Here is a 144,179-nt window from a genome sequence, read left to right as displayed (position 1 = left end):
ATCCGAAGAATTTTTAAGATGAGGATGTCAAGTACAGAGGGGACAAAAACCTGGACAGTTCTCCAGCTTTCTCACTTCCCCAAACATGGGGCTCTGATAAAATAGGACGGGTGTCAGAATCAATACCGCTTTTGGTTTTGCTAAACTGAAACAAGCCCCACATTTTTTTTACCAGATCTGGTATTAACTGGACCCTGATTGTCCAAAGTCAGGTACTGATTACCCACTGAAGCCTTGAACCTTAGTGTCACAGCTATCCCCCAACTGTAGCAGTGCAGGGCTGGGACCTCATCATCACACAGAGAAAAATCTCTCACTCTGTTAATTATGTTAACAAGATTTTACTCTTGGGTATTTTTTAAACAAGTGAGAAGGGAAGGGCATGGGCAGGCAGACCTTGTCGCCCCAGAATACAACTGCCAAATTCTATGTCAGTTTTCAGGTGACAACTTTCACAAATGACAGAACTTTCTCCCGTTCAGCTTGCTGCCCCATTTAATAATAAATAATAATAAAACATTTATTATAATAATAATGTCTGTGTACTAACTGAGATAGGAATCAAGGTCTGAGGTGACATCCTGACACTGCTCAAATCACTGGGAGCTTGTCCATTGGCTTCAAGGGGGGGAGATTCAGGATTTCACCCAGGTTTCTTTATGCTCAGCCCAGTGTATTATCTGCATCACTATCCTAGGCTGAACTCACATGGGGGTGATTGTTCCAAAAGGTATAGAAAGGATTTCTTGGAATTAAAATTGTCTTACCCCCAAGGACTCTGTGTCCCTGTGAAAACACATTGAAGGGGTGAATTTATAGTATGCTTAAAATGCCATGGCTGTGGGGACCATGTGTTGACACCTCTCCTATGTGGCAGTAGCATGCTGGCACTGATTTGTTAGTCTAATGATCTGTGTGAGCGCCTGAGAAAGCTCCTCCCCACAGCTCATAATTTTCCACACAGCTGTCTCCAGGCGTACTGCAAGGAATGCAGACATCTGTGCGTGGTGGGGGAAGACTAAAAGGGTGGGGAGGGGATGAAGGAACCAAATTTGAGTGGCATTGTGCAAGGTCACACCATGCACTCAGATTTGGCCCGGCCACCCTCCTCCTCCATGACTAAGCGCTATCTGGGCCAAATCTGAGTGAGTGGTGATGTCATCTGGCACATATGGTCACAATGCCAACCAAATCTGGCCTGGCCACCCCTCTGTCATGCCAGCAGGGAAGGGGTTCTCCCCTTCCACCACCCAGCTCCTGTCAGGGGCCAAGTGTGGGGGAGGGGCCGGGTTGATTTTCCCTCCCCCATTACACTCTCTGCCAGGGGCAGGATCTCAAAAGTGGAGGGCAAGTCCTCTGTTTAGGGGGCCATGCTCTTTGCCCTCTCCCATCTCCGTGCCTGTGGCTTTCTCTCCAACCCGTGATCATCTCCCCTTCAAACCAGGGCTAGCTGTTCAGTTGGTTCCCCATTCTGTCAGACCTGCTTATTTAATTTGGAAGAGAAAAAAGCCTTGAGACACATTTTTCCTATAGATGGCAAGCCTCACTGCTTTGTGTCTCTGCATCATTGCTAACCGGATATTTAGTTTGTTTAACTCTAAGATATGCTTATTATATACATTCGGTTGTGGAATTTAATATATTTGCCTCCAGATTACATAAGGACTTGCTCCAATCCTCTTTGAAATCAAGGGAAGGAGTCCCGTTGACACCAATGAGCACTGAGCCAAAGCAGGGGAGATAGAGTGAGTTATGTTGTTTAAAATGTGTTCAGCTGAAAGCTGATTGACCTGTTACGATAAACAGTGCAACAAACAGTGCTGAAGTTGACATTTAGAGCATTTCCGTACATATCTCCTTGGATCCTGGGGAAATATAGACTCAAAGGGTAAAGCTGATTAAAAAACACAGAATTTTTTCATGTTTTTTATTTTTTCAAGAAAGCTTGTCCCTTTTGGGGGCAGGTGTGTCAAATTTTTTCTTTTTGGTCATATTTTGTAAAAAAATATCAAAATTTGGAATGTTTTAATGAGCCAATGAGGGTATTTCATAGGCTTGTGGCAGATATGGCTGGAGATGGTGCACTTTCCTCATGTTCAAAGAGATGACAATGGATATGGAATTCAGGAGAATCTAGCTGCAGGTTCAGGCCCCAGTCTTGCAACTGGCTGATATGTCTCTACACAGACCCACTTGCACAGTCGGGACCTCTGCTTGCCTCACTTCTATATTTATATGATAGTTAAGAAACTCTCTCTTCATTCAATCAGCTGTAGCAGTCAAATGCTCTGAACTGATCTTGAAAAATTGGATTTTCAGAGTTGCAAACTCGCATGAAATTCCCCCAAAATTACTTGGTATTTTTCTTAAATCCCCAGCTCGTGGAATCCTGTGTCTCAACGTCCATCTAAAAAGACAGGATGCTTGTAACCTTCGTGTTTGCACAGAACAGCAGGACGATGTGAAGCCCAGAGGCTCAAAATAAAGCAGGCAAATAAAAAGACCCCAAAATTAATCTTTTAAAATCTCATCATTTTTAGCCAACCTCCTGATTTTTGAGGCTTGACTCAGGATTTCATGCTTGGGGCTGTCAGTCCCAGATTTAATGTCTATAGTGGCTTAAAGGGGAGAGTTAGTAAACTAGTTAAATTTATATCACAGAAAATGTGTAAACCTCCGTGATTTTATTAAATATGTTAATTTCTGTTTGTTTTAAATGGATTGGTGGCTCCATGATTTTCTTTGGTACACATCTACTGCACTTAAGTGGAGCTAGTTATAATTTGCCTATAAACTGCTTACATTATGTACAGTGCAAAGCTGATATGTTTTTACATTTTATTTTGGCTTTTACTCTTAATGGGTGAGAAGGACTGTGCTAGATTTTAAACTCTTTGTCGGCTCATCACACTCATCTCGGAAGAATGATCTCCAAATAACAAGATCACTGGACAACTAATTCTTCAGTTGCTGCAAGCATACATTGCATGTGCATTGAGTCTGACATGAAGAAGATGGAATTACTCTAGGCCTGATATAGCTTACCAGCTCAATGAATGAGGTAAGCTAGAATTTAAATCCTGAAGAGCATCACTCTGAAATCTGTGCCTAAATGTTTGTAGAATGTGCAGTAAGTTTCATCCGTGCTGTTTGGCTGTCAGATGGGGATGTCAGAAGCTGGTTAAGTAGACATGGTTATAGCTACAGAGAAGATGAGCCTGTGGTGTATGTAAGTTTCAGGAGTATAACTGCATAAATACTAAGAATTGTCTATAGTTACAAGGCAGCAGTAAGGCAGGTAAACAGCAACCTCTACTGGGGATAAAATCCACATACATAAACCCTCTTCTGAAAATAATAAGGCTACAATGCCATTAATATTTCTTGGACTGTATAAAAATTAAATTGTTAAATAAGACCTTGATTCTACAAAGATTTATGCATGTGTAAAACTTCTCAGGATCGGGGCCTAAAAAGGCAGTTCTCACATAATCAACTTAAAGCACTGTGACACACATCGAGTAAAGCTAGAAAATGTTTAGCTCAAGAGGGAAGAGGGGAATTGCCCCTCTATGCGTATTTGTACAATGCTAAAAAAGTGCCTATGGGTAGGAGGTGCTCTATGTACCCCTAACATAACTGAAAAATACATAAAAACTAACACCCTAAAAGATCACCAGTAAAGTTTAATACAGTGCACCACTAGCAAGTCATGCAACTTAAAAGCTCTAGTCCCCCACAACCATTCCTCTCCTTTACAGTTCCCGACCCTCTTTTCAGATGCCAGCCTATAGCCTTCACTAACTAAGCACAATGGGACACATTGAGACTATCCAGCAGTAGATATCACAGAGCATGAAACACAGCAAGTTTATTGCTATGAAATATCACTGTGAGAACTCTTGTCAGCCCTATTAAGCTATTCCTGCCCTGCAGCAATCTGCTTGAGGAGGTTCTATTCCTATCCAACTCCACATTTACCCTAGTATCCAATGTATTTTCAGAAGCACCGAAGAGCCATTGAAAGCAGTGTTCCTCCCTAAAGCAGAATTTTGTTTGCAAGTGGGACAACGTGCAAACAAATAGCAAATGTAAACTCTTATTTGTAACAGTGGAAATTGTTTTGTCAGACAATTTTTTTAGTGAAAATTTCTATTTCTTTTGAAACTTTCCAGCTTTTTGACCAAAAAATCTCAATTTTCAAAAATACTTAAAAAAAAACAAAATAAAAACAAACCCCAAACTTGCAGAAAATATTTCCTGTTTGCCTCCTGACTCTAATGGCTTGCTCTCATTACTATCTTAACCAACTAATGGCCAAATCTTGTTCTGGTTGATGTGGTGAACTGGAGCAGAGATGCTGTCTGGTGTGTCCTCTCCTACAGAAATCCTATAGTTATGGGAGAGCTCTTTCAGAGTGGGCTGCGAGTTCACACTCTGGAGGGGATGCTGCCAGTGTAGCTGAATAAGCTGGGTATTCCCCTCTAAACCATGCCTCCTTAGGGGTACAGTGTGTGACCGAGTGTGTTAGCTGTCCTTTTCCTCAGCTCTCCTTTGAGCCCCAAACAGATCCTGTCCTGCTGCTTGTGAATTGAGAAGAGGCTCCCCAGACCTCTTCTGTCTCTCTCAGACACTACTACAATTATGGACATGCCTCCAGCACCCGAAAAAAAAGCTGAAACATTGACTTCTTTTGTCTGATGCATTTGAAAATGGTCGGAGTAAACTAAAGATTGAGTAACATGAACTTGTTTGCTATTTGACAAGGAGTCCTCCACCACCACCATCCTTTGAAGATTTGATGGATATGCTTGAGTTGCTGAAGCAGGACAGCACAATCAATAATATTGAAAAACTGCATGGTAATCTAGCAGTATCAGAAGAGCGAACGAGCTCTGTGACTAGAGGCAAGATGTAGGGAATTAACCACCCTGAGAAAAGCAGATTCAGCACATGAAAGGCTCAAAAAAATACACTGAAAGCAAAGCAGGCAGTGGTGTGGGTGGAGGTATGTCAGCCATTTTCTCCGCAGCCTTGCTGAGGAAACAGGCTAGTGATGTAGTAAGCAAGGATGAAAAATAAATCCAGCCTTCTTTGGAGGGACAGCACAAGGCATCTGCACCACTAAACACCCGTCAAAACCCTATTTTGAATTTCACTGGAAGGGAATCCCCACAGAGGGAATGTTTAATGTTGGTAGTAAATAAGTAGCGAGGGTAGAGAGGTGGGAAGCTAGCCATGAAGTTGGGAAGGGGGCCAGATAGAAGCTACTTATTTTCAGCAGAGATGAGGTCGATGATGGGCTAGTGGCTTTGATGGAAGAGAGAAAGGAGGGAAGGAAAGTGAGGTAGCAATATTAGGTTGCAGTGGGAAATCAAGGGAGGAAGAAGCACCTGAACTTCTTTTATTTTAATCTTCAAGAAGAAGAACATGGAGGGGGGGGTGTGTGCAATAGGGAGTCAATACGTAGCAGTATTGCCAGCATTGAGCATTCAAAAATCAGGGCCCAAGAAATCACAAATTCAAAATAATAAATGTGGGGGTCTTGTTTTGATATAAATCTGACACCTTTTTAGCTCAAACTAAAAAAATAAAAAAAACACAAGAGGTGTAGACAGGAAATAGTGAGACGTCAACAAGTATTTAATGTTTATTTTTGTAGGTACAACTTCAGGTCTAAGTCATGGAGATAAACCAGCTATATGAATATGTATTGGGCAGCAAATAAGGCCCGTGAAAATGACACACACAATCAGTCAGTGCTAAAATTCCTTTTGCCATGACCACATAAATTATGCAGGCAATTTCTTATTTGCACGGCATTCCTTATAAACTGTGAAGCAAGCATCTTGGGATTGGGCACTAAATAGCTTCTAAGTGGACCCAAAATGAACACTAGACAGTGTAAAATCTTGAATGAAAAATATATATATTCATGGAGTTAACGAATGCACCAGATTGCTGAACTCTCCTTTCACCTCTCTACTGTATGAGCTCAAATCGTAAGTGAAAATAATACCCACAAAGTTGATCTAATTTTAGGACTACCAGCTGTTCTAGTTCGAGCAAGTGTGTGCATCATGACATTCTTTTGCTCTGCCACTCTGATCTTTTCCCCTGAAAAGACAGGATGTTAAAACACCCAAGTATCTCCAAGCACTTGAGACCACAGAATTCTTGTATATTTCAAAACTATGCTGCTCATATGTGAACTGATGAACCGCCCATTCAAGTCACTGGAAGTCTTTCCTTTCACTTGAGTGGGATTTAGATCAATCTGAAGAAGAGGCCAGACAAGGGACAGTGCTTGTAATCCTAAACCTGGCTCACCACATTTATTGTCAGATCACCAAGTGTGATTGCTGTCATCACTTTCTTTTGGGGATGTGTTATTTTTCAAGAATGAGACACTTCACTCTTTTATATATATATATATATATATATATATATATGATGGTAGGTTAAATTATATCAATTTTGACTGTAGCCCTTTAACCTTCTCCGCTCTTAGACATTTGTCTACATCACAAAGCTGTACAATACCAATCATGCTGACACCAGTGCTTAGGAGAGGCACACATAAACAGCAAAGCTGGCTTCAGCTGGCACTGTGAAAACTCAGTACCTTTGAAAAGTAGGCCCTGTATTTCCACAGAGGAAGCAGGAGAGTGTGAAACCTGCATCTTAAGGGGAACAAAAATACCGAGGCAGGTGTATGCACTTCATGCCACGTTGTGACATGCAGTCCTCTGCTGTGAGATTCTAGTGGACAGCTGTCATTGTGTGTCTGAATCAATTTACTTAATGTTGGCAGAAGACGAGCCAACGAATTGTACCCAGATAGGCTGATGAAACTAAAATCTGTACAGGAAAAACTGCTTGTGCTGAGGAGATGGTGAGATAGGCCTTTGAAAAGTAGCATCAGTATTGCAATGTGTGTGTGAATGGAACAAGTCGTTTAAAAAAGGTGCTGCAGTAAAGCATTTATTTGTGACTATGCAAGTGGCAATGTTACAATGATTAAAGGAAAGCTGAGAGAAGTATTATCCAGTGGTTAGAACAGTAGCCTGGGACTCTGGAGACCCAGGCTCAATTCCACCACAGACATTCAGTGTGAGCTTGGCTGAGTGACTTAGTCTCTCGCTCCCTCCCTTCCCCATCTGTGGCTAATGATGTTAACCCTCCCTCAGAGTGTTGCAAGGGAAAATAGGCTAATAAAGCGGAGGCTCGGCTAGTTCTGCAAGGGGGCCAGATGGAGATCTGAATTTAGATTCTTTAGTACTACCTCATGTACCAGGAACAGCTGGACAAATAAGGTATTCAAATATCACTTCTTTCTGTTGGCAAATTGTTCACAAGCAGATTGTGAATTAGGATTATTGGCTATTGGAAAACTTTTGCCAAATAGTTTCTGTGGATAATTCTGTTTGCCCAGCAGTTCATTGCAAATGTTCAAAACTGGTGCTATTGTGTTTAGTTTTTGACTGAAAACCTAGGTCACGAAATATGTTTCTGTTGCATTAGAATGGGTGGACCTCTTGGGATATGATTTCTGATGCAAATGCTAACCTTTACGAATACAAAAATTGCTTTCCTGGAATATTTTCCAATATTTGCTAAAATTAATTGTTTTATGAACATTCCAGCCAGTAAAACTCGCTCACTAGAATGTTTATAGAAAGCAAACACCAAAGGGCACTCACAGAAACAAACTTGTTTAAAAACTGATATAAATATGAATGGAAGATTTTTGGTTGTGCACAATATTTGCCTATCTTCAAAAAAAACAACGAGGAGTCCAGTGGCACCTTAAAGACTAACAGATTTATTTGGGCATAAGCTTTCATGGGTAAAAACCCCACTTCTTCAGCTGCATGGAGTGAAAATTACAGATACAGGCATAAATATATATTGGCACATGAAGAGAAGGGAGTTACCTTACAAGTGGAGAACCAATGCTGAAGGCCAATTCAGTCCGGGTGGATGTGGTCCACTCCCAATAATTGATGAGGAGGTGTCAATACCAAGGGAGGGAAAATTGCTTTTGTGGTGAGCCAGCCACTCCCAGTCCCTATTCAAGCCCAGATTGATGGTGTTAAGTTTGCAAATGAATTGTAGTTCTGCATCAGAGGGGTAGCCGGGTTAGTCTGGTTCTGTAAAAGCAGCAAAGAATCCTGTGGCACCTTATAGCTTTCGTGGGTGAATGAGCTTTCGTGGGTGAATACCCACTTCTTCTTGCATCCGAAGAAGTGGGTATTCACCCACGAAAGCTCATGCTGCAAAACGTCTGTTAGTCTATAAGGTGCCACAGGATTCTTTGTAGTTCTGCAGTTTCTCTTTGAAGCCTGTTTTTGAAGTTTTTTTGTTGAAGAATGGCTACTTTTAAATCTGTTATTCAGTGTCCAGGGCGATTGAAGTACTCTCCTACTGGCCTTTGTATGTTACCATTGCTGATGTCTGATTTGTGTCTGTTTATCCTTTTATGTACAGACAGTCCAGTTTGGCCAATGTACATGGCAGAAGGGCATTGCTGGCACATGATGGCATATATCACATTAGTAGATGTGCAGGTGAATGAGTCCCTGATGGTGTGACTGGAGTGGTTGGGTCCTATAATGGTGTCACTAGAGTAGATATGGGGACAGAGAAGGCAATGCGGTTTGTTACAGGGATTGGTTCCTGGGTTAGTGTTTCTGTGGTGTGGTGTGTAGTTGCTAGTGAGTATTTGCTTCAGGTTGCGGGGCTGTCTGTAAGTGAGGATTGGCCTGTCTCCCAAGGCCTGTGAGAGTAGGGGATCGTTTTCCAGGATAGGTTATAGATCGTTGATGATACGCTGGAGAGGTTTTAGCTGGGGGCTGTATGTGATGGCCAGTATTGTTATTTTCCTTATTGGGCCTGTCCTGTAGTAGGTGACTTCTGGTTACCCGTCTCGCTCTGTCAATCTGTTTCCTCACTTCCCAAGTGGGTATTGTAGTTTTAAGAATGCTTGATAGAGAGCTTGTAGGTGTTTGTCTCTGTCTGAGGGATTGAGCAAATGTGGTTGTATCTTAGGGCTTGGCTGTAGACAATGAATCATGTGATGTGTCCTGGATGGAAGCTGGAGACGTATAGGTAAGTATAGCACTCAGTAGGTTTCCGGTATAGGGGGTGTTTATGTGACCATAACAGTTTGCAGGGAATTTCAACACTGAAATTTGGATTCATTCTGACACCTGGTGTTTCTGAAATAAAATGTGCTCCCCAGGACCAGAAACCGAGATGATTCTTGACAGTTTCACTGCTGCTATTAAGTGGTGGACAGCAGTGAAACTGATGAGAATCAGCTCAGTTTCAGTCGCAGCTGACAGGATCTTCAGCACCATGCAGACTACTCCAGGATTGGGAACCCCAGGCCTTCCAGACTCCTAGGCCCATGGGTCCCTGGACTGCCTGACTCCCACAGCCAGGGGAGCCAGCTGCCCCAGGAGTCTAGAAGCCCTGGGGTCTTTGGACCCAGGGCAGTTTGCCTGGCAAGACTGTGCCAGAGCTGCAGGCTCTGGAAGCCCATCCCAGGACTTCTTGGCTCTGTGGCGGGAATCCTGGAAACCCCGATAGCTCCAGCTCAAATTGGGTCTCTCAGGGTTTCCAGACTCCCAGCTCAGGTTCCTGGGATTTCCTGGCTCTGTGGCAACAGGAAGTCTGGATTCCTTAGGCTGGGGCAATCTGCGTGATGGGGCTGCCCTGGGACATGGAAGTGCCAGCTCCCTGGCAGGAAAGCAGGTACAGTTCTGTTGGTAGAACCCTGCCTGTAGTTTTTGAAAGTTCACTGCTCCCAATCTAGTTCCACAAAACATTTTGGGTTTGCCGAATTGGTATTTTTCCAATGAAATGCCATTTCATCAGAAAACTCCCAACCAGCTCTACCTAGGAGTGCTGAGTCCCAAGCCTCTGCACTGGCTGTGACGTTACATTAGCACCCACACTAGATGTGGGGTTGTTGTCAGACAGTTTGGTTTACGCAGGTTTTCTTTTTTCTTTTTTTCTTTTTCAAAGGTGAAGTTTGCTTCCTGATTAGAGCCATCACAATGAATTGGTAAAATCACAGTAATTTCGATGGCAACACAACAATATCCTAAATGCAGGACTGTGACTTGACCGCAGGCAAAGCTGTGGGAAAGGGTGGAGGGCAGTACGGCTGGAAAAGTGCAGGAACCGTATGTGAACGGAGAAAATTAATGACAGGCCAATTTCTTTTAAAATAAACAATAATTTCCCCCAAGTTTGTGCCACTTTTAGATGCCCCTCTTTGGATCTTACTCCCCAAGGGCACAGTCCTTCACCCACTGGCCTGGGGGATACCAGAACTGTGCCCAAATAAAGACCACAGCAGGCATGAGTGTTGGGAATAAGCAATCCATATTTTGAGTGGTGGCTGAGTGAAAGTCATAGGTGGAGACAAGGGCAAGACTCAGATTCCCCCTCTCACTGGTGTAAGCCTGGGAAACTTTGGAGCTACCTAGGTTTACAGCAATGTGAGTGAGAGCAGCATCTGCCCACAAACTTTAATTTGGCCTCTTTGCACCATTAAGGTATCTACTGAAAGAAATCCTGTTTACAATCTTCCTCAGTCAACCCCCCCTGCCAAGCCCTCTCTTCCTCTACCCTGCCACTCAGCTTTCTATTTTAATCTCTTTGGGTGGTAATAGTTGAGGAAATGGTCCAGTTCATTTATTATTTTGTTTTAATGAATGTAGTGAGGGTCTGTGTGACTCATGGGGATGAGGAAGTTGCTCCGGTAATTGCTCATGACTGTTGAACTGCAGAGTAATAACACAGAAATATCCGACTTTACTTAAGGGCTCATACTTCAAGGCTTGCACTAGTTAGTGCCTCCCCCTCCCTCTTCCATTCTGAAGATGGGTGGGAGTGGGGAAATGAAGCATTTTGTGATGACCACACACTTCCACATAATAGCATTACTGACTGAGACAGCCCTTGTCTGGATGACTCTTTTCCTTATTCTCGGGATATGAATAAAAAGGGGGAGGATCTGTGTGTGTATGTGTGTGTGTGTGGGGGGGTGAAATGTAGAACTCCTCCACTGAGACTGATAGCCCAGATGCAGTCTCAGAAACAGACAGGAAAGTTCTTTATTTAAGTAGCTCTTCTAAACACCTCGTCATCCCCTTCGCCAGTGGCAAGCCTCCTTTTGATGCATGAAAGTCCAGTTATGCTAAAAAGGGGTCAAATGAGAAAGATTGCTTATAAACTACTATATAGGGGTAGGGTCACTCTTATGACATAATGGTCTCATTAGGGAATAGGTGGTGGTCGGGGCAACTAAGTGCCCTAGCCTTCTACACTTGGAGACAACAGTAATAACATAGGCCAACACTCTGTCCTTTGTAGAGCACATTTCATCAGTAGATTTTTAAAGTGCTTTATAAACAAGAATTAAGCCTTAGCACTTCTATGGGAGGTAAATATCATCGTTCCCATTTCACACATGGGGAAACTGAAAACCAGAGAGTTTGAATAACTTGAGCTCCCAGATGGAGTCAGTGGCAGGGCAGGGAATCCCCAATGTTGTACTCTAATCACAAGATTATGCCTATGTCCACACAGCAAGAGCTGTGCCTGGGCTAGCCTACCTGAGCTGGCTTGAATCCAGCTAGCAGAGGTAACAATAGGAGTGAAGGCTGCACTGTGCAGGCTAGCAAGCCGAGTACATATCCAGGGTCTATGCTGGGCATATGCTGCCTGCACTGAGCTCTTTTCATTGCTATGTTACCTGCACTAGCTGGATTCTAGCTAGCTCAGAGCTTGTGCACAGCTCTTGCTGTGTAGATACTCGCTTTACTTCCTCTTTGTCAGGAAGTCAGCTCGTGCATTCACAGAACTTTGGGCTCAGCGTTAAAATCAAAATCTCCCATAAGCTGGATTTAAAGGCGCGTCCCCCATTGTTGTGGTTGGAATTCAGGTTTATATCCACTTCATAGGCCTGCCATGAAGAACACTTGATCCAGTTGTGCTCTTCTGAGCACTGGTGTGCATTGTACACTTACACGCTAGTCAATATGCTATGTCATCAAAGCTTACAGTAGGGGTCTCAAAGATGCAGCCCGCGGACTTATTAGTTGCAGCCCGCCAAGCTCCCCTCACCCCCCACAAGTTATTTCCTGTGGCTGCCAACCTCCCCTCCCCTGCAGCGTGCCGCATCCTGCTCCTCTGCCTACCTCCAGGCGCTTCCCGCCATCAAGCAGCTGTTTGGCAGCGCTTAGCGCTTTCCAGGAGGGAGGGGAGAGGAGCAGGGAGGAGCGTGCTCAGGGGAGGAGGCGGAGCAGAGGCAGGGCAGGGGTGGGGATTTGGGAAAGGGTTTGGAATAGGGGCAGGGAGAGGGTGGAGTTGGGGTGCGGACTTTGGGGAAGGGGTTGGAATGGGTGGGAAGAGGCGGGGCAGGGGCAGAGGGGGTGTCAGTGATGTGACCCTTGGGCCAATGTACTAGTCCTCATGTGGCCCTCGTGGTCATTTGAGTTTGAGATCCCTGGCTTACAGGGGCAAATGAGTTTTGTGATCCCTAATCTTTGTGTCGGGCACCTGACAAAGTACCACACAATGTAGCACGATTGGCAGTCTCTGACCAATAAAGGTCCAGGACTTGAGTAGCAGGCCAGGTTTAAGGAGCAATGCTAGAACCAGAGACTGAACAGTGCCTGGCAAAGCTCTGCTTGGATCACATCAGTGCTAATTTCCCCATCTCATTTGCTGTCACTATATTAATCTTCAGATTTTTAAGAGGCAGAAAGATCAAAAGAGGTAAAAAGCAAACAGGGAAGAGATGGAGAGAGTGAATCTGGACCAATGCTGGAGAAGCTAGACTTTGAATATATTTATTTGGGGACTGATTCACCTGAGCTGTCTAGTATCCTACAAAAGTTTATAGAGGGTCTGTATAAACCACAAGAAATAAATTCAGCCTCTCTTTCCCTCCTCTTCCCCACTTTCAGATATTTGGCGTTCATATTACCATTGCATGATTGGCTTGTTTGCTCAATTCAGTTAAATATTAAGGATTATCCACTATATTCTGGATAGGTCACTCAGGGGACCAACACCAATGCTGGAAATAAGAATTGTATAACTCTGATGACAAAGGGCTTTGTCAGTAATGACTTTAAGCAGGGAGAGGAGGGCCCTTTTGTAAATGCCTGGTAGATAAAGCCAAAGATAGCTCAGACACCTATGCTTTAAGGTTTGTGCATAAATCCTATTACTTCACCAGAGAACATCCACACTAAGCGTCCTTGTGTTCTGGCCTTGCTTGCTTTTTTTGCATGCCCATATATGAGTGGCATCATGTCTCTTTCTTTCAAAGTAAACTAAATAAGAATTCTGCTGAGTGGAGAACTTAAAAGTGAGCAAACCAAAAGGGATGCCCCTCCACAGGGCTGAAAATGCCCATACTCTTCTCCCCGCAAATGAGCGTTTATCATAATAATCCTCATGGTATCTAAATGAGAGCTAGCTACACCATAGATAAACTCAAATACAAATCATTTGAAAGATCATATTAATCATAGAAATGTAGGGCTGGAAGGGACTTTGAGAGATCAGCAAGTCCAGCCCCCTATGCGGTGGCAGGACCAACTATATCTCCCTGACAGCTGTTTGTCCAAGCTGCTCTTAAAAACTTCCAATGATGGGGATGCCACTACCTGCCTTGGAAGGTTAACAGAGTTAGAAAGGTTTTCCCTAATATCTAACCTAAATCTCCCTTGTGGCAGATTAAGCCCATTACTTCTTGTCCTACCTTCAGTGGACATGGAAACAAACTGATCATCATTGTCTTTATAATAGCCCTTAACATATTTGAAGGCTGTAACCAGATTCGCCCTGAGTCGTCATTTCTCAAGATTTAAAATGCCCAGGTTGTTGATTTTTTCAGAAAGTGCTGAGTGTGTCCCCACTCTGATCAGTGGCCCCTTTTATGATGTTTCAAGCAGGCACCCTGTGGTGGGGCAGCTGTGTGAGAGGAAGCTAGAGTAGGCCAGAGAGGCTGTGCAGGCCAGCAGCCAATCAGGAAAGGGCTTACTGAGAGCCAATCTGGGCAGCCAATCAGGAAAGGGCTTACTGAGAGCCAATCAGGGCTCAGCTTGGCCAAATATAAATGCTGCCCAGAAGAGCAGCAGGCAGTCTGTCCCAGGCCTTTGATAGGGGGAAGGTCTCGCTCCTGAGTGAGGAGACCAGCACCTGGAACAGTGCAGTGCTGGGCAGGCTTGTGGGAGTAGAAGGGAACTTCAGCCCACTATCTGCCAGGCTGCAGGCCCTGAGGGAAGGGCCTAGCCAGTGCAAAGGGGCTGAAGGGGAGGCAGCCCAGGGACAGAGGCACACAAGGGGAGAGAAGGAGGGCAGGAAGGCTGCCACCAAAGGGTCCCTGGATCGGGACCCAGTGTAGAGGGTGGACCTGGGTCCCCCGCCTTCTCCCTTGCACGAACACCCAGCCAGTGTATGTGGTGATAGTGGACTGCACCAGACCCCTGACACTTTGGGGTGTGGTTGACCACAGTGGCTGGGGCGCAGAGAAGGACTGCTGATAACTCCAGACCCCCGGAAGGGGATGAGACCAGAGCAGTGGGCACTGTCGGAGGGCAGTGTCCTGAAGAGGACGCCGCAAGTTGGGAGCAACGTGAGTCCACACGCCAATCGAGGTTGAGATGACAGATGGGACACCACCATGAGGGGGCACTCCACTGGACTGAGCTAATTCCCAGAGTCACCAGTGGGAGGCCAACCTCATCACACACCCAAATTAGAGACACCCCAAATCACCCATGATTCTTGAAGTCTTGATCTTTGACCTTCTAGCCTTGGCAGTGTGACTTGAGAAATATATCAGCAGTTCAGAACTTTTAAGGCCAAAGGAATCCTGATAATCTAGTTTGACTTCCTGCATAACACAGGCAATAGAATTTCCCTCAATAATTTCTACATCAAGCTCATAACTTCTGGTTCATCTACAGCAGAATCTCTTAGACATTTATCTTGATTTAAAGTTTCCAAGTGATAGAGAATCCACCATGTCCCTAGGTAAGTTGTCCCAATGACTAACAACACTCATTAAAAATGTGTACCTTATTTCTAGCCTGAATTTGTCTAGCTGCAGCTTCCAACCATTGGATCATGTTGTGATGGGTTGCTACCCCTGGTGTAAAGTCTGGGAGCTGTGAGAAACTGCTGCACCCCTCTAACCAGTCAGTTGGACTGACCCTGCTCACACTGCTTCCTTGGTTGGAGACATAGCCAGCCTTACCCAGGCCCTGTTATCATCCAACATGACAGCAGGTGGTGCCACACACCCAAACTGCGCTCCCTAAGAGTACTTTACCTAAGCAATCCAAGTAGGAACAGCAGATCCCTGCCAGGTTCCCAGCTCCCCAGGCATGCACCTCCCCCTCTAGAGTATAAACTCAAAATTATATCATCTTGCACTGCATGGGGATCTGTACAGTGTTAACCCATTAATATGTCCACCCCCTCCCTCAATGTGGAGAGGAATATGCACATTTGTGGTAACCAAGCTGAGATAGTTCCCCCCCCCAGACATTTCACTTAAAGGCACACTGGTTTAGGTTAAAATATAAACAAGTTTATTAACTACAAAAAGATAGATTTTAAGTGATTATAAGGGATAGCAAACAGATCAAAGCAGATTACCTAGCAAATAAACAAAAAATTAAACTTAACATACTAGATAGATTGGATATGAATTAGCTGTTGCTCACCCTGACTGATGAAACAAGAAGGCTTGGAGATTCTCAAAGCACAAGCTGCACTTGCTTTGCAGCTTGGGCTCCCCAGGTTTCCACACACAGGCTAGAAATCCCTTTAGACTGGGTCTAGCGCTTGTCCCAGGTCAGTCTTTGTTCCTCAGGTGTTTCCAGGAGTCCTTTGTGTGGAAAGTGAAGAACAACCCAGAATGGGCCCTTCCCAATCAGCTATTTACACTGGAAGCATCTTGCCTATGGATGTCTCCCAGGTGTGACTACATGTGAAATACACATACATAGTCACTATTCATAACTTCAGATACAAAAATAATATATGCATATAAATAAGATGATCATATTCAGCAAATCATAACCTTCCAACAATCCATGACCGATCTTGTAAAAAATGCATTATCATTATGCCATAATCATATCACTGTGAAAAATATGGGCTGTAGTGTCACACATATACCACCTTTTTCTGCTAGATTAGAGAACTGTCTATTGTCAGAAATCTTTTGCAGGTATAGATACTTGTATAGCATTATCACATCACCCTCTAACCTTCTCTTGGATAAGCTGAATAGATTGAGGTTCTTGAGTTTCTCACTGTAAAGCAGGTTTTCCAGCCCTAAAATAATTCTTGTAGCTCTTTTCTGAACTCTTTCCAGTTTGGCAACTTCCTTTTTTGAAGTGTGGGCACCGGAACTGGACACAGTACTCCAGTGTTAATGTTCATTATTTGAGTTCATAGGTCCACCACCAGAGGGCCCTGTAAAGTAGCATGCTGGGAAAGTGTGGAAGCTACAAGAGCAACACTCTTGTGCTGCGTGGTTTGGAAAAGAGAACCTGGGCATAGACTGTGGGAGTGGCTGACTGGGGACGATGGAACTGGGTGCCATGGCAAGGGAGACAGGGACAAGGATATGGTAAGTGAAAGGGGTTGTGGGTGGGGGATGACTGAAAGCCAGTTGTCTGGGGGCACATCATTGCACTCAGATTGGACAAGGAGCTGCGGGAGTGGGAGGTAGACGGGGACTAGGAAGGTGGGGCAGGGGGCTGTGACACAAAGCACAGAGACTGGACAAGCAGCTGGGTTGCTGGGGGAGAAATGGGACTGGCTGGGCACAGAGACTGGAACGAGATAGCCAGGGAGATGTGCAGGGGAGACAGGTTGGATGAGGGGCCTGAGGAAAGGGGGAACTGGAACTGGCTGGGCAAGGAGACTGGGATTGGGATGAGAAGCCTGATGGATTGGGACAAGGAGCCAGAGGTGGGGAAGAGACGAGAGTCAGACTGGGACAGGTGGGCAGGGACAGGACAGAAGGGATCAAGCTTCAGGGGAACAGGGATAAGAGTCTGTGCCCACTAAAGCACACTCCCCTATAAAGCCTGGAACTTCAAGTCCTGAGCAGTAGTAAGAACTGCCTGGAGAGCCCCAGACCTTCCACCTGCCCTGGGCAGTGTATCCCGGGGGTTAGGGACATGGACTGGGGGCTGCTTTTGGGCAGTCCAGCCCCCTGCCCAGGGCAGCAGGAGGGTCCAGGGCTACCCACAGTAGTCTGGGCTCCCTGCACTGCTCTTACCACAGTCTGGCACAGAGGGAGAGGGGCGCCTACATGTGTCCTGCTTTTGCCTTTTAAAAAGGTGGTCACCCTACCTGGAACAAAACCCAAGATTCCAAAACCTCACCATTTCTCTGCTGTCATCAGATACTGTGAAACCTACTGACAAAATTGTATCTCACCCGCCTCTAGTGCTGCTCCACATAAAGGGGGAAAGCATTCTATGCTATCAGTTTATTCTGGGATCTCAAGTGGCAGAGATCTGTGCAGTGGATCTACAGATGCCAATCCTGCTGCTGAACCAGGTGGGTGTCAATGTGATGCCACATAATGGAATTTCTGTTTTGTAAAATGCCCAGAGAAAAAGTCTAGGAAATCTCGCTCTCTCACTCTCTCTCATGCATGCGCATACAACTAATGTTAAAAGAACATTATTTAAGGTTGTAAACTCAAGCACTCAGAAGTTAGGAAATGCAAGAAATTATGTTGCCTGTGCAACCTCAGTTAGGTCCCCTTGTGTGTACACATTATGCTAATCTTCAATTACATGATCACATACTACATTTTCCACAGTACCCCTGCCTTGTTCAGTGCACAGGACCAACTGGTGCTCTGGACATGAATCAGGGTTATGTAGCATAAAAGGCTGTTGTCTGTAGATCCCTCGCTTCATTTGTTGTGTAAATTCGAAAGTGTATAGTGAATGCAGCAGGGGATTTCAGGAAGAGAAAGGAGGGTCTCATGGTTAAGACAGATGAATGCTGGCCTGGAGAATTGGATTCTATCCCTTCCTCTGCCACAGAATTCCTATGTGATGCTGGGCAAGTCACTTAAACCACACTTTTCACAGGTGGTCACTAATTGTGTGTTCCTCCTCTTCTGAGTGCCCGGCTTGAGACTGTGGGGGTCTGATTTGCAGAAGTGTTGAGAACTCTTATCTGCAACTGAAGTAAGTGGAGCTGTACTTGAATATAGAACGTGCTATATAGTGCTAAGCATTCTAAGGGGCAAGGAGTGCAGGCCACACCTATGGAATGGGGGACTATATCCTGGAAAGCAGTGATTCTCAAAAGACTTTGGGGCTCAGAGTGGACAAACAACGCCACATGAGCGCCAAGTATGATGCTGTTGCAGAAAGGTCTAAGCAGGGGAAGGCAACCTATGGCACGCGTGCCGAAGGCGGCACTCAAGCTGATTTTCAGTGGCACTCACGCTGCCTGGGTCCTGTCCACCGGTCCGGGGGGCTCTGCATTTTAATTTAATTTTAAATGAAGCTTCTTAAATATTTTAAAAACCTTATTTACTTTACATACAACAATAGTTTAGTTATATATCATAGACTTATAGAAAGAGACCTTCTAAAAACATTAAACTGTATTACTGGCACGTGAAACCTTAAATTACAGAGAATAAATGAAGACTCGGCACAGCACTTCTGAAAGGTTGCCGACCCCTGGTCTAAAGGACCTTTGATATATAAACAGGGGAGTAGTGAGTAGGAGTTGATTTCACCTCTGTATACAGCATTGATGTGACTGATACTGGAATACTGCATGCAGACAGTTCTGGTGGCCACATTTTAAAATGGATGTTGAAGTACTAGAGTGTGACGAAAGGAGCCACAAAAATGATTGTCGGGCTGGAGAAAATTCCTTACAGTGAGAGACCTGAAGAGCTCAATCTGTTTTTTTTTTATCAAAAAGTAGATTGAGCGGTGACTTGATTATAGTGTGTGTGTGTGTGTACTTCCCAGGGAGAAAATACCAGGTACTACAGTGCTCTTTAATCTAGTCGACAAAGGCTTAGCAATAACTGATATGTGGATGCTGAAGCCAGACTGATTCAAATTAGAAATAAGGCACACATTTATACAGTGAAGGTGATTTGACCATTGGACAGGGCCGCCCAGAGGGGGGGGCAAGAGGGGCAATTTGCCCCAGGCCCCGAGCCCCACAGGGGCCCCCACCAGAGTTTTTCAGGGCCCCTGGAGCGGGGTCCCTCACTCGCTCCAGGGGGGCCCGGAAAACTCTTGCGGGGCCGGGTGCAGGAGCTTCTTACGCTCCCAGTCTTCGCCAGCGGGGGGGTCCTTCCTCTCCGGGGCGGAAGGACCCCCCGCTGGCGAATTACAGCCGAAGATGGAGCGGGACCCGCCGCCGAAGTTCAGCTCGGTCTTCGGCGGTAATTCGGCGGCGGGGGGCCCTTCCGTTCCGGGACCCGCCGCCGAAGTGCCCCGAAGACCCGCGGCAGGGCCCCCCTCCACCGAATTACCGCCAAAGACCGGGCTGCGCTTCGGCGGCGGGTCCCACTTTGGCGGTAATTCGGCGGAGGGGGGCCCCCGCCGCGGGTCTTCGGGGCACTTCGGCGGCGGGTCCAGGAATGGAAGGGCCCCCGCCGCCGAAGACCCCGGGCCCCCGGAATCCTCTGGGCGGCCCTGCCATTGGAATAAACTACCAAAGGCAGTGGTGGATTCTTTAGCTCTTGATGTCTTCAGATCAACTCTGGATGCCTTTCTGGCAGTTATGCTTTAGTCAAACACGTTATTGGGATCAACTGAGGGTGCTCAGACAAGATGGCCCCTTCTGGCCTTTAAGTCTATGAACATATTCTAAAAATACATATGAGGGGGTCTCAAACTGGGCATGTAAAATTAGTAGAGATTTTGTAGCTTAATCTCTTTGTTTCAGTTCTCACCTGTAAAATAGGGAAAATTCCCTTCCTCCCCGCAGGATTTTGTGAAGGTAAATGAATGTTTATGAAGAACTCAGATACTATAGTGAGAAGCAACCTAGAAAAGCCCAGGAGGAAATTGATAATTCTGTCTTCAAAGCAGGGTTTCACTAGTGTGAGGAAATGAAAAACTATTGACTAGCAGCTCATTAAATGAGCACCCTCCAGCCTGTGCACTGACTGAGGTGGGGGTCTTATAGAAACAATAGTATGAGCTCATGTAGTTAAAGACTGTATCATAACACCTATATGCAGAGTGGGGGGTTGGGCTGAATAGCATCCCACTCTCACCTCAGTAGGGAGCCTGGTCATTCTGAGCATGCAGTCAAGAGCTGCGTCTCAGAATTCTGCCTTTAGGGTTTGGTTGCATGTTGAGATTTTAAAAATTCAGAAGTGTCCTGCCAGGCAGGGCCGGCTCCAGGCCCCAGCATGCCAAGCACGTGCTTGGGGCGGCATGCCGCGGGGGGCACTCTGCCGCAGGACCGGCGACTGCCAGAGTGCCCCCCCATGGCGTGCCGTTGTGCTTGGGGCGGCGAAATTGCTAGAGCCGCCCCTGCTGCCAGGGGCGGCTCTAGACATTTCGCCACTCCAAGCAGGGCGGCATGCCGCGGGGGGCACTCTGCCAGTCGCCAGTCCCGTGGCAGGCGGCTCTGGTGGACCTCCCGCAGGCGTGCCTGTGGAGGGTCCGCTGGTCCCGCGGCTTTGGTGGAACTCCTGCAGGCACCGGACCAGCGGACCCACCGCAGGCACGCCTGCGGGAGGTCCACCGGAGCCGCCTGCCGCCCCCCCGGCGCCCGGCAGAGCACCCCCCGCGCGGGACTTGCTGCCACAAGCACGTGCTTGGCATGCTGGGGCCTGGAGCCGGCCCTGTGTCCTGCTGAAATAAAAAGGACATAGCTTGTAATTGTCCCAGGGGTGTTTATCCCTGCCTATTATCCTTATGGTCTTCTCCCTTGATCTGCGATCATATATATATAAATAAAAACCTCTGAATGACATAAAATTGGCATAATAAATCCTTGCCACTCTCCCTTCAGTTTGCTACTTAAGTGTTTATAGGATGAATGAAAGGCAAAGAAGCTGAAGAGCATTAGGGAATGGGTCCTAATATGTGTGAAATGAGTTGCCTTTTTGGTGTCTTTTTATTATTACATTGGGTGGAGGTTACAAAACCTTAACCATAAGGATTGGTGGTAAAATTATTTACAGCATTGATGACTTTCACATTATTTGTGTTTTCCTTAAAGCTCCAGTTCCTGGAGTCATGTGACTCTATGAGACATTAAACTTTTATTTTTAAAATGAAAAAGTTTCTAACCCTCAAAGTTACAGCAAAAAGCTTGAAAATGTGAAGCTTAAAGACACAAAAACCCAAAGGCAAATGAAAAGAATGCAAAACTTATTATGAATTTAAAATCCCCTGAGGCTTTTTTAAGGCAATCTTCAATATCTGAGTGTAGTGACTCTTGATATGGGGGCTTGTCCAAGCAAGGACAGTGGGTCTCTTATCTAGCATCAGCTCAAGTCATCAAGTCACTGCTAAAGCTCTGCTACTGCTAATTGCCTTCAGTTTTTCTAGCTGCCGAAGAATGCTCCTGAAATGTAGTTTTGCTTTCACCTCATCTGCTTTTGCAGGCATCACTTCTGTGACTCACCTTAGGTTGATCAGTGATAAATAAAATATTAGCTCATATTGCTATCTATTGACTAATCAAGCTGGTTGAATACCAGGCGTTTTGATATTCTTATTGGTCCTGAATCAATAGCATCAATCTTCATTTTCATTGAGTTGTAGGAAACCCCAAGAATGCATCCATTCTGAAAAAGTTGCTTTAGTTTCATGGGCTTCCATTCCAATAATCATTAAGTGCTGCTATAGTGATTGGAATACAGATCTATTGCTACTCTTGTGGATGTTACCAATATTATAGATGATACTACATGATGTTATATTAACATAGTATTAAAAACAAAATGTGATTATTTTGATAGAGACCCTCTTGATTATTACTAGCTACAGTAGAGACACCACATATTCCTAAACTTTAACAAATGCTATCTTTGTAAACATATGATAAGTATTACAGTTAAGAGGTCAAGGGGACTTGTCATGTTTGCCTTTAGATCTCAGATAAAATTTCCTGCAAGAAACTAGATCAAAATTACTCTTGATAGTTGAAAATGAACAGAATTTGTCAATGTAAAGCTATTTGAGAACAGTAATCCCTGATGGATGCTACTACAGGGGTTGGGTGGGAACTCTTACTGTTGTGGAAACATCCAAATGCATAAAACCATTCCGCTTTCTAAATGCTGTACTGTAAATTAAACCAATTGTAAAAGTGTCTAAATATAAGGGGACACATTTGGCATTTAATATATAATAAGATTTAAAAAATGCAAACTCCAGTATACGTGCATGTATATAGGGGGAAACTCAATTCAATGTGAAGTTTTCAGTTAGTGCTGGATGATTTTTAAGTGATACTATTTAATTTTAAAAAATTATGCATTTCAAATCCCTATGAAACCAACGGGAGCAGAGATTCAGAAGTTATTGAATAGGTAATGAAGATGGCATAGGAATTAAATACCAAAACAGATTTTTTCGTCCCTAAGTAGAAGAATAACTTGGCTACTGCCCAGTCTCTATCTAGCCCCCGTTCACTGGGGCAGACTGCAGTATCCAGTACTCATCATCGGCAAAGGGGGTTTGGACCTGCTACCTTGGCCTACCCCTAGGTTGCCCCCTGCAACCCCCAGTACCTTTTGCCCTATGCTAGGCTACAGCCTGGGGCTTTCTAGGCTGGAGCTTCCCCAGCTCCTCAGTCTTTCCCCAGCCCTGCTTCACCCTAGGTACCTTGTCTCAGCTCCTAAGCAGCCAGGCCCATCTCTCTCTATAGCCAGAGAGAGACTGTCTGGCTTCCTGGCTCACAGCCTTTTATAGGGGCCAGCTGTGGCCTGATTGGGGTGTGGCCCAGCTGCGGCTACTTCCCCAATCAGCCCAGCTTTGACAGCAGCAGCTCTCAAGCCCTGCCAAGCCGCTTTTAAACCCCTTAAAACCCGGAGCAGGGATCCACCCTGCTACACAGCGGGACACAGCTTTTGGGGTAATTTATGCAGCCTTGCTGATATGGCACAGAAGTACAATTATCCATTTATGGGACTTAGTTCTGAATAAGCAAAAATTTACATAACTAAAATGACCTTTTCTGATGATGATATGCTGAAAAGAACGAACAGTGCTTAAGTATGAATAGTTGGTGTAGGGGCAGCATCCTTTATCCTTCAACCATTCGACTCAAAGAAAATCCACAAAGAAACTCCAAAGTCCACTGTAAATGTCAACGTTATATGTTTTATTTTTTAATCAAGGAATTTATTTAAACCTCACAATATCCATGATTGACAGAAATAAAAAGACATTAGGCAATGAAATGAGAATATAAAATACATGATATGTAGAAAGGCAATCAGTGCTTTAGTCCAGTAAGAAGACAGTAAACAGGTGAAATGACCTTCAAAACTTCAACTCACTGTCTTTAAAAAAAATACAATTCAAGTGATTTTTATTTCACCTTGTAAACAACATACAAGTCAAAATGGACAATGAGGTAACCTATACTACAGAGGATAATTTAAAACCACTAGATAAGACACAGTATTAAAAACATATAGAAATCAGTGTTCACTTTGGTCTCTAGTATGGTTATTGTTGTTATTACCATGAGCAACGCATACTAGTTAAACCCAGTCTGGTGATGTTTGTCAACCAGTTGTTGCTTAAATAGTAATCCAAGAGGTAGTCAAGACCATCATCCTTTTAAAAGCTAGTTACTCTGACACTTGGTTTACTGACAGTGGTAGTAAATATCTGGGGACTTTCCAATATTCTCATAAAAATTCTACCAGAGTCATTAAATTGCAGCCCTGTTTAAGTATAAAACAGAAATGTGTGTTCATAGATCAACCTCACCAGTCAACAATTATGACAGAGGTAACACAACCAACATATCTTAAAGAGGCTGTTGATAGTAACCAAAATAAGGTCTGATGCATTTAACAAGGCTTTGCTTGTCTCTAAAACAAATAATCAAATCTCATTAAGATACCTAGAAAATTAAAATTAGTGCATCTGCACATGTACATATCTTTCCCAATTACTTTTAAATCCAGCACAGGGGAATACACATATATATTTTTATGATAAACATTTTCTTACAGATAAATTAATTTAAATTAATTTTAAGACTTAATGAGATTTCTCATGCCCTTTTATAATTCTTCTTACAAAGAATGTTACAAGATCTATAAACACTTTTATGGGGCTCTATTCACAAAACTAAGTATATAACTAAGCAGTAACTCTGGGATAGCACTGGTGCACAATAAAATTGAGCCAAAAAAGGGGAAGGCTTTAGGATTAAAACATACTACATTTGGCAGTCCCCAAAAGCTGATTAAAAGCAGAACACTTTGGAAGCTAGAGATGCCAAATTCGACAACTACAACAAAAATGCCCACTTGAGTCTCCCCTCCTAAAATAGGCTCTTTAAAAAAAAAATTTAAAAGATGGGTTAATCTTTTCAGTCTGCAAGTGTGCACCTTAGCTTAGCTTTTATTAGGGAAGGGATAGCTCAGTGGTTTGAGCATTGGCCTGCAAAATCCAAGGTTGTGAGTTCAATCCTTGAGGGGGCCACTTAGGGATCTGAGGCAAAATCAGTACTTGGTCCTGCCAGTGAAGGCAGGGGGTTGGACTCAATGACCTTTCACGGTCCCTTCCAGCTCTATGAGATAGGTATATATCCCACAATGTCTTCTGAAAGGAGATCAAATCCAGTAGCTTATTTTAGATGGGGGAGGAGATGCAGGAGAGAAATTCCCCTTATTTTAAATTTAATCTCCAGTAGTGTGGGGTAACTAGGAGTACAACTCTTTCAGAAACTATTTTAATACAACTATGTGGACTGGTTCCATTGTGAGGTGTTCTGGCACATTTAGTCAGCGATATAGGAATCAAGGCTCCTCCTATAATGGGCTCTTAAATGGAGCATACTCTTCACTTCATCATCAAAAGTGAAGGAACAGTGGGAGGACCCCAAAACATGGATCTGCCCCATAAATGTATAGGATTCCCAAGGACCCATAAAGCTCCTTCTCTTATTCATCTGAAGCAGTTTATTTAATCTGAATAATTGGGGATGAAAATCAGACATTCTGTTGCAATCCAGTGCTAATAGGTTACTTATCACAGCTCTGCAGTTAGCTTTAGTGCAGGGATCGGCAACCATTGGCACGCGGCCTGCCAGGGTAAGCACCCTGGCAGGCCGGGCCAGTTTGTTTACCTGCCACGTCTGCAGGTTCGGCTGATTGTGGCTCCCACTGGCCACGGTTTGCTATCCCAGGCCAATGGGGGCGGCGGGAAGCGGCACAGGCTGAGGGATGTGCTGGCCACCGCTTTCTGCCACCCCCATTGGCCTGGAGCGGTGAACTGCGGCCAGTGGGAGCCACGATCAGCCAAACCTGCGGATGCGGCAGGTAAACAAACCGGCCTGGCCTGCCAGGGTGCTTACCCTGGCAGGCCACATGCCAAAGGTTGTCAATCCCTGGGTTAGTGTCTGTGTTTTGTTGTTTGTGAACAGTGCCCACAATCCTTTTGATGAAAAAAAAATATAAACTGTAAAGAAATGTTTGGAGACTTTTCACAATTTCAAATGGATGCTTCATTTTAAACAAGTATTTGCTCTAAAGTATGCAGTGGTGAATTACCAATTTACATATATAGTACAGGTAAAGAGGTATGTACCATAGGATCAACAGCCACCTTTAAGGCCCGAGCAGCACAAAGGTGTGTTTATGCAGTAAGTATGAGGTAGCCTTTTGCTGTAAACAGAATAATAATTTTATTGTTACCTATGTAAACGAAGTGGGCTTGATACTTTTTTTTTCAGAAGATCTGAGCACGAATAACTGCTATTGGAAATCAATGAGAGCTGCAGCTGCTCAGCATATCTGAAAATCAGACCCTGTGAATGTAAAGTCACAAATATTCACATAAGCAACCAGTACAAGAATACTGCTTTATCACTTATTTTCACAGGAAATCATAATACAAAAAGTTGATATCTGATTATAAGAAACGTAGGTGTATGTCAACTCAGAGGTAGTTATTATTATCAGTATACAATACTTATATAGAGATATAAAGGTCTAAGTCTATTTGGTTTTGTTCTGAGTAAGCAGGCCTGTAGACTATTCTGTAAAGAAAAAATAACATTACATGGTATATTCCCTGAGCAAAGTTCTTTGTCCTGAGTATGCTATGTAATAGTGATAACATTCTAATATACAAAAATAAAACCTAAGCTTTCAATAATAAGATAGGTTTGGTATGTGCTCTTAGCAGTTCAGTCTGGTTTTGGTGCACAAAACTATGTCAAACTGCACCAGGAAGGTCTGTATGTCAGGATTACTTATTTCCTAATGATCTCAGCTCTGAACTTGTTATATGTAAACAGGGAATGACCAATTTTCAAATCCACAATGGCCTATTTCTATAAGGAACTTTGGTTTAAATTTTCAAAGTGACCTAAGTTTTGCATCTTTGCTCTTTAACCTGGTTATTACACCTGCTAGACGGTTAAGCAATGCCACTTTGATTTGTCTACATAATTTAAATAAGTTTACAATCCTCACGTAAGGCAAGGAAGTACTTCTCTATAGATACATCACATTCAATATCGTCAAAGGTAAGCTTTGCATTACAGCATACTGAGAACATCAGTACAAACCATTGAGATTCACACAAACACTGTCATGGAATTCAAGCAAAGTTCATCTGCGGGTCTCCCGCCCTTCGCAGAGGCAGCTCATCTGTATCTATTTACTGCAGCAGCAGCAGCTACAGTAAAAGTTTCATGTGGCAAGACAATTTGGGGCCTGATGCACTGCTGGTGTAAGGCCACTGCAGCCAATGGCATTACAACAGATATGAATTTGGCCCACGATAGCCTTTTCATACATGATATATTTCTTTTTTGATTATCTGAGCTTAAACCTACCTTCCTGTCTCAATTTTTGTAACAGCCTATGTTTATTGCCAATGTTAAGCATTATACAGATTTCTCCAAAGAAATTACATCTGCAATGGGATGGTTAGAAGGACATTTTCTTAGGTATAATTTGTTAATCTGCCAATTGCAAATGGACCAAGTTATGGATGGCCAAAGTGCAGCCAGGGGTTGGTTAAAGTGCAGCCCAGTGAGTTTTAGAATGGGGCTTGCAGACATGTTCATCTTCAGTGCAGAGGAGCAGTCCTAGCATGCACTGAGCTGAGGCTGGTCTGCAGTCTTCTCCATTTCATGGAAAGCAGATGGAGTCCTAGGGCTTCTGGCAAGTGTCGCAATGTTTGCATGTCCCTGCTCTAAGGCCTCTCTGCGTCAGCTGTGTCTGTTCTTCACTCAATACTGTACTTTTACTATATGAATAGCAGGGGATGCTGATCAACTGTAAGTGCCCATACAGATTTATTCTCCACCAAGGCTGTACCCCAATATGTCATTAACTTTGTGTTTCTTGTTCCTTTATCTTAAAAAACCCTAGGGAGTTCTCTCCATGACTTTCAGTAGTAAACAAGGGGGAAATCCCGTTGATCAATACACTGACTCAGGGGGACAAGTTGGGACCAAGGGAAGCAGCTTCTGCCACCACCCCCCCAAGATTTTCACAAAACTCAAAGGGGGCAAACAGGGTGGTAGCTTGATACCACTCAAACCAATCAGTTCAGAACAACTGACACATTTTCCCCCACACAACGGTCACCTAACTTAAAATTAAGCCATATTCATTTAACACAACATTTGAGATCTCAGCACAGAAACTACACATTCATTGTCTTTTCTGGAGTCTTAACTCCTGAAGAAAGATTGTGGCAACAGAGTCGTACTTAATCAAGGCATGCCCTTGACAGGTGTGGAGAAAAAACCAACATTGCTATACTTTGGGCATCAAGAACAAAATATCTACCCAGAATAGAGGGTTAGGGGAATGTCTTAGTATTCTTAGTACCGTATCATTGGCAGCTTTGAGAGGTGAAGTATCCTTTGGTTCACACAAAAGTAACAGTCATGATCTTAACTGGTTTTTAAAGCATGTTTCAAGATTGCTGCCAGGAATGAGTATCCAAAAACATTCTGAACCATGACTATTGCTTCACAATGGATGATGTATCCTGGGAAATGGAGAATGTTCTGCTGGTGTGTGTATGTATACATATACAGGGACAGAGATAGCGATGATAGATATGTATACATACAGACAAAGACATGATAGAGACACATGCACTCGTGCACATCCACACACACAGGCAGTAAAACACAAGACACCCTGCTCAAATGTAATTTGCTTGGAGTGATTTGTCTATTAAAAAAAATAAATTCACAGTTCCTCAACAGTAGTTAAAATTTCAGGTCAGCTACTGATAGTGAAATTACTTCCCCTGTTCTTGCATGAGGTAGACATTCCAAGAGGATAAAGAAAATTAAAGATTACGACAAAGCTCTAAGTTTTTTTCCTTTTTTGAACAGAAGGCCCCCTTCTGCTTTGTTCTTCAGGAGATGCAGATAACTTACTGGCGGAAGCTTCTTGTGGTGACCTGCCTGAACGTTCTAAGATCTCTGACCTTCCCTCCTGAGAATATGATGGAGATGAATGGACATAAGCCCCTCCCCCTTCTCTCAGGAAAGAAGAAGTGGAAGGCTGTGGTTCTGCTTCATATCTTCCCTGAGAACTAGTGGACTGTTGTGAAACAGTTTTATGAGGGCAGTTAGCCACCATGTGCATGATGCTCTGACAGTAATGGCACTTCTTTGGCTGTGGAGGTAAACTACATTCCTTAGCATGATGATCAAGGCCACCACAGTTGTAGCATCTGCAAATGAAAAGGAGAGTTTGTTATACAATACATCAATAAAAATATTCTTCAAAACATTAAGAAAGAAAGAGGAAGAACCAAATCTTATGTGTAAACAATTTTTAATTTCATGTGAAGACATACAGCACATTTGTAAAGCAGTGGGAGTTTCCACTCAATATTTTATAGTATTTATTTTCTGGTTGTAAGGATTTAAGGTGAGATATTTTTCAGAAGTTTCTGAGTGACTTAGCAGCACAAAGTGAAAGTGAATGGACTTGTGCCCCTCAGTCACTTACGTACTATGAAAATCTCATCCTCATTTAGGTCAGATTCTGCCACCTTCATTCATACTGATGAGTATCTTCCTCCACAAGCATTTTGGTATCACTCACACAGAATCTGGCCCTTAATTAGAGCCTGATTCAAAGCCCATTGAAGTCAGTGGGAGTCTATCTGCTGACTGAGTCCTAAGGCCAGATTTTCAAAGGTATTTAGGTGCCTAAAGATCCATTTAATAGCTTTAAAAATATGGCCTGGGTACACAAAAGGTGAAGTTCTAAGGGCTCTTTTGTATGAGACCCAACAGTCACCGACACTGTGTGCAAATACATTAGAAAAATATATGAAGGGAATAATGATTTTATGTACCCCTCAGGGGCAACAAAATTTAAAGTCCAGAATCAAAAATAAGCTTTATAGTTTATTAAACTGTAAAATGAGTGTTTGGACTCTGCCAAAATGTACCAGTTGTATTTGCCTTTAATAAATAATCTCGGAAAATGTGCTTGGGTTGATAACATTAGAATGGTCCACTAGAGGGCACCAAATATTCAAACATGTGCCCACAATAAAGTCTGTAGCTCAGGTAATGTAGATTAAATATCTTTACTTCAATATTTGTAGCAATAAACTGTTTTGAGTGCTAGTGTGTTTAACTTGGCTAATGGCTGAAGGTGTTGCAAAAAAAATTAGGCTACAGTGGCCTACAAGTTCATCTTCACTAATTAGTCCTGTTTGTGCAGTATTAGCTACTAGATGGAGAAGAGTCCTCTGTTAAAAGTTGAATAATATGGTGGAATTTGACAAGAAAGAAGTTCATGCTTTTTTGATAAACAGTCCCACAGTTTACCCAACCCTTCCAAAGGAATACACTACCATAAAAACTGTATGGCGTCCGAATTAGTCAAATCCAACAGAGCAAAGGGGATGTTATGATGATAATGGCTAGATCATTTCCCCCACCAGGTAACGGGAAGGAAATCTCTGCAAAGGTCCCTTTGAAGAGGAGTTCCTCCCTGATACTTTCCTCTGTGGGGCAGAGAAGTGGAGTTGAACCTCCCATGATCCAGGAGATTTGTAGGAGGCTGGGCTGGAGGCAGTTCTGGAGCTCGGGGGTTCTCCCCCCAGCCTGCTGTCGCATGACTTCTGTGAACTCTCCTGGCCCAGGCTGCCCCGGACCTCCCTTTTAAATACTTGCATAGACTGTTGTAATGACATCAATTGTGCCCAATTTTTAGAAGTATAACAAAAAAAACACCCTAAAATGAATCTATAGGTGGCTTCAGATGAACTGCTAACATTTTAAAATATTCAGTATACATCTGTTTTTTGTGTAATCGGCCAGTAGGATTGAAGAACTCTTTCTCAAACTGAGTCTGTTTGCATGTATTGCAAACTGACCCAGCAATCTTAATTACCCTCTCACCAGGGAGGAGGTTCCATAGGAATTACCCTCTCACCACGGAGGAGGTTCCATAGGAAAAGTTATACAATCCTGTGTTCTGTTACCTTTCTCAGTAATATGTGCAGGGATTAGTAGGTAGGGGCAATGATGTGCCCCCACCCCCTGCTCACCCACCAGATCCCAGCAGTGATGCAAGGGGAATGGTGTCATGGACCCAACTGCCTGAATGGAAGGTCCTCTCCATGCCTGAATCATTGGGACATAGTAAGAGGGGGATGGAGGCCAGGAGGAAGCTTTTGGCAATACCTATTGCTAAGAGGTTGCAGCATGGTTCTGAAAATATAACAGTGAGAGTCATAAAATGGGTTTACTGTTTTCTTCCTTGGAAACCCAGAACACAACCCAATTAAATTTAAGTCTTCCAAAACCAAATAGACTGTCCAACTATTACATGGCTTTAGCCTTTAAAACAGCCATGCCAATGATTAAACACACAGCCAGAATGTAAATACTATACATACCAGAAAACTATGTAAATACTATACTGGTAATCTTGTTAACTAAGGGCTCAATCCTGCAGTCCTCAAGCAATACCTCACTGAATGATCCTTATTTATATGACAGGCTACATTTATGATTTCTTGTATACATTCTTGTACTATTTGCTAAAAAGAAAATACTTGCACAAACTGTTAAGTCATGCCCAGAACGCAGGTCTGTGAAGTCAATTTCTTTGCTGTAATAGGACCATCATGTTACATTCACCTTGACCTTTCTAAAGATATTTGCTGTGTTTCCATAATTAGCATTATACATCTTACACATGCATACATTTAATTCATTGTTTACCATTTTACTGAGGAAAGTGACACCAAATCATATGATGTGATTTCCATGCTTAACTTACAAACCCATTAAACAAGGGAAATAGTGCTTACACAGACCTGCTCCAAAGCCCACTGGGGTCACTACGAACTTTTCTATGGACTTCAGTGGGCTTTGGATCTAACTCACGGTTAGATATTTTAAAACTGCAGATCACTGGAAAATTGCAGTTTTAGCCAGAACCCTGCAAACACTTATGCACATATTTAACTTTGTGACTGTTGTGTTTGTCTACTTGCATGCCCAAACTTAAGCATGGGTGTGCATGTTTGCCTTAGCTTATGAAATAGATATCACTTTTGGAAAAAAAATTGCTAAAACCAGTATACAGTTTATACCAGCTTTGAAAAATTGCCATGAATATTTCCAAGCAAGGAAGGGGAACCCTCTCCCTCTAACAATTCTTGCCCACCCATTATAATGATCAAAAAAATTCCTTGCCTTGGCCAAGCTGAATTTTGCAAGGGCAATTTATAACTTGAATAAGTCAAATGATACACAGAATTCCAAGTATTTTTTTAAATACTTGCATAGACTGTTGTAATGACATCAATTGTGCCCAATTTTTAGAAGTATAACAAAAAAAACACCCTAAAATGAGTCTATAGGTGGCTTCAGATGAACTGCTAACATTTTAAAATATTCAGTATACATCTGTTTTTTGTGTAATCGGCCAGTAGGATTGAAGAACTCTTTCTCAAACTGAGTCTGTTTGCATGTATTGCAAACTGACCCAGCAATCTTAATTTCCCCTCTGCAGTTGAAAGGAAAAAGAGAAAATAGGCAAGGTTTTACAGACCACAGTCATCTAGCATTTATTTCCCCGATATTTCAGCAAGATTAAATAAAATGTTAGATACTTCACATGCATCCTATTCTCTAAGACCAAAATGATAGATATTTCCTAAGTTTAGTAAAAATGTTTTCATGTATTAAACATTGTACATTGGTTTCCTTTCCCTCAGTCACTGAAGCTATTTCTAAACAAATTACCAAATTAACATCTCTTACTGGTATATAGCTATGCTTGTCAGATAAGCTTTCTCTAAAACCACTAGATAAAACAATAAGAGTGACTACTGAAAAATAATAGCAATGATCCCTTCTATAAGCCCCCTTCCCCCAAAGTTCTAGAAAGATGCTAAAAAATAAGGGGGAGGAGGGTGTTATGATTTAAATTTGATATTAAGGAATGGTGTTTTCTTGATTTCTTTCTATATAGTATAGGATATTTATTCTGTGACTTCTTATCTATGTGTTAGTAAGGACTGTAATCCACTTTGGTAATTATATATATGACCTTAATTCTGGAGAGAATTTTATAGCTGTAAATTTAACTTATTTTCACTTCCTTCCTTTAGGATCACATTCATCCAGAAGCTTCCTCTCTCTCTCTCTCTCTCTCTCTCTCTCTCAAAAGAGTTCGAAAATAGGTTAAAGGGCCTCAGTAATGGAGTAGGCTGCAGCCACGGACAAATCAATTTAATCAGTCACTATGGTATGCACTGTGTTATCCAATTCAGTGAACCATTTCACCTCACCAATTGACCAAGAACCTGCTGTCAGGGCCCCCACTTCCACTCCAGGGGCCTCAATCAGCCTTTGCATCTATATTTATCATTACATCCTGCTTTCAAAATAGTTTAAAACCACCCCACCACCACCACCAATTTTCTTAAATTTCTGGTAGCGTTTTTTTGTTGCCCTTGTTTTAATAAAAAGCCATTATAATTAAACTGTAATTTGGCTTTTCAGCCATGTTTCTGTCACCAAGCAAGTCAGCCTGCTGGTTGAAGTGTTGCATTATATTGTGTATGTGCCTGTTCGTGTGCGCCTGGACTTAAACAGGAGAGTGGTATTTATTCAGTTCTTCTGACTATTTATTCGTTCCTTGTCAATCACTCTTACCAGCAGGACAGATCACACCCCATTCTGAAATGCTTTCGTTCTCATGAGATTGACACCAAAATGGAAATGGTCAGCCACCTCGGAGCACACAAATGATACCACATGGTATCATTCATGCACACTGAAATGTGGTATTAACCCTTTTGTTCTAGCTGAGAATTCAAAATACAAACTGCCTGTAATTGCTAATGTGTCAGCTATATATTCTTACCTTACACCACAATGAAATGAAACCTAATACATTACGATACACAGGCATAGGCTGATCTATGTATAGATTTGTATATTCTTGTGTACACACTGTATACATAAATATACAGAACAATAGACAGGCAAGCTTATGCAAAGGAAAATTAAGCAAGTTCACATTTGAACATGCATATATAATCCAAACCAATAACACTGGAATAGGTGATTATCCAAAATTAAAATACCACTGAAACATGGTGATTAACTCAGCATCTTAAAATAAAGTTAAAATAAAACAAACTACTATACATCACGTGATGTCTAGGTCAACATAAAGTCTAAAGCAGTGCTAAAACAAGCATGAGCAACTCCTGATTCTGTTTTTTGGAAAAGATCTGCTATAAAAGGAACAGCCCTTCATAGTCTTAATAGGCTCTGATAATTTATTAGGTGACTGCATGCTCAAAACCTAACGCAACATGAAGTATAGATAAAGAGATGACAATTATCCTAAATGTGAACACTGCCTTGGCACAGTTAGCTGAGTAAAGGAGGTAGATTAAGACTGCTTCTGAGTCACAAGGAATGAAAAAATTCATGAAATGAAAGCCTTAGGAAATCTGTCTAGCACCATTTAATAACATCCTCAACATACTTTAAAATCAACACCAAGAAAACAAGTCTATTAAAATCTACAGCTGAGGAAGGAAATATAAAAAACCCACCACCCTAGGAATTTAAGAAACATTTCTCCTTCCAAGCACCAGTTCACCATCAATTCATAGTTAAACTGAGAATTTTACAAAGTAGAAGAAAACCCTTAAATGAATAGGAATAAAAATGACCTGAATGTAATAGATGCAATATTAACTGTAACCAAACTGATGACTGGAATTCATTTTAAAATCACCTATGCCTTCAGAAGCTTAAATGCAAAGTAAAACACTTCTAGCATTTAGCTTTCCTTAACTTAAACCCATGTTTTCATGTTCATACTTACAAACAGTTTTATAGTGACACCAGCACTGTCTTGCAAACAGTTTGCCATAATTACAGTTCGGCTGACCTAAGCAACCAGGAAGGCCAGCACAATTGTGTGCATCTTCACGCTGACCTATAATATGATTTGGACAATAATCCAATATATATGAGGAGTAGAGAATAATTGTGTACCCCTAGGTGTTATCTGTTGTCAGAAAAAACTTTAAATTACTTACTGGTGACTACATGATTTTTTTACAACTAATTAAAGGGTAGGGGGGAGGGAAGGGCTGCGGGCAGCGGTGTTTAACTCATTTAAATGTTCCCTGGCCAATTCTCCCCCCCACCCCTTTTAAATACTAACCGGTAATAAATCTGCATTTTGGTGCACTGTGAACAGTGAATGGTTTCTAATACAGTGCTGGAGCTGGTGGTTTAAATGCTTTGAAAGATGGCATGTAATTTTACAGCAAGTGCAAATTAGAGGTTTTACAACACATGACACAGAGACTAAAAGGCAATGTTTAAGAGACCTAAGTTTATAAATAAAGTTTTCTTTAGTCATTAGCTCCACAACATACTTGAGGAAATGAGAGTTTTGAAAGCAAAACACAGGGAAGTTTTCTCTAATTATCCTATTCTGATGCTAGGGGAGTTAAACTATCCATGATATAGGAAAAAGATTAACATTGAACATAATTGTTTCAGTATTCAAGGGCTTCAGTGATATTAATCTGAAGAACAAGACGGGGTGGGGGAGGGGCAGGGAAGGGAACACCCACACCTTCCCTTGCTGAGCCCGGTTCAGATGTAAACAATTACAGACAGAATATATATGATGAGAGTAACTATAAGAAAATTGCCTGCCCCTGACACTATGTTTTATCATTCACTTCAGTCAGGGCAATGCAGCAGCTGAAGTCAGAAATGCTTCTACAGGTCTGTCGCATCTTAGGCGCATTTAACATGTGCGATTCCAGCTTTACACGGTCAGCAAAAACAAGAAAAAAACAAACAAAAAAGAGAAAAATAACAATTTAAATACTGTTTCTGTAGTGCGGGCAATTCTGCCCACCATTAAACTCAGTGTAATTTTGACTTTATGCGATTTTTGCTTTACGCGCTGACTGTGGAACGTAACCCCAGCGTAAGATGAGACAGACCTGTACTGCATTAAAAGATGCTTCAGCCTGTCCAAAGTCATCTAACCTATGAGTTCATTTTTCATAGAAATCAAGAATAATTTTTATGGATGATTTCAAGGTTCTAATAACCCAAGACTGGATATTAAACCTTCCCAATAAGCATTCTAAAGCTGAGAGCATCATATTTAATTTCCTGCAGCTAAACACAAGCCTTGAAGATGTTCGCGTTATGCAAAGGCTAAACACTGCCGCTGTAGGCTATAATATCAAAGGACCTTTATTTGTTAATTTTTTGTAAAGAAATCAACAATAAAAACATCAACCTGACTGAGTGCTAGAAAGTCACTTTAACCTACTTTTGTTTTAAACAGGGCTTCTTCCTCATATTACTTAAGACTATAAATTGTAGGCAGGAACATATCTGATGTCTTTACAGATACTGTGAACTGTAAGAGACAGAGACGCTGACTATGAGGTCAAAATCACCACAACTTGAAAACAGACAGCAACTGTCACTCGGGGGGGGGGGCGGGGGGGGAGGTATTTTTTGTCAGCTGCTACAGAAACAAAAGAAACAAGTTCTATGTGAACAGTCAAGAAAACTACATAGAGTCATGCATGTGGAACCTTAAATTAGAGCAAAAGAAGGGGGAAGGGCAGGCAGGAATTCAGGTTAGCTCTAGATTCTATGCAGCCTGCTACCCATTCCATTTAATCTCTTCATCCTGATTCTCATAAATGGAGGTTTATTTGTTTTTTTAAAGGAAGGGTATTTTCTTAATCATTTTAAAATTCAGGAAATCCCAGAAGAAACAAAGCAATGGTCTTGCTCACTTGTGTTTAAAAAATAATGGCACAAATACTGCTCATTGCATAGGAATTGTATTAATGCGGTTGTGCAGCATGTCACAGTGCTGCTTCACAACTCAGCAGGACACACTTTACACTGGTGTGCATTCTTTGCAATCCCATTACATTGGTGTCTGAATTAGGAGGGCATCACGATCAGGCTTTCTTGAAGGAAAAAACCAATGTGAGACCTGTAACAAACATGAGACATGCCCACAAACATACTCTGCTCTAACCAAAGAAAAAGACCAGCTGAGTTTTAAGAATTTTCCAGAAACTACTCTGCCTGTCTCACACACGGATTTTATTTAATACATCACGTTGCTTTATTACCCTTCGATTAAAGCAGACAGAACATCACCAAAAAAATCATATTTTCTTATCCATTAAAATGTTTATTTATATTTTTAAATTATGCTCCTATCATTTTAATAAAACATACCAGAAAACTATGTAAATTAACCCAGCTGGAATTTTAGACTATGGTACCTTAGAATCAAATTCAGATGTTTACAAACAGAGGGGCCTGACCCCGCAACTGTATCTGCTAATTTGGCCCCTTGTACCCATGCAGGAGGGACCCTGTTAGCTGTAATGGGGGCCTACAGGGGTCCATGCTGGGGAAGTTAATTGCAGCAGTGGAGCTTTTAAGGTAAAATTCTGTTTGAAAATTCACAGCTTCACTAGGTTTTTGAGATAAATGAAAAGCTGATCTGCTCACCTTTATATCCCCTCCCCCTCCAAAATAAAAAATCTTATACCACAAGGATAATAAGTAAGATCTAAGAGGTTAAATTTCTGTAGAGGCTGTTTAAAAGCGTCTCTCTTCTCCTAAGACTGCCTTTTCCCCACATTTAGATAACCCCCATATGCTGTCACAAAGACACTTTCTGCATGGTTTCCAGTAACATAGCATGGATTATTGTTGATGTATGTGCTCATTACAAAAAATGAAATGCCTAATTGTAAACTCATCCGACTGAATAGTTTCATGTGGTTAGTTCTAACTCAATCTGTTCTCCCTAGTGTATTTTAGAAGTAATATCAATAGGTTATATTCTTTTGTTGATGATTTTTTTTCCAACAAAGGAGCTAACAAACCAGGCAGAGCATTTGTCTGATAAATCAGGCATTTGGTGATACTATGAGCTTAAGTTTTGGGGGAAAATAATTGGTTTAAAATGAGCTACTATGGTTTACTAAAAGATTTTTTTTTCTGATAAGAAGCAACCAGAACAATAAAATTAAGATGGTGGTTTAACCACACAGACCCATATAGAATTCAGCCATTTTATTATTCTTCTAAAAATGGAGAGGACCACACAGACATTAGCTTTTGAAAAAAAACTTCTCTGACAATTCCTTTCCTTTCCATGGAATCTTATCTACATTGTTCACTCAGTCTAGTTTGCAGAGAGGGAGGGAAATTATTTTCACGCAACCACATAAAAAATAGGTATGGAATAAGCCTCTTGAAGGAAAAATGTTTTGGCTGTACTTTGATTTGTAACAATTAAACAGTGCATGAACACAGTTGTTTTCTCTCTAGCAGGAGTTAAGAACTTCTGAGAAACAATTTTACAATGTGCAAGCTCGATAAAAGAATACAATATTTACATGTCAGATTTTAAAAGGTAAAATATGTATCAGTCCACAGCATTAACACAGCACAGAATGAAAACACATACTTTAAAAATGGACTCAATTCTTACTAGATGATAGAGCCATTTCAAATTCACTAACCATTTAAATACACCATGTTGAAAAGAGTCACATAAATTATACGTTTCAGGTGTGAAACGTTGAACTATGAACTCAGATAAATCCTTAAGTTAGAAGCCAACCCACTTACATTTTAAAAAAATATATACAAAAAACAGAATGATGTTCCCTGTGAGCTTTGATATTTGACACTGGCAAGCAATTATGACCTTAAATTAAAGTGGCTCCATTTAAAATATCTAACATAAAGCTGTCAATGGAACTGGAGAATTAACAATAGTTTTTCAGATGTTTAGAAATTGGTAACCAAAATCCTTTCTTAAATTTAGCGTGCAAGACCTCAGCATAGAAACATTTTACTAACCCGTTTTGTACAGAAAATACTCTATCAGAATGAGCCAGTGTACCATAATATATATATTGTTAAAAAAAATTTCTCTGATCTAACAATGTGCACCAAAATATGAAAATTAATCATACAAAAAGATCTATTACCTATTACCTAACAATGAATTAATTTCACTGGGTAGAAAGTACACATTGACCTATTTACTGTTTTTAAAAAGAGGAATTTTAAAATATTTTGTGTGTAGCACATTCCCGGAAGGCAGACATAGCTACTGACATAGCACAGGGAACACAGAATAATGCCTATGTCACACACATTAATCTAAACCTAATCCTTCCATAGCAGTCAACATTATAGGTTCTAAACTGGGACATTGTTCTGCTATAGAAAAATAAATGACTTTTTTCATTAGAAAGTGTGGCAGGATTTCCAAGTGCCTTATGAACAATTCCTCCTGTGTTTGAATCTTACATCCTCCTGCAACTAAATCTTAACTGGACCTGAGGAGAAAGTAGCTCATTTCCACAAAGAGCTCTTAGGACCCTATGGTTAAGAAGTTATCAACTTCCATTTAAAGTAATTAACTGCACCCTCCCACCCACCCAACTATTTATATAACATAACTGGGTAGGGAAGCAAAACTGGCTCTTGCCCCAACCCTTTACATGCCCTTCTGATGGCAAAGAGGGACATTAAAGAGCCACAAAGGACCATGTGGACGTGACATAAGCCACAGAGTCCGCACCTGCAGCCCCTGACATGCCCATAGCACTCATCACCACAGGGGATGCTGGACTGTGGGGCAGCCCTGTGAAGGCTGTCATGAATGAGAGCAGCCTCAACACTACTCTAAGTCAGTGCCTCTCAACCTTTCCAGACCACTGTACTCCTTTCAGGAGTCTGATTCGTCTTGCGTACCCAAGTTTCACATAACTTAAAAACTACCTGCTTACAAAATGAGACATAAAATACAAAAGTGCTATAGCACACTATTACTGACTACTTACTTATTCTCTCATTTTTACCATTTTTAATTATAAAATAAATCAGGTGGAATATAAATATTGTACTTCCATTTCAGTGTATAGTATATAGAGCAGCATAAACAAGTAGTTGTATGAATTTTTAGCTTGTACTGACTTCGCTAGTGCTTTTTATGCAGTCTGTTGTAAAACTAGGCAAATATCTAGATGAGTTGATGTACCCCCTGGAAGACCTCTGTGTACCCTCAGGGGTACACGTACCCCTGGCTAAGAACCATTGCTCTAAGGGAGCAAAGGTAATGTAAAGCCACTTGTAAAGCCACTTTGGCCTCCCCTCCCAGCATACATTGTATGCTGTGCATCTCAGAAATCTGTTCCCATGAATTGTAGGGACTAAGGGCTGGTCTTCACTACTGGAGAGATCGATACTGCTGCAATTCATGCAGCAGGGGTCGATTTAGCAGGTCTAATGAAGACACGCAAATCGACAACAGAGCGTTCTCTGATCAACCCTGCTACTCCAGCTCCCCAAGAAGAGTAAAAGAAGTCAACTGGAGAGCGTCTCCCGTCGATGCAGTGCAGTGAAAACACTGGGGTAAGTCGACCTAAGCTACGTTGCGTCACTTAGGTCGACTTACCCCAGTAGTGAAGACAAGCCCTAAGATGGAATTTTTCAAAAAGAGGTGCCTAAAGTTAGACATCTCAATCCATATTTAGGCACCTACACACACTGATTTTTCAGAGGTGCCCGAACAGCCATAGCTGTCTTTTAAGTAGGTGGGAGTTGCAGGTATGCAGCACATCTAAAAATCAGGCAAGTTTTAATGAGATGCTTGACTTTAGGCATGTATGTATTTGAAAACTAAGACTAATGGGTTGTCTACATGTGGAGTTATCCAGGAATTGTCTAGTGCTTTAAAAACACACCCTACCTTAATCCAAATTAAAGTTCAAGTGTAGACAAGCCCTAAGCACTTTAAAAATCCACAGACCATTGTGGTGGGAGTCTTTTGTGGTTTTGTGGCTGCTCTCGCTGTTTTGAGGGATTTTGAGTGTGTCCTACCAGCATGTATTTCAGATGTACAATCCTAGGACTGGGGAACAAAAACTAAACCACATTTCTAACGGGTGGAAAAGACAGAGGGTCTGTTTTTGTTCTCGCTTACACCACTGTCAGTCAGAAGTAACTCCACTCCAAATCATAGGCATTAGATTGGTGAAAAACCTCAATGAGTTTGAATCAGCCTCAGTGCTATAAATGCATTTCTGTAGTCACGCTAATTGATGTGTTAATTAACAGTTCTAACATAACATGCGCGGTACATGCTGGACTAGGTTTTTCAAGGAATCTTAGCAGATCTGTAGGCAGGATGTTAGGCTGTTTAAGTCTTAGGCCATGTCTACATTACAAACTTTGGTTAATGAAAGTTAGGTCAGCATAAAGCTGCCACAGTTAGTATACTGCTTATGCTCATGCATACTTGGCTCCTTGTGTCAGGGCTGCATGTACTCGCCAGGAGTGCTTATGTCGAGGCACAGTGCAGTGCACCATGGGTAAGGATCAGTGTGCAATGCGCATCATTTGGCACGCTGTCTTTTGGGACGTTTTGGCAATGCATGCTGGGGCAGAAACAAGTCACACAGGGATGATTGAGAGCAAGGGGATCAAGTTCCCATCATGCAACTTTCTCAATGCCATCCATATCCCATACTTTTGGCACAATTTTTAAAAATCCCACAAAACCAAGCAGCACTTCTCGAGCCTGCCATCTCTGACAGAAGCATGGAGTGTGTACAGCTCCGCACTATTGTCATGAACATTGCAAACACAGAACGCACGATCCTCCAGTATTTGCAGAGCCGCAGGAAGAGCTGCAACAATGGGGGAACATGACAATTTTGTGGAGGACAGTCAGCTATGGGACATAGCAAAAAAAAATATTCAAGGTTGGCACTGACTGGTGGGATCACAGCATAATGAAGATTTGGGACTGATGAGCAGTATCTGCAAATTTTTTGGATGTGAATGGCCACATTTTTGGATCTGTGTGCTGAGCTCACCCCGGTCCTCCAGCACATGGACACCAAAGTGAGAACTACACTGACAGTGGAGAAGCAAGTTGTGATCGCTCTGTGGAAGCTTGTGACATTGTATTGTTACTGGTCAGTGGGAAATCATTTTGGAGTTGGGAAATCTGCAGGGGGCGGGGTGAAGGTGGAGCGCTGTTGTCATGCAGGTGTGAAGGGGCCATGCCAAGCAGGACTGTGACTCTCAGTAATGTGCAGGACACAGTGGATGGATTTGCAGCAGTGAGGTTCCCAAACTGCACTGGGGCAATAGATAGCACACATATCCCTATTTTGGCACCCGCCACAGAATATATCAATAGAAAATGCTACTTTTCTATGGTTATGCACACGGTGGTGGTCACCAGGGATGCTTCACTGACATCAGTGTTGGCTGGTCGGGGAAGGTGCATGATGTTTGCATCTTTAAGAACACAGGACTGTACAGAAAGCTGCAAGCAGACATTCTTGCCCACTGTAGATTATCATTGGTGATGCTGAAATGTCAATAGTGATCCTGGAGGACCCAGCCTACCCTTTGCTCCCCTGGCTAAGCTGTGCATCAGCTCCCTTGACAGGAAGGAAAGATTCAACTACAGTCTCAGCAGGTGCAGAATGACAAGTGAATATGCTTTCGGTAGCTCTTTCCTTCTTCTGCAATGTTCACCCTCCAAGTCTTTCTGTTTATGGTCCAATGCAGCACTGGCTTACAGGGGATTTCACTGAACATATATTCCTAGCTGTCTCCTCTTCTTTCTCTTCCTTATCATGTTCAGGCATTCCATGGCAGCAGTTATAGACAAAACACACTGAGGTACCATTGTCCATACAGTCACAACGGAAAGCAAAAGTTAAATTTCAGAACACTTTTCTCTTGCATGAAACAATACCATTTCATCCCCTATTTCCATGGATGACTGCAGGGTAATGGCATGGAGCACTGGCACTATTTTCCACATGTGGTGGTGATTTTAGCTGATATCTTGTTCCTGAGGGTAACAAAAACAGAGAGAGCACAGCTGCCGCTGGCATCCCGAAGCCGCCTGGGTCTGTATGCTGCCAGCCTGTTTCCTGCAATGGTTCCTGCTGAAGTCATTGTGGACTGACCTGGGAAAGTATCCGACTGTGGAAGAAGCTATAAGGCTGTCATCCCTAGAAACCTTTGGGAGAGGATTGCAGAGCACCTCCATGGAAGTTTCATTGAGATGTCTCAGGAGGATTCAGGGGACATCCTTGCCATATGCTCCCCCGTCTTAACTGTACAGCGGAATGAAAAGTAGATAACAACAATCCCTGTCTTGTACTGCCATCTTTTCTAGTACAAGGAACTTAATGAAAAGTTTATACTTGTGTCCAGTTACGTTGGGGTCAGGTGCCATCTGTACATAGAAACATTGTAATGCAATGGGAAATGCATTCACACACTTACCCGAGGTTCCTTCCCCTGCATCTGGCTCGCCTGTGTTCAGTTGACAGAATTGGCTAGATTTTGGTGGAGTCTTGAACAGATCCTGGCTTGCAGCATAGCTGGACCCCGTGATCACATGACCACCATTTTCCTTCTTCTCTCCACTGTTCATGGCAGGGGTCTGTGTTTCAGGCTCTGGGAAGTATCCATGGTGCTCTGTAGGGTTGGTGGGGCTCTGCCAAGCATGGCATGCAGCTTGTTGTAAAAGCAGCAAGGCTGAGGCTCAGCACCAGATCAACCGTTGGCCTCCTTGGCCTTCTGGTAAGCCTGAAACAGTTCTTTCGCTTCCATGCAGCAAGTCTGTCACACCCCTTCACCTGCATCTCCTGTGCAATCCACTTATAGATGTCCACATTTCTATGACTGCTCCATAGCTGTGCCAGCACAGCCTCTTCTCCCCACAGGCCCAGGAGATCCAACACCACAAAGCAGGAGCATGTCTAGAGCATGTAGCCAGCAAGGTCATTTGGGCATTTGCACACAACAAAGGTGAGCTGCTAGGGGTGCTCACCAGGCTGGGCAATCAGAAAAACGTATTTCAAAATGGTGGTTTGCTTCTAGTTTCCATAACTTTTGGACAGTAAAAGTTCACAGTTTTGACCAGAGCAATCAGTGTCAGGCATTGTGGGACAGCTGCTAGAGGACCATTAGGATCGACATAGGTCACATGGTATCTGTGCTGCACACTATTGACCACAGTAAGTCGGCCATGGCTCAGTGCTGTTCTGGGAGGCGGTGGTGCTATTTACATCAGCAGAATGATGTAGAGACATGCACAACTAGGTTGATGCAAGGTGACTTATGTTGACCAAACTTTGTACTGTAGACCAGGCTTTAGTTACATAGGACCAAATTTTGCAGTGGCCTACAGGATGTTGGAACACACATATCTCATGTAAGCTGATCAGTAAATAGGTGTGAATGGAAAGCAGTGTAAATCACATTGATTTGGCATTCAGTGGAGGTGCAAAGGCAGAGGAAGGAAGGAATAGCAAGAAAACAACATGAGCGCATAAGTAAAACATAATACCCCTTTTTGTTCCCTTGACATGTAATTGCACTCATTTTGCACACCCACTGAATACCAATTCAGTGCCAGTAACGTATATATGTCACAGATGCTAGCTTAGCAATTACATCTATTTTCTGACAAATTTACATGCAGCATGTCATTTACAATACTAATTACCAGACTTTACACAGAAATTGTCCTATAGAATTGCAAGAGAATTGAACCTCTCATACCACCTCAGGATTTTGCCTATTCTCCTTAGAAGGCCTTAGCATATATCTCAAATATGTTTTATAGAGAGTACTCAGTGTATTGAGGTATGTTGCAAGGTACACCATACTATGAAACACTCACTCTTTCATTCGTTGTAGGGGGAACTGGTAGCTCTAACACCTACTTTGTTTGCAACAGACTTTTGATATTCAACAAGCTGAAAGCCCCCAAGGCTAGACACATACCTTTTGCTTATCCCATGAAATTCCTTTCAGATTTAGCTGAGCTATAAACTGTTAAAAATTGCCATTTCCCTTCTGCTACTTTTGTTGTCATCAAAATGTTGGCAGAATGCCACAATCAGAAATGGACAAGAACATTCTAATCTATGACCCAGCCCACAATGCACTGGGAATACCTGGGAGCTGCTAGAGCAACGGTAGTGGTAGTGGGTGGGAAGAGAGATGGGCTACACCTGCCTTAAGTTACTGTTCTGGAATCAACATGTGTATACACATACACATATATATATATAATGTACTATATGACGGTGTAAAATAAAGTTGTAGGGAAACCCTCACGCTTATTTGGCATGTTTGAACACCTGCTTTAAGCTCATCTGCCTTCATATATCTCATATAAATTTGACACCCCAAACCAAAATTATTATGAATGTTTGGTAATGGGACTATTGCATAAATAGTGCCTGCTCTTGTAACACTTTCTCATATAAACTGTTTTATTGCATTCAGTGAATGGGATTTGTGTAAGTAAAGGCTACTCATGTGGTTAAGGGTTACAGGATTGTCCAATAATTCATAGCGTCATTTCATTCTTAAGAAATGTAAGAACTGGTATAGCCTGGCACGTTCAGCATTGTAAGGTTGAGTCAGTTATCTACAGAGGGGTTCATTCCATAGCTCCTGGAATTGATAGAATAAATCATGTCATATGACGTACATATAGCACTTCCTTTTGCTGCTGTATATCAAAAAGACAATAAATATGGTGGTTGGTTTTCCTTGAAATAATATCTGTAAGATCATGTATTCAATAATCCTGTTGCCTAAAGAGTTATGAGTGATCAGGCAATGCAGTAGCCACACTTTGCCAGTAATGAAAATCTGCATACCTGTTTACTAAGAAGCAAAGTAGTCTATTTTTAATGCAGTTCTCCAGACTTGTACTCCTTAAAAGTCCACAACGGACTAGCTGTGCCATAAAGTCACAGTGTAGCATTGAAAAAATGATTAAAATAAATATTTAGTGACATTTTTTCTAAAGCAGTCAACATTTCCAGGAAAAATTTGAACCTTGAAAATTTCCAGAATTTTATGCTAAATTAAATTAAATTAAATGCTAGAGTATCAATTCCTCCTTTCTGGAGGCCTTCCTGCTAATCCAAACTCACTAGGGGCCCTCCAACAGGTGATAGGGGTGAAGTGAGTAACTTCAGCTGTATATCTTATAGGGTTTTGTCCCAGCTAGTTTTTCCTTTGTCCTGGGTTCTCTGACAAGATGGGTTCTTGTGTACATAAAAGGCCTACTTCAGTAGGAACTGTGGGATGCTCAGCATCTCTGAAAATCAGGCCCACATGGTGAAATTTTAAAACCAACTAGGCAAGTTAGACACACGTCTCCAATTAATTTTCAAATCCTAGCTGGCTATGGAAATCTCACTGGGCATTCAAAGTCTGAGACACACCAAACTGCGAAGATATTGGCCTACATGTGCCTAGCTCAAAGTTCTGGCTATCCACCCTCAATCTGTACGAGAGAGCTGATGTAGTCATGTGGATGCTCCATATATAGGGGGATACGGAAGGCTGTAAGAAAATTGCGGGCCAATATTTAATTTCAGAAACCTCAATTTCCAATGCTTACCAAAAATTCCCATGCTTACTGCATCTCATTTGCAACACCACTCACAGAACTTTGGTCTGCTGCCTTTCTGTTATGAGAGAGGGAAGGCCAAGTCACATTTCAATGAAGTGGCGTAGCAATTCAGTGCATGCGGTTGGGGGCAGGGCAGGGAGGCAGATGTAGATGGGGCCAGTTCTGCATGTGGGTCAAGGCCAGGCCTCTCAGGGGGCCTGCCCTGCTCGCTACCCTGGCTCCATGCTAAGCGCCACTGCCTGGACTTGACCCTACTCGCACTGGCTTTGCACTTTGCCTTCGTGCAATTTCACCTCCACCAGGTGGCGCAGGCCAGGCTCACCGAGCGGCAGTATCTCCTGCATGATCTCGAGGACTTTGGCTTCCATGACTGGTGATGAGTGGGGATTGGGTTTGTGCCTCCCACAGGGCACAAGGCAGGGACAGGGGAGCCCTGCTGGTGCCAGCCCCACACAGGGCCACCAGGAGTCTCTGAGCTGGGGCAGCTCTAGGGTGCAACCCCCCCTACCCCCCCCCACACACACACCTCACCTTGGGGATTGGCATGGGGGGGGGGACATATCCAACCCCAGTTGCAAGGTAAAGGACCCTGCTGCCAATTTGACATCTAGGCAGTTACAAAAAACAGCTTAGGCTCTGCACACACACACACACACCCTGCCCTGCCGGCAGCGTATGATACTTGAACCGACCACAACAAAACTGAAACTTTAACAACTGTGAGCACAATTTTGTAGCCAAAAACCCCTGTAAACTTTCTTACAGCCTTAGAGACACCATCTTTATATTTGACCTGCATGTCTAAATCCTTACATGGGAAGTGGGAAATCAAACCATGTACCTAAATTCTGGCTTTTAAGTGCTCAAGAGGATTGCAACAATATAACCCCTTACAATTCCTAAAGCAAGGGTTTGGGGTTTTTTTTGTGTTTATTTTTTCTTAGCTTGGCTATAGGATTACTAATCTCCTGGAAAGAGAAGCTTACACACACAGGTCTGGGTTTCATATATCTTTCTCTGAATTCCATTGATACTGTGTGTGGGTTAAAGTTAATCTTAATTACCAGCAGTTACTAAAACAAATGTGTCAGATGCTGTGAAAGAGAACATGCGAGCATGTTAATTGTGACTACGCTTGTGCGGCTATAAGTAATATCTTCTTGTTCTCACACCAGTAAAATGGCAGAAAAAATGTAAATAAAAGAAAATGTTTTTGAAAACTATTATATCATTCAGGAAACACGTTGCTTACAGGTCCAAATTCTGTGCTTAGTTATGCAGGTGTAAATCCAGAGTAATATAATATAATAAATATAATATATAATATAATATAATAATATAATATAATAATAGTAACTCCACTGGTTGCACTGCAGTGGGGTTAATCTGCATTTACATTATTAAAGTAACAGAGTAGAATTGGCCCCTCCAATATAAATGCTTTTAAAACATATTACACTAATTGTAAAACTAATTGTTCAGTTTAATTGATGTAACATGAGTGCAAAATGTAGCATGAATCCCAAGTTAGGAAGAAAAAGTGCCAGAGAACAGGACTGAAGTGTTTAGTTCTGTTTGCCAGCACGGATTCGGCAAGGAAGAAAGAAACAAACAGCACCAGAGATTCAGAAAGTCAGAGTGTTTATAGGTTAAGGATCAATTTTCCTGGCATGACTGATGAACTGTGCATCAGAAGATTTAGATAAGATATCAGCCATAGATGTTTGAAAGCCAGGAAAGATCCAGATAAGGGGATCTCACTGTGATCAAAGTGAATGCCCACTGGATGAAGTCTTCGATGCTAACAAAGTGTTTGGCCTGCAAACTATAATAAGTAGCATCTATATGGCTATGCGTAGTGCACAAAACAAAACAAGCCATCTGTATGTTTTGATCAACTTTTCAGGCTCCAACTATGTCTTAGTTACAAATCCTAAGCCAAATATTTTGAAAACGGTCTCAAAGCACAACAAAGTGGTTAATGACTGAACTCCTGGAGCCTTAACATTCCACATGGGCTACAGGGAAAGGAGAGTCTCTAAATGACAGCCAACCAACCAACCTCCCCTTGCTAAAACTCAGGGCCGTCCCTAGCTGTTTTGGGGCCCTACGCAGCTCCCCCCACAGGGGGGCGTGTGGGGGCCCAGGCCTCTGTGGGAGGGAAGGGGTGGGCCCCAGGCCTCCATGGGGGGGGGCTGGCTTGAGGGGCAGGGGGAACTATCCCCCAGCAGTCATCGGCAGCACGACAGGGGCTGGGTTGCTGCACTCCCGCTACCAGTGAGTGCAGGCCCAGCCCTGCTGCACTCCTCAGGGGAGTGGAGGCAGAGTGGGTGCAGGGAAGGGGCCCTGGGGAAGAGGCAGAGCAGGGGCTAGAGCAGCATGCAGCTGCACAGGGCACCAGGAAATGTGGTGCCCCAAATTTCCTGGTGCCCTACGCTGCTGCGTACTTTGCATATGGGTAAGGACGGCCTTGCTAAAACTCCTACCTAACAATAACTGGAACACGGCTGTTCAGTGGCATTCATTCTGCAGGGCAGGCTGCCCTCTGCACGACAGGTGGAATTTTAAGGCTCTGGGGGCCAAAACGCATCCTTGGTGTAAACCCTGCAGCTGCTGGCAATGAATTTGACTCAGCCTGTGATTTTGTGTGTGTGTGTGTGTGTGCATATAACATAACCACATGTTAAGCATGTACATGTGAAGAAGCTACTGAAGTTATAGGGTGAGATTTCCAAGAGCGCTTAGATGATTTAGGAGCACAAATCCAAAAAAATCTCATCCACAAAATAAGTACCAGGATTGAGATGATGGTCTTGTGGTTAAAGCATTGCTGTATTGGGATTTCGAAGATGTGAGTTCAACTCCTGGCTCTGCCATTGATTTCCAATGTCACTATGAGCAAGTTACTTCATTGCTCTCTGTTTCAGTTCCCTATCTTCAGAACTGGGATAACAATATTTCCCTGCCTGCCAAGGATGATGTCAGGAAAAATTCATTAAGATGCAAGATGCTCAGATATTCTCATTATGAGGGCCTTATAAGCTGCCAGACAGATAGAAATGTTCACTCTGTGAATGACTCCCGTGCTTGATGCCTTTTTAATCTGCAATGAAGCACCACAGTATTACATACTCATAAGGGAAAGAGGCCTGGCTTTTGTGCATCCACTCAGGAAAGATGGAAGAATCTGTTAGGGTACGTCTTCACTACCCACCGTATCGGCGGGTAGCAATCGATTTCTCGGGGATCGATATATCGCGTCTCATCTAGACGCGATATATCGATCCCCGAACGTGCTCATGTTGACTCCGTAACTCCACCAACGCAAACGGCGGTAGCGGAGTTGACCTGGGGAGCCACGGACGTCGATCCCGTGCCGTGAGGACGGTAAGTAATTTGATATCAGATACTTCGACTTCAGCTACGTTATTCATGTAGCTGAAGTTGCGTATCTTATATCGATTTTCCCCCATAGTGTAGACCTGCCCTTAGAATCAATTCCTACTTAATTTAATATTTCTGATTTTATTTTTTTTTTACTTTGAGGGAGTGGAATAGGTTACGGTTTCCTGAATCTCTAACCCACCATGTGTACAAGCTCTGGGAATCAAGAGTTATATACTCTGATTTTCACTTACAGCTAGATAAAAAAAAGAAACAGATATAGGCATAGGCGCTCACTCCATGGGTGCTCCAAAACTAGTGAGTGCTTAGCACACACCTGCCACAGCTGTTTGGCGGCTGTTTGGCGGCGTCCACAATTAGCTGACTAGAGGTGCCATCAAACAGCTGTTTGGCAGCTGGGGGAGGAATTTGGGGGACGGTGGGGAGCAGTGAGTGAGTGGGGGCCACGGGGAGGGGGTGGAAGAGGCAGAGGGAGGGTGGAGCTCCCCTAGGGGAAAGAAAAACTCAGAGCCCTATGGACATAGGTACACATTGGTGAACTGAGCATTAGATCACAGCTACCTCTGCTGCTTCACAGAATCGCCATCTTGGTGATGCTGTGAATGAGATTAGCGTTGCCAATTGTAGAACTTTCAGAAGTGACACGCCTGTCAATGGTTGACAATCTCTCCTGCCTCTAGTCTAGGCTTGAGAAGGTGAGAACAGAGAACTGGATCAGGTCTATCTTCACCAATTTGACCATGAAGTGTCCATTTCAATTTTAAGAGGCATGGGGTAAAATTTTAGGAGCCTAATTCCCATTGAAAGTTAATAGGATTTAGACTCCTAAGGCCCAGATCCTCAAAAGCACCTATCTGCCTTGTTAGGCATCTAAGTCCATCATTTAAGCACCACTGGCATTTTCAAAACCACCACTAAGCTGCTGCCTAACTCCGCAGGCACCTAAGTGCCCATGGCACCTAAGCTACTGCTGGTGGGTATTTGCAAAGCCACCTAAGCACTGATGCTGCCCCAGACCGCTCAGAGCCTTAGCTAAAGCTGAAGCGCTGGAGGCCCTGAGAGGGATTCTCAAATTAGGTGGGGGAACTCCTATCTCACCAGCAGGGCCTGATCCCATAAGCATGATCTGTGCATGCCTAACTCCTCTTACCTGCCAGGCCCTGCAGCAAGAGGGCTGGGTGCAAGCCACTGACTGGTGGAGGGACAGCAGAGCCCCCGCACAAAAGACAGCCAGAGGCACAGGGAAACGTAGGGGGAGTGTGAGCAGGAGAGAGAGAGAGATTTGGCTGCTAGGGTATGGGGTACTGAAGCAGTGGACCTGGCTTAGTTGCCTAACTCCAGGAGAGAATTTGTGGTTGAGGATCCTGAGTGGAGGGAGATGCCTGTCTCTGCCCCATCAGCCAGAAGCAACAGGTCAGCTGCTTAGACACCCCTCTTCTCCTCAACCTTCTCCAAAATCGTTCATGCCTCGGGGCCTAATTCATAGCTGAACATTCCAATGGATGGCAGGGTGCCTAAATACCTTTAAAAACTGGTCCCTAAGTCACTTCTGAAAAGGGATTTAGGCTCATAGGTCACTTAGGTGCTTCTGAATATTTTCTCCATGGTTACCATCTTCATATGCTCTTAGGAGGGGAATTTTAGCAAGCATTGCTGTGCTGTTTACAAGGGGCCTCCATTTAAATCTGTTGGGAAGGTGGTCTTTGATTTAAGAGCTATGCTATCAGGCGTTCACCACAGGGACTGGAACAACATATGTGTTTGCCTCACTGGAAGATGCTGGATACTTTGCTGGACACTAAGTGCGAGTCTGACATGCTGAAAGTGTAATAAACTGGCCTCATTCTTGATATCCTGGAAGGCTTTGTACATGGGCAAAGGCTGAAAGCCTTGAGCCGAGGCTTGTCGAAGTATGTGCCTTTGATCCTCCTCCTTACGTAATTCTACCCCTAAACAAATGAGACACCTGAAAATAATTGATTCCAGATAGCCAGAGAATGGAGGAAGGTTGCCCTCAGGCTCAGACTCCTGCATGAGGGCCAGAGAATCCACGAATTTCCCTAAGAGAAGTCTGATCTTTCCCACCTTATGGACCTGGGGCAAGTGGAGGACGGGGTGAAAAGACAGGAACTTAACTTTAGGGAACTGGCTTACGGTTCATGATAGGCTGAAAGGTGGCAACAGAGGTGCTAATTAGGGTGGGGAGAGAATGTGGGGAACCTTCAGAGAACTGGACCTGAAAAACAGATGCTAGTCTGCTCAAAATGATTCTAGAGGATTAGTTTCTGGGTATTTTAAGTGGAAGCAGCTGGAAACCATTGTCAGGGGTTCCCCTGTAGTGATAATGCAGCTTGTAGGCTCACAGACGGTTACAGAGGTTGTGCTATGTTGAAAGGGAATGCCCTCTCTACAGTAGTACAGCCAGAAGATGCAGGATTGAGAAATATGGTCCAAGTAGTTAGGGCACTAACCTAGGACTCGAAAAGCCTGGTTTAAGTCTCTGCCCTGTCACAGACTTGCTGTGTGACCTTGGGCAAGTCACTTAGGGCTAGATTCACAAAGGGGACTTAGGTACTGCCATGCCCAACTCCTAGGCACCCTGCCACCCACAGGAATTCACAGTCCCAAGTTAGGTACCCAGAGTCCCCCTGCATTGTATGTGGAGAGCTAGGCACCTACGAAAGGGATTCTCAGAAGCCAAAAAGTAGGGAGCTGCCTAAACTAGCCAGGAGTGAAAATACAGAGAAAAGGGGCAAGGCTTAGGGCCCAGATTTACAAAGGTACTTAGGCACTGATCTGGGCCTTAGGTGCCTAAACTTGGGATTCTCAGCTGTGGATCCTCTCCTGAAGTTATGTGCCTAATCCAGGTCCCTCATTAAAGCCAAGAACCCAGTGGTTAGGGCATTCATCTGGGATATTGGGAGACCTGGGTTGAAGCTCCTGCTCCAAATCCGGCAGAGTTGCTGCGATTCAAACCTGGGTCTCCCACATCTTAGGTGAGTGCCTAACCACTGGGCTATTGAGTATTCCTGGGCATACGCATGCCAACCAGCCCCAAAATTCCTGACCTGTCCTTGACTTTCTTTTGAATGAGGTAGGGGTGCTCTGAGCACACCTACCAGATCGGCCACCACAGGCAAGATCACCTAGTTTGAGAATAGCACTGAGACTTAGGGATAAGGTAGATCTGAGCAGCGTTGGGACACAGGTGGCTTTGCACATACCAACTGGCAGAAACTTAAGGGGTAGGATTCACATAGGTATTTAGGTACCTAACTCCCACCAAAATCCCACATTATGCACTTATGGGGATTTAGGCACCCGTGAGGTTAGGTGGCAGCTAAGCACTGGTTTTGTGAATATCAGTGGCACCTAACTGTTGGGCTCAGGGGCCTAAGTTCCTTTGTGAATCTAACCCTTAGCCTCTGCGTACCTTTATTTCCTGTCTGTGAAAGGGGAATAACAGGCTTCCTTACCTCCCAGGGAAGATCTGAGGATAAATACATTAAATAATTATTACATTTAAGATCATGAGGCAAGTATCAGAGGGGTAGCCATGTTAGTCTGGATCTGTAAAAGCAGCAAAGAGTCTTGTGGCACCTTATAGACTAACAGACGTATTGGAGCATGAGCTTTCGTGGGTGAATACCCACTTCGTCGGATGCATATAGTGGAAATTTCCAGGGGCAGGTATATATATGCAAGCAAGAAGCAGGCTAGAGATAACAAGGTTAGTTCAATCAGGGAGGATGAGGCCCTCTTCTAGCAGCTGAGGTGTGAAAACCAAGAGAGGAGAAACTGGTTCTGTAGTTGGCAAGCCATTCACAGTCTTTGTTTAATCCTGAGCTGATGGTGTCAAATTTGCAGATGAACTGAAGCTCAGCAGTTTCTCTTTGAAGTCTGGTCCTGAAGTTTTTTTGCTGCAGGATGGCCACCTTATGATCTGCTATTGTGTGGCTAGGGAGGTTGAAGTGTTCTCCTACAGGTTTTTGTATATTGCCATTCCTAATATCTGATTTGTGTCCATTTATCCTTTTCCGTAGAGACTGTCCAGTTTGGCCGATGTACATAGCAGAGGGGCGTTGCTGGCATATGATGGCGTATATTACATTGGTGGACGTGCAGGTGAATGAACCGGTGATGGTGTGGCTGATCTGGTTAGGTCCTGTGATGGTGTCGCTGGTGTAGATATGTGGGCAGAGTTGGCATCAAGGTTTGTTGCATGGATTGGTTCCTGAGTTAGAGTTACTGTGGTGCAGTGTGCAGTTACTGGTGAGATCATGAGGAGCTCAGATATACAGCCCCCATTTCTGTAGTAAGTTCTAAAGACAAAAAGAGGTAGATGTGGAACTGGCATGGAGCACATGCTGAGCTGGAGAAAGGATAACGCATCTGCTATGCTGAGGCATTTTCCTTGTTATGACCACCTCGCAGCTGGGTGAACACCAGGTTGAGAGTCACAGACAGATGAGAAAAACAGTAGATTCACTCCCCTTTACATGGCTAAGAAGTCCTGGTCTACACCTAACACTTACGTCAACCTAGCTATGTCATTCAGGGATGTGAAAAATTCATACACCCTTGAGAGACGTTGTTAAGCTAACCAAAGTCTGGTGCAGACAGTACTAGGCTGATGGAAAAATTCTTCTGTCAACCTAGCTACCACTTCTCAAGGACATGGATTTACTACAGTGCCAGAAAAAACCCTCCCATCACCACAGCAAGTGTCTACACTACAGTAGCATAGCTGCAGCTTTAGCATGTATAGGCCTAACATGAGGGGGAATGTCTCAGAGCCAGTTTTTTAAAAATGTTTGGCAATTTTCCTCCTATAGGAGGATTTTTTTATTTTCCCCTTTAAAAAAAAAACATAAAAATTCTCTTTTCTTTTCCTTCCCTCTTCACTTCAACAAGGAATGGAAGGAAAGCATGAAAAATGAAAATTGGAAGACTGAAGCACAGTCTCTATCTTCCTTTATCTTGCAACAGTCTAAGCCAGAATAGCCTTAAGGCCAGCAGGAGATTGCTTTGGTTAGTTTTCAATACTAATTTCCTCTCATACGTTGCACACTTTGGGTAAGGTTCACAAGACACTGCACAACTTAACTTTTAGGCATCCTAATGCCTTGTGGAATCCACAGCTCAGAGCTAGGTTCCCAGGCTCCAATACAATGCCTGGGAAGAGTTAGGTGCCTAAGGGCATGGCTACACTTGCGAGTTAGAGTGCATTAAAGCAGCCCCATGTGCTCTAACTCATGACGCGTCCACACTGGCAAGGCACATAGAGAACTCTGACTCCGCAGCTGGAGCGCTCCTAGTAATCCACCTCCGCGAGAGGCATAATGCTTGGTGGCCCTGGCTGGAGCACCACAGAGCCTGTGTGGACACCCTGGCCTGTTAATGCGCTCTGATTGGCCTCAAGAAGTGTCCCACAATGCCTGTTCTAGCCATTCTGGTCATCACTTTGAACTCTACTGCCCTGCCCTCATGTGACCAACCATCAGACCCACCCTATAAATTATCTCGGAATTTTGAAAATCCCCTTCCTGTTTGCTCAGCAAGGCGTGGAGTGCTCTCCGTGCATCTTTCCAGGTGACCATGCCTCCACGCACCAGGCGATCCCCAGTATGGAGCAATGGCAAAGTGCTGGACCTCATCAGTGTTTGGGGGGAGGAACCTGTCCGGTCCCAGCTGCGCTCCAGCCGTAGGAATTACGATACCTTCTGGCAGATATCAAGGGACATGATGGAAAGAGGCCATGACCGGAACGCACTTCAGTGCAGGGTTAAAATAAAGGAGCTGCGGAATGCCTACCGCAAAGCCTGCGAGGCAAACCGCCACTCCAGTGCTGCCCCCACGACCTGTCGTTTCTACAAAGAGCTGGACGCAATACTGGGGGGCAACCTCACCTCCACTCCAAGAAATACCATGGACACTTCAGAGCCCAGTTCAACAAGCATGAAGAGGAGGAGGAGGAGGAAAGCAGGAGCGAGGGTACTAAGGAGGAGGAAGACACCCTGGCATCCCTAGATGCATGCAGCCAGGAGCTGTTCTCAAGCCAGGAGGAAGGTAGCCAGTTGCAGCAGTCGGTGCTTGGGAAAGGACAAACACCAGAGGACGTGCCCAGTATGTGGCTTTTATTTTGGGAAGGAAGTTGTTCGGTGTGGGCTTTTGGGGTGAGGAGGGTTAGGGCTGCATGCATGCCTAGATGCAGAATAGGGTGTTGATGTGCTCTCTCACATCGCAGTAATCGGCCTTAGTGATCTCTTCAAAGCTCTCATGCAGAAGCTGGGCAATCCGCTTGCGCAGGTTCCTTGGCAGAGCTACTGTGCTCCTTGTCCCAGTAAGGCTAACATGTCTGCACCACTGTGCCGTAAGGGGCGGGGGGACCATTGCTGCACACAAGCAAGCTGCATATGGGCCACGGCAGAAGCCGCATTGTAGTGGAAGACCCTCCCTTGCTTCCTAGGTCACCCTCAGCAGCGAGATATCTTCCAGGATGAACTCCTGTGGAAAATGTGGGGACAGTGTTAAGTATAGAGGCCCCCTGCAGCTGCTGGCTCTCCCCAAGGCACAGAACCCAAGAGGACAGTTCGGCCGTGAAACAATCAGTCCCCCTCAACCCTATGCTTATTCTCCCTTTTAGGGCTCCTGTGGGTTATGTGCGCTTGCTTTGGGATGGGCAAATTCTGCTGTTAGACTGTGCTTGTCATTAAGTACAGGTGAATCATTGCTCCGTCTGGTGTGAACAATGCTGCCTCTGTTAAGTGTTGCATTTTGCCTTTACAGATGCAACCTTGAGATCTCAGCAGTCCATGTTATCCCCGGCCGAAAGACTCCAAAGAATTAGGAAGAGGCCACATAAAAGCAAAGAAGACAAGAAGACATGCTGCATGAAGTCATGCAGCAGTCCCTTAATGAAAATAAAAAGGCGCAGGAGGGGAGGGAGAGTGACAGGAGGATCCGCCAGCAGAATGCGGAGCACTGGCAACAAAGCATGGAGCAGCTGCTAAGCATTATGGAGCGCCAAGCGGACTTGATCCAGGCGCTCGATGCCATGCAGGCGAGCACTACCGCGCTCTGCCCTCCCCCCCACAGCCCTTGTCCCAAAACTCTTTCCCTTGTGCCCCCAAGTCACCTCCAACCCACTTTCCCCAACATCTGGGTTCTTATCGCCACCAGCTGCCTCCAACGTCTGTAGCTTAACCACCCTGCTCTGCAAACTACGACCCTTACCCACTGCACTCAACCCCCATCACCATGCATTTTAGCCAGCCTGAAGTACAGCACTCATTGCACAGCACTCCAGACAGGAAGGCTGAGTATGATAAGAGGACATACGCAAATCTGTGACTGAAGCATTTCCCACCCCACCCCCTGGCCCTTTCTGTTTCCTAAGCAGTTGTGTTTCTTTTCAATTAATAAATTTTATTTTAAATAAATGGCTTTTTTGTCTTTGAAAACATTCTTTATTATTGCATTAAGTAAAAGATACCTTAGTCCAGGAATACAACAGGCACTGCAAGTCAGTGTAGCAAGTGCAGATACCTACTAACATTGGAACCACTGCACTTCACTCCCGTGCAGGGCACCAAACATTACTGGTGGCTTTCAGCCTCAAATCACTCCCTCAAGGCATCCCTAATCCTTGCAGCCCTGCGCTGGGCCCCTCTAATAGCCCTGCTCTCTGACTGTTCAAATTCAGCCTCCAGGTGTTGAACCTCCGTGATCCATACCTGAGTGAATCTTTCACCCTTCCCTTCATAAATTTATGGAGGGTGCAGCACGCAGATATAACCACAGGGATGTTGTAATCAGCCAGGTCCAGCTTCCCATACAGAGAGCGCCAGCGGCCCTTTAAATGGCCAAAAGCACACTCCACAGTCATTCTGCACCAACTCAGTCTGTTGTTGAACTGCTCCTTGCTGCTGTCAAGGCTCCCTGTGTAGGGTTTCATGAGCCACAGCATTAAAGAGTAAGCAGAGTCTCCAAGGATCACAATGGGCATTTCGACGTCCCCTACAGTGATCTTCTGGTCTGGGAAAAAAGTCCCGGCTTGCAGCTTCCTGAACAGGCCAGTGTTCCGAAAGATGCGTGCGTCATGCACCTTTCTGGGCCAGCCTGCGTTAATGTTAGTGAAACACCCACAGGGATCCACAAGCGCCTGGAGAACCATATAGGGAATACCCCTTCCAATTAACATACTCTGAAGCTAGGTGGATTGGTGCCAGAATTGGAATATGTGTCCCATCTATCGCCCCTCCGCAGTTAGGGAAACCCATTTGTGCAAAGCCAGCCACAATGTCATGCACATTACCCAGAGTCATAGAATCATAAAGTCATGGTTCTTCTGAGCAGGATACAATTTAATGGCCCTGCAAACTTGCATCAACACGATTCCAATGGTCAACTTTCCCAATCCAAACTGGTGACCGATTGGTAGCTGTCTGGAGTTGCCAGCTTCCCGTTTTCAATAGCCACATGCTTCTCCGCTGCTAGGGCAGCTCTCAAGTTTGTGTCCTTGTGCCTCACACAGTTCCATGAAGTGGCTTTTCTCAGCCAAAAGTTCTGCAGCCACTGCTCGTCATCCCAGACTTGCAGGATGATGTGATCCCACCATTCAGTGCTTGTTTCCCAAGCCCAAAAGTGATGTTCCACAGAGGTAAGCATGTCTGTAAATGCCACAAGCAATCTCGTGTCATGTGAATTATGAGAGTTAATATCATCATCGGACTCCTCACTGTCAGTTTGTAGCTTAAGCAGTAACTTGACTGCCAAACGTGACGTGCTGGCGAGACCCATCAGCATATTCCTCAGTACTTCGGGATCCATTCCTGCAGACTGAAAGGGAAGACAGAGCGCGCAGTACAAAAAATGTTGAAAGATGGCGCCAAATGTGGACGGAAGCACAGGAATTGCTGGGATGTGAAGTGATGCATCACGGGACGTTGGGACAGGACCCAGAATACTCCACAGCCCCCCGCCCCTTTCCCACAAGCCACATCGCCAGAAAGGGAAGAGGTGTTCTGTGGGATAGCTGCCCATAATGCACCGCTCCCAATGCCGCTGCAAGTGGCCACGCCAGTGTGCTTGCGGCTGACAGTGTGGACACACTGCAGCGCTTTCCATACTGCACTCTCCGAGAGCTGGTTTAACTCACAGCACTCTACATCTGCAAGTGTAGCCATGCCCTAAGAATGAAACTCTCAAAAGCCAGCAAGCTGAATGGGGAGCTGCCTGAACTAGCCAGTAGGAAATGCCAAGGACGGGTGTGTGGGCTAAGCCCCACCCTCCAAAGAGAGGTAGGTAAGTATCTATCTCCGCCTGGGATTCACAGCCTACAGGCAGGCATCTGAGCCAGGTCTGCCCTTTTTCAAGAAAAACAGTGGTGATGAGTGCCCTAACCACTAGTCTGTAGGGAATTTTGGGGTCGGCCTCTCTTCTATCCTGTTGCATAACTAAATATTCATTGGACCAAAGAGAATGACTCGGGAGACCCAGGTTCAGTCCCTGCTCCAAGGAATATTTAAGAATTTCATAGAAAGTAGAACAGCTTCAACAGGAGAGAGTTAGCACACCTACCTGGGAGGCTGGAGACCTGGGGTTAAGTACCTGCTCCACCTCAGGCAGGGTGAAGATCTGAACCCAAGTCTCCCTTATGTTGGGCGAGTGCGCGAACCACTGGATTGCTGGATAAAGGGGACAGGCACTGGCCCCATCAGCTGTGTTTTGTGTGAGGTCTGATCCTGTAGACATCTTCTTAGCCTCTGAGCATGCAAGTAACACAGGGACTTTACTGGTGGAAATTTAGGCACGTACAGGGTCAGGCAGGATCCGAGTAGGGGTTTCGTGAATGCCAGTGGTGCCTCAATGCTGGATGTAGGCCCCTAAAATGACAGCTGAGCATCTAAGTCCCCATTGTGAATCTAGTCCTTTGGGAATGACACTTGGGCTGGGTAGTGGTGGTAGGATCTCCTGGGGTTGCCTCCACTCTTCTTAGTGGAGAGTGTGACTTTGACCCCCACAACACTGGACATGGCACAGTTGGCTGATGCATGAATACTGACTAGATTCTATGACTTCATAGACCATAAACTGTGGTGGTCTAAGGTTACGTCTAGACTACTCGCCGTATCGGCGGGTAGCGATCGATTTCTCGGGGATCGATATATCGCATCTCATCTAGACGTGATATATCGATCCCCAAATGCGCTCCCGTTGACTCCGGAACTCCACCAGCGTGAACGGCGGTAGCGGAGTCGACAGGGGGATCCGCGGACGTTGATCCCGCGCCGTGAGGACGAGAGGTAAATCGATCAAAGATACTTCGACTTCAGCTACGCTATTCACGTAGCTGAAGTTGCGTGTCTTAGATCAATCCCCTCTCCTAGTGTAGACCAGCCCTAAGACAGCCCCAGAGGCAGTGAGCCACTCACTGCAGCGAGAGGATTGACATAGGGGATTTCTTTGCCACATTTAGTTTTGAGGGTTTAATATAATTAAAAATATTATTTCAAATGAAAAAAAGCAGGAGCTGAACAAATCAGTCACATGCAAGATACACCTTTTAAACTAAATTTAAGTCCTACCAAAAATCTGAAGAAATCAACAGCATAGAGACAACACCTCTAAATATAGAAAGAAATAATGAGCCTCTTTTAGCTTCCATTTATCAAGCCTGTTTACAAATTCTTGGCATAACAGAAACCCAAAATAAACCCAGAAAGAGATTTTTACAGAAGAATAAAGAATCTCAAGATGATATTGATATTCAGAAAGCAAAGATATATTAGGGATTTGGATTTCAACATCTGAATTCAGTTTTTGTCTGGCAATAAATTAATTTTTCTTTAAATTATTAAACCAAGACAGTACAAAAAAGGTCTGTGTTATCAGAGTATAAAATCTGTGATTTTTCATTTTTAATTAAACAAAGTTTAGTGAGAAGTTTAGTACTGAGGTCTGGAAACCCAATAAAGAGAATTCAGATGATAATTAATAATTTTTAGTATCAATTATGAGTTGTTTTAGAGATATCAGAAAAAAAAACCCCAGCAATTGTATTGTTTACTAAACTGCAGATTACCTGGTGTTTCCAGCCTTTGCTTATTCCTCCATCTTTGTCATACAATGTGATAATGAAAAAATGTTCTAGTCCCAGTAGGAATATTTTTCAAAACAGAAGATTTTTAAGGGCATACGATGATACACTTTGTATATTTTTTAAGGAAAATCAGTTGCAATAAACAAAGCTGAACAAAATGAAAACTTTGATTCAATCCTCAATAGCAAAATATTCAGAAATAACTACAATCTGAATGTTTGTAGATTTAGTAATGTTTTTACATGCACATGATCTTTTGATACAGGCTCTAGTATCTGTTCTGTACTGAAAAAAAATCTTATTTTTGTCATCATTCTCCCAGATTCCTTCCCCCCCCCACACACAAACATCTGCTGTGTGTTGTTCTAAGCTTAAAGTTTTATTTGCATCAGATCTGAAGTGTTTTTATTCCAGAGAAAATAATTTCCAATGAGACATTAGAAATGGAATGTGGTGAACCTGAATCTTATTTCCGTTTCACTAATTTAATAGCTTCTAAAGTAGTTACAACTAAAAGCCACTGTGAAGGGGACTAAGGACAAGAACGTATCTACTCACTCCCTTATTAGACCTCCTTGGAGTGACAATGCATAAACTTTTTTTTGAGTGTCTAAATGATGTAGGAGCGTAAATCCCGTTCCCAAAAGTGACAGTCTCTAAGAAGCCAAAGCCTCACTGAAAGTCATTGGAACTTTGTCTCCTCGATCACTTAGATGTTTTTGAAAATTTTACCCAGTGACCGTTGTTCACCACACCTGCCTCCTTCTCCCCCGGCTACCAACCTCTTTGATGCCATATAATGAAAAGAAGGGGATTAAAAATTCCCTTTAAAAAGAGAGAGAGAGAAATATACATGGAGGAACCCATTACCTGCAGCGGCAGGGGACTGAATGGACCTTTAATTCTTACTCTCTCACAGTATATGTTTACTGCAATAAAACACCAGCGGCTTCCCTGCATCAGCTGACTTGGGCTCACAGGGCATGGGCTGAGGGGCTATAAAATGCAGTGTAGATGTCTGGGCTTGGGCTCTCAGACCCTTCCCCTCACGGGTTCTCGAGCCCAGGCTCCAGCCTGAGCCCAAAGGTGTTCCCTGCAATTTTATAATCCCGCAGCCTGAGCCCAAGTCAGCTGACACACACCAGCCAGGGGTGTTTTATTGCAGTGTAACTGTACCTTCAGGGTCCTTTGAGAATCTAGGGGGTCAGAAGTGGTGTGCCGAGTCTTCATTTATTCACTCTAATTTAAGGTTTCACGTGCCAGTAATACATTTTAACGTTTTTAGAAGGTCTCTTTCTATAAGTCTATAATATAGAACTAAACTATTGTTGTATGTAAAGTAAATAAGGTTTTTAAAATGTTTAAGAAGCTTTAATTTAAAATTAAATTAAAATGCAGAGCCCCCTGGACCATGGCCAGGACTCAGGCAGCGTGAGTGCCACTAAAAATCAGCTCGCATGCAGCCTTTGGCACCTGTGCCATAGGTTGCCTACCCCTGATCTAGTGGTTGGGGCCTAATGGAAGCACTCCCCAGTTGGTATCCTGTGGTAGACATGAGCAGTATTGTGAAACTCCACTGGGAACAGTCACTTTATGGGGCCAGACTCACTTCCTGCCCTACAAGGGGTACTGCTGCGGCGGCAGAGTTGTACCTCCCTGATGTGGCGCACCTGTCCCCTAACAGTTCAGATGATTATCTGACCTAGCAGGGGTGGGATGATACTTTTCTTTATTTCAGAAAAGGTGGCATGGTGGTTTTTTGTTTTGGAGACAGGATAAGCGGAAAAGAGAATATTCACACCTAGACTGACTCCCTGTACTTGTTAATAAAGCATGAACCAGTGAAGAGCCTGGAACAGAAGACACATCACCTCCATATTGGTGCATATAACAAAATTCATGTGGCAGAAGTGGGGCCGAGGGGGCTCAGGGCTGGGGCAGAGGGTAGGGTTGGGAGCTCCGGCTGGGGGTGTGGGCTCTGAGGTGGGGCCAGGGATGAGGGGTTGGGTTGCAGGCTGCCCTCGGGCTACAGTGGGAAGAGAGGACTCCCCCCAGCTCTCTCTCCCTGCAGCAGCGCCTGGGGTGGGGGGGAGAGGCACCTCTCCCCACCACGGCAGCTTCAGGCCGGGGCTGGGTTGGGGCCATGGCAGATCCGGGACTGGGGGAGAGGCATCACCTGTGCAGCACTTAATAGGCTGCTGTGCAGCCACACAGCTTAGAGGGAATTTAATTCATGACTCCTGCTTGATGTGTAATAACTGAGGCAGTGTGGAGAGGTGCTCACTTTGTCCAGCAGAAGATTGAGCTTCAGTGGATCTGATCTTTGCTAAGCAAAGTATGGGAGCCAGCAGGCAACCAGAGAATCACTAAGAAACAAAGACACCTGGGGCCAAGTAATCTACCAACAAGAACTCTTGACATGTGTACAGTCACTCTCACTCTGACTTCTTTCACAGAACTATAGCATACAAATTAGCGGGGGGAGGGGGAAGGGTCATGATTGGTTGTTACCTCTGATGTCACTTAAGAGTGACCTGAGCTATTGACCTGGCTATACTCTATGATCATAACAGTTATTAATTATTTTTTTTACAATTTTGCTTAATTACAACCTAATTTACTCAAAGGTATGCAATTTCAGTGAGTTTTAATTAGCATGCAAGTGTGAAGTATATTTGTTATTACATTATTAAGATCATTTGGGACTAAAAGCATCTGACAAGGAGTGCTAAATTTCTCAAAGGACACTTAAATTAATCTTAATTCATACTCCAGATACACTTGTACATTACAAGAAAATTCATTGTATACTCGAAAAGTAAGAGCTGTAATTTTGGTGAGGGTACTATTTTTCATGGATTAAAAAAAGGGTTGAATTCCATCTTTAAGTGTAAAACTCTACTCAAGTTTAATTATAGAGTCGCGATCATCACCTCCATAACATTAATTCTCTCTCTGCCTTCCTTCCATGCAATGGAGGTATCATAACAGAACATATTCCTTCCAAAGTAGAGAACATAGCAAACAATAAATATGATGGGAGTAGTAGGGAAAACTTGACTGAACTCACAACCAACCTATATGCTTTTACCATTGTGTTAATTGCACAAACATTTTTATCTCATAGAATTCTAAGTACTATCACAATCAAAATGTATCAATAAGAATACGAATACAATAGCATTAATAATGATTGAATAAAAGGATGCATAATACTAATAGGTAGGATCCTGTTAAAAATTTTAAACCTGAGAGGCAAAGAGCATAATTCCTGGAAGTTGCTAGTAATTCACGTGGCTTGTTGTGCTAAAGTGCATGAAAATTAGCAAGGCAGCAAGCTAAGTGTATCCTGGCAGTCTCTGGATAGATGTCCATTTGGAGTTGCAGAGAAGGGTGCAAAAGTTAGACCTTAACTCTGAAATCAACTAATACCACATCACAATGATATTTTAGGGATCAATATAGAACTGCTAGAAAACATTTCAAGATGCTGAACATCTTGAGTAACACATGCTGAACTTTACAAATACAGTCACAAACTATCCCTTCCTTGCCTCCCCCAGCTGTAAGACACCATCTAACCAAGCAGAAAAAACACATAACTATAGAGTCCAAAGATTCAGCATTACATGAAAGAAAAATTGAAAACAATTGTTGATGAGTCAAATGAAAAATGGAATGTGAGAGGAAGGCTAACTTTCCCCTATCAATACTGAGAAAAAAAATGACTTCCTTGTATTTCACAAGATAATACATATTTATGCTTAAGAAACACCACAAGGATGGCATAATTCTAGTTACTTAATCTCTCTACCTCAGTGTCACTCTTTGTGAAATAAGGGTAATATATTAAGCTTATGGTGGGATGTGAGGCTTAATTAGTTAATGTTGGTACAGTTCTTCAAATAATTATTTTGTTTTAATAGTTATTTAAAATAGTACCTAATTATTTTGTTTATTTATATGTACATTTTTGGCAGTTTTTGGACCATCAGTATTTATGATAGCTAACAATCTAAACAGATGTGTATTTTTGGGAGGGAAGGTCTGGATAATCAGCACTTTGTCATGTATAGTAAAACCCCATTTACCTCAACCCGTATAGCCTGAAACTACTATCCAAATCTAAATTCTCACCCCATGAATATGGCGGAGTGTTTAGCACTTCTCAGGCCCTTACCTAATAATTCCACAAGTTAGCTGAACCACTAAAATTCTTATGTCCCCGACTCCCCAAAACATTTTGGACATACAAGGTTTTCCCCTACTTTTAACTGATTGACAGGTTTTTCACAGTTTTGTTAAGCAGCAAAAAGTCACAAAGCCACTAAACATGCTTATAAATTATCTTAAACTTCTATTAAATATCTTTTCAAGTGTATCAACACTGAATGTGTTTACCTAAAGCCAAACATTATTGTCATGCACATTTACAATTGTGCTATCCCCAGCCCTGCTTTAAATGTAAAATATCTGAAGTACAAATGGTATATGTCACAACCAAGGAAACCCACTTTACTTTAACCTTGTTAATGGGGAGCCAGATGGAACCTCCGGGGCCACCCATTGTTCTGTTTTGCATTTTTGTGTAATGCCATGGTGTAGGTCCATAGGGCCTCATGAATTCCCCTCCTCTGAATATATGCTGTGCTGTTAAAGGCACTGAAAGGATCAAGCTCTGCTTAAAGAGCAGCTGGCTTTTTATTTTTTTAAATGGTGTAAGCAGCAGGTTTTTTTTTTCCACCCTGGCGAATACTGATCTATCAGGCCTCAGGTCAAAAGAAGCCTTAACTATGTCCTGTCAATCACATCATACACTACCTTCATTTCTTTGTACCATTGTCTTTTTTTCTCATGCTTGTTGGATTGTATTTCTTTCCCTCACTCCTTGTTAAGCTGAGCAAAAGTATTTGACTGAATCTGGTTTGGTGAAAAATGCAGGGTTGGTGAGACAAACATTTTGCTAATTCATGCTGATTTCACTGAATTCTTTCAGTCAAAAAAAAATCAGAAAAAAAAATCAAACTATTTCATTTTGGAATTTTCAAAATGAAATGTTCCAATTTTTTTATTCCAAATGACTTTTAATGTCAAAATGTTCTTTAGTTTTATTTTTTAAATGCACATTTAAAAATGCTTAAAATTTAATGAAATTTTGAATGAAACATTTTGTTCAGCCTGAAACTGGTGGGGTTTTTTACTTTTCCATTTGCCAAACATTTAAAAAAATTATTTTCAATTCAACCCAATTTTTTTCTGAATTTTTGGAATTACCAGTGAACCAAAAAAGTCAGTTATTCGCCCAGCTCTTCACCCACTCAGGATCTGATCCTGCAGCTCTTACACATATCAGCATGAATTAGTATATTGAGAAAAAGTTGCAGGATTGGGCACTAACTTGCTTTCTCACAAAATTTTATTATAATACAATTATACAGTGGTCATTTCTGCTACTGCTAAGCTGAACATTTTTATGTATTATTAATTATTATTATTATTTTAGGGGGAAGGGAGAGAAATAGAATTTGAGCACACAGCCATTTTCTCATCATGAGTAATGTGAGGGAAAATACATTGTTTTCCCATTATTTAAAAGATAAACAAATAAACCTTGTAACCTTTTACTGAATGGCTGGGGTTTGAAAGGTGAAACTTGACTATGGAAATATCCCTGTGCTTGGGCGCCAAGTCAGCAGAGCAAAGCACTCTGCTAAATAGGGATAGATTCAAGCACAATCTTAAATTAAAACACGTTGAAGTGCATTGCTGAATTCAAGCTTCAGACACTATAGTAGGAGCGGCCAAACTTACTGACCCTCCCAGCCGCATACGACAATCTTCAGATGTTTGAGAGCTGGAGCACACCTGCCAGGGCTTGGGACTTCAGCCCCATGGGAGACGCCTGCCAGGGCTCGGGACTTCAGCCCCACTCCTGCTGAAGCTCCGAGACCTGGCAGATGTGCCCTGCTGGGCAGAAGTGCCAAGACCCAGCAGGAAATGCAGGACTTTCTAAACTCATTTTAAATCTGCCTTTTTGTATAAACCCCCAAATGTTCCTCTTCACTCCATTGTGTGGAGAGGTTCAAATGAATACAAAAAAGGATGGAAAGACCCTCAAAACAGTATGGGTGGATGGAGTTTGGGGGAGGGGGAGAGGGAGAAGAGCAATGGCTAGGTGCCATATGCCCTTCCTCAGACTCTGCTGAAACCTCTTTGCATGAACACTGTGGTTGGGGCTCTGCAAGTTTTGGGGAGGGAATGCTGGAATGGGACGTGGTAGGAGAACTGTGAAGCAGCCACTCTCTGTTGTATTCTGCCTCCTCAAATCTAGATTCTCAATTAGAACTCCATAGGCAGTTTCATTCTGTATATTGCAACATTAAATCCCCCATCAATTCACAGGGAAGGAGGGCCAGGTTAACAACTAGAGGGACTGGCACAGCACAAAAATATCTGTAGGTCCAGTGGCTAGGACTTCAGCCTAGGACTTGGGAGACCTGGGTTCAAGTCATTTAGCCTCTCTGTGTCTCAGTTACTCATCTGTAAATAGCAGGGATAGCAGTACTTCCCCAGCTCACAAGGATGTTGCAAGGTTAAAGACCATGAAGTGCTTAGGTACTATAGTGATGAGAGCCATAAAAATACCGTAGGTAGATAGGATCTGTTTCACTCATGTCTCCTTTGACAGGGGAGACAATAAGCTGTAGCAAGGCTCTATTCATACTAAGTATGAACAATTTTTCTTGCAGGGTACAGACACAATGTATCATTTATTTCAGATTTGCTTGGTGATAAAATGCTCACAGCTTGAACAGAGCAGGTCTCACTTGGGCCCAGCTATGCACCCCCCATAAGGCTGTGAAATTGTTTACTTTCACCTGTAGTTATTTGGGGGACCTATTCTTGATTTGGAAAAGGAAATTATCTCCCTATCGGACTCTGTTTTTCTGCTCTCTTTTTCCCTATGTTGCATGGGTTCTTAGAATCTGTCTTTCTACAATGACAACAGAAGATATCTGGCTACCAGTAAAGATGTCAGACGGACACTATGCTCAGAAGTCCTCTGCCATTATTACAGAGTGTGGCACAGAAGGTGATTTTTAATCACCATTTGCCAAACAGTCGCACACAGTCCCAAACCAACTTTGATCAAATTTAGAGAGAATAAACTTGCAGAATTAAAGATACCATACATTTTGAAGGGACACCATCAACTTAGAAAAAAGTTTTCTCTTTATTGTTTGTTTACTTTATGCATTTTACAGCATTTTTCTTATACTCAGTTTTACATTTCATCTGCCTACTCAGATCAGTTTAGTCCGTTTCCCTTGTTTATGTGGGTTTTCGAAAGATCAAAATATTTTAAAATAGGAGACTTGTGACCATAAAACCACAAAAATGTGTATGTTTAGTATCTGAAACTACTGTAATATCCTTTTTTAAAACTGATATTTCCAGCTTTATCATGTCCCTTCAAAAGACAAAAAAAAACCCCACAAACAAACAAACAAACAAAACCCAGATAGATTAATTACTCTGGCTGACAAATTATCTTGTGAGACACACTGTATGAGTCTTTGATTGGAATAATTGTCTTGGGCACCTTTGGCTTTCCTGAATTAGAGCTTCAGTCTGACACGCGTTCTATGCCCCCTAGAAATTATAATTGTGGGAAGCATTTGATGATCCAAAGGGGGAAAAAATTCCCAGGCCTGGATAAACCAATTACTAGATAAACTCCTGGAAGTCCATTCATCAACTCTGCTGAATAGCTAGGTCATAAACATAAAAAATGAAACAAAAAATCTCCAGCTAATCAAAGTTTACATGATTAATAACCAAAATGAGTTTATATAATTACTGTACATTTAAATACTCCAGGCATTAAACACTGAAATGATAATTTGTAAATTGCAAACCAGCAATCTGTTGGGATCTGCTTAGCAGTCCCTTTATAGGGAGAATATGCCAGGGGGAAGAATCACTATATGGTCTCAGTGTCTGCTGAGGAGTACATGTCAGTCTAGTAGAGTGTGGAACGCTGAGCTGGCCAGATGGCAGACCTATAACCTTATTCTACTGAGGCTTCCCCTCTCTCTGCTTAGGTAGTGGCCACAGTATGAATGGAATTGGTCTTGTCATTAAGAACACGCTCTTCTGCCAAACAGGTCTCTAGATTACCGGTGGCCTAAATCTACCTCCTTAGCCTCAACACCTTTCTTAGGCCCCTCTCATAGGGTAAATAAGTGGCTGGAAGACTGAAAATCCTTGGTTCTTGAAAGGTAGAACTGTAAGTCCTAAACATCCAGATAATACCATCAGTGATGCTTCTCATTAGCATTTTCAGGTTTCTTTCCTTCTCCTTTATCTTGATTCAGGTGATGACTGACGGTCACACCATGGTGAGAAATGAAGAAGCATTTTATACCATCTTGTCTGGAGAAAAGAACTAGGCTATGTCTACACTAGAGAGCTTACAGCAGCACAGCTGTACTGATACAGCTGCACTGCTATAAGGTTTCCTGTGTAGCCACTCTGGACATAATTAAAACACCCTCAATGAGCAGTGGTAGCTATGTCGGCGGGAGACGCTCTTCCGCTGACTTAGCACTGTCCACACCAGCGCTTCTGTCAGTGTAACTTACGTCACTCAGGGCTTGGCTACACTTACAAATTTGCAGTGCTGCAGCAGGGTGTGAAAACACACCCTCTCCAGCGCTGCAAATTGCGGCGCTGCAAAGCGCCAGTGTGGTCAAAGCCCCAGCACTGGGAGCGCGGCTCCCAGCGCTGTCCGTTATTCCCCACAGGGAGGTGGAGTACGGACAGCGCTGGGAGAGCTCTCTCCCAGCGCTGGCGCTTTGACTACACTTAGCGCTTCAAAGCGCTGCCGCGGCAGCGCTTTGAAGTGTAAGTGTAGCCACAGCCCCAGGGGGGTGTTTTTTCCACACCTCTGAGCAACATAAGTTCTTCCAACAAAAGTGCTAGTGTAGCTGTAGCCCTAGAAAAAGGAATTGAAAGGGAAGGACTATGGCCTCCCATTGACTCTTCTAGCAGAAATGAGTTAAAGACAAGAGTCTCAGGGACACTGAAATCATCAAGCTCTTAAGAAGCTCAGCAGAAATGCCTCTGCCTCTCCCTCATAATTATCACATGCTCCCCCACCTTCCATTCTTAAATGTCCCCTGCTGCTCCCCTACTGTTCTGTGCATCCAGTTAGTTCATCCAGCCCAGGCCCAGAAACTCCTTCGCCATTGTCTCCTCCACAGCCCTACTTCTCAACAGACTCCATCCATCCCATAACTTCTCCCCACACCAGGCACCCTTATCACATGAAGCTTTTAAATACTGACATATATCAATGTCACTTTAGTGCTCACAGCTGGATGCATTTAGGAAGGAAGGATTTTTAACTGACAAGTTTGAACTATCCTTCTCTTACGCTTGGTATTTATTAAATCGAACATGAAATTTTTGGAACAGATTTGTTTTAAATTTACACTCATGGAGAACTGACATGGAACAGTCCCAGTGGAATATTCTCTTTTATAAATGGGAATCTGCTCTTCAAGGAAACAGTTTGAAGTCAAATCAAAATAGATTTATATACCGTACAGAAACAGCAGTCCCTCTACAGTAAAAGTAAAACAGAATATCAGGATTAAGCAAATTTACCACCCATTAACATGAGGTGGAAATGTGGTGGTATGCTACTCAAACGCCACCCAGAATCCCATAGCAGCTGATGTTTCTGCGACAGTGATCTGTGTCGTTAACACTGCTTATGCTTCCATATTTCAGCTCCAGCATTAATCCCACATTGAGAGGAAAAGGTGCATTTTAGACCACACAGAGCTATTGTTTTAGACCCTATCTGTGCTCCAAGTGTAACTGTGTTTTTGTGACACTCTCAGCTGAACAGGTTACAGCAAATGCTGAACTGTGTCCATCCAACCACATCAACTGTGTTTGTATATCCACATCTATCAACACTGCCTAACCATGTTTGACTGTGTGTATTCTGGGAAAATCTTGGCCACTGTCCCATACTGCCTCAGCAGGCCACAGAGTGCCAGAAAAACATGCACAATGAGAGATGCCAAACAGCATCTAGGGCAATGCACTCTGGGATGCACTAACACAGAGAGAATGTGGAAGGAGGAGGACCGGCCAAACTAGTTATATAGACATGGCTTGGGGGGAGAGGGGTGCCCTGTATACACTGCGAAAAACAGGTGCAGAATCAGTTCCAAGAAGCTAATCATGTGAAATCACAAAATAATGCTAGATGTCATGATTACTAACCGAGTATTGTAATCAATGGTTACAAACTTGGTTAAAAGTTCCAGTATACACAGGACATCTACCTTTCAATATTCTGAAGAAGACTGCACCAAATCAGCTCATTTCAGGTTTACTTTGCAAACATAAGCAGTAGACTTTTTTTTTTTTAAATGAAGGTTTACATTTTGCAGAAACTGATGAGGTTGCTAGAGATACGCCGGTACAATGTACCAGCCCGTACGGGCTCAACCTGACCCCTGATTAAATCATCTCCCCTTTGACCCCTTTCTCCAAATGCAGTCTAGAGACAACCTTCTAATAGATACCTTCTGTGTACAATAGCTTTGACATTTTGTTTCCAATCAGAAAAGTCAAGCTTCTACTCAATGTATCAAAGCCTGTATTTACCTAAAATTACATATAAGTCAATATAAGGAAATTATTGTCTTAAAAGCATCCAAGTTTCTCTCACTAACTCTGCACTGCTGGTTTATGTTGTACACATAAGCTAAGCAACTGATGCTAGTCACTCAGAAGAATGAGATAATAATCTAGACCAGGGTATTCTCAAACTTTTTCAGTGTGAACCACAACTTGCCAGAGAGTACTTCATCGAGCCCTTCCCCTCCCATTCCAGATCACATAGTGTTGTGGCAATTCACAGCAACTGCTTACAAGGAAAAGTAAAGTTTCTCATGTATTTGCAGTTGACTTTTCATGCAATAACGCAACTAGAAACAGAGGAGGAGAGCAAGAGCCAGGTGATCAAACAGCTCTCCAAAGAGCACCAATAGTCCACAGCTGGAGAGCCTCTGATCTAGATTACATTATTACAAATACCCTTTCTGATGAGTTCTTATTTTAGAAAAAGGAGGGCATTTTAAATATATTCAGTATGTGCTATATATCATTGTGATAGCTTACTAGTATTATATGATTCAGTACAGGCAAATCAAAGAGTCTGGCAAAGGACACTAATTCTAGAAGTATTGTGGGATTGCAGTCAGAGGTCTAAGGTATGTCTACACTGCAGTGTTTGCCTGGGCTCAGACTCAGGTTTGAGACCAACCCTGAAAGCTCAGTAAAAAGCCTACCTCTCACTACAATCTATTATATAAAAAACGTGGAGGCATTTCTCAGCAGTTTTTGCATTACCAGTGAGTAAAAGAATGACTTAAAATGCATATCATTTCATTTTTTAATAATTCCGCAGGACAAGATCTTCAGGCTAATTACTGAAATTAAGATGATAGTATTGCAACTGTGCAAAGTGCTGTACAGACATACAGGAAGGCACAGTTTCTGTCCTGAAGAGCTTATAGTTTAAACAGACAAAGGATTTGGGAAGGGCACAGACAAACTACCTAAAGTGACGTTAGGTACATCTCTCATTAGTTCCATGAAATTTTTCTTTTATATAAACCACTTGCCTCTTCCAATAAGTCCTGGCACCCCAGACTACACATTCCCCCACCTCTGCTATCCCCGATCACCTGTTCAATAGAGTGAGCCCTCCTTCCACCCTGCCTGAGAGTAGCAAGGAAGAATCATATACGGCCTACCACAGAAAACATTCACTCTAGTCCAGGGCCCAGATTTTAAAAGGAATTTAGGGACTGTGCTGCTCAGTGTTGCAACACCTAGCTGATTTCGGAACCTAAGGCCTGGTCTAGACTACGGGGTTAGGTTGAATTTAGCCACGTTAGGTTGATTTAAAAATGAATGCGTCTACACAACCAACCCCGTTTGGTCGACCTAAAGGACTCTTAAAATTGACTTCTGTACTCCTCCCCGACGAGGGGAGTAGCGCTAAAATCGACTTTGCTGGGTTGAATTTGGGGTAGTGCTGATGCAAATCGATGGTATTGGCCTCCTGGAGCTATTCCAGACTGCTCCATTGTGACCTCTCTGGACAGCACATTGAATTCCGATGCATTAGCCAGGTACACAGGAAAAGTTCCCAGAACTTTTGAATTTCATTTCCTGTTTGGTCAGTGTGGCAAACTCAGCAGCACAGGTGACCATGCAGTCCCCCCAGAATCGTAGAGCATAGAATGTTTCTACGCTCCCCCTATCATCTCCATCCCTGAGGTTATCGCAGATTAGAAGACAAAAAAAACCCACACTCGCGATGACATGTTTTCTGAGCTCATGCAGTCCTCCCGCATTGATAGGGCACAGCTTAATGCATGGAGGCATTCAGTGTCAGAGGCCAGGAAAGGACATGATGAAGCGTCTGTTTGGGGAGCAAACGGACATGATGATGAAGCATCTGTTGCAGGAAAGCCAACAAGAGACCCCCGCTGCATCCACTGTATAACCGCCTACCCTCATCCCCATGTTCCATAGCCTCCTCACCCAGACGCCCAAGAATGCGGGGGGGTAGGAGGGTGTGGAGGGGGGGTCCTCAGGGCACCCAGCCACTCTACTGCAGAGGATAACCAAAGCAACAGAAGGCTGTCATTCAAACAAATTGATTTTTAGTGTGGCTACAATAAGCAATGTGGCCTTGTCCTTCCCTCCTCCCCCACCCCACCCGGGCTACCTTGTACGTTATCTCATTTTTTTTAATTAATAAAGAAAGAATGCATGGTTTCAAAATAATAGTTACTTTATTTCGAAGAGGGGAGGGTGGTTGGCCTACAGGGAATTAAAATCGACAAAGGGGATGGGTTTGCATCAAGGAGAAACACACACAGTTGTCACACCGAAGCCTGGCCAGTCATGAAACTGGTTTTCAAAACCTCTCTGTTGCACAGAGCACCTTCCTGTGCTCTTCTAATCGCCCTGGTGTGTGGCGCGAAACGATTGTCTGCCGTTGCTTTCATGGAGGGAGGGGCGACTAATGACATGTACCCCAAACCACCCGCAACAATGTTTTTGCCCCATCAGGCATTGGCATCTCAACCCAGAATTCCAATTGTCGGCGGAGACTGTGGGAACTGTGGGATAGCTACCCACAGTGCAATGCTCCATAAGTCAATGCTAGCCACAGTAGTGAGGACGCACTCTGCCGACTTAATAAGCTTAGTGTGGATATACACAATCGACTGTATAAAATCGATTTCTAAAAACCGACTTCTATAAAATTGACCTAATTTCATAGTGTAGACATACCCTTAGTCTCATTCTCAAAAGGGATTTAGGCACTTGAGTCTAAATCCCATCAATTGTCAATGGGATTTAACCAGAGTTTCTCAAAGAGGGGTTGCCGCTTTTGTAGGGAAAGCCGCTGGCGGGCCGGGCTGGTGTGTTTACCTGCCCCGTCCACAGGTCCAGCCGATTGCGGCTCCCACTGGCTGCGGATCGCTGCTCTGGGCCAATGGGAGCTGCTGGAAGTGGCGGCCAGTAAGTCCCTTGGCACACATTGCTTCCAGCAGCTCCCATTGTCCTGGACCAGCGATCGGCCGGACCTGTGGATGGGGCAGGTAAACACACTGGGCTGGCCCGCCAGGGACTTTCCCTACACAAGCGGTGACCCCTGTTTGAGAAACCCTGATTTAGACTCTTAAGTCTGCATGGATATCCCAGTCCTTTGAGTCTCTGCCAGCTTCTCCTGCCATCGACCCCCAAATGGGATGGAAGCTGGTGCTCCTGGAAGAGGCAGGCAGACCAGCCTCTGGAGTCTGCACTAGGTCCTACTGCATTTTCTCCTTTCTCCTCCATTGGGGTGGGAAGGTAGAAGGGTGGAAACCACTTTGATGGGCTTCCCCAGAAATTCACCTTTGAGGTGAAGCTACAAAATAAATGTTGCAACCCTAAGGAGAGAATATTTTGGAAGGTTTTGAGCTTGTGACAGAGGAGTTAGAATGAAAGTGTCTGCGTATCATTTACTGTCAGGAGAGACCTAAGAATGTGCTAGATACACTCAAACGGGCAACCAGATGGAAGCCCTGTTGCTTTATTTTCTAACTATGATTTACAGGTCTCTAATCCATTCGATGTGACACAGCCACCCGAGAAGTACTGGAACCTATAAAGATGTGAGTCAGATTCTGAACTGCGGGAGAAATGTCACGTTTTTGCTAAAAGAGCCTATACATTAGACACTAAATCTTTCTTTCACGTGTTGTTACCGAAATCACTTTTCTTCCATTTGTGGGTTTTTAAAAACAAACAAATGGCTTACATGTTAAAATCCTTACCCTTTGTATCGCTTGGTTTTGGGAATGGAATGATACATATATAATTACTTTAAAAATGATTGTGCGGGTGGAGGATCAATCATCATTCTCCTTTAAATATATTCTGTGATAGATCTTGAGCTATCACATATATGGTTCTCTTTTCATGAAAATGAATACTCCGGTTTGTAATCTATGAAAGGACACACCCTGATGACAAGTATGTGTAGAATAAGTTCAACTTTGAATAGCTGTAACAAAAAAGATCCTCACATATTGGTTTAATCATTAGCATTGGGAAATTCTAACGTAAGAACAACAATTTCAACACGATAAGAGGACCTGAACCTATGAAGCTGAGGATATTTGGCAGCTAGCAGGATTGGGCCAGATCCTAGAACCCTTACTTAAGGCAAGTACTTCTTATTTATGCAATTAGTCCTGTTGATGCCAATGATATTTCTCAAGAGAGTAGGGAATAATTGAGCAAATAAAGATTGTATAATCAGGTCCCAAGTTATTATATTACAAAATATTGGACAAAGTATTTAGTATGTTGAATATATAAAATTGTCATATTATATACATGGTATTACTCACCAGTAAGAAATGTCTTCCATGTCAATCTGTAATATCTAAGAAAATTGCTTACTTCAACAAATACAGTACAATTAGCTTGTTACCCTTAACCCAGGTTTAAAATAAGCAAATTGTTTGATGACTTTGATGTTTTGCACCCAAAATGTGCTGGCTAATTTTTCCATTCCAGTTCCCATTCTAGTCTTTAAACTGCCTTAATCTCCTGCCCTCAGATGTTGACCTTGTAAGAACAGAGGTCATAGGTTAGAACAGACAGACCTCAAAAGATCTGGACTATCAATTCATGCCTGAAAGATTTCTCTTCCACAAAAGAAACCACTAAAAAGCAAATTCCAAAATCTGACTACACAAGTCTTATAAAGCACAAACCTGTTGTATTTACTGAAACTTGGTGATATGTTACAATTAAGCATTTTACGAGGACATTACCTAAAACTATACGTTCTTTTATTTTTTTTCCTATTGGACAGAGACAAAATCAGTGCAGTCAGCCCAAAATAATGATTAAACTTCAAAAATAAAAGTGGAAAGCTGTTCTCCTAGGGCAGAGAATTTGGAACCAGCTACCTTAACCATGCAAAAGAATAATTTCTAAATGCTGGTAATCTATATTGTAGAATGTAAGTAGATTAGTGTTTTTTACTAAGGGCACTTCTTAAACATGGTTTGTTTCCCTGTAAAGTTGGAAGCATAGTGGAAATAATATATATACCAGTTTACACTAATTTTAGTGATAATTGGGTGTTTTCTCTCTTATTTTAGTTTTCTTGCCATAATTAGCTATGCAGCAGCTTTACTCTCTCTCTCTCTCTCTCTCAGCAGAGGGTAAATGGTTCTTTCCTCAAAATATTGCATACAGTCCATAAGTAGAACGGACAACCTCATGAAACCCCAATGAGTTAGAAATGCATGGATGAAAAGCCTCGTGATTTATATAATTTCTAACTCTGAGTGATTCATAAACATGCAAACACCAAAAGTCAGAAGACACAATTCTTCACTAGACTTTCTAAAGGCAAATAAAATGATATAGAAAATTAATTACTTTAGTTTTTCTATTATAAAAAAGGAGGAATATATTAAAAGTAATGAATAAATACAAATGTTAGGTATATTTTCCTAATATTGATCACACAAGGAGTCAAGCATTATTCCTAATCAGTAACCCAAGTTAAAAAACTGAATAGATATGACTGACTCAGAAAGTATCAGTCAAATAACCTTACTTCTCATTATTGTATGCTTAACATCCAAGAAGTGTTTTAATATACACAAGTAGGCATTGTTAATTTATAAATATTTAAAAGGTCAATAAATAGGATTTCTTTACATTCCAGCTACATGCATTTCTGAGTTGATCATCAGAAAAAAGGACAATTCCTGCCTCACAATGTAAATAACAGTCAAGAAAACAAAAAGATTCCTAAACAATTCAGTGTTTAATGAGACTAACCATTCTATTCACACGTTACTCCAGACTTGTTTTTTACGATTAAGAGTAAAGGCAACTAAAAAGAAAGAGTATTAATTAAATTAATGCAATAACTCTGAATGTAATTGAACTTGAAACATTCAACAATTTAACAATCATATATTAGTCAAAATATAGCCATATATCACAGGAAATCAAAGCAGTCTGGTTAAACTTTGAGGCAAAGGCTGGTGCAACATTCATTGCAAACAATGAAATCCGAGCAGTCTGTGGTTAGCTAATGTTTCAATGCTGTCTGAACTAAAGTAAATGGCCAGCATTTAAACTGTCCAAAAGCTAAAGAGTTAAAACCAATTCTAGTCACTTCTAAGCCAAGGAAAGCCATTCACTATAAAACTGGTATAATTTAAAATCGCCTTTCGCACTGAATAGTTGAAAAGATCTAGTGCCGTGAGACCCAATACCAATAAAATTATAAATAATGGAGATCAAAGAAAAATAAATTTAGTTCATTCCCATATTTCATAGTGACCCTTCACAATTCTCGCCTTTCTACTTATCCACTGGTCGCTTTTTGAGTTTACCCAGCCCCCTCCACTCCAGCCACAGTGCCAGCTTCAATTCTGCATTTCTCTACTTTTATCACAGCCATCTTTGCACTTTTTTCCACACTGTCCATATACATGCAACCTCCTCCTTGGCCTAGCTCATAAAACTAACCCCTCCCATCCCTCTTCAAGACCTTCTTCTACTGAGATGTCTACTAGAAATTACACAATTAATCACAGTTATGCAGAGAGGGAGTAATCGATATATCACACACACAAAACTATATTAAACGAATATTAAGGTTGTAAAGTCAAGCACTTACAAGTTAGGATATGCCAGAAGTAAGGCTGCCTGTACAACTCTAATTTGGTGCCCTTATGTGTACGTATTATGATAGTCTTAAATTACATGATCACATGTTATTTCTTCCAATACGTTATTTCTGCCCCACTGAGTGCTCAGGATGGATGATGCTCATTGAATAGGTAGTTATTCAATATTTCTTTTTCTCCTCATTCAGTGTGTGGCCCCATGCATTATTTATTTTAAATCATCCAAACTCTGAACTGAATACAAAATTATGACTTTCCTCATGGGCTTTTTCTATGGTGCTCTCACCATGGTATCCTAATGCTTTACAAACATTAGTTTTATCTTTACAATGCACCTGTGAGTCTAGGTGGTATTATTATCCCCATTTTATACCTGGGGAACCAAAGCACAAAGTTTCAGGCCAAAATGATCAGAAATGTCCAAGATTTTGATGCCCAATTTGAAAAAAAACCAAACAGTTACCTACCTTTTGTCTTCAAGATGTGTTGCTCATGTCCATTCCATTGTAGGTGTGTGCACCCACGTGTGCAGTCATCAGAGATTTTTGCTGTGGCGCCCCCTGGAGTGCCGTGCTCATACTGCGATATATCAGGCACTGCCAGCCCACACCCTCTCAGTTCCTTCTTACCGGCAACTCCAAGAGAGGGGTAGGAGGGCAGGAAATGGAATGGACGTGAGCAACACATCTTGAAGAACAACAGTTACAAAAGCCAGGTAACCATTTTTTCTTCTTCGAGTGCTTGCTCATGTCGATTCCATTGTAGGTGATTCACAAGCAGAATCCTCAGAGGTGGGCTCGGAGTTCACAGACTTTCAGATTGGAGCACTGCCTACCAAAACCAGATTCATCTCGAGCTTGCTGGGTCAGCGCATAGTGTGCAGCGAACTTGTGGACGGATGACCAGGTCGCGGCCAGACAGATTTCTTGGACCAGCACCTGAGCGAGGAAAGTTGCCGAGGATGCCTGCACCCTAGTTGAATGAGCCATCACTATCGGCGGCGGGGACACTTTCGCTAGCTCATAACACTAGCGGACAAAGGCCGTGATCCACAATGATATTCTTTGGGCAGACACTGGGTAACCTTTCATCCTGTCTGCGATCGCAATGAACAACTGTGTTGACTTACAGAACGGCTTTGGTCAATGTAGAAGGCCAGAGCCAATCTGACGTCCAGGGTATGCAACCTGCATTCCTCATCCATCGTGTGGGGCTTAGGACAAAGGACCTGCAAGTATATGTATTGAATAGTATGTAACTGCGAGACAACCTTGGGCAGAAAGGCTGGGTGCGGACGCAGCTGAACCTTGATCTTATAGAAGACCATGTAAGGTGGTTCAGATGTTAGCGCTCTGATTTCAGACACCCGACGGGCCGAAGTTATGGCGATTAGGAAGGAGACTTTCCAGGAGAGAAGCAGGAGAGAGCAGGAAGCTAGGGGCTTGAAGGAGGGACCCAGGAGCCTTGACAGCACAAGATGTAGGTTCCCAAGGGGGTACCGGATCCCGGACATGCGGGTAAAGGTGCTCCAGGCCCTTCAGAAAGCGTGCCGTCATAGAGTGGTCAAAGACCGACCTGCCTTGAAATGGAAGATGGAATGCTGAAATGGCCACCAGGTGCATCTTGACTGAAGACAGCGACAGGCCCTGGAGCTTAAGGTGCAGCAAATAGTCCAGGACAGCTTGCTGCAGGGCCTCTTCCACACCGATGCGACAATCCGAGGCCCAACACGTAAATCACTTCCACTTCGTCACATAGGTAGCTCAGGTGGAAGGTTTCCTGCTGCCCAGCAGGATTTGCTGGACACCGGCGGAACACCGTCGTTCCTCTCCACTCAGCCACACAGCAGCCAGGCTGTCAAGTGCAGCACCACCAGGTTTGGGTGCAGCAGATTGCCATGGTTCTGGGACAGCAGATCTGGCCGAAGAGGCAGCTGCAGTGGGTGGCTGCCAACAGACTCAGCAGCATGCTGAACCAGTGTTGATGAGGCCACGCTGTGGCCACAAGGATGACCATGGCCGTGTCTTGCTTCACCTTTAGGAGGACCCTGTGGATGGAGGGCACTGGCGGGAGGGCGTACATCAGTGCTCCCAACCATGAAATCAAGAAGGCGTCTGATAGAGAGCCCTTGTCCCTGCCATGCAGACAGCAGAACACATGGCACTTCCTGTTCTGCCTGGACGTGAACTAGTCCATCTGGGGATTCCCACACTTGCGGAAGATCAGGCTGACCACCTCTGGATGGAGCGACCATTCATGGCAAGAAGAGAAGGTCCTGCTGAGGCAATCCGCCAAGATGTTCTTGGTCCCTGGAGGGTGGGCAGCCACCAGGTAATGGCATTCTGCACGCAAAAGTCCCAGAGGCTGAGCGCTTCTCAACAAAGGGCTGAAGACCTGATGCCCCCCGCCTGTTGATGTAATACACCGTGGCAGTATTATCCATCAGGACCTGCACCACCTTGTCCTTCAGGTGGGGCAAGAAAGCGTGGCAGGCCAGGCGAACTTCCCTGAGCCCCCTGACATTGATGTGGAGGACCAGATCGGTGTGTAGCCAACAGCCTTGGGTGTTGAGGGTGCCCAGGTGGGCTCCCCAGCCCAGATCCGAAGTGCCTGAGACCAGGGTGAGTGATGGATACGGGGACACGAATGAAACTCCCCAGAGCACCAACTTGAGATCCCACCTCCAGTCCAGTGACAGTAGGACATGGCTTGGTACTGCAACCACTTGGTCTAGAGCACGGGTGGGCAATAATTTTCACAGGGGGCCACTCCACAAATTTTGGTAAGTTGTCATGGGCTGTACATTTCTACTATATTAATGAAGAGGTCTGGGAGGGAGTTTGGGTGCAAGAGGGTGCAGTGTGTTGGGGCAGAGGATTGGGAGGCAGGAGGAGTCTGGGAGGGAGTTTGGATGCAGGAGGGGGTTCTGACCTGGAGCAGGGGGCTGGGGTGTAGGAGGGGTGGGAGGTGCAGGCTCTCGCTGGGAGGTGCTTACCACAGGTGGCCCTCAGGCAGGCTGTCTGCATGCTGTGGCCCCACGCCGCTCCCAGAAGAGGCTGGCTGCTGGCACCGTGGCACGTTTCTGCATGCCCCTTGCAGGGAGGAAGGCAGCGGGTCTCTGTGCACTGCATGCACACACAAGCACCGCCCCGCAGCTCCCATTGGCCCATTTCCAGCCAATGGGAGCTGTGATGATGGTGCTGGGGGCAGGGGCAGCCCATGGAGCCACCTCCCCCCTCACCAGGGGCACACAGAGACATGCCAGCAGCAACCGGCCGCTTCCGGGAACAGCATAGAACCACGGCAGGCAAAGAGATACAGAGATCACAAGGGGACAGCCAAAGAGGGCCGGACAGAAATGTTAGATGGGCCGGATCCAGCCTGCAGGCCATATTTTGCCCATCCCGGTTGCCTGCTGAGAACGTAAACCGAGGCCAGCCACGTTTGCAGAGGCCTCAGATGAAGTTGGGCATGGCTGACCATGTATGTTCATGTGGCCCAACAGTCACAGACACCTGTGGGCCGTGGTGAACAGGTGGGCTTTTATGTGGGAGATTAAACCTGCCATGGCCTGCAAACGTGCTTTGGGAAGGAAGGCCCTGGCCTGCGTGGAGTCGAGAACCACTCCAATAAACTTTAATGCCTAATGGACTGGCATTAACATGGACTTTTCTGTGTTTATCAACAGGCCCAAGTTGCTGCGGGTGGAACACACCAGATCGAGGCTCGTTTGCACCTGCTCCGAAGACCTGCCCTTGATGAGCCAGTTGTTGAGATACTGAAAGATCTGGATCTCCTGATGTCCGAGGTAAGCCACCACTGGCACCATACATTTCGTGAACACCCTGGGGATTGAGGACAGGCCAAAAGGTAGTGCCATGAACTGAAAGTGGCACCTGGCCACTATGAAGCGCAGGAACCGTCCGTGTCCTGGGAATATAGAGACATGGAAGTATGCATCCTGTAAGTCGAGAGTGGCATACCACTCCCCCAGATCCAGGGAAGGGATGATGGAGGCCAGGGAGACCATGCGGAATTTCAACTTCTTGAGAGACTTGTTGAGGCCAAGGTCTGAGGCCCCCTTTTGTCTTTGGGATTAGGAAGTAGCAGGAATAGAATCCTCTTCCTACCATATCCCAAGGAACTTCCTCCACAGCCCCCAAGCCCAGGAGTTTTTTGACCTTCTGAATAAGGAGTTGCTCGTGAGAAGGGTCCCTGAAGAGGAACGGGGAAAGGGAGTGGGGGTGTGAGGGAAGGGTGGCCAAAAATTGCAGGGTATAGCCCCGAGTGACTATGTCCAGGACCCAGCGGTTCAACAGAACTCTGGAGCAAGCCGAATGGTAAGGAAAAAGTCAGTCGAGGAAAGGGTGGGAAGGATCCGGGCAGATGGTTGGTGCATCGCTCCCAGGCGCACCCTCAAAATGAGCGCTTCTGGCCCCCTTGGTACTTCACGGGGCCAGGCTGTGCAGGAGAGTGGGACGACGACAGGCGGTGGCTAACCCCGGTGTCCCGTTTCTTTGTAGGTCCAAGATGAGGCTGCCACTGTCGCGGTGGTGGAGGAGGCCAGAACGGCTGCCTTGATGCCTGGGGAGCATGCATCTCCAGAGAGCGGAGAGTCGCCCGTGTGTCCTTAAGGCTGTGCAGCCACGTGTCTGTCTGGTCGGAGAAAAGGCTGATGCCATCAAATGGGAGGTCCTGAATAGAGGCCTGCATCTCCTGGGACAGGCCTGCAGTCTGCAGTCATAACCACCGCTGAGGAGACCACCCAGGCAGCCGAATTGGCCGCATCCCAGGCCATTTGGAGGAAGCACTGAGCGACCGTGGTGCCTTCCTCCACCAGAGTTGCAAACTACTGGGCCAATTCCTGGGACATGGAGTCTTTGAACTTGAGGAGGGAGTTTCACAAGTTAAAACTATAACGGCCCAAGAGGGCCTGGTGGTTCACCACCCAAAACTGGAGGTTGGCCGTAGAATAAATTTTGTGACCAAACAAGTCCAGCCGCTTGGCATCTTTATTGTTAGGGGTGGAACAGGTGGGGCCCTTCTTATCCCTCTCGTTGGCCACAGACACGACCAATGATCCCGGTTGCAGGTTGGTGTATAAGTACTTGAACCCTTTCATGCGGACTAAGTACTTTTTCTCCGCTCTCTTGGACGTGGGCGGAATAGAGGACGGGGTTTGCCAGATGGACTTGGCAATATTCTGGACACTTTCATGCACCGGGAGTGTGACCTGGGTTGGGGTGGCTGCCGAGAGCACATTAAACAATGTGTCCATCTGCCCCCTCCATCTCCTCTGCCTTGAAGCCCAAGTTCAAAGCTACCCTACAGAGCAGCACCTGGTGCTCCTTTAAATCATCAGGTGGGCTAGCTCTGGAGGAGCCGGCCACTGCCTCATCTGGAGAGGAGGAGGATGATTGAACCACCAGGGGAGGTCTGACCTTGTTCTCACCCGCCAGGGAGGGTGGCTTTGGAGTGGGCACTGGCTCCTCACCCGCGGTTGCCAGTGGAGCATTCTTCACTGAACCCGGCCATGGGTGCCGACTTCAGCCTGTCCGATGCAGCAACCGAGGGTTGGGAGGAGTGGGGCAATGGCATGACAGGAACCCCCAGGTGTTCCAATAAGGCCATTAGGTTGGCCACTGGCCCTGCTGCCAGGCCAGCCCCGATGCCACAGGTGCACCCTCCGGAGCACAGTCCTGTTGCTGCCTAGGTGAGGGGCTGAACTGCACCTCCGATCTGGAGAAGTCGTTGCCCTCTGGTGATCACAGCGGGGCTGTTGAGGCCTGGGTCTGGTGGCTAACGGTTGCCACCGGTGACTGGTGCTGGGAGTAGGGAGAGCAGCACCATGTGGGGGAGAGGTCTTGAGGTCTCAGCGTCAGTGATTGATGACGTGACGAGGACTTGTGCTGGAGAGATCGTTTGGCACAAAAAGGAGGTCTGGAAGTGCGGTACCAATGACTGGTAACAATGAGCCGGAGACCTGGGCCAATGCAGAGACTAAGAGCATGGCAATCTAGGGCTCTATCTTGGGTCCAGAGATAGAGCACTCTCTCATCTTGTGTGAGGCCTAACCGGTGGGCTTGCCTTTGCAGGGAACTTTAGCTGGTTCCATTGCTGAATGCGGTGCCAGCTGCGGTGCGAGTTCTCTTGGCTCTGCAGGTGCCAAGAACTGAAAGGGTGTCAACTGCACCATTGGCTTGGACTCTGTACTGCTCGCCGGAGTCAGTGGTGGGTCTTTTCGGGGGGAGGAACTCCCCTGGGCAGAGCCCTTGTGCAGGTCCAGAGTGGGCCCAGAGCGCCTTTATCGGGCTTGCTCCGTGCTGTCTTTTTTAGCTTCTTTTTTGGCCCTGGGGATGGGGAACGGTGCTAGGAGGAGCCTGGTGCCAGAGGTGCGCTACTTGAGCTAACAAAGTAACGGATACAATAGTAGGCTGTCATCCTCTACACAGAGCAGAATGACAGGGGGTTCAGACACACAAGGCTTTCACAGATATTTGCTGACAGCAAAGGAATGGGGAAATTCAGGAATCTTGGGTTCTATTCTAGGCTCTGGAGGGAAGTGTGCTCTAGAAGGCATGGATTCTGCCTGTTTCCCCAAGTGTGACACCATCCCAGTTTTTGCAAACATTCTTTTAATGTAGTTTTTTGGGATGTAATTTGCTAATTTTTTTAAAAGCCAGCTGAGAAACAGAAATTCCCTCATGTGGACCCATACCACCCCCTCCTCCTCCCCCACACACACTTGTGGGTTATCAGCAGAACTGGAATCTTTAGATCCATGGCATAGTTCTATGTAACTTGTGCTAACAGACTAATGGTAGCAGTAGAAAGTTATTTTCTATGTGGACCTACCACTTGAGGGAGACAAAACACACATTTGATCAGTAGGTTTCACAGCTATTTGCTAAGCAATAAAATAACATTAAGACTCTTGGGTTCAGAGTTCCAGGCTCTCTAGGGAAGTGTGCTCTAGCAGCCACAAATCCTTCTCCTGTACCCCCAGCCCTTCTTGCTCCTGCTGCTTTCGCCTCTTCCTGGCTCCTAACCCCTTTCTACTCAGGTTCCTATTTCCTCTTCCTCCCCACCAGCTACCTTGTCAGTCACCCCATTCCGCATCACATTCTCCTCCCCACATTGTTCCTTACAACTCTGCATTCCAGTCGGCGTCCTTCCTCCTTCTCAGCCATGCTGCCTGAGCACCAACAGGACGAGCACTGGCAGCACAGGAGAGACAGTCTGCCCGCGCTCAGTTCTAGTGCCTGCAGCCACAGTAGCCCACAGGGACTGGAAGGAGCAACTGAAGGGAAAGTCCTGCTCAGTCCCTGCAGGCCCAGATGAAACATGCTTAGTCACTCCCTGGGGATGGTGCATGCACAGTCTTGTCACATGTAAAAGCTGTAAGGGGATGGAACATGCTCAGTGCATACAGAATGTTAGCTGTCAAACTCTAACAAAGCTCTACTGAGCACATGCAATCTGATATTTTTTCAGAGGCTTATATCTTGGCTAAATTTGAGCAGATTTTCCTGAAAATAGCAATAGGCATATCCTTAACATTCGTGTCACCTTCCTGGCAAATTTCAAGCCCGTGTTCCAAAGCACGGAGATGCTAGAGTTTCTCAACAAAACAGTTTTAAGATTTTTTTGACATGGGCAAAAAAAATATATTATTTTTCTCCAAACTCATTCTTGGAAATGGCTAAACCATTTTAGTTTAAGCTTGAGGGATGCGGGAAGTGGCAGCGCAGGCTGAGGGATGTGCTGGCTGCCACTTCCCGCAGCCCCTATTGGCCTGGAGCGGCAAACCGTGGCCAGTGGGAGCCGCAATTGGCTGAACCTGTGGACGCGGCAGGTAAACAAACTGGCCCAGCCTGCCAGGGTGCTTACCCTGGTGGGCCACATGCCAAAAGTTGTGATCCCTGGGTTAGACATTAGGAAAAACTTTCTAACTATAAGGGTAGTTAAACTCTGGAATAGGCTTCCATGAGAGGTTATGAAATCCCAGTCACTGGAAATTTTTAAAAACAGGTTGGACAAACCTATCAGGGATGGTCTAGGTATAGTTGGTCCTGCCCCAGCGCAGAGGGGATGGACAAGGTGACCTCTCGAGGCCCCTTCCAGCCCTACATTTCTATGATTCTATTTGTCTGTGGATTGCCTTCTTAGGTCCCATCTACACTAGGAAAACTGCTTGCCATTTTCAGCCCTACTGCAATTGATGATTAGATGGTGAACCCCCTTAAATCACATCTACACTAGAGTTTACGCTGTTGCCAGCACCATGTCCTGAGAAAAATCTACAAAGGGGAAGGTGATTGAGGGTGGAAGAAGAGGTGGAAATAGGGGGAGGGGGTTTGGGGTATAGCAAGGGGGGATTTGGGGGATAAATAAAGATGGGGAGTAGGAGAAGGGGTGGGACACTAGGAAGGGATACATGTGAGTGAATGACAGGAGGACTGGGGGGAAATAGAGGCAGAAGCACCTGTCAGCCTCACATTCCCCTCCCCTGTGTGTGCCACTATCTGGGGCCTGCTGGCCAACTACATGGGAACTGGAGAACTTGTCCTTCTTGGGGGTCTGAGGCTCTCTTTCTACCCTCCCCTGCCATGCACACAGGATCTGGGAAAGCCCCACCCCTCTGGGTGTGCAGCTCAGAACAGGCATGCCGGGAGCATGGACTAAGAACATGCTGCTGATTCTGGGTAAGGAGTTGAGAGCAGGCATGCTTGTTGCATACCACAGGCTTTTCAGCACTGGGGAGAGAGGATGAGAACACCCATGGATGTGAATGGAGTTGTTTATTGTTTCAGGCTGTATTCATCTCCATGAGGTCTTCCCATTCAGGAGAGACCATCACCCTGAGATGTAGGAGCCACTTCACACCTTCTGAGCCTCTTCTGCTGCAGCTGGAGCAGGCATGCTTGTTGCATACCACAGGCTTTTCAGCACTGGGGAGAGAGGATGAGAACACCCATGGATGTGAATGGAGTTGTTTATTGTTTCAGGCTGTATTCATCTCCATGAGGTCTTCCCATTCAGGAGAGACCATCACCCTGAGATGTAGGAGCCACTTCACACCTTCTGAGCCTCTTCTGCTGCAGCTGGATGTGTAGAGCTGTGTGCCACACCTACCTAGAGTACACAGTAGATATGTCTAACCTAGCACTTTTGTCGGTAAAACTTTTGTCTGTCAGGGATTGAAAAAAACACACCCCATACCAACATAAGTTACACTGACAGAAGAGCCGGTGTGGACAGAGCTATGTCAGCAGGAGATACAGAGTTAAGGTTTTTCTGGTGACAGCTGATGCCCTTCCAGAACACGGAATTCAGCAAAACTCAAACTTCAGAAAACCAGAAAATACAGAAAAGAGTCCTGTGGCACCTTATAGACTAACAGAAGTTTTGGAGCATGAGCTTTGGTGGGTGAATACCCACTTCGTCGGATGCATCCGACGAAGTGGGTATTCACCCACCAAAGCTCATGCTCCAAAACGTCTGTTAGTCTATAAGGTGCCACAGGACTCTTTGCTGCTTTTACAGATCCAGACTAACACGGCTACCCCTCTGATACAGGAAATACAGAGTTAAGGTAAATGCCGATGCAACCTTAACTCTGCCCTCTTTGAGTGATAACTCAAAACACCCATACTTGCATGTTGCCTTTTCACTGTAAGGGAAAAGAACTTGCCCTACACTCCAGCACTGAGCCTACCGTCCTGGCAGAATACCACACTTGTGAAATTTAACAAGCCCTTCATACTTATTCACAGGATACCATCTAAACCTATATTCTGCCTTAACCATCATTAAACCCACAGGCTGCTCTCATGTCCCAGTTCACTACTGACAATTCCTGAGGCAAGATGCACACCCCCAGTGCCTTGCTACTGAGACAAGAGACACAATTTTGCAATAAAATGATGCAGACTAGGTCTTCAAAGTACACGTCCTTCCTTTACTTGCAAACATGGGGGTGGGGTGCCAAACCCTGATCTCCTCATATCACAATTACAGCTCTGTGAGGCCCCTCAAACTAATCCCCAACTCCTCAGCTCACAAACACACCTCTGCCCCACGTACTGTCTCCACCAGTCAAACCATTGAGTAGAGCCACAGCTCACACACTGAATGCAGCTGCAGTGCATGTGGATAATTCCCAGTAGCTACTGTTAGCTTCATAGGGGCAGAGTTAAGGTTGTGTGAGTGTTTATCTTAACTCTGTGTGTATGTCTACTCAGCAATTAAACACCCATGGCTGGCCCTTGCCAAGGGGGGCGGGGGGCGGATCCCAGAGCCTAGGTTCAAGCCTGAGGCTGAACATCTAGCACTGCAGTTTTAGAACACCACAGCCCGAGCCCTGCAAGCCTGAGTCAGCTGACTTGGGCCAGCCTCAGATGTTTAATTGCTGTGTAGACATACCCTCTGTTTCCTAGTTTCTGAAGTCTGAATTTTGCTGCACTGGACGTTCTGGAAAGATATTAGTTATCTGTCACTGGGAAACCTCAGATCTGCATTAAGAAAGTGTTTTGCCATTTAAATGCACTCTTATTTACTGTTATTTTTAGGAACATTAATAATGTTTTCAAGTTATTTACTAAAATATTTATTAAATTAAATAATACCTCTACTGAGGCCCTGCATTGGTTCTGCCGGACCGTGCATAAACTTCAACACACTCTCACTCTTAAATCCTTTCACTTTATCCAAATCCTCAAAGAGGTTAGGAAACATTACCTCAGGAACGGTATATATCTGTTTCACTCCATTTATAGTGCTTTCTCTTAGAACAGCTGGGAGTAAGTACTGTGCCTGGTAGTACAGGTATGCAGAGAGCTGTCAGTTTACAACTGACATGAAATGACAATGAAGCATGTGAGTGTGTCACTGGCATGGGAGACAGCTTGAAATCAAAACTCTCTCTCTCGCTCTCTTTTTTTTTTTATTAAAGGAATACAACTTAATTTTTTAATGGACTGCTTAAAAAAATGTTCTAACAGAGCTCCCTTTCAATCGGATATCCTGAATTTAAAAACAAAACAAAAAAATCTTTACAAAATATAAAGGTTTTTCTGCTCCCTAATTCCTGATTTAAGAAAGTATCCCTATTCAGGCCAAACCTGCAACCACATGCTTAAAGTCCCACTGAAGTCAACAAAACTTAAGCATATGTTTAAAACAAAGCATGTTCTTATGTGTGGTCCTGAACAGGGATGGTCTCTAAGGCAAGCTTAAATGCATTCCTGAACTGGGGCCCTAGTGATGTTATTTGGATGGGCACAAGAGCACCAGTGTCAAACACGGTGAGGCCCCACCTTTCCTCCTCCATCACCATTCTCCCGCTGCAAACTCCTGCCTGCTACCTCTTCAGTTTCAGCTGTTTTGCTGCTGTTCCTGGTAAAATCCCCACCTTGCAGAGCCCCAGGAAGGGTGTGCACATTCATCAAAAAGCTAAGCTGACTATGCAAAGTGCTGTCAAATGCACAAATCAAACACATTAAAAAATACAGGAAAACTCTTTCTTTTTAAATCACTTTATAAGTTATAGTTCTCCTAGGCTTTTCTGGTAAGAGCACTGGATACAAACAGTGTGCTGAGACCCCTAACTATCATGCTGACCAATATTGTCTCATTGTTTCCTTGTGCTCCCCCTCTCTGTATCCAGCTGCTGTCTCTTTCTTATACTTAGATGGTAAGCTGTTTGGAGCAAGGGCCATTTTTTGTTATGTATTTCTTCAGTGCCTAGCACAATGGGGCCCTGGTCCACAACTGGAGCTCATAGGTGCTACTGAAATACAAATAATTAAAAAAATTGTAATAACATTTTCAAGAGTTTTTCAAGTAGCCCTTCTGAAAAAACGCCTCAACTTCTCTGCACAAAAGTGACACAAAAAACAGACTTCCATACAGACTAAAGCAGGGGTTCTCAAACTGGGGGTCGGGACCCCCCAGGGGTCATGAGGTTATTACGGGGGGGGGTCGTGAGCTGTCAGCCTCCACCCCAAACCTCGCTTTGCCTCCAGCATTTATAATGGTGTTAAATATATAAAAAAGTGTTTCAATTTATAAGGGGGTGGAGGGATCGCACTTAGAGGCTTGCTGTCTGAAAGGGATCACCAATACAAAAGTTTGAGAACCACTGGACTAAAGGAAAGGAAAGTGCAAAATAAATAAATAAAACAAGGAATCTGGATATAAAGTAAAAAAAGAAAACCCAAATAGTGCTGAGTATCATAAACATGGACAATACAAAGTTAAAATATAAAATGATTGAAGTAAAAGTATAAAAAAATCTGATGACAGTTTGAAAATACTGTTGCATGCGCAAGCAAATCACACCTAGGATCCTAAGCTAGTCAGAATACACAGAAGAACTGAGTAGAAGATACTTATTACAAAAAACAAAACAAAACAAATGCAATACTCTGAAAACAACTTATGTAGCTAAGAGACACATATGCTATACAAAGATTCTGGTTCTGATTTTTTCGACTCAACATGATGCTATATAAAAATGACACCTTCCTACTGAACAGATGTGTTGCTTCCATGTATTGGGTATTGCATCTACTTTAGAGAAAAGTTCAGATTGCTCATTATAATGTAGCTATGAGAAATCTGAGGTCTGTTACTTCTTAGGCATACATCATCAACAGAACGGATAACTAGGAGGTCCCTCTCTGTCTTTATCCCACCTTTCACTGACATCAACAGGAATTGTTTTGGATAAGCACTGAATTACAAACCCGGTAAACTGAAGGCCCTGATTCATCAAAGCACTAAAGTTTACACTGACACATATGAGCCATCTCATCAAAGTCAGTGAGCCTGCGCACATGCTTGATGTTAAGTATGGTGTAAGTGCTTTGCTGGATAAGGGCCAAGTGCTGCCCTCTTCTTTATATGTGCAAGGATACTGAAAACAGTCTGGTTGCAGAGGTGTAACTGAGGGCAGAATCTTTTACTGTGATGGTACATTAGCTAGAAAGAATCCCACTAGACTTTTAGATCATATTCAAGTGAGTTTGCTGGGCTGGCAGTTAAAAATGTGTCTATATATTACAATAAAAAAGATATTAAAAGCAAGTTATTTAGGTTGCAAAGCCCTCAAAAGTTAGAAATGCCAGATTTACAGTTGCCTGTGCAGCCTTAACTCTGTCACCTTATGCATTCAACTTCAGCACTGTAGTCTAGACCTACTACCATTTGAACTACAGAGCTACGTGCATTAGCGGGCAGCAGGAGACGGGCTGTTATCCCAGAGGGGAGCTGTTGGTGCCATGTGCTGGGTTGAGGGGTGAAGCCCAGCCTGGCCTTGCTCTCTTCCTCCCCGCAGGACGTGGGAGTCTCCTACCCTGCCCCGAAAGGGGATAGACTACTGGGTCCACATGTGGGTCTGGGGGAATTATGTGGGGAGCTCAGTCTAGCCTGGTTCTTCTCCCCTCTCCCATGGCTACCACAGCTGGTAGCTCCCAGGGTTTCCCAGTGCAGAATCTGCTGCCACCACTTGGGCAGTGGTATGACTATGGCTCTTTAGAATGTTCACAGTCAGCTGGCATTCTGGCATGCTGCCAACTTTTTTCGTGAGTAATGAGAAAGAGACGGGAGAATGTGTCTTACGCTGCGGTTGCTGGAGCTGAGAACTTCTCTGTGCCCTCTGCTTCTGCAGGGGGTCTTAAGCACCCAGACCCCCTTACTGGTGGAAGTCCATTGGAGCAGAGGAAATGTCTATGCTGCAGCCAGGAGCATGCCTCCCAGCCCAGGCTGACAGATTCATGCTAGCTCGACTCCAGGTAGTGCACTAAAATTAGCAGTGTGGACACTGCGGCTCCAAGCAGAGATCCAGGCTAACCATCTGAGCTTGGACCCAGGGGGTTGCTGAAAGGCAGTATGGCTAAGTGGATGAGATGTGAATCTTCCCTATGAGTAGGATGACCAGATAGCAAGTGTGAAAAATCGGGACACGGGGTGGAGGGTAACTGAAGCCTATATAAAAAAAAGACCCAAAAATTAGGACTGTCCCTATAAGATCGGGACATCTGGTCACCCTACCTATGAGCTACAGGGTTGTGAGCCCAGCTCTGACAGAAGAGATTTTATGCAACCTCTCAAGTATCCCAGCTGAAAAATGAGGGAAATAGTATTTGCCTGCTTCCTAAAATAGGGGTGTGAGATCTTGCTCCATAACAATGGCTGTGAAGTACAAAGAATTATTAACACCACTCAACAGAAGATCTTTTGGCTGCCAACCAGCCCACTTTCCCTTAGGCCAAAAGGGTCTTGAGGGTGCCTCTGTGTCCAGTCTGGAGCTCTAGTTCTGCCTACTATGGAGGACAGAGGGAGACTTGGGGGCATGCTCACGCAGTTGGCATTTGGGAGCTCTGTGGGATTACAGCATGCTTAGTGCATCTCTAAAATCTACTGGGTAGATGAAAATGGCAATTTTCAGAGGCTTATAACTCAGCCAAATCTGGCTGGATTTTTACAGGGACAGAAAAAGCATCTCTCTGACTCCAGGGTTATCCCCCAACCAAATTTCAAATTCCTGCTCCAAAGCATGCACTCGCTGGGGTTCTTAAAAATGTTTCCAAATGTTTCTTTAAACAGTGTAAAACTGCCTATTTTTTCCTGATCCTCTTGGAAATGGCTGCAAAGTTTTTGCTAAACTTTCCCCCCACAAAATATAAATAAATCAATAAATAAAATCAAATAGAGCGCAAACAAAGTTAATCTCCAATGGTTAAAGTATAGCAAAGTTATAAGCAAAGGGGAAAAGAAAAGATCAAATTTCTTAATTTTAGGATACGGATTTATGAGAGTTTCTTTCAAGAGGCAGTGTGTTCAAGTGGATTGAGCAAACGACATGGAGCTGCAATAACTATGTTACTAAACATCTATGTCTTTCCTTTTCTGCAAAATGGCAGAACTGTAAATGTTATCTACCTCATAGGGCTGTAGTAAACATTAACCTCTTGGCAGTGATGTGCTGATACCATGTCATAAGAACATCAGAATGGCCATATCGGGTCAGACCAATGGTCCATCTAACCAAGTATCCTGTCTTCCAACAATGGCCAATGCCAGGTGCTTCAGAGGAAAGGAACAGAACCCCCTTTCTGTCTATGTAGGAAGTGTCTGCATGAAAGTGCTACACCAGCACAGTTGCAGTGTTAGATATACCCCGAGTCAGAGGTCAGTTTAAAAAGTCCCCTGGAGGTTTAATATTGGAATCTGAGGAACAATCTGCAGCTGAGGATCCTACAAGAGATGGTCCCTAACAGCCCACAGTCTGGTCAGTCAGCTGAGGTAAAACTGAGGTATCTGGTGTGAGGTAAGCAGAGGTGAGGGTAAAATGGTACTGCAGATGGGACTTGGGTCAAACTGCTGCTTGTGCAAGGTCATATAACTAGCTGCACTGGGCAGGTAATTAAAAAAAGTTCCATGATACAGGGGCTGATAACTTCCAATTCCACCCCCTGAATAAATCATGCTCCAGGGGGTTAATTTAGTGTTTTATTTGTTAGGAACGCTGTCTCAAATTTAGAGGGATTTGGGGGGAATAGGGGTGGGAGTTGGAGGGTCAGAGAGAGATGTGCAAGAATAGAGGTGTTGGAATGAGAACTTGAAAGGGAGGGCATGTGATGGGGCAGGAGGAGCAGATGGAACCACATTTGGAAGGTGGATGGGTGGAAGTCTGGTAGAGAAAAGAACATAGGGTGGTCATTTGATCAGTGGAGGAAAGAACTGGGAGACAGGGCTGGCTGAGAGAGCTTGAAGAAGGCAACCATGGTTAGGGCATGTGGGTGACATGGGAGGGAACAAATGTCGAGAAATGTCTTGGAGGAAAGGATGGGAGATCTGTATCCTTTTGTTGTGACAATGCACAGTCAACCTGTGGAACTCGTTGCCAGGATGTTGTGAAAACCAAAAATATAACTGGATTAAAAAAGAATGAGATAAGTTCATGGAGGATAGGTCCAGCAATAGCTATTAGCTAACCTGGTCAGGGACACAACCCCATGCTCTGAATATCCCTAAGCCTCTGACTGCCAGAAGCTGGGATTGGACAACAGGGGATGGATCACTCGATAACTGCCCTGTTTCTGTCAATGTAGTTAATCCACCTCTCCAAGAGGTGGTAGTTTGGAAAAATTCTTCTGCTGACCTAGCTGTGTCTACAGTGGGTGTTAAGTGAACCTAACTATGATGCACAGGGTGCTAAAATTTTCACACCTCTGAGCTATGTAGCTAGTTCAATCTAATGTTTAGGTGTAGAACAGGCCTCAGATAAAAAGCAGGCCGAAGTGACAGTTAATCAGATTAATATTTTGTTATTTAACCAGAGCACCAAGAATTAAACTTGCAGTAGTGTTTATGGGGCAGTCTTTCATATTTAATAAAGACAATGCTCTCCTCCTGCTCCCACCCAGCGGTGACTGCGCTGAGATTCCTGGATTTCATTAGGAGTGTACTAAGTATTTTGCTCTCTTTTTAAATTTTGGTTACAGCTAAGAGCTGGAATTACTGACAGACCCTTCTTATTACTGATGCCTACTTCCAAATTTTAAACTTCAGACATTTTAGTGTGGTTAGAATTCTAAGAACAGAAGAGTGTTTATTTTTTTCACTCTCCCTAATTCACAATCAGTTTAAAGGTTTTGTCATCAACTTTCTCAAAAACAATCAACTTTCAGTAGACACTCAACACAAGAGGCAGTGGAGTCTTGTGGCTAAGGTGCTGCACTGGTACTCAGGACATTGGGGCTCAATTCCCAACTCTGCCACACACTTTGTGTTACCATGAGCAAGTCATTGATTTTGTATCTCTGCCCCAGTTCCTGACCTGTAAAATGGGGATGTAATAGTTCCTTTCTCCCAGCCTTTGTGTATCTTGTGCATTTAGATGTTAAGCTCTTTTGAGACAGGAAGTGTCTCTCACTACATGTATGTACAGCACCTAGCACAGCAGCATCCTCATCTTGATTATGGCCTCTAGGCACTACCACAGTAGGCTGAAGAGACAGAGGAAGGGTAAGGGAGATCTTTCCTCCTTCTGGGGGGACTCTTTGGTACCCTTTCTTCTTGCAAAACTGTACTTTGTTTCAGAACTCACATAATCTGTGAGCCATGCTATCCCTGTAAATTTTCTTCCTTGGTTGAATACCTCAGGGTAAAGGCTGGCTGTTGGGATGCTCAAGTCTGGACATTCAGGGATGCACTAAGCATGATCGGTGCTTCACAAGGTGTCCTTTTCTTGAGCCCAATTGCCATGGCTATCGTCCTGGGCAAAGCTGTGGAAAGTATGGAGACTTAGGTGCCATTGAAATTCACATCATGCAGCAGCTTTTGAGTGGAAAATACCCCCTGGACTAAAGCTATGTCTTTATAGCAGCATAGTCAAAAGCATCATGAAACTTCTTCAGACCATTAGATGCAGAGTTGAACTGGGAGTGGATAAAGGGTCAAATCCTGAGCTGGTGTGAATGAGTGCAGCTCTGGGATTTGGCCCATAATCTGTAAAATTACTTTAAAAAACCCATGAGCTGTTCTGCAGACCACCATAAATTAAGGCATTTGGAAGCGTCCAGAACTTGGTTCATTAAGTGAAAATATAACTAACCAACTTACATTCCAAGTTAACATTAGCTTTTCAACCTAAATTGCACAAAATAAATCTTCTTCTTCAGATGTACAGTACTAACGATGTCCATGTAACAAAGCAATCAGCATGCAGCCATCAGTTCTGCAGGCTCTTATCTCAACTGAGCACTACATCGCTTCACCTGTCTTCAGGGTGACCTCTCTTTTTAGTCCAATCACAATATTTTCAATATAACCTTAACATTCCTTTGCAAGCTCTCCCCAACTCAGTACGCAAGGATTTTAAAAATGAAAGTGATCAAGTGAGCAAAACGTATTTCTACATATACAGATCAGGCTATCTAATCAAAGTGCTTAGCTACTTGTACAAACCAAACTTGCACAGAAGGGTTTCCTGTCACATATGAATGAGTATTGAAAATACAACATTCAGAAAAACTTGCAAAGAAGAAGGTGGGATGGAGGGGAGGAGAGTAACAAAGTAAAGTAATTACCTATCTCCCTTTGGTTTTCTTTTCTGTACTGTCTTCCCTTTGGGTCGTCTCTCACTTCCTAAACAGGGGCTCCCACCAGGGCCTGTTACCCGTATTGATTCAAGGCCTTTGGAAGATTTCTTAAAAGTAAATTCCACTGGTTCGCCTTCCTTTAGGCTTCTAAATCCTTCCATGTAAAGCTTGCTCTGTAAATAGGAAAAATATTCTTGGTTACTATTGCCTTAAAAACAAAGTTGACAATTATAATAACAGGACAATATTAACTTTCCTGTTATGTTTATCCTACAAGACACAGGTTGAATTGGGTTCCTTTAATAAGATCTACTAAAGATACTACACTTATGGTCATGGGGAAAACATTCTTCAAGCTTAAGAAATAATGAGATTCTCTTTTTGGATATGAACAAAATTGAAATAATAATTTCCTTATTCTCTGCTGAATTGATATGGGCTTTTGGGCTGCACAAATCTACAAGTGCTGTATGCTCATACAATTCTCTGTAGAAACTTTCTGCAGTTTTAGGCATTTTAATAGAAATAGAGAAGACAAAGCTAATAGTTGTTTTTTTAAAAATAGGAAGAAAAGAGAGCAAATGCTCCCTCTCTAAATGAGCCTAGATATTGAGTTCTAGTTGATAATCAAAATGCAACCTATAAAAGAAAAGGGGGGGAAAGGATAGATTAATTTTCAAACTAGCAGAAGTAAAGAATAATGAGCAAAAAGAATGAAAAAGGAGCTGCTGACAAAATGAATTGCAAAAGGTAATTCAGTTACTCCAAGGGAACTGCTAAGTTAGCATTCATTGCCAGTAAAACTTATCTTGTTAGTATGATCTTAGTATGGATTTATTCTTTGATCCAAGAAAAGCAAATCATTATCACCAGGGTCAGAGAAACAAAACAGCAACACTGATAATCTTTTGGTATATACTTCTAGTGTGAAATCCTGCACCAATGAAGTCAATGGGAGTTTTGCAATTGACTTGAATGGGGCCAGGATTTCACTCCTCATCTCAAATCCTTTGAATGCTGTATAATACTAAATCTATATCCAAGGATAAATCTGCTGAATAAAAAACTTGGATGAAATGGTTAGCAAGTTAAGTGAAACAGAACAGAATGTAAAAAAAGAAGACAATAATAAGACTCTGCTCTTATTAAATGTTTATTCAAAGTGTTATATTTAACATAGACAAGATTAGTGGGAATATAAAGTGAATATTACAGAATCACTGGCAATACCCAATACTTGGACTGGGCTTTTATGTTTGTTATAAAAACTACAGGGAAGGGGAACGAAGAGGGGAACACTTTTTTGTTGTTGTTATTGGCTTGTGAATACTTCAGAATAGACAACACATCTGGATTGACTCATACAAGCTACCCAGCCGGCACTCTCTTGGCTAACCATAGAGTCAACAAAGGGAAGCAATCTTAACTGTGGAGGTAGGATGCTCTGTAGTGGTCTGGAAGGTAGCTGGACACTAAAGCCGTCAATGGTCAACATTTCTCCATTCAACCACGTATAGGGTAGAGTTGGAGAACACCAAGGGATGCTCTTGACCACATATAGACAGCAAGTTGTCCAACATCGCAAGGGAAGTTGGGGGGACAGTGAGTCTATACTAGCCTGCTAGGACCCTCATTTGTGTCAATTGAGCCTGGCATCCCCATTGTAATATCTTCTGTGGGAAGTACTGGGAGGAAGGCTAGTCTTATGGTTAAGGTATGGAAGCCACACTGAGACAGGAAGATTTGGCTCCTGTTCCTATCTCTGCAGACTTCCTGTGTGGGCTTGAGCAAATGAAGTCACTTAATTTTTCCATGCCTCAGTTTCCCTATCTGTAAAGTAGACACTATCAAATACTTACCTGTCTCACAGGGTACTGTGAGATTAAACTAATGATTGTAAACCTGTTTGAAATCCTCATTTGGAAGAAACTACGTGAATACACACACAGGCATGCACACAGTAAAAGAACTCCTACCTACTGGGCTCCCACAGTTTACTGAGCAGTAGCCGTTCATGGTGGTACGGGAAATGTATTACTGGATTCCAAGGTACTATGAGTCACAATATCAGTACAGGCTGACAAAGGGATCTGGCTGTCTTTAGGGAAGGAATTGCAGGTTTTTCAGCAGCTACAAGCGCAGCAGATTCATGGATCCAATGGTTAGGATGAGGAGTGCTTGGGCATGACCAATCCTGCAGCTCGGGTAGAGTTAGTTATTGGACCGAGAGGTCATAACAAGTGTGAAGCGTGGAGCAAACACTGGCCTCTCCTGGTCAGAAGGGTGATGTCTGCACTGCAGCTGGAAGCGAGTCTCCCAGAGTAGGTAGGTAGACCAGGTAACTCAGCTCGAGCAAGGGTGCTAACAATAGCAGCATGGATGATATAGCACAAGTGGCAGCTTAGGCTAGCAACTCAAGTCCAAGCCTGCCTGACCCCCGGCTCTGAGCTTGGGGCTAGCCATAATAGCCAGTCTGCTAGTTTTAGCCTGCTAGCTTGAGCAAAGCTCCTGCAAGCCTGTTAACCCGCACTGGGAGGCTCACTCCCAGCTGCAGTGTAGATGGCCTTAGTGTCCACTGTTTAAAAGGAAAAGACATGAAAGGGAGGAGTGTGCAGTTATCTGTACCCCACTTTATGCTTTTGGCAGCTGCTGGGAATGAAGGTAAAGGTGCTGATAAGGATGTTCCAAAGTGATCAAAGTGGAACACAGTATTTATTATATTAGCCTGTGTGATCTGCAAAAATGATCCAGGAAGAAGCACTCTGCTTTAAAATATCGGGATAGAATTAGGGGGACTCATGTCACATATGTGTGATTTCTAGGCACCATTATAAATTCACAGTATGAGCAGGGGAGGACACATTCAGCCATTGATTGAAATGGACTCCTGCCTCCAGCTGGCCCATGATACAGACCTTCACTGCCCATTTCATAGAATCACAGGACTGGAAGGGACCCCGAGAGGTCATCCAGTCCCCAGTTCTCTGCACTCATGGCAGAACTAAGGATTATCTAGGCCATCCCTGACAGGTGTTTGTCTAACCTGCTCTTAAAAATCTACAATGATGGCAATTCCACAACCTCCCTAGGCAATTTAATCCAGTGCTTAACCACCCTGACAGGTAGGAAGTTTTTCCTACTGTCCAACCTAAACTGCCTTTGCTGCAATTTAAGCCCATTGCTTCTTGTCCTAACCTCAGAGGTTAAGGAGAACATTTTTTCTCCTTCTTCCTTGTAACAACCTTTTATGTACTCTCAGTCTTCTCTTCTCAATTTTTTTCAGTCTTCCCTCGTAGGTCATGTTGTCTAGACCTTTCATCATTTTTGTTGCTCTTCTCTGGACTTTCTCCAATTTGTCCACATCTTTCCTGAAATGTGCTGACCAGAACGAGACACAATTCTCCACTTGAGGCCTAATCAATGAGGAATAGGGCAGAAGAATTTCTTCTTGTGTCTTGCTTACAACACTCCTGCTAATTCATCCCAGAAAGATGTTTGCTTTCTTTGCACCAGTATTACACTGCCAATGTTCCCTCTAATTTTTTTCTATCCATGTGTGAAATGAATTGTGTTATGTGCACCAATATCCAGATAATGTGCAGATGTGCGCCACCAGTAGAAACAAAAAACCTAGCTATAATATATATTTTTAAAAAGTTACCATAGGGATAATTACTCCAGCCAGGCCAGGTTAGGCATTTTAGAACTCACTACTCAAAGAATTAAATTTAAGTGTAAGAGAGAAATAAAAATTATAAAATGCATAGACCAGTCAAAAAACTGAAATAACAGCACTTTGACAGTATAAAATTACAGAGAATATATGTGCATTGCAGGAAGTACTGTAACAAGAAATAACAACAACAATACAAGTATGTGTTGGGAGATGAGTGTGAAAGATAGAGTGTATGTGAGACAGAGCCACACAGGGGTGTGTGTGTGTGTGTGTGTGTGTGTGCGCGTGTGTGTGACGCGCGCTTCCCCATTAAGTAAGCTGCCCCTTTAAATAGATTGGCACTCACCAGTCTGAAGCCTGCTTGTTCAGACACAGCAGCAGCTGCCAATAAGCTCCATCCCATGCTTCACTCCAGAGCCCTGTTGTGTCTCCCCACCCCCACGGAGATGGGGTACAGGGCGGGGGGAGAGGGACACTCTGACATCAGCACCCCACTCCCCTCACACACACACACACACACGCTCTGCACAGTAAGCGGAACAGCTGGCCAGGGGCTCCAAGGCAGAGAGCAGGAGCAGTGCAGTGGGGGGGAAGGGGCCCCTGAAGTGTGCAGCCCTTGACAGACTGCTGGGCAGCCATGCAGCTTAGAGGCAACTTAGCTGTTGACTCATATTTAGCTTGTGATCCACTATGACCCCCAGATCCCTTTCTGCAATACTCATTCTAAGGCAGTTATTCCCCATTTTGTATGTGTGCAACTGATTGTTCCTTCCTAAGTGGAGTACTTTGCATTTGTCCTTATTGTTATATTTTAAAACAAGCACCTTTATGCCTTTTCTCATGCTGTTCCTCAGAGTTGTGAGGAACTCACTGTAAACATCCTCCTTAAAACTCTCCTTTGCTGTGATGCTACAAAAAACTGGACAGTGGCTGCTGGTATGCTGAGACCACTGCCTATCATGCTGACCAGTATTGTCACATTGTTTCCTTGTGCTCGTCCCGTCTGTCTGTATCCATCTGTTGTCTCTTGTCTTATACTTTGATTGTAAGATCTTTGGGGCAGGTACTAGGGCTTCTTGGTGCTATGATAATACAAATAATAAATAATCATAATCCCATTTTTCCGGCCCTGAGTTCACTCACAGATACAGCAGCACCTCATTGGTGCTACAGCAGCCACATGGAAAAACATTAGAAGACAGCCTGTTGTCCTACAACAGTGGTTCTCAAACTTTTGTACTGGTGACCCCTTTCACATAGCAAGCCTCTGAGTGCGACCCCCCCCCTTATAAATTAAAAACACTTTTTAATATATTTAACACCATTATAAATGCTGGAGGCAAAGCAGGGTTTGGGCTGGAGGCTGACAGCTCGCGACCCCCCATGTAATAACCTCATGATCCCCACAGTTTGAGAACCCTTGTCCAACAACAACATTTTGTCCTTGTCATAACCATAAAGATAAGTGTTCCAAATGGGATAGTCAACATGGATCAGAGAAGTGTGCTGCTCACAAAGGGCATCAGTCAAGGTGATGTGCATTTGTCTTTATATCTCAGAGACTTTTTGTTTGTATATATATAAATTTATGCTGTCATAACTAAAGCTATGCCAGCGTTTAGGTTATAAACCCTTTTTTTCAGATCTTTTAATTTGGAAAGCAAACAGCTGGAAGCTGATATGTGGTATATAAGTGTTATCTATTTTGTTTTTGCTTATTAGATTTTGTTTTTAAACTAATTTTGGTTAAACTTTTAAATCCTCTTTTATTTAGAGCACTAACTATGGTTTAAAATGTTTTTGTATTGCTCTACTTTAACAACAAAGCTTTCATTTGTAAACAACACGCAAATTTTACTATGGACACCTATGACATTTAAAAAACATTAAAATGTAATTTAAAAGATATTTAAAAGACAGCTACCAAACCTTGATAATCAACTATTAAGCATGTATGATTTGTTTTACACTATGCATTGCTTATTATATGGAAAGAAAACCCAAATTGTTTCACATTGCACCCCGCTACAATATATCTTTGCAGCTCCACAATGTTACAGAGGGACACGACACTCCTCTGATTTACTTTGTAAATGTTTATTATACTGGCAGCTTCCCCATAAAAAGATTCTTTGAGGATGCACCACTATTTTGAAGCATAATGAAAGAAAGTGGCCTGGAAACAAATAGGAAAGATCAAATGTTTGCCCTCTAAAACAGTTTTTATAGAGTTGGTTGAAATACGTGAAACAATATTGGTAATTTTTTTTTTTAATTCCCACTTTTGTTTTAAAAAAATGTCAGTGGTTTCCTGACTAGTTCAATTGCCCCCACTCTCCCATTACTTTATATACATCTTGCAATCACATCCATGCATGACAGTGCTCTGAACACGGACCACCCTCCTGACCTCAGTGAGACTCTACACAGGTCCAAGAAGGACTGACCCATTTATATCCAGTTGCAGGAGCGGGCCTTAGAAAGGGGGAAACACAAACTGACTACACACAAAGTAAACAAATGAAAAAAAATAGACACTCTTTCTCTACTCTCTTTCTATTAGAAACAACCTTGGGTGTTACTTGTAGCCGTAGTGAGTAAAGCAATTTCAGACTCAAATGTGATTTTTAACCTAACAGTGTTCCTCTAGGACGCGCTAGTATTACTTGGTATTGCAGCCTATGCTGTAAGGCCGCACACATCTCCAACACAAGCAGTAGTGTGTCGCAAAAAGCGTACGAGTTCAAATGAGTAACAAACAGAAGGAAGAGTTACCTCACAGTATGATAATGGAGAAGAAAAATACAACAAACATAAACCATCTAAGTAGGAGTGTGCTTAAAAAGAATGCTTTCCCAGCACTGCCTGTGGGTGTTTAAGACTCTCACTTAAACCCACAAAAGGAAGGAAGTTCTGAGTTAAGGCTCATTATGGGGGTCTATTCTCCTCTTGATATGCGTGCATAACTCCTATTAACATGTACGTATGGAAGAGAGAATAGGCCCCCATAACGAGCCTTAATTCAGAATTTCCTTTCTTTTGTGGGTTTCCAGTCAGAGTCTTAAACACCTGCTGTCGCAGCCATGAAATTCTTTGAAAACCGTTCTGTGGAGGGGCAATTTTGCTCAGATGGTTTATAGTTTTCTGTATTTTAATGTTTTTTTCAAAACTGTTCAGTATAATGATCAAGTGCTATCAGAGTACGCTTGGTACTTTACAAAGAAAAAGTCAGAGTCTCTGCCCTGACTTGTTCGTAATCCAGTCAAGGCACAAAGCAGATCAAATCCTGAAGCCCGTTTACACTGAAATTTTAAGAAGTTCTCCCTCCACTGATCTAGCACCAGTGCAGCTCCACCAGTGCTAGTAATAGTGTAAACTCTAGTCTAGAGCATTGTGTCCTGCAGGACAGAGTAGTAACAGGTCTATACTAGCTCTCCTACCTGAGGCGAGGACCAAAATGAAAGAATTCCCTATAATTATCACTGGTGGTACAAGAATCCAACACTGGTTGTTGTTGAAAGGTTTAGTGGAAAAAATGTGTTTTGAAGAGGCAACTTTATTTTTGAAATCCTTCACTTAAACTCACTTCATGTGACAACAGCAAAGAATCCTGTGGCACCTTATAGACTAACAGACGTTTTGGAGTATGAGCTTTCGTGGGTGAATCCCCACTTCGTCGGATGCCAGACTAACACGGCTACCCCTCTGATACTTGACTTCATGTGACAATAATCTCCAGACAGAGCAAAGTGAACCTAGGAGTTTTACACTCCTTCTACCCTCTCCACCCCCCGAATCTAGCACAGAACTCTCACTGACTACAGCTAGATAGCATCCTTTTGGAAAGGGCATCTCTCTGCCACATGATTTTGACTGGCTGCTTCACACAAACTTCAATCTATTGCAGATTATAACAGCTGTTTAAACGTGAAGTACATGAAATCAGGTCTATGTATCCAGTGTACTGTAGTTTTTGTATCTGGTTTGAGATGGTATCTGAAGTAGATTATTTTTCTTATTTTGTATTTTCAAATAACAAGCACAAAAAGCAATAGTTAATATTTTATAAGAGCTGCAGATACTATACCTTATAGATAGAATATACAGTATGTCTGCCTACTCTAAGATAAGCTTTCTTCAATATTTCAATGAAAGAAACAGAAGCAACAGAAATAACAGTCTCTACAGTTTTAGAAATATCCTGTAGGAAAGCCCCAAGCGTTGTAAATTAAGGCTTTTTTTTTTAAAGGTTTAAGGTAACATTTTAAGTATTATTATTCGTTGCCATTATTATTGGTTGAAACTTTTTCTACTGCCTACTAGACAATGAAGGCTCATGTTTGCCACATGAGTAAATGGTCGTACCACTGCTAATGTCAAAATAGTTGTACCCAATTATATCAGCAATTAATTTGTACTTGATCATCTTAGTATTGATAGCAAATTGAACATAATGAATAGGAAATGGAGGGAAAAGAAATACACTAAGGTGCTAACACTGCAAATACTAACACACATTTCATTTTACTACACGGAGTGGTCCCACTGAAATCAATGGAACTATTCATGGTAGTAAAGTTGTGCATGTGCTTAAGTGTTTGCAGGGTTAGGGCCTTTGTGCAGTATAATTACTAGGACCCCATGTGTTGTAGGATGTCATGGGATTTAGCACTGAATGTACCCCATACTACGAAATTATGAAGACTATTTAAACAATTTTCTAGCCCTTACAGTTGCAAAAATAATCTTATGAACATGACCTAAGTGTGAACTGATGTATTTTATCTTCCTGAGCATGCAAGGAACCTAAAACAGTAGTTCTTAGATATATGATTTTTTCTCTCTCTCTCTCTCATCAATTGTGTGTTAATTCTGGAACCTAATGATGAATATATTAGGCCCTTATTCAGCAAAGTCCAACAGCATGTGCCTTACTCCAAGCATGGCATATCTTCAGTAGGACTACTTGTGCTCAAAGTTAGGCGCATATGTAAATAGTTTGCTGAATTAGGACCGAAATGTAAACATTAAATTTCACTACTGATTATTTTAGCAGAAGCATCCACATAGTGGAGTAGATTCTCCACCTTGCTGGAGCACTTCTTGAGTGCAGTGGAATGGAATGCTGGAGGAAGCAGGTTGTAGCTCCCTGATGATCAGCTGCCCAACTCTGGTATAAAGTGAAGCTGCACAGGAGCAGCTCTAACTTACACCACTCAAGGACCTTACACCACTTTGGAGGATCAAGCGTAGTGAAGCTTTGGTTCCTCATATGCACTCCCCATCCCACATCTGCTTACACTGGAGGAGGAGGTGAAGAATGGGTGTGGCCTGCAGCAGAGGCAGTTCTCTACATAGGGGAAATCTCAGCTGGTCATCTTCAAGTTTTAAGACCACTTTGTGCCAAATAATCAGACAGGAGAATCCAGCCCAATGTGATTATTCCACAGTGTCAAACTGCCTCTGACACCTTTCCAAGAACCAAAAGCCCCACTTGTCCTCTACTTAGTTGCCAAAAGTTGCAACTCTTTCCTGCCCCCCTCTCCCCCACCGGCAACTTCTGTAGTGAAATTATACATTTTCCATACTGAATTCCAAAGCACATTGAACATTGAGAGTGTAGTAAAATAAATATTGAGACCACAATTGGGCATGCCTATGTGGTTCTCAGTGCAGAATCTTAAATTAAACAATACAAGGAGTTCTATAGTGACTGTACTATGCTTGCCATTTAATTCAGTAACACCTTCCATTTTGTAAGGTACCTGAACCAGATGTCAACAGATGTAGTTCTTGTAGCATAGCTCCATTATCAGGGAATAGGGGAGAGTTTGCACAGGCTCCCAGAGCTAATGGAAAGGCAGAGGGCTTCAGTATATATGGCCAGGACCTCCAGCCAATCCCCTGAGATCTGCAGGAGTGGAGACTGGGCCTCCTACTTCTTTCACAAAGGGTACATTTGGAGCACATTCTGTTATATGAATCTCATTGAGCTTTTCCTCCCTTTGGGATCTTTTCCATTAATTTAAGGATGGTGAGGACTGCAATATGGCCATGATTTACTCATTTAATTTTGGGGGTTTTAAATAATACACGTAGCTGTCTCAGATTACTCTTCCCCGCTAATAAATCTTAGAACAGCTGATTTTCAATAATTAATAATGTTAACTTGTATACTCCTGTAATCGCAGATAGTACTATAGACAAATATTTTCCATTGGAGATGCTGAAGCACAGGAATGCTATAAAAGGTTCTATTTGTGATCTTTGCTGCATATTTCAAGTATTGAAATAGAATTATGTCAGTCAGTGAGAGCACAGGGATAATATACAGTCACTGACCCACAGTGGCACACTTATTTAAAAATAAATGTATTAAATGCAGATCCCTGAAGTTGGATTTCGTGCACCTTTCAGAGGTCTCCTTCCATATGCTGAAACAGCCTAGCCATCTCAACTTTCCAGCCCTTCTCAGCTCCATCAGTCCTGTTCTCTCAATTTCTCCTACGCACATACATCCACTTGCTCAGGAAAGACTAGCCCTCCTTCTCAATAGAAGTTTTATTTGTTTAGCTCTAAAGCTTAGCCCTCCCTCCCCCCCCCCAGTCTTATCATCCCCTTTCATTCCAATAAACTACATATAATTCAAAAAGAAATCAAGCCCATGTGGGGGGTGGGGAGGGGAAGGAGGTCAGCTGTTCCCCTACTATGGACCCGGGACACAGCCTCCTAAGAGGTCGAGGATCTGTGAGTAGAGAGAGAAATGGGGCCAGGGCCATTTGCACTACCCTGTGGGAAATGCTCTCTGAAGTTAATACAACCTTAAGCTGCGTGCTCCATCCTGCGGAACCCCCCTCCATCCATGAGAGGGAAGAAGAGATGTTTGAAAACTGCCCCCAGCATGGCAGCAAGGAAGTAAGTGAGCATTTCAGTGTAACAAAAACTTGATCATATTTCTTGCCAACCTGGTAGTAATCGTACCCTGAGCTAATAAGCTCCTCAGCCTTTGGTCTCAGAGTTCAGTTAGCCAAGGATAAAATGATTGCCTTGTAAACAGGAAGCTACCTAAGAGATCATGAAGTATTTTGTGCTACTGCAGTCATTATTTCTTATCTGTAATGCAGTAATGCCCAGAGGCCCCATTCTGCTAGGTGTGGTACAAACACACTGGAACTCACAGCTCCTACCTCCAAAAACTTACAACATAATTTATTGTGTACATCGGTGGTGCCAAATCCTTTGCAGAGGACTGAATCCTGTGTTCAGTTATCATCCATAGGCCAGGGAATGGCCACTGATGTGAGCTGAGGGGTTGCACAGAGATCAAGGGGAGATTATGGCCCCTATGTAGTAACTACAGATTTAGTTATTTACTATTTGTTCAGTGCCTTATTGTCACATTTTCACTCAGTGAGAAAACACTCTTTCTTTCTAGGCCTCCCGTATTTCTGCCTTTTGTTTCCCTTTCTTCTCCATCAGCCTTTCTCTGTTTCTCTCACGCTTCCTTGTCTTTGTGAAGCTCCTCTGTTCTTTTTTCTGTATTTCCTTCCTGGTAGCAACTCTAAATTCCCAACCCAGCAGGCTTCACACCCGCTCTCTGCCTCCATCAGGGCCGGCTCTAGGTTTTTTGCCGCCCCAAGCAAAAAAAAAATTTTTGGCTGCCCTCCGTCCCAGGAAAGCCTCCACCAGCGCTGCAACTCTCAAGTGTAGCCAAGCCCTTAGATAGGGGGTGGGGTCATAAGGGGCAGTTAGGGGCAGGGGTCCCAGGAGGGGGCAATCAGGGGACAAGGAGCAGCGGCGCTTAGATAGGGGGTGGGGTCCTGGGGGGCAATTAGGGGGAGGGGGTGATCAGGGGACAGGGAGCGGGGGGGGGGGTTGGATGGGTTGGGGTTTCTGTGGGGGGCAGTCGGAGGGAGTGGATGGTGGCAGGGTGGGGCTTACCTCCCCCTGGAGTGTCCTGTTTTTTGTATGTTAAAATATGGTCTCCCTAACACTCTTCACTCTCAGCACGCAGCCGCATGAGGTCCCCCTCCTTCCTTTCCAGTTGGTAGTGGCCAAGGGAATGCTGGGAAATGTAGTTCTTTCCCTGCTTCAGGGCTGGCTCTATAGGCAGGTAGCTATCCAAGGAACTACAGCTCCCAGAGCCCCCTGTTGGTTCTCAGCTCCCATGCCGCCCCTGCAAATGGGCTGCCCCAAGCAGGTGCTTGCTTTGCTGGTGCCTAGAGCCGCCCCTGGCCTCCATTCCATCCACTGAAATGACCAGCAGTTAAACAGTTAATGTTCACAGTGAAGCATCATCACTGAGCTTTAATACTGACACTCGAGATTTAGGGCTAGTCTATACTAGAAATGCTACATCGGCACAGCTGGATCGATGCAGCTGCACTGCTGCAGCACATATTGGTGAAGATGCTCTATGCTGATAGGAGAGAGCTCTCCCATCGGCATAACAAATCCATCTCCGCGAGAGGTGGTAGCTATGCTGTCCCCGCTGGCACTTAGGTCGGTGTAACTTACGTCACTTGGGGGAGGGGAGGACTTATTCATGTCCCTGAGTGATGTAAGTTATACTGAAGTATGTGGTAGTGTAGATCTGGCCTAACTGAGAATAGAGGACTTGCACCTCTGAGTCACTGATTCAGGCTTTCTGCAGACTCAAGCAGACCTCACTGCACTGGATACACTCAGTCCCCATTTGGAAGGTTATCTTTGCAGCCATGTGTACTAGGAAAGTTACTTTTTCTTAAAATGAAAGCTTAGATTCTGGAGAATATATGCGGCCCATAATGTGTTATTACCTGTATGGCCCTGCGGATGTCACATTGCGCCCCGTGGGCCGCAGGCTGAGAACCACTGCATTAACAGAACAATTCACATGAGTAAAGATTGCAAGATCAAGCCCCTAATCAAGAAGAGATTGTCCAATTTAACATGTATAATTCAAGAAGGTTTATTAATTAGGATGTTTATTAAATACTGCATATTTTAAAATCAAATCCCTGCTCCTTAATTTATGGTCCCCACCTGGATACCTAAATCCTGCAAATGCTGAGAAGACTCATAGATGTTGCAGGCTGTGCTTTCCCCCATCTATGTCACATATTCTCTGTCATGCTCTTTCATATTCCCTCTCCCTTCTTCCCTCTCTCCCCCCACAAATAACCCCAAGACTCATGGACACATCTGTGAGTGCACATGTTAATAGCTGGATTTCTATTCCCCTTTGAAAGCTCCACTGACATAAGGATTCAGTATATTACAAACGCCTAGTTATCCCAGGTTTGCATAAAGCCAATACACCACCTAGAAACTAAAACAGAATTTTGAAATGCATGTTAATGTATTTAATTACCTTAAAATAATATCAGGGAATAAAGGCACTAGGAGATAGGACAAGATTATCTGGGGAAATTATTAGGCGGTTAGAATATAAATGCCCATGAAACAATTACTTAATAGCTATCTTTTCTTTAAAAAAAGGGAAACAAAGTGCAGTTATTTTCATGTCATTATCTACACTGCAACAACCAAATACTCTAAAGGTTTCTACGCAAGAAAAATATAAACAACATTTATACTGCATTAACAATTCCAGACTTACGAATCTGAGGTCTATAGCATAACCAGTTTCTTTTATTAAGATTAACAAATGTGGCTAGCCTCCCATTCATAGCTGTTTCAGAAAAACATTACAAAACCACAAATACATAATCCAGTACATATTTTCGTTCATTAGCATAATCAGTTCCATCTTCCTAAAATTACAGATGACTGAAGACAAAACTTATTTATTTCACATTCTATTTTACTTACGATAAATAATTTTATAGGAACTAAAAATACTGATTGGTTTATTCAGAAATTCAAATAAGTTAATACAAAAAAATACTATGTCTTGAAACGTTAATGAGAACAAAGTAATTTTATACTTTAAACCTGTGTCACTGTTTTATGGAAATGACAGATCATCTAAATGTGTATCAGTCTACAGGTGGAGCACAGCAAAACTGGTAATAAATGACTAACGCTGTCTGGATATAACAGGAAATGAGTGGATGAATAGGAATTAATGTTTTTCTTATATAATTGAAATGCATAATTGTTGTAAGAGTCAATGCTGATGATTCAAAAAGAGTTTGTGTGTTTAGTTCTGAATGCTAGATTCTACTTAACTTGAACTTTGAGAAAAATATCCTAAAAATATTGTACTTCGTTTTTTAAAGAAATACATTTATTTCATTTGTAACTGGTCTGAAATGCACTATTTATACAGTACATCTAAAATAGTTGGACGCAATGGCTGTTTGGGGGATGGGAAAAATTCTGTTCTGTTACAAAGGGAATGTCCCAAGTATCTCCACTGACTTGAATTAAGCTACTCTGAATTTAGAGTGGTGTAGATCCCAAATTTTCTTTTATCAGAAGTATGAAAAATAAATATAAAATGACAGCAGAAGAGCTGAGGATCAGGAAGAAAATAAAGAGATGTTTTTGTTGCAGAGGACAAGATTTAAAAAAAAATTAAAAAAAATAAAAGAAACCCCTCAGATTTATTACTGTAATGTAATATAAAGGGCATTCAGAAATGTTTGCAAAATGTTATTTTCTAAATAACAACACAACGCCATGAAGCCATGATTATATTCCTTGAGGAAATCATTGTAGAACTGGAATATGTTGCATACAATGCATTAATCAAAATAATAATATTGTTGGCTTTAATATTAACAGACTTCAGAGTTGAGTCTGCCATTCTTCTGTCCTCATTTTACCACACTAAGCCTAAGTACCGCAATTGCTTTGAGGCCCCCTGAAAGAGGACCGCATCATCTGCAATACAAAGGCACAAGGGGGTTACTTAAGGACAAAGAGATATTCTCCTTCCAATGAATGCACATAACTCCCATTAACATTGATGAGAGGAGAACATATGTGTCAGCCTTATCTCTGAATTTCCATACTTGTGTAGATTTAAGTTACACTCTTAATAAAATGTATGTCTCATAAAAGACACATACAACTGACTAATTCCAATTTGATTAAAAGAAAGTATATAGTGTTAAAAGGCAGATTCCCCACAACTGAAACCCTTTCACCCACAGATATTCCCCCCCCCCCGCTTTTACACTTCCCACAATTTCATATGTGTCATCAAGCAGCATCCTTTGGATTTTTTACCTGGCTTGAGCTGTGAACACTCACTCTAATATTCTTCACTTTAAATACTAAAATCATTTTGTTACATACCAGTGTAGGGCATTGTTTTATTGGATATGCAAAACACCCAGATTTCAAATATCATCATGGAGAGTTTCACCTATGGTCATTCTAGACCAGACAAATTCCTATTGACAGAATTTTCACCATAGGTTATTCTACAAGATGGGGGGAAATACCATAGGCGAAGAGTGAATATGTTTTCTCTTTGAAAAGTCCTTTCTAGCTCAGGGTATTGAAAGACCAGGGACACCGGCTCTACAGCAATCAGACCCATTCAGTAAAAAACTGCTTGACATTGCTTTTTTAAATTAAGCCACAACTCAAAGAAGTTTACTCATGTTCAGCATATCTGTGACATCAATGCAACATTTCTCTATTTAATGTATCTATTTCCCTGTTTTGATACTGTTTTTTTTCCAATAGGAGATTTCTTTCCCCTGTAAAATTGCTTGCTATCTTTATTAAAACTGAAGTCATTTTATTATGTCATCTTTTGATTTTGACTCTTATTTCTTACTTAGTGCCTGTATTATGTGATTATCTGGCCTGGTTCACTGGATCTACTTAACATTAATGAAAGCTACAACTACTAAAGCTTGACTGCCAAGCAAAAAAATCCCAGAAGGTTGTTTGTGATCTGTACTACTCCTTTTTTGGTTTATATAAAGATGGCTCCTAAGTAGCTGTCTGACTGTTGATTTTTGTTTGCTTTTTTAATACTAGAAATAAACAAGGTCCTGACTTTGGTTAGATCTTTGGATGCCCTTGAAACAGAATGGACGGACATTTTTAAACAGAAAATATTTTAAGATGTTTTCTCTGAAATGCTTTTGGTTCTAAATGAAACTTTGCTTTAAGGAAGCTGTGTGGTTACTATATTAAACACTGTCATTATCCCAGAAGGTAGAGAAATGCAGAGTCTGAGCCTAAGTCAGACCTGCTGAGGCAGTCACAGTTGATATACAGGGGTCTGCAGCCATGGCCTGGTCTGAGAGCAGAGAATTGCACAATTCCATACCAAGACACAGGTGTTGGCTAGTGGCCTGAAACCTGTGAGGTGGTGTGGTTGGACAGACTATGAGGGGTCAGAGGTACAGTTCACCCAGTAACTAACATCAGGCATTTCTCCCTGTTGGAGGTAAAAATTCTGCTTGGGGTTTTGATCTTTTAAATTGTAGTAATTTCCGTTGTTTGTTTTGTTATAGAGGTTTAGGGACAGAATGGGTTGTTTGTATTGTGATTGTCATTTTTATGGTGGAAAGTCTTGGTTTCCCCCCCCCCCTCGCTCTGTTTCCCCCTTCCCCCTCGTGGAAGGTTTTATAATTTTCCCTGAAGATCCTGGATTCCCCTGATGTCCTTTCAAAGATTGCTCCATAGCTGAATCCCCTCAACAGAGAATGCTTTGTCCCTAACGCTCACATGCTTCATCCTGGGCTTTGTGCTCTGCATGGTCCCAGAGGAGCACAGCTGTTGCTGTGGTTCACAGATCAAAATTCCATCCTTGATGTAACTGGGGCTTGATCCATTAAGTGCTTTGATAATTAAGACCAAGGCCTTAAACTGGCATAGGAAGCTGACAGTGAGCCAGAGCCAGTGGAGGGACTTGAGCACAGGCCTGATGTGCTCTCAACAGTCTGAGCCATGGAGAAAGCAGGCAGACGCATGCTGTACCAGCTCAGCCTGTGCACTGTCTCCACACTCAGCTTTAGATACAGTGAGTTATAGTAATGCAGTCTGGAGATGACAAATGCTTGGATCATTGTGGCCAGGTCCTCATCCAGGAGGAAGGGACAACGTTCCTAGTGATCTGAAGGTGAAGGAAAGCATTTTTAGACACTGACACTACCTGGTCATCCAAGTTTATGGAGGAGTCAAAGAGGACCCTGGGGGTTCAAACCACCTTAATGAATGGAGGCTCATGCCTTTAATAGAAGGTGGAAACAGTGTCTCAGCTAGTTCTTCAAAGTGTTTCTCCTTTCAAATCAGCATCACTTCAGTCTTGCCTGGGTCCAACAAACCCTTCCTCTCCTCTGCTTCAAACCTGAGTCCCTTCCACCCTCTAAAAAGCACAAAAGCAAAGTATTTGTAATAAAATAAAAACGTATGTTTAAAAAATGATTAATTAACATGACATGTGTCTCCTGGTCCACTGTCTTACTTCTATGTATATTCCTTCCCCCTGTCCTTAGTGTCTCCCTTTTCCCCTCCTTATTTTTAGATTGTTAACTCTTCAGCACAGGAACCCGTGTCTTCTTCCTCCATGGCTTTTTCTCCAATGGAGATTTGCCCCAGTGCCAGTCAATGATGGAAAAGCCACCTATGTAGTGCAAGTCCCTTGAGTACACTGGCATGGCTACTCTTTGCACTGGTGGTGTGCCCCTGGCTTGAAACCACAGTAACCTCCACTGATGCAAACAGGGGTTCTGCCTATCTACACAAGCAATCTGCAGCAGTGGAGCAATGTGTGGAATTCATTCAATTTGACAAAGTAGTGAAATTTGACAAATTACAAATAACATAAGGATTTACATTTTTAAACAAACAATCTCTTTTATATATGCATGTGTTGCAGCTATTTTGCATCTCGTAATACCTTTTTCTGCACAAATGTGTGACACTGCATGGGCATTAATGCTATTTGATGTGAAGCATTTATTGCTCTAAATGTAGCAACAGAATCACAGAAATGTAGCACTGGAAGGGTCCTCAAGAGGTCATCTAGTCCTTCCCCCACACATTGAGGCAGAATTAAGTATACCTAGACCAAGGCTTCATTGTATTAGTGAAAAAATGAGCAATCCTTCCATGATTGTCAGTCTATCACATGAAAATTAGTTATGTTTTAGCTTTTCATCATATTTACCTTTAGTATTTAATGGGAATTGTTGGGGAAAAAACATGTACTATAAATGAACCATATACTAAATGCCTACAATATGCTAATCTGTGTTTTGTACTGTAGCACTCCTAATTGTTCCGGTCAATTATATTATTTATATTATTTTCATTCTTTCTGCCTTCAACTCTTTTACTCTTGATATGAAATGAGAAAATTATTAAATGTAGCCATTTGGTTATTCTTCAAATGTAAACATTTTGATTCTCTCAAAACTAATTAACAAAAGAAATTAAGTTTGTATTATAGACTAACTGTGAAATAATAATACCTTTTTCTTATATACATAACATCTTATTCAAGTATTTTACACTCTTAAGATTGACCAAATTCATAGAGTAAAATATAGACAAACTAATCTTGCTTCAAGAATTGAACTTTTACTGAAGCATCACAAAACCAAATAAGATACGGAGCTACTGAATTCATCTGAGTAAACTCAATATCTCTAGTTTAAATACTGTAATGACCTTTTCAGAAAAGTAAATATCCACAAAAATAATCAATTTCATTGTATAATGCTGAACTGATCAGACAAATGATTTTTTAGTAAACAAGACTGTTGTTAGTTGCTTACAAGTTAATGGAACTACTCACATGAATAAGGAGTAGCTGTGAAAGTGAAGGTTTGCAGAATTGGGCCCATTAGGAGTTTGTTATGCAGACTATATACTCTCTGTAAAACTTCTATCACTAAAGATTACATCTAGAGTACCAGCTAGATGAGCCATTACAGGCTATTGTAAAATCGTGAAGCAATAACATAAAAATAGATATTTGTTCACAGGGAATTCAGGTAGAATAAAATCAACCTGGTATTATTGTGTTTAAACAAACAAGTTCAAGGGACACATATCAAAGCTTTTTACAAAACTTAAAGACCAACAGAGAATTTCCCCCCATATAAAGTCAAAATTCCAGTGAGATTTTTTTTGTAAACAAATAAATATTTTCCCTGTGAACAGGTTTTCTGCATATTTTCACACTAATTTGTAACTGATAAATTGATCCTCCTATTCTATAAGTGACAGGAAGCAGAGCCAATCAAGATACAGAATTTTCTTCAGTCTTTCAGCTCTTTCTTATGTGACCTTCTGACCCCTGCTGATATTTCCACAGCCATGGAGAATCAACTAGAGAATCATAGATTAGTAAACATTAACATACTGAATTACAGAGCTGATTACTATTGGAATGAGTACTAAGAGGGTCAGCTATTTACACTAACTGGGAACTAACATTAACTGGGATTGAAAAACAACCCTGAAAAAAGATCACATTACACAGCCAAGCATTGCTTTGAGGGTCTTCACAAATTATTGTGCTGAGGTACTGAAAACTAATTAAGGGACAAGAATTGCTGATTCTACATCCTTGATACAGTAATTTGTTATTGATGAAATATGATTATCTAGCCCATATAAAAAATTACCTTAATGTATACCCCAAACACCATGGGAGGGTTACAGCTCTAGATCGGGTTTGTTTTCAGACTGATTTGTGGATCACTAGCAGTCAAATAAAGTCTTCCGAGTGGTTCAGAACACAAAGTATTTGGAACCAAGCATGAGGTGACTGGGCTGTTAAATGGGGAAGTGGAGGATGAAAGGATCTCTTTTACAAAATGCTTTGTCAAATAAAAGAGTTGGATAACTAGTCCTCTGTACAAGGGCAAGGGCATTAACAGCTGATGCACCTTAAGGTGAGCATTAGCCAGAAAATGTGTATATATTCCTCAGGCAGTACTTGGAAAACACAGGAAGGGAAGTCCAAAAAGCCACCCTGCACAGATCTAATGCCAGATGCTTATCTTGTTCCCACCAGAGCAAGGCTGGGGTTTGTGTCAAGCATGTTCTTAATTTGCTGTATTGTGACGAAGACCTTCCGTGAATGATCTTCCTGTAAGAGTTGGTATCTTGACAGTCAAATATAAACTGTACATTTGCTAAATACACATTTTAGTTAGTTTGCTGTTCTGTCAGAAGGCACCACTTCACTAAAGAATTCAACCAGTCATAACTCAATGAAATTATCACAATTGTAGTTCACATGAGTCAGTGTAGCCATTTGCACAAGTACTAAGTGGATTTACTTTTTCCTCCTGCTTCCACTCAAGTGGAGTGCTTCACTCCAAACAGTGGTGCGCTGTGGATGGTTTCTGAACGGCCTGCTGTAGGATTTACAACACCTAAGAGAATTGAGGAAGGATAACTCCCACAATCCCCTCTGGCAAAAATCTCAAGGTTCTTTGGTGTTACTCCATAATCTCCCATGGATCCAGTAAAGGCCAGAAGCTTTTAATAATAGCTTTATAATATGTACGAAGCAGTGCTGATTCCCCCCATCCTCCTTCTCCCTTTATTTTTACCTTAGAAATATCAGGAATGATAATTCTGGTCTCTTCTGGTTTTGCTGAAGGACATGTTAGGCTCTGTCTACACTTACAGCAGCATGTAGGTCCCCTTAGCACAGGTATAAACAGTAGTGTACACAATAAGGCACTGCTTAGGTGAGTCGAGTACATACATGCTAGAACCTCAGGGTATTTAGCCTACCCAGCTCTCGGCATCCCAAGCAGCGCCTCCTCCACCTACATGGCTATTTTTAGCAGTGCAGTGTCCTGCTCCCGCCTCACTGCTGCAATGCAATGAGACACTGCTTAGGCGAGTACAGTACAGACATGCCAGAACCTTAAGGTATGTACCCTACACAGCACTCTCCATGCCCAAGTAGAGCCTTTCCTCACAGTCAGACTGTCACTGCCATGTGTAGCTACACACCTCAGGCAGGATGCAGCCTGCTCTTCACTGCAGCATATAGCTGAATGTACCCTATATACTGCCACCACCAGTGTGGACAAGGCCTTAAATATCTCAGAGGCTGTATATTGTGTGTTCTAATGCCATCACTGAAGGGGTAAGAGAGTGAAAACTTTAGCAAAGGCTTCCATTCTCCAAAATATTAGTCATTTGTGTTTGATAAGTGTTAACAAAAGATTTCTATTCTTTTTGAAGATCTGAGAAGTTATTACTAGGAAACCTAGTTCCTTCCTTGTACACCTCTACCTCGATATAACGCTGTCCTCGGGAGCCAAAAAAATCTTACCACATGATAGGTGGTACCGCGTTATATTGAACTTGCTTTAATCCACCGGAGTGCGCAGCCCCGCCCCCTCAGAGCACTGCTTTACTGCATTATATTCAAATTCATGTTATATCGGGTCGCGTTATATCGGGGTAGATGTGTTTAGTCTTTGAAATCTAAAATGTACTCAATTTTTATCAAATACAACTGTTTCAGTATAGTGTTCTCTACATAAATGTTCAGTCAGAGCTGCTTATACTAGACTATTACAAGTAAAACTTGATTAATCAAAATCCTGTATACACTATATTTACTCCCAATGAAAATACAACTATGAAGCACTGAAAATTTGGTCAACAGATGCAGGCATTATGGTTAAGTGGACAGGGCACTGGATTGGAAGTCAGATCTCCCCTGCCACTGTGGGCAAAAACTTCACTTCTCTGTGCCTCTGCCACCCTACCCCCCACCAGCAACTTTTGTCCATTTTTTTGAATGCCTATTTAGATAATGGGCAGCAGGTCTTATAGGCACTTGCCACCAAATGCTTGGCAGGGAACATTTTTGCTTTATTATGCCCCATGCAGGTTCCAGGGTGGCTGAGGAGGCGGTATCCAGGGAGATTACTGATGAACCTAGGAAGCTGAGTAGCACATATCGCCTCCTCAGCTGCCCCAGAACTTGCATGGGGCATATCAAAAGCTCAGGTTCTTCTTCAGGAAGAGATGTTCTCATGCTGCAGCTTTTCCTGAGTGGCTTAGGGTCTGGGGAGGGGAGGTGTGGCACAGCTGTCCCGGGGCTTCTCCGGGCAAGTGGCAGGGGGCCCCCTTGGGGCTCCTCCAAGCAGATGGGGGAGGGGGGACTGGCATCCAGGGCTTTGGCCAATCCAGGGCTCTTCTGGGTGGCAGCAGTATGGGGGGTGCGCTCGGGGCTCCTCCAGGAGGGGGGGGGGGGACTCGTTGCAGGAGGGCAGGGGGTCTCGGGGCTCCGGCTGCGGGGATGTGTGTGTCTCAGGGCTTCGGTTGGGGAGGGGGCACAAGTGGAGCCAGGGGCTATCCTCCCCAGAGGGGGGCTCCACCCTACGCCCATGATTTAGATTGGAAACTTATTGGAGTTTACAAGGAGTGTCTCTTACTATGTGTTTGTACACTGCCTAGCACAATGGGGCCCTGCTCTCAGTAGGGGCCTCTAGCCACTACTGGAAAATAAACAAACAATAACTCATAACAGCATTTCTTAATGCAATAATTGCGAAATTGAATCCACTGTCAGACATGTTTAAAAAATTATTTCAGTCCTTTGTGTGTATACAGTCAAAAGGTAATGCAGAGTTCATTTCTATTTATAGGGTTTATTTCTGTGGCAATCACACACTGAACTGGACTTCTGGGGATTGCAAAAACATAGATACAGGACCAGATACACAAAGATGGTAAAATGAAGCTATATTCTACCCTCATTCCATCTGCAGAAAGCCCAAGGGTACGTCTACACTACGAAATTAGGTCGATTTTATAGAAGTCGATTTTATACAGTTGATTGTGTATGTCCACACTACGCGCATTAAGTCGGCGAAATGCGTCCTCACTACCATGCCTAGCATCGACTTACAGAGCGGTGCACTGTGGGTAGCTATCCCACAGTTCCCGCTGCCCCCGCTGCCCATTGGAATTCTGGGTTAAGCTCCCAATGCCTGATAGGACAAAAAACATTGTCGCGGGTGGTTTGGGGTACATTTAGTCAGTCGCTTCTCCCTCCGTGAAAGCAACAGCACACAGTCGTTTTGCGCCAGACACCAGGGCGATTAGAAGAGCACAGCTAGGCATGCTGTGCAACAGAGAGGCTTTGAAAACCAGTTTCATGACTGGCCAGGCTTCGGTGTGACAACTGTGTGTGTTTCTCCTTGATGCAAACCCATCCCCTTTGTCGATTTTAATTCCCTGTAAGCCAACCACCCTCCCCACTTCGAAATAAAGTAACTATTATTTTAAAACCAGGCATTCTTTCTTTATTAATTAAAAAAAAATGAGATAATGGACAAGGTAGCCCGGGTGGGGTGGGGGAGGAGGGAAGGACAAGGCCACATTGCTTATTGTAGCCACGCTAAAAATGAAATTGTTTGAATGACAGCCTTCTGTTGCTTTGACCATCCTCTGCAGTGGAGTGGCTGGGTGCCCGGAGCCTATGGAACATGGGGATGAGGGTAGGCGGTTATACAGTGGATGCAGCAGGGGTCTGTGCTCTTGTTGGCTTTCCTCCAGCTCCCAACAGATGCTTCATCCTCATGTCCGTTTGCTCCCCAAACAGACGCTTCATCATGTCCTTTCCTGGCCTCTGCCACCGAATGCCTCCATGCATCAATGTGGGAGGACTGCATGAACTCAGAAAACATGTCATCGCAAGTGTGTTTTTTTCGCCTTCTAATCTGCGATAACCTCAGGGACAGAGATGATAGGGGGTGCGTAGAAACATTCTGTGCTCTACGATTCTGGGGGGACTGCATGGTCACCTCTGCTGCTGAGTTTGCCACGCTGACCAAACAGGAAATTAAATTCAAAAGTTCCCGGAGCTTTTCCTGTCTACCTGGCTAGTGCATCGGAATTCAAAGTGCTGTCCAGAGCGGTCACAATGGAGCACTCTGGGTTAGCTCCGGGAGGCCAATACCGTCGATTTGCATCCTCACTACCCCCAATTCGACCCAGCAAAGTTGATTTTAGTGCTACTCCCCTCGCTGGGGAGGAGTACAGAAGTCAATTTTAAGAGTCCTTTGGATCGATGAAACGGGGTTGGTTGTGTGGACGCATTCATTTTTAAATCGACCTAATGCAGCTAAATTCGACCTAACCCCGTAGAGTAGACCAGGCCCAAGGGAATTTTAAATTGTCAGTAGAATATGTTCTTTTAAGCTTAGCTGTAAACTCACATGATTAACACAGGTGAAAAGGTGTTAAAACGGATGAACTGCGAACTAAATATGATTTTAGCTGTGTGAATAAGAAAGAGTCTGAGCTGGTGCTATTCAACATAACGTGCACTGCATGCGGCAGCTTTGTGTAGCTGCTCCTTTACTCAGATGGTGAGGAGGAAGGATGTTTTGCTACACAAGTTCTTTCCTAGTCAAGTGACATTTCTGTGTACGTATCTGACACAGAGACACCATTTTACAGTATGCTGAATTCTAATACTAATCAGTAAGATTATATGCGTTAACATGATCTATTTTAATCTTAAAATTAGAAATATAAACGAAGACCAGCCCCCACAGAAACTGTAAGCCTCTGTTACAAACTGGGACTAAGGAGGGGGGAGAAGAGTGGAGAGTGAAAACATCTGAAGTATGCACACATGCCAGCATGTTTTAACCTGGATTTTTTTTTAATCAAAAGCGAACTTTTTGAATGAGCTAAAAAAATTTGGATATGGATAAGAGAGGCCATTTGTTGGGCATTAATACAGTATTAAGGACAGGTTAAAAACTAAAACATAGTCTGTATTTTTCAAGGGTTTGTAGTAGAAAAGCTTATTTGAATTACAGACCATTGAACACTACATGTTTAACCACTGTGGGTACTAATGTTGAGTGTTTTGTTTTTAAAAATTTAGGATAACAAAGATTATGAAATCTTGGATCCACTCTGAAGTCCTTTTTAAAATAACCTTAGTACTATATACAGTATATGTACAAAACCTTTCAAATCCTAGCGTTAGGCAGCTCTGTTAAAAAAACAAACTCAAATCTTCATTTTCCTGTTCCCTGAGGCCTTGCACTCCTTTTTCTGACTTCTGCACTCATGTTTTAATCCAACAGTGGCATTCTCTGACCTTACCAGTGTCTTGTATGGTTAAAGGTTCACAGAGAGGGGTCAAGAGAGAGCATGACCAGAAGACTTGTGAAAAAGGAAAACAAAATGGAGGAGGGGCTAGGAGAAGGGGGCACCCTGAGAAGATGAAGGGAAGCCAGCAGAAATGCCTACAGCATATTTTGTTCAGCTCCAGTGAAGTAGCATTTCCTTATCACAACTGAAGAACAAAAAGGGATTTCTTGAAACATCTTCCTAGGTCAACCCAAAAAACTTTCTAAGGGATATCTTGAAAGGATTACCTACCATAAATGATATGCTATTAGTAAATAACCTAAGGATCTATGTAAACATAATGATCCACAATATGCAGAGGTCTATAATTTGAGCTGATGAGAGGAAGATTGTTTTGAAATGTGTGTTCCTACCTTTTATCCTAAGAAAGGACATAGGAAAAATCCTAAACAGTTTCATTCGGCAAGAAAAAAATACAGTCTTCTATAGTATAATATAAAACACGGTCTTTAAATGGAAAAATTTATCTATTTCGTATTAATTTCAGGGATAGCATTCCCTTTGGAAATATTTGCTTCAATTAAGCTATTGGGTTTACAAAAGAGTGAGGGAAGAAGAAGGAGGAAATGTGGGGTTTTTTGGATAATAAATTAATGGGCACAACTGAACCAGATTGAAAAAAAAAAACCACCATTGATAGCACCATGCTTATTTACCAGAATCTGGGGATCAGTATCACTCTGTAAAAGCAACATACTGATAAAGACACCTTGTGTGAATGATTCACTCAATACAGTCTACATTAGAACAACATCCCAAATACATTAACATTTTGCTAATATACCAAACATTGCGATCATGGCTATTCCGAGTCTGCAAAAATTATTGTTTCAGAAACAAAGGGTTGTGCCCATCTTGTTCAACCTACAAAGCGCCACCTAAGGCTGTGATCCTGCATGCACACATGTACTTAACTTTATGCACTGCAAGTGCATAAAGCTCAGCATACACTTTGCTCTTTGCAGGAATAAATTCCAAATTACTGCAGTAAAAAAGGACCAAACAACAACAGTTTTAATAATTCGCTTAGATTTGGCTTATTTTCTAAAACATAGCTAGAAGCTATGGGGCAGGGGAAGGCACTGGAACGTCAAACCATAAACAATTTTATTAAAAAAAAGTACTTCATCAGTAAGACCCTGATCCTGTATCATGAAAGAGCTACTGAGCTTAATGAGCCCTGAGATCCCAAATGGGACTCCATGCAAGTGTGGTAGTCTGCCTATACAAAACAGCTTTCAAGATCGGGGCATAGACAAGATATGTATAAACAAACACCTTTCCTATCTGTAAATGTTGTACTTTCTATAGTTACAATTAACACCTATGACTACTATAACTGAGTAAGTTAATTAAGCAACTCTATTCTTTTCAATTTGTCTAATGTATGTTTTATAGCACTTTCCATGTAGTCAAAAAGAACAAGAGTACTTGTGGCACCTTAGAGACTAACAAATTTATTTGAGCATAAGCTTTAGTGGGCTACAGCCCACTTCATCAGATGCATAGAATGGAACATATACTGTAGTAAGAAGATATGTATACATACAGAGAACATGAAAAAGTGGAAGTAGCCATACCAACTGTAAGAGGCTAATTAATGTAGTCAGTTTTATGTTTCCCCTGTATAATCAGCTTCCTCTCTTGTTGAAAAGCCCTTAAAAATAACAATGGCTTTGTTTACACTAACAAAATGTTATAGTTGTTATTCACCACTGGTGCCGCTCAAACTAGGATAGCAGTGGTGGAAACAGTAGTGCAGACAAACCTCCGTGTCATACTGTAGTGTAGAGAGTCCAAAGATCATATTGTACTATCACTTTTTAAAGGGAGTATAGATGTCTGCTTAAAAATCATAGCAAGATTGGGCTCCAAGATTTTAAACACTTTGAGACAAATTCTGTGCTGGGTTTTGCTTGTACATCCCCATTTCTTGCAATAGCATTACATGGTAGGATAGAATTTGGCCCCGTGTTCACTTTGGTAGACAAATTAAGGACCTTGCTCCATGCATAAGGACTCTTGTGCAGAGCTCATTCCTGGATCAGGGCCTCACTCATACAAGTCCATTGAAGTCAATAGGACTACTCAGATGAGTGCGTATTACACATACAAGTAAGCGTTTGCTGGATCGAGAGTATATGTATCATTAACATAATGGTGTGTGTGTTGTGTGTGTAACATTTCATTACATTTCTCTATTGCTGCAATTCTTCAATTTGTTTTAACATTGTCAACTTTCATTGTTTTAATTGTCTGCTTTTATTATAAGTCCAGTTTCTGGTACATCACCTTTTCAATAGAATATCGCCTGATATTTAAAACAAAAAATCCTTTAAAAAAGTAAGATTTTTTCTGCTTTCTTGCTACCTGCATACACACTAGCAAATTTCATAGCTATAAAATTCACCATCCGCACACTTCCCCAGGTAGTGTAGCAATGGTGAAACCTGTGGTAGAGACAAGGTTCTGGTTCCACTGCTGCAACCACTGGTGGAGCTACATACGTGTAAATTATAGTTGCATAGAGATCAATTCTTCCTCGTGTCCAAGCTCTGCTTTGGGGCGACTTAAGACTTACAGATGCAGAACCAGTTCAACCCTGCCATTAGTTCCAGCAGCTGATGAGCTGCTTTAATCTATAGCACTGGAGTAAGGTCCTCTAAGAGATTTCGCACTGGCGGAGAATCTTCATAAGGGGTTCTATTTTGTCATTCCCCCATTGGTGAAGTAAGAAACAGGACAGGTTAAGGGGCCAGCCCTGTTATCTCTGCCAACTATTTATCAGTAGGGAGTGCCCAGATGGAGTTTTGCTACTGCTGAACCAAACATTTCTGTAAATGATTTTTTTTAAAAAAGATATGTCAGGAGATAATATGTAAAGATGCTCTCTTAGAAATTGGCTTTTTAAAAAGTAGCCTATTTAAAAAAATTGAATTTGACAATGTCCTAACAAACTCTGAAAATTTACAAACATGAAAGCAACGTGTTAACCTCTCATTTTAACATATTGTTTGGTAAACAAAAAGTGGTCTATAAAACAACTGATGCTTGGGCCACTAAATTCTCTTATTCAAAGCACATAATGCTACATCCAGAGTTTAAAAGCTTGGGGCCTGATCACACCATTCCTGCAGAATTCCTCTCTAATGCGGAATTCTGTTGTAAAACTGATAGTACCTTATGGCCCTTGGACTAAAAAAAACAAACAAAACCCCACCACCACCCTACTCAAATACAGTACCAATTGAGTATGTCAACAAAAATGTCATTAGACAGGGTTCAGAGGAATGGAACAATTAAAAGGCTCCAACATAATTACATGTTTTGAAAAGCATTATTAGTACTTGGGGATTTCAAAAGCAATCAAATATAAATGTAAAAAAAGAACACCGATAGAAGTTTACACCAGAATTTTACATAAAGTTATCAACCCTAAAGAAAACATCAGCTAAGCATTCCAGTAACTTAATATGTACAATGAAAAATAACCAAAATATCTTGTAACACGTTCCCTATGTCTAATTTATATCTTTAGCTATTGCCATCAATAGTACATATGAAATGCTTGATTAAAACTGGGGAAAAATCACAGAGGTAATATTTGCATTGTTAAATAATTCTGGTTTATAAATAATTTTACAAACAGGTTTACCACCTAACAAACTAACAATAAATATCATGGAAGATATCTACAACATAAGAGTTAAATACAATAATCTTTAATCACAACATTATGTTCTTTTGATACAAAATCATAGTTATCTGGTTTTAACATAAATTTACATTTCAAAAAACCCTCCAGAACATACATACATCTATTTTTAGAACAACCTATTACAGGTAAATGTGTTATCAGGGTCATGATGAGAGTACAGAGAGCTAGATCCTCACTTGGCGTAAACTGACATGATCCCATTGAAGTCTGTGGAACTACACTAATTTATGCCAACTGAGAATCTGTCCCAGAATGATTACATCATCATCACTGCTTTTTTTGATCGAAGAGAACATTTGAATACACTCATGCACACAGATTTGTCTGTTCTACGAAGATTTGTCCTACTAAGAAATTCAGAAAGCTTTGCTCATTCTTTAATATTAAAATAGTTACCACCTCAGTCCTATGTCAGGATCTGCCAACGCAACCCCCTGCACGCAATGAAAATCAATGGATCAAGGTCTATTTTAGAAAATGTATCTTAATGAGACTTTCCTTATAACAGAATTCTCAGTGTGGATGAAGCATTTTTAAAAGAGAGAATAATGATGTCCTCTCCTCCCCCTTATTTATTTAATTCACAAGCATTTAGGGCCTGATATTACAGTCCTTACACAGAGAAAATTCCCATTAATCCCAACAGGAATTTTGCCTGGAGAGCAATGGAGAGCAACTGCAGCAATGGACCCTGTGTCCAATAATTATTTAGATCTAAAACTGTCATATCTTTACAAACTTAATCTGGAAACCCCTTGTTTACATAAGTAGTCCTTACTCAAAAGAGTAAATGTTTGCAGGATTAAGTCCTACAATAATTAATCTATCTGAATCTCTCTCATGTGAGAGGACCATTTTTTCCTTCAAATCAAACAAGAGTAAAAAATGTTAGGGAGTATATGACAACAGCTTTCTTGCTGTTTGTGTTACAGCATTAAAAAAAACCTAAGAAATCATTTAGCAGAAAAGTGTAAGGTACAAGATCAAAAGGAAGCTCAAGAACATTTTATAAAAATATATAGGATTAAAACATTTGATTCAGATAGAAATAATAGGTATTTTGTTGCTGATGAAAAGTTATGGCTTTATGTTTACCGAGTAAAATTTACAGAAAAAATACTCAAGGCTCTTAAATACTTTAAATTAAAATATCCTTCTTTAGCAGCACACATTTTACTTAATAAATAGGAAGAAATCTAGTTACTGATTTGAGGACTGAAGAAGCCAGAGAATTTCTAACTTTTCACTATAACTGCACACATGCCTCCAGAAAAGTATACTTGTGTTTATTTTGAACAAAAAATAAACAAGCAAACCAATCATATCATTATAAAATTATAACTTTTTCCTTTTTAATAGGATTTATCTTTGCAGTATAAACAAAAAGAAATAAGGCACCACAATACTGCTGTTAAAATGTGTTTATCATCATCAGATTTCTCTTTGACATAAAAAGCAATCCCAACCCCCACACAAAAGCTAGGTGGGTGGGTACCCCTCCCCCATCTCAGTTACCATGTGCGTTCTGAGAAAATATGGTAACATTCAGAAACCTCAAAAGGTAGCTAGAAGACGGAGTAGGAAACATTTTCCTCCTAAGCTCAGCACAACTCTACAGTGCAAACTTTAGAAAGATGCAAAGGATTAGTACTGGGTTTTTTTTAAACGTTACTATCTTGAATTACATATCCTAAGCATTACTAAAATAAAAGCATGGTTTTAAACAAGGAGCTGCATTTCAAGATAAACATCAATTATTGTAAGCATGCATCCTGTATTATGAATTCCATATGATCCATTTCAACCAAAATTGTTACAAATGCTAAAATTGGATTTCTAATGTCTGATTCATTCTGATTCACCTTCAACCCTATCTCTGACTCACTAAAAGGGAAGTCACATGACTAAAGCAGCGAACGAAAGAACCGTTTTCTTTCCTTTCTGGGGGGGAGGGCAGGGGGAACACCCAAAACCTTTCTGAAAGACAAACAAAAGCTTGGTATTAGCTGTGCAGGGCTATTCATGGGTGGGGCCTGCATGCCAAAAAGCTGTAATGGGCTGAGGTTAATCTTAATGGGGGCCCACTTTAACCTTCTGAATGCACCAAAAAAACATGAAAACAGCATCCACTCCCCAGGTCTACTTGCAACAGCACTCCCATGAAAACAACAGGCATTTTACACAGGGCAGAACTACAACAGGAACAGTTCTACTGGAGCATCATTTACAATTCAGAAACAATGAAGCCTCTTTGTTTTTTGAGAATCATCACTACAGTGCTGCCATCTTTATTTTTTTTAAAATACCATCCCCCCACTCAGCACTATATACACTTCAGGAGCTTCTTGAATAAATAGGAGTATCCGATGACCAGGCTGTTGGGTGGTCCTAAAGTTTTGAAATAAAGGCTGTATACTTTATTTGGGATGCAAAGATAAGAACAAAGTGTTGGGTGTTTGTTTAAACCTAGGTTCAGTTTAAAAGTGGTTACATCATTAATAGTGCTTCATGTAAACATATGCTACTATTGTTCTAAGTGTCAGCATAAATATAACCAAATTTTTGAAGGAAAAAAATGACTATACTCGAATAAATCCTGATTTGTTTTATTTTTATGTATTAAATCTCTAAGCCGTATTTACAGCAATCTATTTTTAATTATTCTGCAGTTGGTCACACTTGGTCTTTACAATGGAAAAACAAGATAACCTATATTCTCACTGCACTAATATATGGATAATGTTTCCCTCTAAATCACATTGAAAAATATATAGCCATTTCACTTTATGCAATAACCAAATTTAACCTTATGCATTTTAAACTTAAAAAAGTACTGCCTTCTAGAACGAGTCAGATCCTCAGAACAATCCCTTATGTGAGATATCATTTGGATTCTCACAGACATTAAGTATTTTCAGTACTGTATCGTGCTAAATTAGCTGCCTTTTAAAACACTTTAAACCATATTAAGAGACTAATAAAAAGAGAATCTTTGAATCTTCTACATCAATCACTAGCACTATTAACTAGAGGCAGAGGACTGGGTTATAAATGGCCCAAGGAAGTGATAGGCAATGAATAGCCCGCCCCTGACCCTGGCTTCCCTGGTTTGATCAAGAGAGGCTGCAACCTGAGCCAAAAGGGTGCAAATTCCTCACCATTCAGAATTCTTCAATGGAGTGGGGGAGGAAACTGTTAAGGAGGCACACATCCAAATGCATCTGCATGCAGACTCTGTTTACAACTTAACCTCTGAATTACTCTGTTCTTACATACAAAAAATCACACTGAATTTATTTAAGTTCATGGAACGCCCAGGTGTATTATATCTGTTAGAAAACTGCAATATATTATATGCCTCCTTTTAAAATGAGTATCTGTTTCTTCTACTTAAAACCTTAACTGGCTCATGGTTCATGCACAACTATGCTTTGTTTTTGAATCATTCATTTTAAAAAGTCAAATTAAGGACCCAATCCTGCTTCCTCTGCAGTCAATGGTTTTGCCACTAATTTGAACAGGAGCAGGATTGGCCTGATTGTGTCTTTGAATCAATCATGCCATTTAATCAATATTTTAAAAAGAAACATTGAAGAGCTGAAAAAAAGGATTCCAGGTGTTCTGTTCATTATGTTAGTTTTGGTAATAATCAGCTATTATTCATACAGTTCAAAGTGACAGCTTTGGAGAAAAATATGCTTAAGTGGAAACTATTCTTGAAGTAATTCAATTCAAATATCCTTTTGAACCAATGGAGTTACTAACAGTGTTTAACCTGTTTAGATTGCAGCACCCTCATTATAAAGGCAGCAGGAAACTAAGCCAGTTTTATATAGGCTGAAGAAACATGTACTACTTGAATATGAACATCACACAGTGAATGAGGAATAAATAAAACATTTAGATCAAAGAAATCACAGATATATCTGTGTAAGAAGCCAGAGGGTGAAAACAGAGGGTCTGATGCTCCACACTCATCTGTGTAGTACTCTATTGCAATCAATAGAGCTATAGAGCATAAAAAAGGTGTAAGTAGAGATTCAGGCCCAGAGTATCTACAATCAGTAATGGACCAAAAGTTATTATATTGCTTTGGGAATGGAATGGTCATGAAATGGCACTGACCAATATAAAATCCATCTGAAAATAAGTATGGTCTCTTCGATTACTTTACACAGCATGCTGCATGATCAAAAACAACAAACAGCAAAGATGGTTAGACATATTCATTCAGTGAGGCTTTGAAAGATGCAAAATGTTCTTTTAAAAAATAAACATTTAATACACACGTCATTTTTATATTAAACAATTCAGATCAGTAATGTTTAAACTGGTTTATTTTGGCTATCATTTGGATTTATTTTACTAGCTTTTGACAAATACAATTCTACTGTGATTTTTAAGATAAAAATTGATATTATAAATATGGCTGGAAAGTTTTGTACAGATCTCCTACTACTGTTTCTCACCATTTGCTTCATGGAAACCAGACAGTTCAACAACTGAACAAGTGTTATTGACAAAGAAAATATTTTCTGTAATAAATATGTCAAAATTCTTTTTTTACTATAGTAATGTAATACACCTCTAGCCCGATATAACACGACCCAATATAACACGAATTTGGATATAACGCGGTAAAGCAGTGCTTGGGGAGGGGAAGGGTGCGCACTCCAGCGGATCATAGCAAGTTTGATATAATGCAGTTTCACCTATAATGCGGTAAGATTTTTTGGCTCCCAAGGACAGCGTTATATCGGGGTAGAGGTGTATTTAGTATCTTCTAACAAGCAAATTCAACCATAGTTCTGAATAAACTATATGTTATTTGATAATCTTCTTCCACAGAGATTAAGAGAACTAGCTATCTTTCCATCATTTTCTACAATTTGGCACTGATGCAACTGTGCCTCATAGAAGTGCCTAATAATGAGCTGTATACTCCAAATTAAATACACAGTGTTGGACAAAAGTTATTCAAATAACAGATAGTAAATATATTAGTCTCGCAACAAAATACTAATAGGATTCTTTCTCTTAAAATGTAGATTTTTATAAATCTATATTCTGCTATAGATTATTTAAAAGAAGGCTGATTTGAGAATATTTATTGTCTATTTGAAACCCTAAGAATTCTAAACTTGCATACCCACAAAGGTGAAGCTGCATTCGAACTAACCATTAAGAACCTGGTGAAACAAAACAAAGGAAGCCAATGGTGCAATTTCTCTCACATAAGATGTAAACATGAGGGGGTCACACGCTACCTTCAGTGCACATGCACAGCTAAACGTGCTACATTACATATATATATATATATATATAAACTTACGTTCATGCAAATGAAATGGCTACACAATTAATCTCCTTTTCATTCTGCTACTTAAAGGCTGTGAAGCGCTTGCTACTAAACTCCCATTGGAAATAGACAGAGCTATACTGAGTAATCACACCCAACATATAAAGAAACCTAATGCTTACTTGATAGGAAACTTGTGTTTTAAGGCCTCATTTTCCTCACTGAAGTCACTGCAAAAAATCCTTGGGTGAAATCCTGGCCCCACTGAAGTCAATGGGTATTTCTGCCACTATTTTAAAGAAGCCAGGATTTTACCCTCTTTGATTTCAACAAGACGGGGCCCTTAAAGTCTAACTAAAATATCCTGGACCTTCAATAGATAATTTGACTTTTTTCCTTAATTAAAACTAAGATGCGTTAATCATTTTTGCTTTAGAAAATTATTTCAAATTTTATAATAATTTAACAAGTGGACTATATTAATCTCTCTACAAAATAATGATATCATGATACACCAGAAGGCAATCATTTCATGTTGATTAGCTCAATATTTCTCAAGAGAATATAACATATTATAGCTATATTTCACAGCAGATCTAATGAGCTCAATATTGCTTAGCTCTCACTTTTTTCCTACTGAAAAATGTACATATACCAGTTATACAGTGAACTAAACAAACAATACTAAATGAAACAGATACTGTAAAAAACAGATATGAATACATAAGCACTACATCATTTTGTACACAAAAACTGTTTTCAGTACTGATACCTATATATAATTATTCTAACCATAGTCTTATTAAAAAAGAGAAACAGACTGCTCAGTCTACAATTTAAAACATTAGACATACTATTGAAATGTCAGAAGGTTAAAAATGCTCTTAAGACTTAATTTTGCTTTTCCAAAGGGATAGTGTTTAAAATGCTCCTGTATTAGAGCCTGGCCCTAGAAATCTTTATGAAAAGACATAGTCCTCAATTTAATGGGTCAACCCAAATGGGTAGGGCTACTCATGTGACTAAGTCTGCAAGATTAAGCCAATACACACAAGCATGACAAGCATGGAATGGTATGGCCTGTTTTCATTAAAAATAAACAACAGTAATATTTAAAAACTCCTTTATACATACTTTTTAAAACTTTGCAACTAAAAATTAAACTGCAGTAATACAAAAAAACACCCCTCCCTATAAAATGATATGCTATTTCGAAAGGTATTGATTTCTTTGAGGAAAACATGTCCAGGACTGATTTTTCCTGAAGAGTTTTACCCTCTGTGAAAAACAATGTATCAATTAGTTTATTAAAAAAAAAACATGTTTGTGTTCTCAAAAAAAATTGCAGACTTACAAAATAACATCCATTGACTTATATAATTTTAAGGACCAGAATACAAATTTTAATAAGAGACACTGGACCAAATTTGATGCTAATTTACACTTTAGCATATTAAAGTTCAATTTGCAGAAATATTTTTAAAATGGCAGTTAAAAATATACTTATTAAAACACAGAAAACCATATGTGTTCATAAAAATACATATCCATTCATACAGTAACATACTATATTGAGCACAATACTCAAAGCTGGTGTGGAGGTACAAGGCCTCCACCATGGTTCAACCTGCAAGTTTGGGGCAGTTCTCATGGCATTTCCCACTGGAGAGGCAAACTGCACCCATCAACAGGATGTGTATGTGTGGGGTGGGGGATATCACTCCATTTGGGGATCATCGCACAAATTTCTTCCGACATCCTTCCTTCCTGTGGGAAAGGATGCCCTGAGCTTAAGTAATTTTTCAACAGAAAAAACTAAAAATGCCTTATCAGCATGGGAGCTTTTCACATCTTAATGCATCAAAGCAGACTGGCAGATTAGTAGTCTATTGACAGGTTAGTCATATGAGATGGCGCATAGCACACATATATTGTACTAGAAAATAGTACATAGTAAACAGGATATAACGAGTTACATAATCAGTCTGGTCCATGAACTTGTGATCTACAACATCTTAAATTATATAATTTTAAGGACCAGTATACAAATTTTAATTAGAGACACTGGACCAAATTTGATGCTAATTTACACTTTATGTATCTCACAGGGACTATATCAGGACAGACTACAGTTCACTTTCACCACAAGAAAGCTATGATTAAATAACATTAAGGGTTTGTCTATACTGGAAACGCTACAGCAGCACAGTGGTAGTGCTTCAGTGTAGACACTACCTATGCCACCAGGAGAGGCTTTTCCATTGGCATAAGTAATCCACCTCTCCGAGAGGCGGTAGCTAGGTTGAAGGACCAATTCTTCCATCCACACAGCCCTGTCTACACCAGGGGCTACGTTGGCTTAATCACACCACTTAAGGGTGTTGATTTTTCACACCCCTGAGTGACATAGCTGGGTTCACCTAACTTTTTAGTTATGACCAAGCCAAAGGGTTTGAATTAAATCCATATCAGCAAGAAAATTCAGAGAGTAGGCTTAAAATCCATTCCTAATCCACCATGTTGGGCGTAGGTATTGAATGGGTTTCAAAAGTCAAGGGGACTGCTCATGTAAGACAGGTAGGAAGAATTTAGCACTTCTGTGCTGCAATACCTAAGAAAAACAATGTGGAATGATTTACGTATAATAGACCTGAATTTGTCTGAGTGATTCAACTCAGTCCCTTTGACATAGATCTATGTGATTTCTTGACCTCATTGTTTATGGCAGTTTAAAAAAAAGACAACATGCAGAGATAAGAGATGTGCTAATGATTCATTCAACTCATTATTTTCTAGTTTCACATCAACAATGGCTAATTCTTCAAATGCCCAAATTGTATGTCTTAGACCATACAACTCAACAGTATATGATATCAATACATGTCAAAATATTAAATCTATATGGGACTGATACAAAATCTACAGAAGCCAATGGGTCTTTCAGTTGACTTCAGTGCATTTTGGATCAGGCCTTTTATGCATTTGTACATTCCAAATATCAAAAGTCTAGTAAGCATTCTTGAGACATTACTGCACACACAGAGCAAATGCTTTTAAAGCCTATATTTCAGCCAATATTGTATTTTTGAAACTAGCCTATAAAGTTGACCAAGACTTTTCAATAATGCCTTGCAAAATGTTGTAAAAAAATGGAGTAGTTTTAAAGCTAGTGCACAGGGTTAGTTTAGAGATTTTAAGGATTTCTGTACTTCAAAAACAACCATGTTCGCATTTATTTTAGTCTGTTCAAAATTACACATGGGAAAGCACTTTTATGCTAAATCAGCTGAGAGATAACTTTGTTATGTGAATTGATATACCTATGAACAATAGAAAGTTATAACAAAAATGGTAAGGGAGCCTCAAGTGGTACTATAATAAGATCATAGTAGAAAAATAAAGCTGTGTATCTATAAATTACTGTGACTCATTAATAGGGGACCTCGACTGGGAAAATATTTCTTTGATGTGTCAGCTTCACTGATTAAAATACATACTCATTAGTATAATTATTCTTATAATAATATCCAATATTTTCTAATAAAGCTGTATACATTCCATAAAAACAATGAAGGAATTCTCAGGTTTTGGGCCAATTCCATATGCTCCAAATTAATATTGAATATGCCTTTTCTCAATGATTCTTACAAGCCAAATATCCTAATTAATAGATAATAGATAAAATGTTTAATATGGCCATTTTACTTTATACAACACTTGATAAGGTCCTAAATCCTGATCACTTTATTCACTCAAATACTCCCAGAAAGTAAAAGGAACTATTAATGTGAGTAAAGTGAATGGAATTTGGTCCAAAGTATCATATTCACCTTACGAAAAATAAAGGGGATTTACAATAGAAAATGAAAAAAACAAAGTAGCTTAAATTGTTTTAACATTCATTAATTATATTTAAAATAAAACAAAAACAATGAGTTACTTTCACTTTTTTATTTGTGTACCCCACAAATATTTTAAGGACAAATTATCTATGTTTTCTCTCTGATCAGGATGTAGATTTAAGCTTAATTTTTCCATTATATAACAAACTATAACAAATGTATACATTTCATAAACATATTAAATGTAACTACTGAGGAAGCACAGACCATTTTAATGTAATGAACACCTGAAAGAGAATGATTTCTGAAACACTTCAACATAAATATTAGCTTGGATATATTCTAACACGCAACTGAAACAAGGATATTTTCAAAAGAGAATTTTTGAAACCAACTCAAAGGAAATGACTACATTACAAATTATAAACTTGTCATTTCATAAAGTCATATTTTTAAATTATAACAACGTAAACACTAACATTCAATTGGAAAAAATAAAAAAAGATACAAGCCAAGCTCTAAACTATTAATATGTTGCTATAATTTTGGTAAAAAAATATTTAAAATATGAAAATATAATATTGCTACATTCTGTTCTTCACTAATATTCATAGTTATAGGAAAAATAATTTAAGTTATTCATTAGAATGAGACGTTTTAAAATAAATCTTTCTTGTGAAAATGAGACGATCATAGAACTAAATGTGATCATTAACTCAAGAGTTATGTTCTCCATACTAATTAACAAATATTTCACAGCTAATTTAGTGACAGCTTTCTTGTACTACCAATTAAATGGAATCAGAATACACATAACTATTTTTTTAATACTGGATAATTTAGAAACTCCCATTATTATAATAATCCATATTTAAAATGTTTTAAAGTAACAGCAAAACATGTTTAATTTATACATTAGAATGCTACAGTTTAGGGCTGATACTACAGACACTCAGAGAGATGTCAGAGTTGGGCTGGATTCTACCATCCTGAGGATCTACCCAAAGGATGGAATATGAAGGGCCAAGAATGCAGCCTCGCCTACTGTACTGATCTCCAGCATCCAGATGAACCTTAATTCCCTTAAAAAGCTAGCACTACTAACTCTGGCTCTCCATCCCCAACTGGAGCTATGCTCCCACAGTCCTAGCATTTGCATCTATAGAAAAAAAACACCTACTCTGTCTGTAGGGAAGAGGAAAGGCAGGTCGGCAGTGGTGTCACCCTGGAACCTGATTAGGTCTTCCCTAGACTAGATTGCCCCAATAGCTATACTGACCTTCCCCTAGTGGAGATGCAGCTTATACTGGCAAAAAAATGTTGCCAGAATTGCTTATACCCGTTTCTCAAATGAATTAAACTATACCAGCAAAATCAACTATTTTACGGGTATAATAGTGTCTACAGCAGGGCTTCTTGCTGGTAGAAAAATGTCTTAAAGAAACACAGCCCTCATTTATATTATGATACTGGTAAAAGTTTCTTGTGTAGACCTGGCCTGAGTGAATAACCCTTGAAAAACATAAAAGGATTACTGCCAATTAAATTATGTAATTGATAATTCAATTGACTCGTTTTTAGAAATTCCAGTTTCTGGAAAATCATCCTTTAAACAGCAGATCTATTTTGTTTAGATTCCCTTAAGAAATATTATACATGTTCTTCTGTTCTCTTGTTGATATTTATAATGGGCTTTTCAGCAAAGGAGTAAGGCCAAGGGCCTCAAAGATATTTAGGCTCCCAACTTCCCCTGGAGTCAATGGGAGTTAGGTATCTAAACATTTTAGAGAATCTCAGCCTATCTAAGCGTCTGACCTTGCCTTCACTGATGTCATCCTGACTGGCTATACAGGAGAAAGAGATTCTAAACAATGTGCTGTCAAAGTACAAGGTAAGTAAACTTAAAAAAGAAAGTGAGAAATATTTTTTCAGTTACAGTAATTGTATTAGGAACAAAATTTTCACACCAATGTGATTTACTTAGATTATAAGCTCTCTGAGGCAAGGCTGTCTTTTCACTGTATATAGAATGTACACAATGGAGCCCTGATCCCTAACTGGGGCTTCTTGGTGTTAACACAGGACAAATAACAAACAACAAAAATCTCCAAGTTGATTTTCTTTTAATGTAGGCACATATATCTGCTTGGATACCGTCACTGTATGAAGGGTAAAAAGTGCTCCAAACAGAATGTCCTCCTCCTCCCATCCTCCAAAGCTCATGCAAGACTTCCTCAGAGTTGGAGGAAGGGAGAAGTATGCTCTGGAGAAGGATTTGTAGACTTGTATTCCCCTCTGCTCATGCAAGGGAGCATTTGGTCCCAAATAATTGGGCCAATAGTAGGTCCCCTGAAGGTGTAATAATTTGTGATTTATGCCTGGAAAAAAATAATATTTACAATTGCTTAGCATGACAGGAGCTGATCCAACTCCATTCGCATCAATGGGAGTCTTTCCATTGACTTCAATGGAATCCAATACTGCATATGTCTTCAGATTAAAAACGCACAAAGATGTTAGCTTTAAATGTAAATAGATTCTGCTCAGAGGCATTTATCACAGATGAAGGCTTCCTTACTAGGATTCCCAAAGGAGAGGTTGGTTTAGTTAACTGTTAACCATATTGTAAACACTCATTAAGATTTTTTTGTGGTTCACCAGAACTAAAACACCACCACAAATCCCTCCACCCAGCATTTTAAAGCTGTTTCCAAACATCCAACCTATACACTCCTGACCCTGGTTTGAAGGGAGCAGCTCTCTTCCCCAGGAATCCCTCATCAGTTGTCCACTCTGCCGCCTCTCCTGGAATCCTCCCACATGACTATTCCATGATGGCCCTGGGCTCACACTGCCCCCACAAGCCACTGCCTAGATTCCCAATGAATGGGCTCAGGCCCCTGAGCAAGTCTCAGTACCAATAGCTGGGCCCAGATTTTTTATTGCAGATCTGAATTCAAGCCTGTTCCCTCTTATACCCTTGCTGTCAAAAGACACACATTTTGCTCCTCACTTGCTCACCTAAACCTACCTCACTCTCTCTCTCTCTCCTGGCTCCTCAAGTCTCTTCCATCCATTTTTATTTAGATTGGGGTTTGGGTTTGTGTGCCCCCAAGCAACAGTTCAGGAAGCCAGGTTAGGAGCAGCAAGTCTCACACAGAGACTGCTGTACTCCGAAGTGGCACTGCTATGTTGCACGCAGCAGGGGAAAACAGTCTGCCATTCTCCCCTCTTGCTCATCAAAACTTCAGGTCACTATGTGCAAGCTTTTTCAAGCCCTGATCATAATACACCTCTACCCCGATATAACGTGACCCAATATAACACAAATTCGGATATACCACGGTAAAGCAGCGGTCGGGGGGAGGGTGGGTTGCGCGCTCCGGTGGATCAAAGCAAATTTGATATAACACGGTTTCACCTATAACACGGTAAGATTTTTTGGCTCCTGAGGACAGCGTTATGTCGGGGTAGAGGTGTAAGAAAGAGATGTACTAGATCACTAAATGTACCCCCCTACACGGAGAAGATCTAGACCCTAACATTAGGGACATTAGATATTAAATGTAATACATTATGCCAAGTCCTGTATTTCTTGTACCAATAAAACTTTGCATGCCCTAGTTGACATCAGTAGCAGCTTTGGATACAAAAGAAATGCATGATCAGGTGCCTAATCTTAAAAATACAAACAACTTAAAATCTAGTAATTAAAAACAATAGCTGAAAAACAGATTCTATTTGGGGTATTATATCTGCCCCTAAATTCTCTAATCAATATTTTTGTTTCTTTTGTTTTACAGTTACACTGTATATTATTTTTGATGATTTTTTTCTCTATCACTTGTTGTGTGAAAGACCCACTAAAACAAGGGAAAGAGTGCAATTTACTATATACAAAATGAAGTCAAATGCACAAAGTAACTGGGGGGGGGGGGGAATGCCTCAGATTTCTTCCAGTTTCAGTAAACTTAAGTGTAAGAATAGTAGTTAAAACAAGTTTCAGATGGAAATGTGTGTTTTTAGCTAATGCCAGTCCTTTAAATGCAGATATAGAAAGCATCCTGTTTTAGGTCCTAAAATCCTTATGCAAAAATCAATCCCATTATGGCAATAATTTTGGACTGCAGGACCAGATCCTAATATAAGACATCCCCACTATCTGCTCTTCTAAACAAATCCACCTAGGCAAGGATTTGAAAATTCAGAAACAATATAAGGTTATGAAACTTTCATGTGTAATAAACACTTATAAATTGCTTCTATTTACATTTAAAACCAACAAAAACTGCTCTTTTTTGTGTGACCACATAAACAATCTTGTTAAGCACTTTCAAAGTTAAACCTTCTTCCCAAGGTAAACCATAGAATAATTAGAGCTGGAAGGGACCTACAGTGGGTCAGAGCTCACCCCTCTCCCTTGGTTAAAAAAAAGTTATATACAAACATCCCAGCAATCAAACTAACTTCAAGCATCAACCCTTTTACTGTGATCTTGGGACTAAAACCTCACATATAATCCCTTTTAGTTTACAGAACTGTAGACCTTTTAAACTGCTGTACTTAAACTTATGCAGAATCACAAGAAGCTTCTATCATTGCACACTCATTAGGCCCAGCTCTACCCTCTGATAAATACAAGCATCCCCCACTAAAGACAGGATCGATTATAATGCAGCTAATGTGGAATTTAAAGTGCAGAGAACAACAATACTGAGCCAAAACCAGTATTGTACAACGCTGTTAAGTCAATGGAGTTACACTATGCAGAATTTAGCCCATGATGTTTACTCTTATAAAAATAAAATGATAGTCCCATTAATGCAATTTGAGTAGGAAGTGATTCAGAAACAAACAGGTTAACTATTCTATAACTTCCTTTTGGAAATAATGAATAGCTCAAACAAAAGATCAGCATGAAAACGTTTAATACATGGACTGGCATATCCAAACCAAAGCTGAAAAGGAGTTGAGTGTAAATGTTTACAAATGTACTCTACTTTAATTATAATATATAAATATAGAGAGACCTCTGGTATGTTTCCATCTGAAATAATGGGTTTGGCTCTGAGTACCTCATTACCAGAAAGATAATGACAAGCTGAAGGTAGTTCAGAGAAGATCAATCAAAATCAGAGTGCTGAAGGGAATAACTTAAAAAGAAGAGTTAAAGGCTCAATACTGCAGCTGTTCCATGCACAGAACTTCTATTGACTTAAAGAAGTATGGGCTCTAAAAAAGACCTAAATATGCACAGCTTAGTTAAGCAATGACAAAGGGAAAACATGATAATAGTCCACACATAATTGAGGGGTGTAAACACCATGGAGGGAGATAAATTATTTACAGTGCTACAAGAAATATAAGTGGAAATAATAGGATGAAATCATTAAACGGAATTTGGACTGAATATCAGGAAAGTCTTCCTGACAGCAAGATCTCTTAGGCTTTGAACAATTTCTCAAGTGAAGGGGGTGGAAAATCCTATCATTTGGAATATTTAAAGCTAGGCTAGAAAAAACACTAAAAGTGTATTTGTTGGGAACAATCCTACATAAGCAATCCTGTATAGGTACTAAATTATGTAGTGGGTTTTTCCTATTTTTTTTCTGATACATAGTATCTAAAAAGTCTGTCGGGTATCTGTATGTATGCTATGCCCCTGTACATAAGTAGGTGCTGTAGTAGAAGACACACTAATTCTAAAATTGCATACAGCAATATTTATCCAGACAAATTTATAATATAACTGCAAACCCTTTCTCACATGAGCAATCCTTCTGACTTCAATAGTCAAATGATTAAGAACTAATTGCATGAGTACAGCTTTGGAAGATGGGGCCCACTGAAAGTACAGATACTAGACTCTATTTTAATAGCATGCAATCTCTTCTTTGTATAACATTTCAGATTTTAAAAGGGCCTTATGTTGTTGTGACTATCTATCCACCAGTGGCTACTGTCACCTTCAAATCAGCTAGCCAAGTAGCACAATGTATTCTATAATAATGAAGTTAGGCATTGCTTCCCCCCATTATATTAAACCTTTGGGAGAGAGAAGAGACTAGTGTCACCATAAGCCCTGTATCTAATGAATATTTCCACAAGAAAAAACAAAATGAGATATATTAAAATACTTTCTCTGATGAAATGAGAGCAATTAATTATGAACCACTGATAAATTAGTGCACTAAGACATATATTTGAGGAAAAATTCAAAATTATTAATGAGGTTCACAGTTTAAACCAATTAGCTATACTATCTTTTATGGCATTGCTTGCCAGCAGAAATCTGTAAATCCATACAAATATTTATGACATGTAGATTAATACAGTATCTACAAACATTTACACTTGAAATTATTTCCTCTTACACACACCAGCATAACTCACTTATTGGCTTATTAAATGTCCCCATCTTCTATGTGACAAAAAAGACAAACTGGCTTCAACATTTCCTACAATTTTATTAGATTATCTTTTGACTTTCTATGAATATTTTCCATTGTGTAAGTAAATTACAGGACTTGCTTTAAAGTGTGTATCAGTAGCAACGTCCTACACATAATATGATCACTTAACATCTTTCTGCAGTTACACAGTTCTAAGAATACTGTTTTCAAATATTTTATTAATCAATCTGCTATCCTTTAAACACTTGTTTTTTTTTAATATTAGAGGAGCAAAGAGAACAAAATATACCAAGGTATTAGACACAGAGAACTTTTTTCCCCTTTCTTTCATCTATAAAATACATTTATGTAATTACAAAGATCAATTAATGACCTAAAGACAGTTCAGAGGGGGGAAAACAGATTTGATAATGATTTCAGTAATTCGGTCTCATGAAAAGCAGCAGCAAAGGAGCTGCTTCATCCACGCCTGACAGTGCGAAGCAGGAAGTGTAAAAATTTAAAAACAAAGTATTCCTTTTACATTAAAAATAAAAGCTCTATTTTATTTCACAGTTATAACTAATTCCACATGCAAACAGACACTATGGATAAGTAGGCCCTGGAGGCAGGGGTGGACATATCACAATAAGGTCAAATATCTACCCAAACACCACCACAAAGCAAAGCAACACGCCAGCAGACATTGTTTCTTAGGTTTCAGTTATCTCCTATCAGCTTCATCCTAAATATATATTCCTTAAATGTGAATGATGAAAATGAGCCCAAATGTACAATAATATGTGGAATAAAACTAGACCATCAAGATAGAATATCATTTAACAAAACCTCCCCCAAATCATTGTAAACGTCATAGGAAATGGACAACTACCTGAAAAGTTAAGATGCCTTTAGCTTTCCTGACATGGCCATTACCCAGCCTGAAACAAACAGTCTCTTTAAACTTTGCAGATATTCTTTTCTTTTTCTTTGATCAACATTTTTGAGAAGGCTGATGAAATTCAAAATGTCATTCTTGCAATTTGGGACTAATACAAGCATGTGGGAGATCTAGGCACACTGGTTTCTCACAAATCACGTCAATAACCTTGGAGGAAGTTTTCTAAACTTCCTGATTAACATTTCTTGCAGCTGAAGCTTTTTCAAATGAAGACATTTTCCTTAGAGTTTCCATGTACAAAATAAGGCTCTAGATATTAGTTAGGTATGTTAAAAATATAAACAATGGACACGTCTTTATGGTCAGTGTCTTTAAAGAGACAGTGTCCTTAGTCTTATTTACTACTGGATCTGTTTTCCAAAAGAGATTTTTAAAACACACATCCACAGTTTGAGTTTGATGAGTCATGTATTATCAGAGGGATGTTTTCAGGTCTGTATTTTGCAAAATAAACCTATTAATTACATTTACTTTTCACCAACTAATCTGGGATGAACTACTTTTAAAAATGTCTAACTATACAAGAAGAGTGTTAAAAGAAAAATATGTTCACAACAGACCTAATTGGTGAATATATTTATGTATCCTTTTCTGTGTTTATTTTTTTAATTACCTTTGCACAGAAGGACCTATCTGCTCCTGAGCAGACGACATAACTGAAAAGTTTAAACCTTATTAAAAACAGGATTTGGGATTTTTAAAAAAAAGAATTCAAAAAGAAAAGTTTGTACTCCAGCCTTGCATTGTTAAGAGATAAAATATCCTTTTGCACAACCCACCAACTATGGATGCTGATCTTATTTGAGTTTTAATGGGGTGATGTAGATAGAACCCCTTCTTAGAACAGTTTTTATTACATATATACAGATGCATTTAAATATCTAGAACGATAGATTGTTTCCCTTCCAGTGTAACTCTATCACCATTGAACTCAACCCAAGGGCCGAGGGGGGAGGGTGGAAAAGATGGGAGACAAAAGTTGGTCTTACTTGGTGTACAAAAACATCAACTGGAGACTCCAAAGGGTTTCCTTCCCGGTTGATCATGGAGATGAACCCGAATCCCATTCGCACATTGAACCACTTGCAATGGCCTGTTCCGTGCAAAACCTGGGATTCCTCCTCTTCCTGCTCCGGCAACTTCCCGGGCTCGTCTCCACCTTTACTCGCCCCTCCTGAAGGGCGGGGGGGGGGGGGGGGAGACACAGACACAAGATGCAAAGCAAAGAGTTAAATTCTGGTAAATGTCCTTTGCCTTGTACAAAGGGATTGCTACACAGAGGAGAGAAACATACACACACACACCCCACACCACCCGCACATTACAAAATCAACCCGTTTTCTTTCCCTGCAGAGAAAACCATTAAAAAAAGCAAACCCACAACCCAAAAAGCAGCCAGGGTAACAGAGAGGAAACCACGCATATGCTCGCTCGCTCGCTCTCTTTCTCCCAGAACAGCCCACGTTTCTGTATATACGTGTATTTTTCCATTTCACGCCAACTTTCAGCCATACTACACCACAGAACGCGATACTTTACTTGAATATTGCTGGTTTAGGACCGATCCCATTTTCCAACAGAAATGCTCAGCTAAATTATTCTCTTCTTGTAAAGCGCGGGTGGGGGTGAAGAGGGAATGAGCAAAAACGGGGCAGATTGCACAACAACGTGTTATTGCACATGCAGCGGCGGATCCAGCACTATTTTCCAACGTGCATCCACCCCCCACCCCTTGGAATAACTTTCAGTTAAAGTTGGGGGGACAGGTGTACAAACGTTTTCTCATCCCACCACTGAAACTGTGCTTAATCGTACAGGAACAATTCAAACAATAGCTCCCTGAACGCTTTTCAAGTTGTGTGAATCGGTGTGGGCGGTACGGAACATTTTTGGAAATCCGTAACAATAGGTTTGTAGAAAGCCCCCTTGCGCGATCTGATAAAAAAAAAAGAATGGTGCCTAGTGGGGTTAAAAAGAGGAGGAAGGGGAGGGGAAGAGAGAGAGAAAAAATCATAGAAAAACAATAGAATAAGAAAATTAACCTTCGGCCATGTTGCCCCACGGGCCCTCTGCTCCAAACTCGTGAGATGAAAACTTTCCCTTTGGATCGAAGTGGTCTTCTGCATCAATCTAACATCCTGATTTTGAACGATCACAAATTTAGCTCGCATGGTCTAATGTGCTTTCCCTCTTTTGATTTTTCCCTTTCTCTCTCCCTCAGTTTCTGGCCCCCTACGCACACGTGACTTTGTCAATTACATGCTTTCTTGCGACTAATTTCACATCGGATCCTTAAGGGGTTGGCAAGAGTCTGAAGTAGCCAATCGCCATTTCAATTTAGGCTGACACACCAAAATAATTTATGAATGAACAAGAAAATTCAAATACGAACTTGTATTACAGCTAATTTTCACACTTCACGGTAAATCAAGATGACGTATTTTGGGGGTTTCTGTGCGCGTGTGTATATACACATATATGTAGAAATACACGTATAGCTACATAGTTACACCCCACCTCAGGCATACAACTGAGATTATTACTATATATATGTACAGTCATAGGGAGGAGATATATTATGCGACTAGACACACAAATATGTATACAGGATCACATATGCTATGTTATGTGCACTCTGTACAGATACACACCTTACTACGCATATTGCCATATGTACAAAAATATGTACAAATTTTCAAGTGTTGCTACTTCCTTAATAAAAGTGGCATTCAAACACCTTTGAATCATAACTGTATTTTTGCCTTTTAACCTCGTATTTATTTTCGTGTAGACACGTTAGCCAAAATTCGACTGCTTCATGGAATTTAACAGGCTAATCACCTTATTTTAACCTACTGAGGTTGCCAGGAAAACTTTATATGTACTATACTCAGAAACATATGCACACTTGGGGTCAACATATACATGGAGAATCGCTGGTGTTCCTCCCTTTGTTTCACATGACTATTTCATATT

The 144,179-nt window shown here is 42.2% G+C and overlaps 1 protein-coding gene across 1 annotated transcript; it reads right to left on the bottom strand.

The window, feature by feature from the left end:
• Positions 1–28,597: 28,597 nt before the first annotated feature.
• On the bottom strand, positions 28,598–143,414 carry LIN28B (lin-28 homolog B). Its single transcript, XM_045011020.1, has 4 exons — positions 143,246–143,414; positions 142,193–142,377; positions 96,229–96,413; positions 28,598–28,967 (listed from the first exon to the last, which is right to left on the bottom strand). Exons 1-4 carry the CDS (start codon positions 143,253–143,255, stop codon positions 28,598–28,600), a joined length of 750 nt encoding a protein of 249 aa, XP_044866955.1. The 5' UTR covers positions 143,256–143,414.
• Between the last annotated feature and the right edge of the window lie 765 nt (positions 143,415–144,179).

The sequence above is a fragment of the Mauremys mutica genome, chromosome 3, assembly GCF_020497125.1.
Source record: "Mauremys mutica isolate MM-2020 ecotype Southern chromosome 3, ASM2049712v1, whole genome shotgun sequence".
In the NCBI taxonomy this organism is placed as follows: domain Eukaryota; kingdom Metazoa; phylum Chordata; order Testudines; family Geoemydidae; genus Mauremys; species Mauremys mutica.
This window is presented reverse-complemented; position numbering and strand designations above follow the sequence as displayed.

Bases quoted from the DNA above. Each gene is read 5' to 3' on its own strand.
- LIN28B (XM_045011020.1), bottom strand. The intron at 96,414-142,192 runs GTAAGACCAACT...TCCTATTTACAG, and splicing joins TTGATGTTTTTGTACACCAA to AGCAAGCTTTACATGGAAGG. The intron at 28,968-96,228 runs GTAATTACTTTA...TTTCATTTGCAG, and splicing joins AGAAAACCAAAGGGAGATAG to ATGCTACAACTGTGGTGGCC.